Source organism: Neomonachus schauinslandi, chromosome X (genome assembly GCF_002201575.2).
Source record: "Neomonachus schauinslandi chromosome X, ASM220157v2, whole genome shotgun sequence".
In the NCBI taxonomy this organism is placed as follows: domain Eukaryota; kingdom Metazoa; phylum Chordata; class Mammalia; order Carnivora; family Phocidae; genus Neomonachus; species Neomonachus schauinslandi.
Window position 1 is genome coordinate 106,270,726 of NC_058419.1, and position 139,255 is coordinate 106,409,980.

The following is a 139,255-nucleotide window of genomic DNA, read 5'->3' on the forward strand; positions in this document are numbered from 1 at the left end:
TAGAGCTTCCTATAATCTGGATTTTGCTGATTGCATCCCTGTGATGTTAAGCTACTCCTTTATCCCTTCTGAATTTCCCATAAATTGGTCTCAGATCAAGAGGGGTGATCGAGGGGCGCCTGGGTGGCTCAGTCGTTGGGCGTCTGCCTTCAGCTCAGGTCATGGTCCCAGGGTCCTGGAATCAAGCCCCGCATCGGGCTCCCTGCTCGGCGGGAAGCCTGCTTCTCCCTCTCCCACTCCCCCTGCTTGTGTTCCCTCTCTCGCTGTGTCTCTCTCTGTCATAAATAAATAAAATCTTAAAAAAAAAAAAAGAGGGGTGATCGAAGCCAGGTTCTGTTTGCTTGACAAACTATTTGATGGGTGGTATATGGACTTCTTTCTCTCAGGTGTATATAATATTTGTGGTTGCTTGTCTTTTTGTCATGTTGGCCGTTGTTGATGCTCAGTACCTAGATCCAGTCATTCAGTAGGGCTTATCAATAGGGAGAGTCCCATCCATCGTGTTCTTTATTACCTTCATTACTCATTCTAAGATGATACACTTCTCCTTACTACTTGGTCACTTAGAAGTACGTTTGAATAGAAGAGGTAAGAGGGGCGCCTGAGTGGCTCAGTCATTAAGTGTCTGCCTTCGGCTCAGGTCATGGTCCCAGGGTCCTGCAATCAAGCCCCGCATCGGGCTCCCTGCTCCGCGGGAAGCCTGCTTCTCCCTCTCCCATTCTCCCTGCTTGTGTTCCCTCTCTTGCTGTCTCTCTCTCTGTCAAGTAAATAAATAAAATCTTTTAAAAAAGAAGTAAGATAGATGCCTGATTCTTTCCCTCTGACTTCCAGTTTTCCAAATAATGCATGTAATCTCTTGCATTCAACAATGCAGACAACTGAGGTTTTGGTTTGTTTGGGATTTTGTTCAATAGTATTATGAATGGGTGGATTTATTTTTTTTAAAGATTTATTTATTTATTTTGGGGGGTGGAGGGAGAAGAACAAGCAGATTTTGCGCTGAGCACAGAGCCCAACACAGGGCTTGATCTCAAAACCCCGAGATCATGACCTGAGCCGAAATCAAGATTCGGTCCCTTAACTGTCTGAGCCACCCAGGTGCCCCTGAACAGGTAGATTTAAACATATTTGATGGATCTCAATCCACTGCAGTTCTCATCCTTACTGATGTGTAAACATTTCATCTTTGGCTGACTAGAGTCTCTCCAAGCTGACTCCTGAGTCCTTTTGACAATTTCTGTCCTTTCTGAAAAAAGGATAATAAAACTTATATATTCTCATCCGTATTTTTATCTTCAGTTTTGCTCTACAGTAGTGTTACTCAAAGTATGGGCCTCAGGCAGCAGCTATACCAGCTGGAGAGAAAATCAAGTTGATGGGCCTTCCTGGCCTGCTGAATTAGAATCTCTGGGAACATGGCCTGGGAAACTAGTTTAACTAATTCTCTGGGTGATTCTTATGCACATTAAAATATGAGAACCTCTGCTCTAAAGAACTGACCTTAGAGCCTTGGGGTCACCTTCCTCACTTAAGATCTCTAGCTCTTCAGGAATTTCTTGCCAGAGTAGGTCACCTTTCTGTTCTTGCTGGATGTCAACAGAGGACACAATCATCCTCGAGGGTTATTTCCAATATTTTTGAAACAACCTAAAGCCAACTGATAGTTTGATAGGTGAATGGTAAATCTGGAAATCTGGTTAATACCTCTTTGGATCAAAAAAAATACTGATTTGATTATATAAAAACTGATTTTCTTATTTTTAAGATTTTATTTTTATGTAATCTCTATACCCAATGTGGGGCTCAAACGCACAACTTTGAGATCAAGAGCTGCATGCTCTACCACTCCAAAAACTGATTTTCATAAGTCGCCTTATAAAATTGCCACGATGAAAATTTCAGAAGAATTATTCCAAAAATGTCTTGAGCAATGATAGTATTAATATGTGCTAAGGACTGCCATGGTTTAATGCGGATGGTTTTATTGCTTTTGGATTCCTACAGTTGGGTAGTGTGCTGCAGTTATCCAGGCTACTTTGCAGAAATAAAGGATTATTTTTCTTTGGAAGTGTTCTTATCTCATGCTTGCTTACTCACTTACTGAAGAGTATTTATTCTTGTTGCAAGAATGGGCTTCTGTGGAAGCACATTGACTGTATATAGTTACTGTCAAGCCCCATTACTGAGTCATTCCACAGAGCCCCTCACCTGGCACTTAGAGTAGGTGTTTAAAATGATTGCTTTTGGGGGTGCCTGGGTGGCTCAGTCAGTTGAGTGTCCAACTCTTGCTTTCAGCTCAGGTCATAATCTCAGGGTTGTGGGATCCAGCCAGCATCGGGCTCTATGCTCAGTGGGGAGTCTGCTAGAGATTCTCTCCCTCTCCCTCTCCTCCTGCTCATGCATGTTCTCTCTCTAAAAATAAATAAATAAATCTTTAAAATGATTGCTTTTGGACATATTGAATGTTTTTACATAGCCGCCTTCTTGGGATACAGGAACTAATAGGGTTTATTTCTTTCGATGCAAACAAAATAGACAATTCTTGGAAAAAAAGAGAGACTAATAGTTGAGGGTCAAAATCTATGTCTTTTTTAAAGATGTATTTATTTATTTTAGAGAGAGCGCAAGTGGAGAGAGGGGCAGAAGGAGTGGGAGAGGGAGAGAAGCAGACTCCCCACTGAGCACAGAGCCCAACACGGGTCTCAATCTCACAACCTTAAGATCATGACCTGGGCCAAAATCAAGAGTCAGATGCTTAAGCGACTGAGCCACCCAGGCGCCCCCAAACCTATGTTTTAATAAAGTCTCTCATCATCTCTGCTTAACTTTGTCTGTGGTTCTCAACTTTTTTTTTTGGTTCTGTATTTTTAGAAGTCCTGATCCTGCAGCCCAGGCCAATAAGGGCAGAATCTCTGGGGAGTGTGGACCAGGTTTCCGTGGTTTTGAAAGCTCCCCAGGTGATTGTCATGTGCAGCCAAGGCTGAGAATTTTGCAAAGTGAAGCAGAGAGGGTGAGAAGCTTGATTAAGACATGAAATGAGACCCCTAAAGTGTCAGGCTCTCTTTTTTCAAGAATAAGATAGTGGATATACTGGTAGGCTGTTGGAAAGCTCATTTCTCACTGGCACCACCTGATATTATTCAGAGATTAACATTTCACCCACAGAGAAGATGACCTGGTGAGTCCACTCCTGTCTGTATGCTGGAGGAAGAACCCACCTGATACTACTTTTGGGAAGATTTATTAGAGCATGTGGAGACATCATCTTGAATGAGTGTTTCCTGATGACATCCTCCCCTGGCACCTACTGAATGAGTCAAATATGAGATTTATAGGGGCTTAATAAAAGGTTTTATCTAGCTAGGTTGTATCATTAAATGGCAAACTAAGTGAAAAGCTTTCAACATGAAGGCTATCCAAAGAGAGCAAAGTGAGCAGAGCATGGGAAATGTTGAGCTACAGACGTGGCATACGATGAACAGGGGCTTTGAAGTCCAATAGGCGTGAGTTTGAAACTCAGCTCTGCCAAGCTCTGTGACCTTAGGCAAATTACTTAACCTCTCTATGCACGGATTCTTACCTGCAAAGCTGGCAGAGCGCCTGTGCCTGACACAAAGCAGAAATGAATGTTTTAAAATTACAGGCAATGTACTGTTCCAATATATGGAGGTGAGATACCTGGTCCAGCTGATGCTAAGGAACGTGTGGTAGGCAGAAGAATGGCCCCCCAGAGAGGTCTACATCTTAATTCCTAGAACCTGGGAACCTGTAACTATCTTACTTGACATGGCAAAAGGGATTTTGTAGATGTGATGAAGTTAAAGATCTTGAGATGCAGGAGATTATCCCGGATTATCCAAATGCCCAGTGTAATCACAAGGTCCTTCTAAGTGAAAGGAGCAGGCAGGGGAGAGAGAGATGTGACTGTTGAAGCAGAGGTTGCAGTGATGCAGTTACTGGCTTGGGAGACGGAAGGGAGGGCTGTGAGCCAAGGAATGCGGGCAGCTCTAGCAGCTGGAGGAGGCAAGGTAATGGACTTTCTGCTGGAGCCTCCAGAAGAAACGCGGTCTTGCTGATACATGGATTTTAGTCCACTGAGACCCATCTCAGACTTCTGACCCCAGAACTAAGATAATGTATCTGTGTTGTTTCAAGCCACGACATTTGTGGTCAACTGTTACAAGCAGCGATAGGAAACTAATACAGAAGATGAAACCAAATCTCTCTTTTTTGAAGATTTTAAGTAATCTCTACACCCAATGTGGGGCTCGAACTCATAACCCCAAGATCAAGAGGCTCATGCTCCACCGATGGAGCCAGTCAGGCGCCCCCAGACCAAATCTCTCTTTGGGCATTCAAAGATTCTGGGTGCAGGTTTTACAAGATGAAGATTTCACTCTTGAGTCCATGCCATTCAAAATCGGTTAGTAAAAAGTCCAAGGATTGTAATGATGATTTACTTGTGAGTGGATTTATCCGTCCTGGCCTCAGATGGCTTTGCTAACTCACATGCCCATCAAGCACGTTTGTAGCACATTCGCAAGGCCCGGGGACAGTCCTCAGAACCCTGCCCTATTTGCTGCTGTGTTGAGAAACTGCCTGGTGGCAAAACTACAAGGAAGGAAACTGGTTTCAGCCTATGAATAGCCAAGAAAGACAGCTCTTTAGGAGTATCAGAAGAAGTGTAAATTTAGTCAACTGTCCTGGAAGACAGTTTGATAATAGTATCAAAAAACATGTACAAAAAGCCTTGAGGGGTGCCTGGGTGGCTCAGTCGTTAAGCATTTGCCTTCAGCTCAGGTTATGATCCCAGGATCCTGGGATGGAGCCCCGCAGCGGGCTCCCTGCTCAGCGAGAAGCCTACTTCTCCCTCTCCCACTCCCCTGCTTGTATTCCCTCTCTCTGTCAAATAAATAAATCTTTTTTTTTTTAAGATTTTATTTATTTATTTGAGAGAGAGAGAATGAGAGAGAGCAAGCACATGAGAGGGGGGAGGGTCAGAGGGAGAAGCAGACTCCCTGCCGAGCAGGGAGCCCGATGCGGGACTTGATCCAAGGACTCCAGGATCATGACCTGAGCCGAAGGCAGTCGCTTAACCAACTGAGCCACCCAGGCGCCCATAAATAAAATCTTAAAAAAAAAAAAAAAAAGCTTTGAAAATGCAAGTACCCTGACTCAGCGATTCTACTTGTAGGAAAATTTATGGGAAAACAGCTTTAGTATGCATATCCTTCACCTGCTTAAAACAATTCTTCCATGGTTCCCATAATTACTTAGAGAATAACACTTGGGGAGACTGACAGGGGATTGCAGTAGGTAATTACGTCTGGCAGGTGTTTTTACTGACCATAGCTTGGTCTAGACGAACCTGCATTAGATTAACCTCAATGGTTCCCGAGCCACCTTTGTTAAATTTGATCTTTTCCATGATAATCACTGAAACGGTGATTGTGACTAACGCTTCCAATGTTAAGTCAGTGTCTGCCCTTGAACATTATAAACTATCATCCAATTTTGTGGCTTAAATTAAAAATTTTCTATGTGTAACTGAGCCATTAGGTAGTGAAAATTACCTATATTTTTACTTATCCAGTGACATTCGAATAATATGTTTGGCATGCAAAAATTGTGAATATAAATTATGCTCAAATCCAAGTGAGGAATCTTTATTCATTTTTTTCCCTGTTGTATCTGTTTCAGCCATATGTCTGGACCCAAACCCCATCAAGGAGAGACCAAAATTTACACAATATTCTTGAGTATGATGGCGGCTGCATTTGGAGTTTTGATTAAACTGCGCTACATGTGTGATTATTACTTGTAAACAGATGATTAGATATTAATTAGACAATAAGTGATTGTAAAGCACTTAGAAAATAAAAGTGTTTATAAATACCACCAAGTAATAGCAACAATAATTCTTTACTGACTACACAGCTGTTAATGTCAATAAGAATGATTTATTCCAGCTAAGGGCAACTTTAATTTATGCAAAAAGCTGCTATCCTATCTGTTTTGCTAGAGCAAAACCAAATGTACTATACTTATAACTGATTTTATAATCAGCATTTAGATAAATACATCTCATGTAGGTAAAAATAACTTACCTCTTTTAGGACCTTCTCAAACACAGGCACAACCATTGTGGCATGCTGTCTTTGAATGCTAAGAAATGGAGCTCCAGGGGTGCCTGGGTGGCTCAGTTGGTTAAGCGGCTGCTTTCGGCTCAGGTCATGATCCCGGGGTCCTGGGATTGAGCCCCGAGTCAGGCTTCCTGCTCAGTGGGGAGTCTGCTTCTCCCTCTGCCTCTTCCCTCGCTCGTGCTTTCTCTCACTCACTCTCTTTCAAATAAATACATAAAATCTTTAAAAAAAAAAAGTTTTGAAGTTCTGACTACTTATTATGTCTATTATTTTTTTCCCTAATGGATTGTATAGGTCATGAATCTGTATCAGCCTGGCTCTTGACCCACTGGTGAATCAGGCAATGCATCCAAGTTTATTTTTCTCTCCTAAGTAAATGCAAGCACCTACAGTGAGTCCAGGTCCATGGTTTTGGAGACAGGAAATTAACTGAATGAATATAAATGAAGAGTGCTTCATGTTGCATGAATTCAATAGAAAAGCGGTGAAGGGGCTGTTTGGGATGTGAAATATGCATGAGTTAGCTCAGCAGCCTTGTTAACAAAGCAAATATAACTAGATCGAAAAGTGAGGCAGTGTAGTTTGGTGGAAAACAGGGTTGAACTCTGATTCAAGAGACCTGGATTCAAGTGATAGTTTGGCCCCTTTCTGTGTGACCTTACTCAAGACACTTAACCTCTCTGATTTTGTTTGCCCATTTGAAAATTTTCAGTATTAAAACCTGTCCATCTTGGAGTGTTATTATGATTCAGTTCAATGTGTAAAAGTACCAAGTGAGAGGTGAAATGCTTTACACTGGAAAACATTTTTATTACCATAATTTTCCTGAAGTAGGTGAAGAGGATTTATGCATGGGTTTCATTATTTAGTATGGTGGAATTTTCTTTCCAGATTATTTCAGGTTTTATGCCCAAACCATAAGCCACATGTGGAAAACTGGGGAAGTAGCTCAAAACAGAACCATAAAAGTAACAAAATTCCATAGAAGGTAATAATGGTTTCCGGGAAACCCTAAGTTTTGTCAACTTTACCTTGCTTTTTCAATTTCCTTTCTTGCTTTGTGATTACTTTGTTATTTGGTTATATCTGAGGCAATGAGAAAAAATGAATGAGAAAGAAAAAGGAAAGGTGGAAGAAATAGTGGAGACAGGATTGATGGTAAGGAGGAAGGATTTGGAAGGGAGGAGGTTTTACATATGGCATTCTTGATAGATATTAAGAGCAGTATCATATATGTAAGGGTACAAACTGTAACTAAATAATTTAAAATTCCCAGTACGGGTTGAGCTAACATCTTTATACACTGGATATAAAATTTCTAGCAGGATGACTAAAGATTAGAAAATAAAAGGGAAAAAAAAGGTATTTTTAAAGAAGAGAAAGCTTAAGTGTAATGCCTACTTTAAAAAATAGGCTAACAGACATTTACATATGATGTTATGGCTCATTTGTATCCATATGAGGATATAAAATATATTTTGCCATAAGAAACAGATATTGACACTTTACGATGAGGCACTGAAATAGTCTTAATTGGAGATCTCCCAGAAGCAGATCCTGAGACAAAGATTCAAGTTCAAGTAGTTCCTTTGGGAAATGAGCCCAGGCCACAGCCACAAGAGTGTGGGCAAGGGAGACAAGGGAAGGAAGGCAGGCAATGGAGGGTGTATGGTCAAGCCAGCTAGCACGGTGGCAGCTGGAACTTAATCTCACTGGGCTCCCTCTGTGTACAGCACAGGATTCAGTCCTTCCACGTGAGGGCCGAGAGCACTGGGGTGTTTATACTTTCACTCCCGTCAGTCACTGGTCTGGTCGAGAGCTCTTAGGGATGTGGGCTGCTGATTTTCTGGCCCCTCAGCCCTGCCTCCCTGGTGCTGTTGGTGGCGGGTGGCGGGGGGTGTCTCCCAGGGCCAGAGAAAGCTCTGGGACAGAGAGACGCCGTTGCTGGTGGTTGTCGCCCATGATGAGGCCTGGGGGGATTGGGCTCAGACAGCTTGTGCTCTGAAGAGAGAATTTTAGTTCTTTAGCAATGGTGTTTTCGACAATTGGATGTTGTTGAAGTGATGAACACTGGCAGGAAGAAGAATGTCATTTGTAGGTCTCTTCCAAGCTGATAGGAAGATCGCTATGGCTTGGGTTCCTCGTCTGCAAAGGGGGGGCCACTATTCCTATCTGATGAGGTGTTGTGCTGTTTACAAGCAGCCCATGATAAGTACCGAGCATAGTGCTAAGAAGGTAAGGGGTACCAGATAAATGGTAGAAATAAAGACGAGCGTGCTTGTGAGGGGCATTGCTGATCTGACAAGTTCTAACCGAAGCCATGCCCTGCTTACACAGGGTACAAGACTCAGGAACCCTGTCCCCAAATGCTCCCTGGAGATTTTCTGAACAGCCTGCCTCCAACACGTTCCCTCCACTTCTACTAACTGGGGAGAGGGCTCCTCCAGCTCTGTCTGGCCCTCTCAGCATTCTCGTTTCCTCTCACTGAGCCCCTGCCTCTTCGTATGTGCTCATGTGCTACCGTCTGTCTGCCTCACCCCGACCCCATCCCCAGCCCTTCATCCCTTTTTCCTGACTATACGGGTAATATATACTCATCTTTTAAATACTTGCTATAGATGGGAACATAGGAAAACAAAAGCAAAAATCACCCATAATCCCATAGTTTAAAGATGCTACTATTAACATCTTGGTGTATTTCCCTCCAGTACTTTTTTCTAAGCATGTACATAGCCCATAATTGGGGTCATTTTTTGGTATCATATTCTGTGGCATGCTTTTTCCGTCTGACATAATGTTCCCATGTTCCCATAGCATTAGACTTTCTTCGAAAACATGACCGCTAATGCCGGTGTAATACTATATGAATGTGTTTCGTTTTAACCATTACTCTTATTGCTGTAATTTGTAAAATTTTTTTGCCTGTTATAATTCTGTATTAAGCATCTTTGTACACAATTATTCGTGTGCTTCTCTGAGTATTTCTTTGGGGATAAATTCCCAAGCGGAATTCCTAGGTCAAAGGGCATGAACGTTCTCAAGGCTGTTAGCATGTACTGACAAATATCTTGCATGGAGTTTTTAAGAGTGTTAACATGTGTATAGATTTGTGTAAGCATTACCATATCAGGATAGGGAACAATTCCATCATCCCAATAACTTCTCTTCTGTTATCCCTTGATAGTCATCCCCTTCCCCTCAGCATAACCCCTAGAGGGTTATGGGATATTTAATTCCATACTGTGGAATTAACTGGTCATTCTCAGCTAATCACCTTAATAGCATTAGGAAGCCCCCAAGTTAAAATAACTCCCACAAGGACCCCTCTAGACACCAGGACTCGGCGAAATAGGCAGGTGAACAAGTGAGCCTCCCATTCTAGAGAAGGAATTAGAGGACCAATTAGGAACCAAGCTGGCAGCTCAGTGGCCCAGAACCCTGCGGGAGTTAGAGGGTTAAGGGCTTTCCAGTGGGACTGTGTGGCTCTAGACAGCGGTTCTCAAACTTTAGCATATAGCAGCATGCCTCCAAAACCTGGAGATTTCATTGAAACCCAGATTCCTGGTCTCCACTGCCTGAGTTTTCTGATTCAGTAGATCTGGGGTGGGGAATAAGAATTTCTGACAAGTCCCCAGGGCTGCTCTTCCTACTCCTTTGGGGAGCACACTTTGAGAACTGCCGCTGTAAGGCAAAGCAATACTGAGATTAGATGAGCAATATCATGCCCATATCACCCAGCATGGTGGGAAAGGGCCTCCTAAAAGTATTGTGAGGTTTCGTTCTTCCAAGCTGAAGGACTTATTAGAACTAAACTTGCAGCTCCAGGTGTTTTGTGTTTCCAGGAGGGCAGACAGGGCAGGCAGGAAAGGGTAGGATGCCCCCTTTTCAGATGACGCAGTGTCACTGGAATTCTTGCATTATTGGAGCTCTCTTTAAGCATAGGTAATAACGGTGACGTCAAGTAACGTCATTCTCATTTAAAGTGCCAGGATCTGTAACTGTCAAACTGTAAATCTAGGCTGCAGAATCCATTTTTTTTTCTTTTAAGGCTAGCTGTCTTTGCTTATTTGAGGAGTAATGAAAATGAAGCCCATTATATTAGTATACCACATTCTAATTTACAAAGTGCTTTCACATGATACTTATTTGATCTCCCAAATTCTGTGAGGGAGGCAGGGCAGTATTTTTGTCCCATCCTTTGGACTACTGGCTTTCAAAGTATGGTCCTTGGACCTGCAGCATGAGTATCACCCACGGGGAACTTGTTAGAAATGCAATTGCTGGCCCCACCCGAGACCTACAGAAGCAGGTCTTGAGGGGCCAATAATTTGCATTTTTAACAAGCTCCCAGCTGATGCTGATGTTGCTGCTGCTGGTCCTGGACCACACTTGGATGAAAACCACTGCTATAGATTAAAATGAAAGATCTAGAAGCCCAGGGACTTAAGAGGACTCCTACCAAGGTGCTTTTTCTACACTACTACACCTGCTACATCCCAGCTCCTCCCCCATGTCCCCTGCAAATCCTTCCAATCCCAACTCTGCTTATGAGTTTGAGGCCCTGGGCAATTACTCTAAATTGCAATTTCCTCACCTGTGAAATGGGGCTAATAATAGGATCGACTTCTTTGGGTTCCAATGAATATTAAACAAAATCTGGGTAAAGGTACTTAGCACTGTACCAGTGCTTAATAAAATCAGTTACCATGAGTTTTATTAATGTTACTAGAAGTGTGTTATTTCGCTAGAATGAATAGCTTTGTAAGTTCTTCCAGGTGTGTCTTCAGCGCACCCCTCTTAAAATGGGAGATATACATGGGTGATTTAGACATTAAGGCGCATCGTGACTAACACCACAACTGGAATGTTTCTGGGATTGCCGTGAGCACTTGGCTGAGAGCAGGGTGCTTAGGAAATGGGATGCAGGACTGGTAAAAGGGGAGCAGGGGAATAAGAGACCAATTAATGGAAGAGTGCATTGAAAGGCAGACAAGGGTAACAAGAGTTCATTGAGGAAAAGCAGAATAGCCGGGGAGAGGGAGAAGTGGCCGAGGGAGGAAGCAACTGGGAGGGCAGTCAGAGGTGGGAGGCAGGTTGTCAGACAATCTACTTCCTTCAAAATACCTTCCAGGGCAGCCCCAGGGGTAGGCTCTGAGGTTGCACCAGGCCTCGGGGGGCCTGTCAGTGCTCTTTTTGCAGTCAAGGGGATGAACGCTCAGGTGCCCGCAATAAATACCCTGAGAGGCCCTCCGAGGCCAGCTGGCCCAAATGTTGCTTTGTCTTCAGGGTGACTCCTATTTAGCAAAATTCTGACTATAGCCCATCAAACACTCCTTCCAGGGAAACATGCCAGGGACGTGGTCCTTCTTGAGTGCAGGTCTGTTATGTTCTTCGTCGAGGAGTCCTGGGCTTCTCAGGAAGCGGTTTTATCTTATCTGGGTAGTGCAGCGCGGGTTCCTTGCCCCGCGTGGACAGGGACCTTTGCAACTGAATTAAGCAGAAGAAACAAAAGCAGCAAGTTCGGGCCCCGTGGGCACGGCTCGCCAGCCAATGGGGCTCGGCCGCTCCCCGGCGGAGTGGTACTATGATGACAGTAGCCAACCAGCGCGCTCCATGCAAATGAGGTACTGTATCCCGCACCCGCCGCTCCAGTGCTGTCTGGTTGTTATAGTGATAAACTGAGGCCTTGCCTTTTGGCTTTTCAGAGAAGGAAACGGGTGGGGGGTCGGGGGTAACCTCTTCACTTCCCCCAGCGAAGACAGACAGAAGGGGCGAAGAAGGGGGATGGGTGAAGAAGAGAAAAATACGTGACAAAGAAAACATTCTCTGCCTGGGAGGAGACTCATAGAGGGTGTAGAGCTGGAGGGAGCATTCACTGGCCATGCCAGTACTTACCACTGATGCTGAGTCAGAAACAGGTATCCCAAAATCCCTTTCCAATGAGCCTCCCTCAGAAACCATGGAGGAAATAGAGCACACATGCCCACAGCCTCGACTGGTAAGTAAAGACAAAGGATGCAAATGTTATGCTTGGCTATGACACAAAAGAGTTCCTTATGCGCCTGCAGCCAGCGAGGAAAACGATGCTTGGAGGATTTTCATGTAAATGAGAATGGAGCTACTGCCTAATCCTTCTCAGCTGTTTATACTTAGCTTCTATACCGGGGCGCTGCTCTCAGCTTACAAAGCATTATTGTATTGGCTGGGTAGGAAACGGGCTGCTTGGGCTATGCTGTTTTTCTGCCTGGGGAGGAGGGGATGGCCTTTTTCCTTTTAGGTGTATTCTCGTCTGAAGATAAAAATCCTACAGTGCGTTTTAAAATGGTATCCCCTTCGCAAAGCTTGAGGCGAGTCCGTTGTTAAGTTCTAAATTCTATCTGAGAAATGATTTGGTGCCCAACTCATTTGGGTGCCTCGTGCCAATTTTGGAAAAATGAAAACGATATGGAAGCAAAACTTACCCGTTTGTTTGAAAATTTCAAAATGAATAAGTAAAAGAGTCCCTTCGTGATGTATTTAGAAATAAGGTACCTTTTAAATGAAGCATCTCCGGACTGTGCTGGGAGGGTTTGTCTTCAGGTAGTGGGAACCCCGGGGAAGCTACGTTTACTACTTAAAAGGGGTTGTATGCCTTTAATAACGAAAGTGTGGAAACGGGGCACTCAGCTTCCTTCCATCTCAGTAACTGGTATCCCAAATTTGATCCGATTCTCTGCCACTGGGCATGATTATTTAGGCAGGTGTGGAAGATGGTTCTCAACCACCTCGGTGTATATCCTCAAGGAATCAAAAACACCAAATGGGGGGTGGGTTCTCTGTTGCTGAGAAGTCTTTCCTTCCCTGAAGTCTTGGGAAACTTGGAGAGACCTCTCTTTGAACCCTCAAGTCCAAGCGGCACACTAGGAGAGCTATCCTGTTTGCAGCAATTTCCCCCAGCTAAGAGGGGCCTTATTTTGATTAGCCATGGAGTTGGACCTTGGAAAGAGGTTTGTTTGTTTGTTTGTTTTAAAGTAGTGATGTAGCATTTTCTTTCAACTCCCTGAATGAGGGCTCATAGATTCCAAGACAGGCCCATCACGCAACTGTTATTTCTTCATAACGGTTACAAAGGTTCAAAGGCAGCCTTAGAACAACTTCCCAAAACATGAAAACGAATTTATATTAGAGTGCTGTGGGCTTTTCTTCACTGTGTTTCTATTTTATAAAATGTATTTTCTTAGGGCGGTTTAATATGAACTTCTCCCCAGCATTTGAGCCACTTACTGAATGGCATATATATATATTTAAAGTTAAACCCGCTGTTGAAATTTGCATCACACACCTTCCTAACAGGTAAAGGGCAGGGGAGAGAGGCAGCACCCAGGTCCAGTTTGTGCGTCGTCTGTTTCTCCTGCCCACTTCTTTTCCTTCCCTTTTTGCCTTTTAACTATTCTGCCCCTTGGTTGCTTCTGCCCGAGAGGGTGGGCAGAGGAAATCAAGAGAAGGAAGAACGTTGAAGTACTTTGCACTCTGACTTGTGACATCTCATCCTGGAGGAGACTCTAATGAACCCTGAAAAGCTGGCAGTGTTAAACCCCACCGTCCCTGCTCTTTTAGAAATGAGAAAACTGAGGTTCAGAGCATGTAAGCGATTTCCCCCAAAGTCACCTTGCTTCCAAGGGCTAGAGCTGCGATTTGAACCCAGAGGTCTACACTCGCCAAGTGGAAGATCTTGCCCTTACAACACACTCTGGAGTGGGGTACATTCCCTTCCCATCTTTCATGCAGCTCTAACTTAAAGTAGGAGTCGAACTGTGAAAGCTATGATTTTGATCTACCTTTGATGAAAACTTTCCATGTTGTCCATCATTATCATGGTCGTCTGAAATTTTGCTCTAAGTAGGGGCTGCAGCCAATTTATAAACCCCTACTCAATTTTTAGAATCACCTTTTCTCAGCCAGCTTTGATCACTGTAGGGGTATATTCTAAATTGAGATGTACACTTCAGAGCCCGACTTTCCTTTGCTGATGATTTTACTTGAATAGCTAAGGCACATGCTAACTAACTAAAGTTTGTTGATGGAGAGAGTGGCAAGTGAAAATGTTGAATAGCATTTCTTTTTATGGTGTTTAGTAGTTTCTGTTGATCTTTAGCTTTGCTAATACCTTCACATTTCAAATTGGATAAATTCTTTGTTTCTCCCAGCACCCACCCGTATTGCTCAAAATCACATGTGGGTTATTGCAGGTGTGGCTGATGAATTCCAAAGTTTCTTAAAGTTCATGAAAGACTTAACAGATATCCCTTCAGAGGACAGGCTCCTTCTCCCACTTGTTATCAAACTGAAATTCATACAGTTTAGAGGAAACAGGACTCAATAACAAAACATTGTCTGAAATAGAAGAGTAGCGGTTAGCAAAATGGTTCTCATTGTATTAGCTGAGGCACGCACTGGCTCCCCAAACTGGGACTTCACCTGGGGATAGCGAAAGGAAATTTCTGGGTATATAAAGGGTCATAAAGCTTTACTGCAAGTACTGGAATGTGAACTTATGTTGCTGATTGTCGTTGTCTAAGTACAAATTTTATTTAAGTCTCAGCAGTTGTGTCAAATGCCCTCTTTGTAATGAACTGTGTTGAAAAGCCGTGTACAGAGGCTCTGTGTCTATGTGCATTTGCCTATATATTTTCAGCCAAGGTTGTCTGTTGTGATCCTGTTTAACTCAGCCCGCATTGATTGAGTACCTACTACTCCCTGAGTCCTCAAACATTTTGTGATCTATGGGTTCTGGAAGAGACTGACACATAAACAGGTACTTTGCTTACGAGTTGATATGGGCACCACGTGCTCAGAGGTGTGTTAGCAGGTGCAGGAGGGGCAGAAAGGAGTGTGCTGACCTCCCTGTGAGTCAAAGTTTGCTGGGGGATGTGGAGTAGAAACCTGTCCAGTCATCAGTGTATCTCTGGTCTCTAATAGGGCCTGGCATAGCCCTTTAAGGAATTGAAGCGGGAAGCGGGCACGCATAAATAAGCAGGGCTTGGAAGCAATCTATATTTTAGATCTTTGTAACTAGCAAATTGATAAGGATATTGAGGGTGCGATGTAATCCTGTTCAAGGAGAGATTTTTCTGAAAGGAGTACTTGGAGTTTTTCCACCTGCCTTATTTTTCATTGGAAAAAAATGTCAGAAAGAGGAGTAAATAGAATTAAATAACACTGATAAAGAAATTAGAAAAGAGGGCTCCTGGGTGGCTCAGTTAAGCGTCTGCCCTCGGCTCAGGTCATGATCTCAGGATCCTGGGATCGAGCCTCGCATCGGGCTCCCTGCTCACTGGGGAGTCTGCTTGTCCCTCTCTCCCTGCTTGTGCTCTCTCTAAATAAATAAAATCTTTTAAAAAAGGAAATTAGAAAAGAAATAACAGGAAATTACCTAGGTTTTCTAATAGAGCTTATATCTTAGGATGTAATCTAATACCCTTACTACTTTACCATGGTGTTCAGATTTGGGATGTTTCTGAGAACTTATCTTTCCATTGTTAAAATATTTATTCTTGATCCTTGACTTGTTATCCCTTCTTTGCTCTTTACTTGCTTAAACATGATGCAAGGTGACTCCTAAGCTTGTTTGTCAGGAAGAGAAACCGAGTGGCCATGGGTGGTATGATGTAATAGCCCTCCTTGGAGACCCAATTCCTGAGGGATGAGGATGCTTTGTGGGCAAGGACGGTGTCCTCATATTTCCCCAACTCTGATTGTGCCTGGACAAATCCTCTGGGCCCAACAGATACCCCATAAACCCTTTCTAACATGGCCCAGCCACCCCGGAAGTTGTCTGCTTGAGGATTCGGTTAACAACCTTGGTCAAGTTCTTCTAGGAGTGCCTTGTGCTGTGAGAAGGAAGTTGTAATTCTAGCTTGCAGTGGTCACTTCCATGAAGATGGATGTACCACCGATCAACTGAGAAGGTCTTGGAAATAAAAAAAGAGCTGGTTCGATATGCCACATTAGCAGGAGTTCATTCCAGGCTTTACTTCAAAGTGGAGCTGTGCCAAGAGACTGCTGTCTTGCCGAAGGTGCATTATGTCAGTCGGGAAGTAGGATGCTCACCCGCTAATGCTCAGAAAGATGACTGGATCTCCAGAGACATCAGTGGCTTCCTTTACTAGTATCACCATCTATTTAACCACTCAGAGCAGCATGTATTTTAAAAGGGAGATACTTAATGTGCTGTGTAGGTGAAATAAACAACCATGAGTTTCCTTGGGCATTTACTGTGGTCAACTGGAATTGTGCCCAAGGTTATTATTAGACCTCTTCCTGTTGGTCTCGCTCCAAATGCAACTTCCATTTCTTGCAGATCGATACTAGTCAGGCGTACTGAGCATGGAATCAGTGAATCGGTTCCTTCTATTCCTTTAAGTTCTTTCACCATCCCTCCAGTCCCTCCCCCAGTTTGCCTAATGCTAAAGTCCTTATGGAGGAGCTAAATCTAAATCGGTAAAAAGATGGGTAGGTTCTTTGTTTCATTTTGGTGTTGGTGCGTATAGCAATGAGAAGGGCATATGTGTCTTCATCCAGGCAGTGAGGAGGATTTAAAGTGCTCAGTGATGTTGGGCTTTAGAAGGTACCTGAGCGAAAAGTCAGTCCCCTCTCAACAGGATCCAGTCACCCAGCTGGTTAGCAACTTGCACGTATAGCAATGGCCCAGGTGGTGTGGGGTGAGGAATAAAAGAAGTAATCCACTGTCCCTGCCCTGGAAGATCATTCCCACTTCACAGAAGACAGTAGTTTGGAATGTGGAAGCATGCCAGGATGCTGAAATCCCTGGTAAGAGAGGTGGTTGGTTTTTTTTTTTCTTTTTTGTAAATTTGACTTTAATATGTTGGACTTTACACGGTTTTTTTTTTTTTTTTTTTTTTTTTTTTTTTAAGATTTCATTCCTTCACCTGTCAGAGAGAGCAAGAGAGCACAAGCAGGGGGAGCAGCAGGCAGAGAGGGAAGCATACTCCCCGCTGAGCGGGGAGCCTGATGCGGGGCTCGATCCCAGGACCCTGGGATCATGACCCAAGCTGAAGGCAGACGCCCAACCGACTGAGCCACCCAGGCGTCTCTTTTACACAGCTTTTTAGCAACACTTTATCCATTGAGCAGAAGCAGGAAAGATTCCATTCACTTGATCCCCAAGTTGAGACAAATCCCTGCATTTGAAGATACAACTTGCTGATCCAAAAACATTTTGGGACATGGAAGGGATCAGTCTACTTTTGAGGGGATCTTAAGTCCCTTTTGTAGGTGTAGACCAGCGTTGTCTAGTAGAAATACAATATAATCTAAAATTTTCTAGTAGCCATGGTTTAAAAAGTTTAAAAAGGTGAAATTAACTTTAATAATACATTTTCTTTAGCCTGATATATCCAAAATATTATCATTTCAACATTCATCAGTATCAAAATAATGAGGTATTTTATGTTCTTTTCTTTATACTAAGTCTGAAATCAGGAGTGTATGTTGTACTTGCAACACATCTAACTTCAGACTAGCCAGTTTGAAGTGCTTAGTAGCCGTAGGTGGCTTTAGAGGGAGCTCAGACACCTGCACAAGCCTGTGAAGGATGAGCTCAGAGAAGCCACAATGATAAATACATTTCGTGTCGTCTAGCACTCACACACACACACATATATTTACTTTAGCGAAGAAACCACTTTACTTCATATTTTGCACTTTTAAAAAAATTTTATTGTTTATTTATTTGACAGAGAGAGACACAGTGAGAGAGGAAACACAAGCAGGGGGAGTGGGAGAGGGAGAAGCAGGCTTCCCGCCAAGCAGGGAGCCTGATGCGGGGCTTGATCCTGGGACTCTGGGATCATGACCTGAGCTGAGCCACCCAGGCACCCCCATATTTTGCACTCTTAATATTTCCTTTTGCCCTATTGTGTTTTGGTTAGGAGGCTCACCAAAGGAGAATTATATTAAATTTGAAGTTATGGATGGGGCGGTGGAGAAGGAGAGAACGGGATGAATATGGGAGACACTAAGGTCAACACCCCAGGGATTTGATAACTGAGTCTGAGGGTTAGCCAGTATCAAGGAAGACTCCATTTTCTGGCTCCCTCAAGTGGGAACCATCACTCAGGTGTAGTATCGGGACAGTAGTTTGTAAGAGTTCTGTTGGGGATGCCATGGAGACTTTGACTTACAAGTGTCTAGTCAATGTTTGGCTTTGGAACTCAGGAGAGAGTTCTGAGCTGGAGTTGGAGATCTGGCTGAGGTCAGCATGGAGGAGATGGAAGTGAAATTGAAGTAGTGAAACTGATGGGAGTGAAATTGAGTCAGACAGTTTTTGGACTAAGAAAATGATAATGGAAATGGTTAGCTAGCAAGAGTGCCTCAGGATAATCCTACTACAGGGTAATTCTAGAAGATAACTGACTCTGAGCCATACTATCAGGTTTTTAGAAGGGGGAAGAATAGTAGAGCTGTGATTAAAGCTATTAGGAGGCTCCTCATATCTGCCTGTCTTTATATGAAATCTGGTTAAATTAATTTACTTGATCCCAGAATCTTTTCAGAATGGAACCCTGAGGAACACCATTTAAAGAGCCAGTAGAGGAAGGATCATGAAAAGAAGACAGGTAGTTGTCTAATATCTGGGAAATCAGGGGGCCAACAGCAGGATAAGTTCTGTGGTGGGAACATCCAATAGAACCAAATGCAGCAGAGAGATTAAATGAGATAATGAGGAAAATTACCCTCATTATTTAGAAAGAAGAGGTCAATGGTGGATGTTTCAGTGATGTGATGGGAGCAGAAGCCAGATGGCAATGAGTTGAAGAGGCTTTAGAAGGTGGGGAGGTAGAAGCTTGCCTGAGAGGGTAAGCAGATACAATGTGTAGGATCCAAAGGTGGATAAATCAGGATTTAGGGTTGAGAGAGGCTAGCTTTTTTTCTCTTCCTTTTTTCCTTCTGTATATCCTCCTTTGCTTCCATTCTTCCTTCCGTTCATCCAGTGTGCCAAGGCTTTTGGTTGGCTCATTCTTGTAAGATGGTAGTAACTTGTACTTGAATATAAACGGCATAGAGCCAGCGGGAGAAAGTGAAAGTGATAAGGGGAAAATGAGGAAGGGAGTGAGCATTGGGCTGGAGACGTTGGGTTCTAGTGAGCAAGTGGAAGAATTGGCTTCAGGTAGGAAAAGAGACTTCTTTCACCGTGATAGTGAGGAAGCTGGCAAGGATGTTTTGGGTAAGGAGTTTTAAAGGGAGAGGGTATTGAATGTTGGTTGAAAGCCTGTCTTACCTGATAGCTTCAGTCTTCTCTGTGAAGGTGGAGGTGAAGTTAGTGCTAGGTTCTGGCGGGTGCAGAAGTGTAAGTATGGGATAGCCTGAGAAGTTGGGTCCAACCCCAGGGTTATCCAGAGGCCTCCAGGCTAGGGGTGGGGCTAGGGAAGGGTGGGAAGGCTGAGTGGTTCCTGATGAGATGTGGTTCCAGTGAGAGGGAATGGATCCGTTCCCTTATGGCTTCTGGGGCTCCACACCAACCCCCGAGATCAAGGCAGATCTAGATTGGGAGCTCCAGGGGGAGCTGGGCTGGCCCACAGTGGAAGGGCTGGGGCCTGGCAAGACAAGTATGCTGCATCCTGGTCTTTGCTTGCTGGACCCCACAGTCTCATTCCGACTTGAGTTTTGCCGTTGACTTACTGTGTGGGCTTAAGCCAATTGCTTCTCCTCTCTGGACCTCCATTCTGTCACCTACGATGGGCTGAAGAGATGATCTTTCCCAGCTCCAAGATGGTGATTCTAGCTTCCCTAGCCATGGAACATGCTCCATCCCAGTGCGTTCTGTTTGATCTCATGCTCTTCTCACAAATCAGGGCCACCCCAACCCTCCCCTCCTTTTGGTTTTATCCATTTGGGGTAAAAACAGGTTGAATGATCTTATGGCAGGACACATCGGCTACATATGAATAACAAATGTTTGCAAAATACTCTGGAACTTTACATTAGTGTTGTACAAACCCGTTGTCTCCCACTTTATTCTTCAGATGCTTCTTCAGAAAGTGTTCTGAATCACATGCTGAACATTCTAGTCATTGTTCAAAGAAACCTAGGTTGAATCTCTTCTTAATGAGAACAATAACCTAATTGATTTCGTAATACTGAAGTTTGAAATACTGGGTTTTCTTTGAGGCACGGCAGTGTGGCATTGAGCTCTGGGGGCCTTCTCTAGCCATCTACACTTATGCTTCTGGTTAAAGTCCAACGGTGGCTCGGGCCATAGGCTTGAAACTTTTGAGTCTTTCTCTCATGGCACCTTGGTGAAAACTTCTAGGTGCCTCTTGGTGAAAAGAAAATGTAGAAAAAAGATTTATTCCATCTGATGGCTGGGGGCGAGAGGAAAAGGAGAAAGCAAGGAAGGTAGGAGCAAACCAAGTCATTGCAAGCGAGGCCTATTTTCTTGCAATAATCTCCCAGGGAACAGCCTCTGCCTTGCTAGGATCTGATTACCCGTTGTTAGTCTCAGACCATAGCATTATTGTTTTAACATTTCTACCTTCCTCTTTATCCCAGCATGAGACAGGTTGTATGGGAGGCTGGGGAAGCTGACCCTGCTTGGGGATAAAGAGACAGTTGAACACTCAACAATCTGGAAGGCACACTTGAAAACACAGTAATTAGAAAATAAAGCCACAAGCCCAGTTAGTGTGCACCTGTGTAATAATGTGCCGGGCCACACGGGGCCAGCCCAGTGAGCCGGATTCATTTTCATATCCTCTCCGCCCTCCCACCCAAGTCTCTGACTTGGTGTTTTTGTTTTCCACTGAGTAATTCATGCACGTTGAACCTGACATCCATGTAACTGTGCTGATGTCTCTTTAAGCTGACTTTTAAGAAGAAGAACAACAACAATAATGGGTTAATAGAAGTATTGTGAATGATGTGGAAAGCCTGTTCCTGGTACAGGCAGGCTTCTGTGCTTATCTCTAGTCTGCCTGATACTGACTGTAGGCACAGTCACGTGATACTGAATTCTCTCGTACGTCCGCATTATTTTAGTTAAAAGGGAATTATTCTATGCTGGACTTAAGACTAGGGGTCTCACTCATTGTCCTCTGTGGGTAAATGGGGGAAATGGTGTACACTGTGTTAGGTACTGGTGCTGGTGCCTTTTCCATGTTCCCTCGTCTAACCGGGGTGCAGACCTGTGAAGTAAGAATTACTATTCTCTGCGTGATAAATAAGGAAACCAAGAATTAAGTGATTCCCCAAAGATCAAGTACTAACTGATAAAGCTGGGATTTCAAATGAGTTTTGTCTGACTTCTAAAGCCCCCTGTTTCCACTACACCCGGTTCCCCAACATCAGCGAGCAGAGAATCACCTGCTCACGTTTCCAGGTGAGTCGGAAGCAAGGTGTTTTTGCGTGCACTTTGACAAATGCTGTATTTAGCTCTCCTGTGTCACATTGTCCGCCTTCGGGACCAGGAATAGAAACAATTAAGATGGCCTGGCTCTTGGTAGTAAATTTAGAACTTCAAAGTAAATATTTTTGACCCTGCAAGTCTTCTCCTAGTAAATTTGTACATATGGCCACAAAAGATGAGTATTAGGATGATCTTAGCAGCATTATTTATAATAACTCCAACTGGAAATGACCCAAATCCCCAGCAGAAGTAGAATGGACAAACTGTTGTATTTTCACACAATGAAATGCTACACAGCAATGGAAAAGAAGAATCTACAGCCACGTGCAAAAATATGGATAAATCTCACAAACATAATATTGAATGAAAGAAGCCAGACGCAAAAGAATATACAGCGCATGATTCCATTATCCATGAAGCATTTTAAAAGTAAGCACACCAGCCTGTGAGTTTAGACGTCAGGATAGCTGAGAGAGCACAGGACGGATGCTGTCATTGGTTGGTTACTTGATCCGGGTGCTGCATATGCTCATTTCGTGAAAGTTCGGAGTTACACCCTTAGGATATGTGCATGTTTCTGTATGTGTATTGTTCTTTAATACAATACAATGTTGAAAGATATTCTGACCACGGTAATGGAGAGAGGGCATACTCTACAACCGATTGCCCATTTCCAAACAATTCTGGTGACCTCACAGATAACATTCTAAGGAACAGTGTCAGTTCCTACCTACGATTACAGCTCTTGGCCATTAAGAGAGCTTCACTGTGCTCCAGGGGTCAGTACCCAGCCCCAAAGAGAGCACAGGTAAGCCCTGGAACTTATTTCTAGGACCAGTCTAGCCCTAGTCGGGTTATTTGTGACTTAAAAGCCATGGTGTCCAATCTATATGTGTTTTATAACAATGGCCAGGCCTCACAGTCTGTTTCCGGACTCAGAAGGAAGTGGATGGAACTGGTTAGCTAGCAAGAGTGCCTCTGGATAATGCTGCTGTAGGGCAAATTCTAGGAAATGACTGACCCCAAACCACCCTATGAGGTTTTTTTAAGGGAAGAAAAATAGAAGAGCTGTAATTAAAGCTAAAGGAATCCTCCCTGTGTCTGCCTATCACTGCATGAGATCTGGTTAAATGAATCTACATTACCCCCCAGTCTTCCAGGATGGAATCCCGAGGAACAAAATTTAGAGATCCAATAGAGGAAGGGTATTGAAAAGAAGACAGGTATTTCTCAAATTGGTGGGATTTGGGGTCTAACAGCAATGCTGTTTCCTCATTGGTAGGTATACTTACGTGGTTTTTTTTTTCCCGTAAAATATATATATATTTTTAAAGGTTTCTTATTTGAAAGAGCAAGAGAGAGTGAACAAGAGAGAGCATGAGCGGGCACAGGGGTGGGAGTGGGGATACAGAGGGAGAGGGAGAAACAGGCTCTCCGCTGAGCAGGGAACCTGACTTGGGACTCGATCCCAGGACCCTGGTATCATGACCTGAGCCAAAGGCAGACGCCTAACTGACTGAGCCACCAGGTGACCCTAAAATATTGTTTTTATTAAAGAAGTCATCCACTTTGCACAATCTTCTTTGGAATATCTTTGGAAAATCTTCTTTGGAACATCTTTCCTTTAGCGGCTCAGAAAAAAAAAGGGGGGGGTTTATTATTGAAATAGAATCTAGCAAATACCTCAAACTGCGACATGTTAGAAATATCTGTGCTTCCATCCAACTGTATAGCAAACCTCCCACACTGCATAATTTGTTCTAATGCTTGTTTCTTCCAGTCTGCAGCAATGTTTTCTATATGTCTTCTAAATATATTTGACTGACAAAAGAATTCATTTTAGTTTGACATCACTTTTTTCCCCACATACTAGAGCAGCCCATTTTATTGTGGCATGAAGAGCAGATGTTTCTGCAGTGGTAGGAGACTTTTGGCTTTTCTTTATTGAATTAGGGAAATTTGAAAAGGCTTCTCACATTTATCATTGCATGCCAGAGTATTTTGTAAAGGACTGGTTGAGTATCATGTCTTGAAACATTGCTGAAAAAAATCATAGAGGTTGGTCTTCGTGTTCGGGATGCTTTGCTTTTCAGTATCATGGTAACTACAGTAGCTTCATATGATCATTACTTGATATCTCAAGGTACAGTAGACGCTCCAGGTGAAGTTTAATGTTAATGGGAATGGATATTTGAAATAGTCTCCTTTGTGTTAATGGTCTATTTAGATGTCTTCCTCTGGATCTGATTAGGTCTTCATTGTTCACACCTGATAATGTGGCTGATGCAAGACTCCTGCAAGGACTAGAAGGGTCAGCTCTGCCATGTTCTTGTCGTTCATCTATGCTTGTATTATTTTTTGCGTTCCTATTTCATTGTGGGAAATGCTTTAAGTCACTTGGTGATCTTGCGAGCATTGGTTTAGTTAAAACTGGGTAATATAATCTACAAATGCCCTTATCCAGGCCCAGGCAAACCACACTATATTACAATAAGCTGAAAGCAAATGAAAATGCCAGGGGACCCAGGCCACCCTTCTCAATCGTACAACTTATGTTCTTCCTTGAGGACACCTCATAGACTTTATGTTGACAGAGATAGGGCACCAGTAGAAATCTGCATCTTAGAATTAGGTATCAGTAATGCTTCTTGTTTTTTTTTTTTTTTTTAAAGCTTTTATTTATATATTTGACAGAGACACAGCGAGAGCGGGAACACAAGCAGGGGGAGTAGGAGAGGGAGAAGCAGGCTCCTGGTGGAGCAGGGAGCCCAATGGGGCTTGATCCCAGGACCCTGGGATTATGACTTAAGCTGAAGGCTGACACTTAATGACCGAGCCACCCAGGTACCCCTGCTTCTTGTTTTTTAACTTGAAAAATAAATCTAAGCACCAGTGTTGCTCTCTAACGGATTGTCTTGCCCATCCCACATCAGAATTATGGTCTCCATATTCTAGATCTTGTCCTTGGATCCAGCAGTGAGGGAGAGGACCACATTTTCAGACTGCATGTTTGGCCTCTTGTAGAAATGCTCTTTTGAACAGCTTTTTGGTTCTGAGGCTCCACCTAGCGTGGAGGGTGTCACAGAGACAAATGTAAAAAACAAGATTGTCTTGGGGCGCCTGGGTGGCTTAGTCGGTTAAGCATCTTCCTTTGGCTCAGGTCGTGATCCTGGGCTCCTGTCAAGCCCCGAGTCAGGCTCCCTGCTCAGCGGGGAGTCTGCTTTTCCTTCTGCCCACCTCCCCGCCCCCCCCAACTTGTGAGCACTCTTTCTCTCTCTCTCAAATAAATAAATAAATAAATAAAACCTTTAAAAAGAAACAGGATTTTCTTTATCAGGGTGGTGGTGTTGAGTATGTTAGTTCCACTCCAGAGCATCCCCCAGCGTGTCCCTTATGGAAGCACCGCTGGAGGAATTTCTATGAAATCCGGCATCAGGAAGTGCTGTGCTTCTCCTCAGTAGCTATTTTGTTTTTTTGCTTACGGACAATATTAACTTTGTCTTTCTCTTTGCTTCGACTGCTGAGAGCTTCAAGTCATTTTTGTGACCTGCCGGAAGTGTAGAGAACCGGGATAGGTATTCCTGGATGCTCATTTTGCCTCTGATTTTTGTTGAAAACCATATTTCCTCCCTCAGCCCAGATCTTGCAACTATTAAACTTACAAATTTTATTTTTTTGAAGTCACCTCAAGTCCTTTGGGGAAGGAATGGGATATGAATAAGATATACGGTTGTTACTGATATTCAGTATAAACTCCTTAAACTCAGTTGCCTAAGAAAAATTGATTTAGAGTCTGGAATTTTTAAATCTCTAGGTAAAAATGATTATTTTCTATTGCCAGTAGCATCTCTGCATTTCAGGAATCTAAGATGCCATTAATTATGAGATAGAGTCCCATTGCAAGGATGTTACAATGTCAGAAAATTGCCGACACTGATTTTCAGACATTTCTTGTAAGACCCTCTCCTAATCTCAGAGATGTTAAAATGTGGGAGAAAACGTACATTTTAGAATAAGTGAAATGTAGTATTATTTACAGTACATTTCAGAAGATGGCACATGGGTGTGGGGGGCTTACAGCTTATGGGTGCTCAGTGTGTTAAGGAAGCCTGGATCCCTAGGACATGATACAATTTCTGATCTCTGGTCACTGGAAGGGCAGTAATTTCTTGTCTGACCTAGATGCAGGTGTTCACACATGGGTTTAAAAAATGGCCCTCTTACGAGGGAACTTTAGATAAAGTTGGAAAATGTATTTTTTTTCAAGACATTTAAGATAATTTTTTAAACTGTGCTCTGCTTTTGCTTTTAACTAACTTCAAAATACTCATCCTCAACAATAGAAAAATGAGCCAAGGACAGATTATTCTTAGAAGAAAATACAAATGGCTAATAAACATTTGAAAAACGTTCAATCTTTTTTGTAATCAAAATAATGCAAATTGAAACAGCGTGATGCCATTTTTTGGTCTATTTATAATTACAAAGATAATACTCAGAGCCGGTGAGATGGCAGCAAGCTAGGTGCTTTCATACACTGTAATGTGAGTATAAACGAGACAGGTTTTGTAGAAGCTAATTTACTGATACATGTTACAATGTCCTACAAATATTTATCTTTAAAATGTTCATATACCTTGGCTAAGTAATTCAGTTCCTAGGCATCTATCCTAAGGAAATAATCAGAGGTTCAGAACTATGTTTAGAATGTTATTTATATTAGTAAAACAACTTAATATTCAACAACAGAGAGAGATTTAAATAAATTCTGCTTTTTCTATTCAGTGGAATGCCTTATAGCTATCAAAGTTAGTGAGTTAAATGGGAAATAATTTGTATCTTCTGCTCATTTTGCTGTGTACCTGAAACTTCTCTAAAAAATAAAGTCTATTAAAAATAATAGTGATGTGATTTTGCAGAAGCCTTGATTCCTGAGAGGGTGGGGGATGTCATGAAGTGGCCACGGCTGGTGCATTTGAGCAGCTTGGGTCTCATACACCCTGCTGGAGCCCAATGTCATTAGTGTTGGGTGGGCCAAGCCCAGAGGTGGCTGCTAAGCATAGTGGGTGACCAGTTACCCAGAACCTTTGGAAAAGGAAATGACTTTATTGAACGGGCTAATCTTCACATTTATCTTACCGCTCAATTTAACCATGGTCTGTTCTGTCTCATTTGGGGATACGTGCTAATCTCTCCTCTCAGGACCTGCACCAACCAGCGCTTGCCTCCAGGCCAACCAGGGCTTCTCCCTTCACGATTCAACTTCCTTCGCCTATATTGTATTTTCTGGTGCCACTTGCAAACTTTCAAAATAGAAAAATGAACAGATAAGTCAGGTGCTGCTGCTTCCCTCCTGTCTTTTTAATTTTAACATCCTATCTTTGGGATATGATGCCCTTGCTTTTCACTGTCTTGCCTAAAAGGATCATGCTTGGGAATTTGAGGCTCAGGGCTAGGGAAAAATGGGGTATGGAACCACCAGATAACACCCTTAAAAATAGGAAGTTGAAGACTACATGACAGAGTAATCCTGACATACTGAATGGAAAAAACTGTCCCTGTAGTTAAGATTCCAAAGTTGTTAATATGTATGCATAATACATCAGAAAGCCCTAAAAGAAATCTAGAAAGTGCTAACAATGGTTATATTTGGGAAGTAGAATTATTGGTGAGTTTTGCTTTTCTTTATTTTCCCCAGTTTTCTGTAGTATATATCATGATGATAAGAAAAAGATAGGAAATACTGGTAACTGTATTTCTTATTCAGCTTAATCGTTATCAATAATCATTATCAATAATTCCCTCTCCAGTTCTTTATCAGTAATTATTCTCTCCATTGATTCTAAATTCCTCCATTCAACAAATGTTTACCCAGAACCTTCTGTCTGCCAGGTACTGACCTAGGAATTAGGGATATAGCAATGACTAGGACAGTTCAAGTCCCCATTTTCTTAGAGCTGGCAGTAGTCTGGGGAGGTTGGTCATAAATACACAATGTCTCCTTATTAGACAACCAGGACCTTGCCTCAGCCTGCACTCATGCTCTGAGCTGAATGAATGAATCTAGTCTAGTGGCTTTAGATATCATTTATATGCCTGTGGTTTCTTAACCTGTTTCTCTAGCTTAGTTCTCTGTCCCCAACTCCAGACTTGTAAAGCCAACTACCTACCTGATGTCTTCACTGGGAGATCTAATATGTATGTCAAACCAAATGTGTGAGAATGGAATTCTTGATTTCCCCAGCCTATCCCTCCCACCCTCAAACCTACTCTGCCAGTGTCTTCCCCATGTTAGGAAATGGCAATGCCATCTTTCTAGTTCTTTGGGCTGGTAACTTTGCAGTTATCTTGACTCCTCTCGTTCTTATACATTCTACATTCAATCAATTTCAAATTTTATTTATTCAAAATCTATCCAGAATCCGACTACTTCTCACCACCTCACCCTGGCCCCAGCCTCCATCTACCTAGTCTTGCCTGATGATTACACCAGTTACCTTAGTGGTTTCCTTGCTTCTGCTTTTTGACCTTTGAGAGTTAAACCTCAGCATAGCAGCCAGGTGGTCCTGTTAAGACTCCGATCATATTACTCCCTGTTCACAACTCTGATGGCTTCCATCTTCTCAGTGAAAGCCAGTCTTTACAGCATCCTAAAAACCCCACACCATTGGGTGTCTCCCATCTCTTTCTTTGTACCTCACCTCTCTGGCTGTATCTCCTACTACTTTTTTTTTTGTTCACTTCCTCCAGGCGTACTGGCCTTCTTGTTATTCCTGGAAGAAGCTGGGCATGCTACTGCCTCAGGGCCTTTGCACTTGATTTTTCCTCTGCCTGGAATGTTCTTTCTCTGCCTGGATCAGTTGATCCTTTATATTTTGACACATACATCAACTCCCTTGGCTATCCTATTTATGGGCGAGCCCCCTACATTTTTTATCCCCCTTCCTTGCTTTAATTTTTTCTAAGCACTATCACCTTTTAACATATTATGCATTTCACATTCTTTTTTGTTGTTCATTATCTTTAAGGATCACAAAGGCAGGGTTTTTCAGGTCTTGTTATGTTCCCTGATGTATCCTCAGAACCTAAAACCGGTGCCTGGCACACAGCAAGCCCTCAAGGAGTGTTTGTTGGATGTTGGAAAAATGAATAGAAGGTAGGTACTATGAAGACCATTTAAATTGTTTTTAAAAGCTCAGATGAGTTTTAAATGTTCCATATACCTGAGAATAATAGCATTTAACAGTTTATAAATATAGTTCTTATTTTTTAAAGTACTCCTGTTTTCCTGTTAGTCATGTTCTCTGACATTTGGAACACCTGATCCTGGATTAAATTGCCTGTATCTCTGAATTCCCAAGATAGGATATATTTCTTTAATTTTATTTTAAAACTAGATAAATTGGGCGCCTGGGTGGCTCAGTTGGTTAAGCGACTGCCTTCGGCTCAGGTCATGATCCCGGAGTCCTGGGATCGAGTCCCGCATCGGGCTCCCTGCTCAGCGGGGAGTCTGCTTCTCCCTCTGACCCTCCCCCCTTTCATGTACTCTCTCTCTCTCATTCTCACTCTCTCAAATAAATAAATCTTTAAAAAAAAAAAGGAGATAAATTATATGAATGTGTTCTCATGTAAAAATAAAACAAAATAACAGACCTAAATGGAGTAAACAATGAAAACATCCTTTCATCTCTTCTCCCAATGTGGTCTTCTTCCCCAGAGGTAACCCCAGTTAATTTGTTGTGTATCCTTCTAGGCCAGGGCTGTCCAATAGAACTTTCTGTGATGGTAGGAATGTTCTATATCTGTGCTAATACAGTAGCAGCCACTAGCCACCTTTGGTTATTGAGTGCTTAAAATGTGGCTGGAGTGACTGAGAAACTGAGTTTTTAATTATATTTCATTAATTTCACGAAATATAATTTGAGTTTAAATAGGCACATGTGACTAATGGCTACCCCATTGGGCAGTACAGTTCTAAACTCTTCCTCCACAGTTACCTATTTCTCTCTCTCTTTAACCATAAATGATATACCATATAACCTGTATACATATTACACATAGTGCTTTGTCACTAGGAAAAGTCCTAAAAATTTTCCTTGTCTGTGTGTATGTATCTTACTGTTTTTAATGGTGCTTATTACTTCATAATATGTGCCTGCCATACTTAGCTAGATGAAAAATAGATATTTCTTGGTGCGGAGCCATGTGCTAGGCGTTCTTTTTCTCCATTCCACTGGCATCTGTCAAAGCTTTGCGGCAGCTGCCTGATCTGAGATTCTGCATAATCACGGACACAGTCCAAGAATCTAGTGATTTACATATGTTGGGCCTAGGGTCAGGTATAAAATCTACTTTTTCTTCCCTTTCTTCAGAAGATGAACATATTCTGATCTCAAATAAAATCATGCCTTAAGAGTTATGTTCAGCAGCTGGTAAATACAAACCTAACAGAATGACACTGAGGGCTGCGATTTTGTGATGTCTTTTTCTAATTCTGAATTTGCAGTTCTAAAGCTGGTGAGTCCTGAGGCAGAACGCCTGCTTCTTTCTGAAGTCCCGTTCCCATCTCTTTTGCAAATCCTGATGAAAATGCCGTCATGTTGCTGTAAAATTCTTTCCTACTGGAAGACGTTCTTGAGATGGTTATGACTTTATTAACTATGGGTAATTCACTTTTCAATTGATCACTGTGCTTCTAGCATGCCTCATCAACGTTTGCTAGTGAACATTTATTGAGCCTGGCAGCCATACTATTATGTATACTCTATCAGTCAAGGCCCTGCCGAGAGACAGACGGCTCACTCTAAATGGGAAATAGGAAAAATGGTTTAATAAAAGGGACTATTTACAAGGGTGTGGGCAGAGCTTCAGGAAACCTCAAGAGATGGTATGCACCCTCGGCCTGGAAATGTTAGGGCATGAAGGGGTCGGGGAGACGGTGGTTACTAGAACTTTGCAGAGCCCATTATATAAAGAGGGGCCTCTCAATGGAAACTGTGGATTTTGGTAAGAGGACAGAAATAACCTACTGCTTCCTAGCAGGGAGGAAGCCAAGGGGAAAGATAGCCTGAGCTCACTCTTGCCCTGCCCTCTGGTGTTTTGCGTACTTCTCATGGACCCCACCCAACGTGAAACAGAAAGGCAGTGGAGCCCATTAGTGCAGTCCATACAGGAAGCCATACAGAGGAGAGTAGAGAAGGGTCCGGAAGAGAGTGGATTCTGGAGAAATAGAAGGAAGATATTACTCATACATTCATCATTTCATTTACTCCTTACAACAGCTTCATGAGGTAGATCATTTAATTATCTCCCTTTTATAGGTGAAGATACTGAAGGTTAGGTTAAGGAGCAGCAATTTTTAAAAAAGATTTATTTATTTATTTGAGAGAAAGCGGGAGTAAGAGCGCATGAGCAGGGGGGTGGGGGGCAGAGAGAGAGGGAGAAGGAGAGAAGCAGACTCCCTGCTGAGGGCGGAGTGGGGGGAGGGGGACTCGATCCCACCACCCTGAGATCATGACCTGAGCTGACATCAAGAGTGGGCTGCTTAACATACTGAGCCCCAGGACCAGCGGTTTTTTAAAGATCATATTTAAAAAATCAAATGGATATTAAATAATGGAGCTAAGATTTGAACTCAGGCCTGTATGAGTGGATTGTCCTATTGCAGTTAAGAGGAGCTTAGCATAGGGGATGTCTGTGTGGCTCAGTTGGTTAAGCGTCTGCCATTGTATATATGGACCACATCTTCTTTATCCTTTCATCTGTTGAAGGGCATCTCGGCTCTTTCCACAGTTTGGCTATTGCGGACATTGCTCCTATGAACATTGGGGTGCATATGGCCCTTCTTTTCACTACATCTGTGTCTTTGGGGTAAATACCCAGGAGTGCAATTGCCGGGTCATAGGGTAGCTCTATTTTTAAATTTTTGAGGAACCTCCACACTGTTTTCCAAAGTGGCTGTACCAACTTGCATTCCCACCAATAGTGTAAGAGGGTTCCCCTTTCTCCACAACCTCTCCAACATTTGTTGTTTCTTTCCCTGTCCATTTTTGCCATTCTAACTGGTATAAGGTGGTATCTCAGTGTGGTTTTGATTTGGATTTCCCTGATGGCTAATGATGATGAACATTTTTTCATGTGTCTGTTAGCCATTTGTATGTCTTCTTCAGAGAAGTGTCTTTTCATATCTTCTGCCCACTTTTTGACTTGATTATTTGTTTTTTTGGGCGTTGAGTTTGAGAAGTTCTTTATAGATCTTAGATACCAGCCCTTTATCTGTAGTGTCATTTGCAAATATCTTCTCCCATTCTGTGGGTTGCCTCTTTGTTTTGTTGACTGTTTCCTTTGTTGTGCAGAAGCTTTTTATCTTGATGAAGTCCCAAAAGTTCATTTTTGCTTTTGTTTCACTAGCTTTTGGAGGTGTATCTTGAAAGAAGTTGCTGTGGGCAATGTCAAAGAGGTTACTGCCTATGTTCTTCTCTAGGATTTTGATGGATTCCTGTCTCACATTGAGGTCTTTCATCCATTTTGAGTTTATCTTTGTGTATGGTGTTAGAGATGGTCGGGTTTCATTCTTCTGCATGTGGCTGTCCAATTTTCCCAGCACCATTTATTGGAGAGACTGTCTTTTTTCCTGCTTTGTGCAAGATTATTTGACCATAGAGTTGAGGGTCCATATCTGGGTTCTCTATTCTGTTCCATTGGTCTGTATGTCTGTTTTTGTGCCAGTACCATGCTGTCTTGGTGATCACTGCTTTGTAATATAGCTTGAAATCGGGCAACGTGATGCCCCCAGCTTTGTTTTTCTTTTTCCACATTTCCTTGGCGATTCGGGGTCTTTTCTGATTCCATACAAATTTTAGGATTGTTTGTTCCAGCACTTTGAAAAATGTCATTGGAATTTTGATCGGGATGGCATTGAAGGTATAGATTGCTCTGGGTAGCATAGACATTTTAACAATGTTTATTCTTCCGATCCATGAGCATGGAATGTTTTTCCATCTTTTTGTGTCGTCTTCAATTTCTTTCATGAGTGTTTTGTAGTTCCTAGAGTGTAGATCCTTTACCTCTTTGGTTAGGTTTATTCCGAGGTATCTTAGGGTTTTTGGTGCTATTGTAAATGGAATCGTTTCTCTAATTTCTCTTTCTACAGTTGCGTTGTTAGTGTATAAGAAAGCAACTGATTTCTGTGCATTGATTTTGTATCCTGCCACATTACTGAGTTGCTGTATGAGTTCTAGTAATTTGGGGGTGGAGTCTTTTGGGTTTTCTACGTAAAGTATCACGTCGTCTGCGAAAAGAGAGAGTTTGACTTCTTTGCCAATTTGAATACCTTTTATTTCTTTTTATTGTCTGATTGCTGTTGCTAGGACGTATAGTACTATGTTGAACAATAGTGGCGAGAGTGGGCATCCTTGATATGTTCCTGATCTTAAGGGAAAGGCTCTCAGCTTTTCCCCATTGAGGATGATATTCGCTGTGGGTTTTTCATAGATGGATTTTATGAACTTGAGGAATGTTCCCTCTATCCCTATACTCTGAAGAGTTTTAATCAGGAAAGGATGTATTTTGTCAAATGCTTTTTCTGCATCAATTGAGAGCACCATATGGTTCTTCTCCCTCCTCTTATTAATAGCTTTCTTTAAAAAAATTATTTATTTAAGCAATCTCTACACCCAGTATTGGGCTTGAACTCATGACCCCAAGATCAAGAGTTGCTTGCTCTTCCGGCTGAGCCAGCCAGGTGCCCCATGTAATGTCTAATAGCTTTTAAGTAAATATTTGACAATGTCTAATTGAACACATTCTGCAAATGAAATGCCCAACATCTAAAGTCTTTCCCTCTAAAAAGCATAGCTGGGGTGCCTGGGTGGCTTAATTGGTTAAGTGGCGGACTCTTGATTTCAGCTCAGGTCATGATCTAAGGGTCCTGGGACCATGCCCTGCATCAGGCTCTGTGCTCAGTGGGGAGTCTTCTTGAGATTCTCTCTCTTCCTCTGCCCCTCCCCCTACTCACCCTCACTCACTCACTCACTCTCTCTCTCTCAAATAAATAAATCTTTAAAAAAAAAAAAGCATGATGGGAATATGGCTTTGGTATGATACACTACAGTTGACATTACCAGAACCTATATGATAAATAGGCAACATACTCACATGCAGTGACTGGGTGTTCTGAAACCCTAAGTCAGGTAGAAAGAAGTTTAATTGCAGTAGAGCTCCAAGTCTGTGGTCTAGCAAGGTCCTTGCACATATGAGGTTCAGGGCAGGGGGCCAGGGCTTCTTAACCCTTTAAAATCCTTTGTCTTTGCTGCTAAACATAAAAATTTCATGTGACTCCCCAACCCTGAATTTAGAATATGGCTACATGGGTGGGGGCATAGTCTAGCCTCTGATGATCTCTACCAGTTCAGAGGCTTAATTTCTATGATTTGGATGTTAAAAAGGTAGGGTTTTTTTCCGGGTATGAAATTACTGAAAATTGAATATGCCTTTTCAAACTCCTACCTCCTCCCATTCTAAAAAGGCCACCCTTCACCTTTGAGGATTGCTGTCCCAGAGCTAATTCTGTTCCTTCTTTTCTTATTTTTCTTGTACTTATGCACCCTCCAAACATCTAGCATCGTATGAAATACATAGCAGATGTTAGGAAACATTCAACAATGTGATCTGGCTGATGTGGGGTCTAAGCTGTGGCTGGCCAGTAATGGTATGTCAGTCATTTGACTTAGTACACCACATCTGGGTGAAACATATGGTCCCGTCCTTTGGTTTTTTCAATTAATCGTTTGCACCCCCCTTCTCTAATTACCAGAAGTCCATTGTCTCCTTTGTGAGGCCCCCGTCCTAATTGTCTAAGAATCCTGTGAGTTTCCTCAGTTCAAAGGGAGCCAGAAAGGTAACTGAGTCTGAGGGATGTAACACTGATGTTACTTCGTGCTGCCATTTGGTGTCTCTGTTGAAGACAGGTTCTGTAGAGTCCAGTGGAGACAGCATCTATCTCAGAGTTGGAAAAGCCAATGAGCTAATACATTTAAAGTGCTTAGTGTGTAGATGGTTGCATGGCACTATATAGGCACTCAAAGATTGAGCTATTATGTTACATTATTGAGCCTCAGTTTTATGTCTTACTTAGGGCTTAGACCCAAAGGATCCCTGGAACCATCCCAGGTCTGGCAAATGGTAAGGAAGAGATGGGGGCCTGGGTCCTCAGCAGGCTGGTATAGATAGGTAGGTAGGTAGGTAGGTAGGTATGTAGATTTATATATAGCTTGGAGTCCAGGTTGGACCAGTCCCTGCCTCTCCCTGGAGCCTCTGGTTATCTTACTCTTATTTTCCTACAGTTGGTTTGCCCCTTGTAGGTGGAGGAGACAGCCTCCGAGTAGCTTCAGATTCCTTGTAAATCAAATGATTTGTTCTGGCTCAGAGAAGGAATTCTGGGGTGTTTGGACTGAAAAAATGTTGGCTGAAGTCACAGGGCTGATTGTTGGTGGCTGGGCCTTAACCAAGGTCTTCCTGAATGTAGAACTTGACTCTCAACTGAGGGGGTAATCTGCCTCATTTTGGAAGGCAATGTTCTGGCAATGTTCACAACAGTCTATGGCTCATTAATAATATTTGCATTCTCCCCATTCCAAGCACACTGCCTTGTTCATACCAAGAAATAGCCCTTCTCCATGTCAGCTGCTGTTAAATATGATCACATGCTCACAAGGACATATGTGTACACATGCACACATAGCTCATTTATGAACTCTGTCTACCTTCAGTCTCTTTGCTTCTTTCTTTTTCCTACTTCTGGGCCACAATAATTAAGAAAAAATACAGAGTGCATATAAACCTTTTTCTTTACCTTTGAGTAACTATCGTTACTTTACAACTTTCTCTGTCTCTGCTTTACTCACCAGATTTCACACCCTCTAGAATACACCTTTCTTGGAAAATGGCAACACCTTATCTTTTCAATAAACTTTGCACCTAGCACATAAAAGATCTCCAACTAGTAATTTATTTTAGATCATGTGAAAAAGATTCACTGTCCATGTATATTAAAGGTTAATGAATCATTAATCAAAGCTAACCCCATTTGCCAATCCATTTACCTATTTAGGTTGTGTCCTAAAAGTTCACTCATGAGTCAGTTTGCTTTGTTTCTAGGGGAAACTACATTATCTATTATTATAATATATAGTATTATATATTATATATAATAATAAATACTAACATAAATAATAATTGCCACAATTGATTATCAGGTACTTTATACACGTTATTTCTTTGTTTTACAACAACCCTGTGAGATAGGTACCCATTTTACAGATGAAATTCAACTTCAACTAAGGAACATCTATCCATCCATTCATCCATTTATTTATTTATTTATACAGATTTATTTATTTATTTTTTGGTGGGGAGGGCAGAGGAAGAGGGAGAGAGAATCCCAAGCAGACTCCCCACTAAGTGGGAAGCCCAATGTGGGGCTCAATCTCACAACCCTGAGATTATGACCTGAGCTGAAATTAAGAGTCGGATACTCACTGGACTGAGCCACCCACATGCCCCTTATTTTTTTAAGATTTATTTATTTATTTGAGAGACAGAGAGAATGAGAGAATGTGAGTTGAGGCAGAGGGAGAGAATCTCCAAGCAAACTTCCTGCTAAGAAGGGAACCTGAGGTGGGGCTCGATCCCATGACCCATGAGATCATGACTTGAGCCAAAATCAAGAGCCGACCACCCAGCCTACTGAGCCACCCAGGCGCCCCTTTTAAAATTATACAAAGTCAAACACAGTTCTTGTCCTGAAGACAGCATGTGCTAAAGGGGCAAAGACAGGCCACCCATGGCCTCCCTCGCCATTCCTTGTCCCTTTACCAGCCACAGCCTTTGGGCCCCAGGTGGGTGTCTGATTCGATGCCAGCCTATTCTGGTTGTGGCCTGCTTTGAAAAGATGAGCTCTGCCAGTCTGATTCTCCCTTAGGAATTTGAATGGGGAAACATGGGAAGAAGCAGTAAGTTGGCTGGAGCTGGGGCAGAAAGACTGAGAAGTTGATGAGTGAGTGTTAGGAAGGGAGGCCAATTGTCACATGTGAGCTGCTGGGTATAGGGGAGTAGAGGCCCGCAGAGACTTGAGTGTAGTGGATGGGTATAGGGTAAATGGGAGTGGGACAGAAAGAGTCATGTGCAGAAAGCAGCCAGGTGCTCCGCACGCTGGAGCCAGACTCTGCACCTTTCCTACTCGCCCCCACCCCCACAATTTCTATGCTGGGAGAGACTTAAAATAATCCTTCATCTCTTGAGCTTCATGTCTTGAAGGACAGTTGGTTCTTTTTGGCCCTTCTGACCGAAATTAGAACACACAGCCCGTAAATACTGGTAAGAGGATTTGAACCGCAGTCTGTGGGAACAGTCTCTGTTCCTCTCACTGCACCCCTTGGCTACATTACAAATGCTGCTCTGGCCCACCCTGACCAACGAGGTCACCTTACTGGATCTGAAAAAGAACCAACAACGGACCCGTTTCCTGAACCCATGTCCCCAGTCTTGGTTTACTTTTGGAGCCCTGAACAGGAAGGTGGGGGTTAAGAAAGTCGCAGGCAACTGGAAAGTCTCCAAACAAGTCTGGGGCAGGACTCCAGCTTCCAGGGCGGAAGGTACTACAATGGGCAGGGGGGTGGGGGTGGGGCAAGGACGGCTTCTTGGCAGTGCAGAAGGGCCCCTGGCTCTTCCACGACTGGAACTGCTCTTCCCCCTACTTGCTAGCTCCAGTTCTAAGACCGCGCCTGACATACAGTCGAATGAGTGAATGAATGATTGATGAATGAGTGAGTGACTAAATGACTGGCAGAAGTGGGTCATGGCCCCTCTTCAAACGTGTGCATCATTCTTCAGTCGTCTTCCCCAGTTAAGGAACACCTGTGTCTGTGTCTGAGCAACAATTCACGCAGCACTAGGAGTACTGTGGACAGTGACTAGTCACCTTCAGCTTTCACAGTACCAGAGCTGATGGAGTGATGCCCACGATAATGCCAGAGTTCCGAGACGACACATGGACAACCCTGGACTGCACTTGCTCTGTTTACAAAAACACCACTCCCTTTGTCTTCCTCTGGAGAGAGGGAGGTTTTCATTTTAAGAGGCTGACTAAAGGCTGCGGAGCCACTTCCTGGGCAGGCTTCCAAGTGACTACATCTCTCTCCCAGCGCTCCCCAGAGCCCCAGCCCAGGCTGCCTGGGGCGGGGCCTCCAGCTGGCCGTGGCCGTGGCCATGGCCGTGGCGGTTGGAGCTACCGCAGGAGCATTTATCTGCAGCCCGCCAGAAAGGCTGGGCCCTTAGGTCCTCCCGGGGCACGGATAATGGCTTTGGCCCTTGCGCTGAAGTGACGTCCGAGTTTGTGATTGGCCAGGCTGGTGTGTGTGAAATACGGGTGATGTCTGCCACACTTCTGAGTATGGCATTTCTTCCCGTCGAGTACCCCGGGCTGTGGGTAAGTCTAAAGCTTTGCGGTCTGCCCTGGGTGGTTGTGAAATGTTCAAAGCCGAGCACTGTGACTTTCCAAGGGCATGACTTAGCATATTTTGTGATCCTGCGGAGCCTCAGTTGCCTTTTCTGTGAAATAGAGATGGTATTCTCTTATATTATGGAAGGATAGGAGAATGTAGCCATCCTAGGCTGTTGCAGGACCAAGAAGAGAGAACCTATCGAGAGTACCTCCTCTGGTACCTGGCATATAGTAGAGAGTGCGGCACTCTCATGATTTCTGAGCATCAGTCAAAAAAAAAAAAAAAGGTTTCAGTGACAAAGTTCCTGTTTTTATCTCTAATGGTATAATATTTCTCTGAAAGACTCAGTGGCTATATTCTGCTTCTGCACCAAAGAAACAAGGCTTCAGGGGAAGACTGTGCCAAAGGAAAGTTTGTCAGACTATATTCCCTTTCTCTTTTTCCCTTCTAGACCCTGACTGCACCTGCCCCATTTGCCGATGAAACCAGCTGCCAGTGCCAAGCACCCCATGAAAAATTGACCATTGCTCAGGCCCGCTTAGGAACACCAGGTGAGGCTGTACTTCTTGTTCTCTGAGTGGGCCCTGTCCTGACCTTTAAAGTAGCAGAGGGGCACCTGGGTGGCTCAGTCGGTTAAGTGTCTGCCTTTGGCTCGGGTCATGATCCCAGGGTTCTGGGATCGAGTCCCACGTCGGGCTCCCTGCTCGGTGAGGAGTCTGCTTCTCCCTCTCCCACTCCCCCTGTTTGTGTTCCTTCTCTATGTCTCTCTCTGTCAAATAAATAAATAAAATCTTAAAAAATAAATAAAGTAGCAGAGTAGGCCCATCATTACTTGAGCACTTTCAATCGGAGAGTTGAATTTAGAGATTTATAGCACAGTGCAAGAAGGATAAACACCTACACTGAGAAACTGGACCAACCAAAGTAAGCAGGTAAAAGATAGAGCAGGAAATGGAGCCCCAGCCCTGCCATCTCCTAGCTCTACAACTTTGTGCAAGTCAGGAGAACGATCTGAATCTGTTTCTTTTTGTGTCAGTACGAACATTGATACCTGCCTGCTTCACAAGGTTTCAGGGGTGACAAGATTTGGTTCAAAACACCAAAGCAGTTTTTAAACTGTGAAGGCTTATACAAGCCTAGGCTATTATAATTATTATCATTTTTAATGCCTTTTAAAAACGTTTCTCCGCTGCGGCACCTGGGTGGCTGAGTTGGTTAAGCGACTGCCTTTGGCTCAGGTCATGATCCTGGAGTCCCAGGATCGGGTCCCACATCAGGCTCCTTGCTCAGCGGGGAGTCTGCTCCTCTCTGACCCTCCCCCCTCTCATGTGCTCTCTCTCCCTCTCTCTCATTCTCGCTCTCTCAAATAAATAAATAAAACCTTTAAAAAAAAAAAAAACAAACAAAAACGTTTCTCCGAGGGTGCCTTAAATAGCCTGGGCTCTACGCTAGACGTTTGTTGATTCATTAACTCCTTTATACCAGAGATGCCTAGAGATTGAAAAAGACTTATGAAGGACCATCCCAAGAGCTCGGGCATACCTCGTTTCATTGCACTTTGCTTGAGTGTGCTTCGCAGATGCTGCGGGGTTTTTTTGTTTTGTTTGTTTGTTTGTTTGTTTTTACAGATTGAAGGTTTGTGGTAACCCTGTGTCGGACAAGTCAGCGGGCACTATTTTTCCAACAGTATACGCTCATTTTGTGTCTCTGTCACACTTTGGTCATTCTTGCAAGAGTTCAAACTTTTTCATTATTCTGTTCGTTAGGGTGATCTGTGATAAGTGATTATGACTTGCTGAAACCTCAGATGACAGCATTTTTTACTATCAGGTGTTATTTTTAATTAAGGCATATACATAGAGGGTTTTTTTTAGATATAATGCTATTGCATGCTTAATATACTACAGTATAGTGTAAACATAACTTTTTTTTTAAGTAATCTCTACACCCGTCTCGGGACTTGAACTTACACCCCTGAGATCAAGAGTCACACGCTCTACCAATTGAGCCAGTCAGGTGCCCCTAAACATAACTTTTACATGTACTGGGAAACCAAAAAATTCACTTGACTAGTTTTATTGTGGTATTTGCTTTATTGCAGAGGTCTGAAAATGAACCTGCAATATCTCCAAGGTACACCTCTAATTAAAGAGACAACCCAATATGAAATAAAACCCCCAAATAATATGCATGTGTGTGCTTAGGGGTTCAACCTCGCAACACAGATAACTGTAAGTTTTAAGAAGAGCAGATTCATTGGGCCTGGAACAGTCAGGAAAGACCTTGTAGCCAACCTGAGCTGCTTGTTTTGGGAGAAGTGAGATTGGGACTAGGTGGGCAGTCAACAGAAGGGTGTCCCAGGCCGATGGAAGCGGAAGAGTGAAGGCACAGAGATAGCTGTGTAGGAGTCAATGAGGGACATTCCAGGTGATGCGGCTGGAGTGAAAACTAAGACTAGTTGAGCAGCTGAGCTTTGAGACACTGAAGATGGCATGACTTGGTTTCCACTCACCATGGCAAAAAGCAAACATCCCTGGCTTAAGAGAATCCGTGGGACAAAGGACAATTTGCTTAATAGTAATAGGTATTTATTAAGTGCTTACTATTGCTAAGTTCTTTAGATGTACCATGTCCTTTGACTCTACCACTCTGTGGTTAGTACTTTATTTCCCAGAGGAGAGAATGAAGGCTTTCGAGAAGCCATGAATCTCGCAAGGTAAGTGAGTGAGCCGCTGCCAGGGGTCCTCACACTGGAGGTGCATCAGAATCACCTGGAGGGCTCATCAAACTAGATGGCTGGGCCTCACCCCCAGAGTTTCTGATTCAGTCCAAATGGGGTGGGGCCTAATCATCTGCCTCTCAGCACCCCAGGTGCTGCTGCTGTAGGGGACCCACTTGAGCCCCACGGGTGGGTGGTCAACCTGGGGTTTGACATCAAAGCCATTTTGTTCACGCTTGGGCTCTCGATCATGACTCTCTGTTTCCTTTTGAAGAATATCTTCAAGGGAGTGAGGTGAGGAAGCGAGGGCGGGCAAAGTTAATAATCAGCTTTGAGAAAGGCAAGAAGAGGCTTGGGGAAGTAGCTCTTAGCTGCTAAACCGGTCGTTCCCACACTTAAGTGTGCAACAAATCACCTGGTGCCTTGTTAAAGAAGCAGATATCCTGGGGTACCTGGGTGGCTCAGTTGGTCAAGCGTCTGCCTTTGGCTCAGGTCATGATCCTAGGGTCCTGGGATCGGGCCCTGTGTTGGGCTCCCTGCTCAGTGGGGAATCTGCTTCTCCCTCTCCCTCTGCCCACGCCCCCCGCCCCACTGATGCTCGCTCACTTGCTCTCTCAAATAAATAAATAAAACATCTTTTAAAAAAAAGAAAAGCAGATTTCCTGCTCTCTCTCCCTTACCCCTGAATCTGGGATGGGGCCCAAGCATCTGTGTTTTGAACTAATAGCCAGGTGATTGTGAACTTGGTGGTTTACAGACCATACACTGAGAAATGTTGACCCCAGCAATAAATCCAAAAGCCACAATGGAATTCCAGGTGATTATGAAAGAACTAATTTAACCTAAAGTGAAAGACTGAGCTTCAGGCCACCGAAGAAGAGGCCCCTACTTTGCCCGGGAAAGGGAGGTAGAACTTCCCGTACATCTGCTACGTGCTGCGTGCTGTACTCTATCTCGTTTGGTCTTTGCGTCTGGTCTCTTACCCATCTGACAGCAAAAACTGTGAGATGGGTAATCTTGTGTCCTTTCTTGAGGACTTGGAGAATGGAAAAGTAACTTGTCAAATGTCCTAGCTGACTGGATAGAGCTAGGATTTGCCCCCAAGTCCCTTTACCTCAAATCTCTGCACGGGCCATAGCTGACCGCGGAGCTCAGTGAGAACACAGGCTTTGAACTGGAGGGTGGCAGGTGAACGAGACAGACAAGACAGACAGACAGTGGCTGTGATCTTCCATAGCGGCAGGGCTGTCTGCCTTGCTCACTGCTGTTTCACCAGCATCTAGAGACCTTCTTGTCAAATCCTGTGTGCTCAGTAAATACTTCGTGAGTGACTGAGTGAATGAATGGAAGTTTGGGACAAGAGGAGGAGCTTGCCCTCTGGAATAAAATCAGAGAGTTGGGTGTGATGCTCTGAGCTGGCATCAAGCTGATGGGGTTAGATTGGGCACTGGTATGTTGTCTGACCACCAAGCGGTTTAAACGCCAAGAACCAAGTTAGAATAAGATGGTGGTACGTTTTGAAACAGCTGTGTCGTGGGCTCTGTGGAACATGGGTCTCTGCAGGAGTGAGATGAAGCACAGGTGAACTCTTCGTACTAGAAGAGAAAGTCTCCTGTTGTCTCAGGTGATGACCCTGGGAAGTTATCCAAGAGAGTTTGTGATGTTGATGGGCACCTGGCTGGCAGAGGGGGGGAGGGCCCCATTTTTGTTAGAAACTCCTTTGTTTAGAATGTCTAAATAAGGGAGTTATTAAATGGAATGGCATGGAAGCTCAGCCATATTAAATGGAATGGCATGGAAGCTCAGCCATCTTGTCCATATTAAAATGTGACAAGATGTCAGTTCTTTGATTAGTAGAAGGCACGTGATAGTCTTAGACCACACTCTGATAACCATTGTTTTATTACAGCAGTGGTCCTCTTTGCTGCTTCAAATCCTCTGCCTTGTTCAAGTAGCCATCACCTGCCAGGTGCGTGATGGAGCAGATCTGGGGTGGGGGTGGGGCTGGGGATGGTGCATCCCTTAACGAGTTCCCTGCTGATGCTGCCTGTCCTGGGACCTCACTGCCAGAACCACTGACAAAGAGTAACTGTTGGTAATGGTTGGAGGGAATGACAGGGAGATTATCCAAATATAATTGTTGGGGCATTGTGCTGTTAGTAGAAAACAAGAAAAACATCATTGCTTTTTTGGAACGTTTGGTAATTTTCAAGACTACTAAGCAATTACCTTTTTGTGGTGCTGTCTTGAGCATTCCATCAAAAAGACAAACAGACCCACATTTGGGGTTTATAACGTACTTCAAGATTATAGTTATAAGTGAAGTCTTTATCTCCTTCACTGGCCCTATTTTATGACTTAGTACAATTGCCTACAATATGTTGCACAATTGTCAGTCTGCCCAAAGAGGGGCTGGCATATAAATTCTAAAAGAGGTAATGACAAACTGCTCATCGCTCTTAGCTCCTGTATGTTCTCTGTGAGCCACAAGAGAAGGAACACAGTAGAACAATTGGAATTGGCACCTTTGGTCTGAGCTCAATTAGTCCAGCTGTGGAACTATGAACCTGCAAGGTTTCATATCTATCAGAGACCGAGAATCACTCCTCTGTCTTCAGATAAAGGAGAAGTCCAAGTGATTGTTTCATAGGTCCCTTTTCATCACAGCTGCCTTTTATCTTAAAAGGAAATTCAGTTCTAATTGCCTGTTTTCTTTCTCAAAGAGGGATTTGTGTTGTTCCATTTCCACGGTGCGTAGAGTTTGCCAAATTCATTTTTTCAAGAACTACCTCAATGAATTTTGCCTTGTTTGTGTGCACCTGTACTCTAATTTTCCTTAAATATACCCTTTTTTGAAAAGAGTTATTTATTTTAGAGAGAGCAAGCGAAAGAGCACAAGCAGGAGGGGCAGAGGGAGAAAGAATCCGAGCACACTTGGCACTGAGCGCGGAGCCTGACACGGGGCTCGATCCCATGCCACAACCCTGAGATCAGGACCTGAGCCGAAACCAAGAGTCAGATGCTTAACCAACTGTGCCACCCAGGCGCCCCTAAATATACTTTTTTAAAATTTCAATTTAAGTATTTAAAAAGTTAACACCAATCACTATCAGTAAAAGCTGGCTATAAGTAGAAGGAAATTATCAAGTTTATATAAAGCTATTGTAAACTTGATAAAATATGTAACGATTAGATTTTTAAAGGCTAATTTTTGTGCCACCATTTTTGTACATCAATTGTACACAAAACAATACTAGTGACTGTAATTAGTGGGTGTTTAGTACTAATCCCGCTCTTTTAAAAAAGAATTCATATTGGAATGTAGTTTTCTAGACGGCGCCATGAGTTAGAAGAAAGGGCAGTGAAGTTTGGCTCGTACTCACATTTCGTCACAGCTTCGTTGTACGATATTGGGTAAGCTGCTTAACTAGGCTGAGCTTCCATTGCCCCTCTATGAAATAAGGATAGTAAGTCCATTCTCTCCCACACACATTAGAATTGATGCAAAGATTGAGTGAAAGATAGGTGCTTGGTAAATCATATGGACTTTTAAAGCACTGTTTAAATGTAGGTTAAAAGCCATAATCAAAAATGAATAGTCACCCATTTGTTGTTGCCTGAGTCTGAAGGAATACCAAGAAAAGCCATAACGCAACCCACAAAAATGTGAGTTCAGGTATAATGCAGTTGGTGATTGCCTTCTGTCTGGCCATATAGTAGGTGGATGTTCAACTTTTTCTAACTGCCCAGCTGCTTTGCAGTGTGATCGTACCATTTTACATTCCCACTGGCATTGTTCGAGAGTTCCAGTTGCTCTCTACCCTCGCCAAGAATTGGTAGGGTCAATATATTTTTAAATTCTTAGCTGTTCTAAGGGTATGAAGTAGTCTATTATTCTAGCTTTAATTTCTATTTCCCTGATAACTAATGATATTAAAGATCTTTTCATGAGCTTATTTGCCATTCATATATTTATTTTCTTTGAAGTGTCTGTTCAAATTTCTTGCCCTTTTTTAAAATGAGGTATTTCTTATTGATTTTTGACAGTTCTTTTGTATTCTAGATACAAGGCTTAGATCAGATATATATTTTGCAAATATTTTCTCCCTGACTCGCCTTTGTATTTTTGTAAAAATGTCTTTTGAAGATGTGAGTTTGAAGTAAGGTCCAATTTATTTTTATTATTTTTTGGCTTTATAATGTGTCCTTTTGGGGCCTATTCAAGAAATTTTTTAAAAGATTTCTTTGAGAGAGAGAGAGAGAGCTAGAGAGTGAGCATGAGTGGGGGGCGGGAAGAGCAGAGGGAGAAGCAGACTCCCCGCTGAGCAGGGAGCCTGACATGACAAGGGGCTCGATCCCAGGACCCTGAGGTTATGACCCGAGCCGAAGTCAGAGGCTTAACAGACTGAGCCACCCAGGTGCCCCCTATTCAAGAAATTTTTGCCAAACCCACAGTCACTAAGATTCTCTCCCCATTTCTTCTAGAAGTTTCACAACTTTAGTCCATACATTTAGATCTATGATACATTTTGAGTTAATTTTCATATATGGTGTGAGATGTGAGGCAAGCATAGCTCCCTCACCATTTCATTTGTTTATAAGTGCTGAATAACTTAGAAAAATTTGGAGTGTAAGATCCAGGAAGTTAAAAAAAAAAAAGTCAGATTTCTCCATAATACTATACCATGGTCATTATTTGTATCCATGAGTCTTTTTTTTTTTTTTAAGATTTTATTTATTTTTTTGACAGAGACACAGCGAGAGAGGGAACACAAGCAGGGGGAGTGGGAGAGGGAGAAGGAGGCTTCTCGCTGAGTGGGGAGCCTGATGTGGGGCTCGATCCCAGGACCCCGGGATCATGACCTGAACCGAAGGCAGACGCCTAACGACTGAGCCACCCAGGCGCCCCTGTATCCATGATTCTTAAGCAAATATTCAGCATCATTTTGGTGTTATGTGTAGTTCATTATATGGAAATTATTTGGAACATAGCAATCGACATGTGCTATACATATAGGCATTTTACCAGAACATCACATTTATCTGATAGACCTCACTCTGTCCATTCAGGATAAACAGCAATTTATTTGAAATACTTCTGAGAATTTATAGTTGTGGGCAGAAAATTTATAATGCCATTGTATTCATTTTCTATGCTGCATAACATACTGCTGCAGAATTAGTGGCTTAAAACAATGCAGATTTATTACGTCATAATTTATGTGGGCTGGGAGCCTGGCTAAGCGGAGTCCTCTGCTCAGGATCCTGCAAGGTTGCGTTTAAGGTGTCACCCAGGACTCATCTCTCACCTGGAGGCTTGATGGTGAGAGACCTGTTTCCAAGCTCACACAGGTTGTTTCCTTGCAGCTCTAAGACCAAAGATCTAGCTTTCTGCTGGTTGTCAGCCAGAGGCCACCGTCAGCCCCTAGGAGATACCTGTAGTTCCTTGCCATGTGGCCCTATCACAACACGATAGCTTCCTTCTTCAAAGCCACCGAGAGAGAAAGAGTGAGTCTGCTAGCAATATGGAATCTTACATAGTGGAACGTAATCATGGGAGTGCCATCCATCCTCTTTGCCATACTCAACTGGTTAGAAACAAGTCACAGGTCCCACTCGCATTTCATTTTTTTTAAAGATTTTATTTATTTATTTGACAATGAGAGTGAGTACAAGCAGGGGGAGTGGCAGGGGGAGGGAGAGGAAGAAGCAGGCTCCCTGCTAAGCAGGGAGCCGGATGCGGGGTTCCATCCCAGGACCCTGGGATCATGACCCGAGCCGAAGGCAGTTGCTTAACCAACTGAGCCACCCAGGCGCCCACCCCACTCACATTTCAAAGGAAGGAGTTGGCACCAAGGCGTGAACACCAGGTGGCAGGGATCCCTGGGAGGACCCTTAAGGTCTCTCCACCATGGCCATGATGTAGTTGGGTTCCCACTCGGGATCATTGCCAGACCTCCAGCTTCACCAGCCAGTGGTTCCCAACATAGATGCTCTGGAGAATGCCCAAATGCTTAAAAAGATGTCCGGAAAAATCTGAAACAAAAGAATAAAAGAAATAAACATAGAAACTAAAAAATAGCCACACTCTTAAAAACTTTATTGTAGAGAATTTCATACATACACAAAGGTAGAAGAATATAATGAACCTTCGTGTGTCTGTCACCTATAGCTATCAACCACCATCCCATGCCAGTCTTAGCCCATGCACGCCTCCATCCACTGCCCCCTCTTGAATTATTTGAAACAAAGCCCTGGGCTTCCTATCATTCCATCCATAAATATTTCTGTATAAATGTCTTAAAAAACCAGTTTTTAAAAACATAACCATTGCACCATTTTCTCACCTAAAAATTAACAGTAATTCTTTAATATCACCAAATATCCAGTGTTCCAATTTCCGATTATCTTATGTCCTCATTCACTGATAGTTAGTTTGAACCCAAATCCAAATAATATCTATACCTTCAATATGTTGATAAGTCTTCAGTTATTTATTTAAAGATTTTATTCATTTATTTGACAGAGAGGGAACACAAGCAGGGGGAGTGGGAGAGGGAGAAGCAGGCTTCCCGCGGAGCAGGGAGCCCGATGCGGGGCTCGATCCCAGGACCCTGGGATCAAGACCTGAGCCGCTTAAGGACTGAGCCACCCAGGCGCCCCTTGAATAAGTCTTTTAAATCTCTCATCTGCAGACCCACTTCCATTCCATCTTTCTTTGTCTTTTTTTTTTTCTTGAAGCACTCATTTGTTAAGATTGGTTTTTTTTTTGGGGTGTTGGTTTTTTTTTTTTTGGTCCCGTTTCCCAGTCTGGAAATTGCTGACACACTACAATTTTAAAAAGTGAGCTTATTGCAAAATCAACTCCACAAATACTCTTCAAAGATTTACTAAATGGTCTTTTTCTTGGTAATTAAGTCATCTTTCTTTACTTTTCTTTCCTCCCTGCTTCCTGAATTCATTTATCTTGATCACCTCTGAATCAATAACAAAAAGTTTTGCAAAACTGCCATCTGCTTTCCCCTGGGATTTATATCTTAAAAAAATTTTCCTCAATTGAATTCAAATTGAATAAGAGCATTGAAACCAAGGATCCCTCATTAGACAGTTTGTTATTTCAAAGCATTTTCTATTTACCATGCCTTATTTAGAATCCAGTATAATCCTGTGAAGGCAATTCTGTTTGTTCAGAATGGTGTATAATTGGGAATAACTGCAATTCCCTATCTGACATAAAGTCTCTCGAGTTCTTTTTTATTAGAGAAATTTAATTTATTAGAAACATTGTACCATCTGAATCTATTAATGTAACATTCCTTTTAATTTATATTCCAAATTAATGAGGTTATACTACATCAAGAAGTAATCACAATTTTAAATCTGTCTTAAAAATCATTCACCAGAAGTTTGCATTGATTTCGTTTTTAAATTTATTTTTATAACATCATTATAATACATGCATGTACTGGAAAAATAGGACTCTTAGGCTTATTAAAAAAAAAAACCCAGTGACTCAACAATCCCTTTCCCTATCTGCCCTCACCCCAATTCTTGTTTCCTATAGACACTCACCATTTGATGATCTTAACTTTCCAAAATGTTGTGCCCATCTCTCATCCACTGTCATTGCCGTTCTTGTTTCCTCTGCCCTGGGGGATTATACCTTTTAATTTTTTTGGGGGGGGGGATATACCTTTTTAATTCTTTACCTGTAATTCTTGTAGTATTTGGGAGGAAGTGGAAATAAATGCATATATGTTCAGTTTGCCATATTTAGCTTTTAGTTTGCCATATTTTCACTTTCTGGTTCCTTCGTCGATAGTCCAGAATGGTGTAAAAGTTGGCACCCAACCCCTCTACCCCCACTGTCTCTGTGTTGTTGGAGGAGGTGGGTCTTTGGGCTGTCTGAGCAAAGTGTCATCCTGTAGTTTCTAGTGCCGTCTCCTGGCCTCCACGGGGCTGTGGCGAACATATCCCTCTCTGTCACGGAATGGCACTTCCCAGAGCACCATATGGCCCCGTGAGAATGTCTCGTGAGGCCTCTTCTCTCTTGACCTTTGTCCCTCAGAGGGACTGTAGTGTTGGTCGCTGGCCTGCAACACTGAGGGCCACCCCCACATGTCACCTGACTCTTCTGTCTTTGGGGCACGTGTCCTCCTCCCCCCCACCCCCCATCTCTTACGACGCCAAAGAGGTCAGGGAGTGAGCTTCGTGCAGTGGCGCGCCGGAAGGAAGTAAGCCCAGGTTGGCAGCCTCCGCCGGTTCCTGTGGTGCACGTACCGCCCCGGCTGCTTCCCGGCTTCCGGCTTCCGGGCTTCCTGTGGGGCCTGGAGCTGGGAGGAAAGGCGCGCGCCTGTCTCTCGGAGCTGCAGGAGCACACTCCCGCACGCCGCTGCCTTGGGGAGCGGGTCTCGGGGGCCTTCGTTCAGGACTGCCCGAGCCAAGAATGAGGTCGTTTTTCCTCTTCATTAAGCGCCTCGGTTACTCCTGCCTCGATAGCCCCGCTGGGCTGACTCTGCCAACCCTTTGCTGACGCCTGGGCTGGTGTCTGAATCTGCCGGCTCAGACACCCCAGACTCGACTCTGGGTTCAGAGAACTCCGGGCCGCCCTGTGTTTGTCTCTCCTCTTGGTTTAAAATGTGTGTTCTGGGTCGCTCTTGCGCTCTTAGTTCTCTGTTTTTACTCCACTTTGCTAGCCTCCAAAGAGCCTCTTTGTAAAAGTCACTGTGTGCCCTAATAAGAGACTGGTGGTACCCAGACATGGTGTTTTATCCAGGTAAACCTCCTCACACTGGTGTCCTGATGACAGAAGCATCAGGTCACAGGGCTGCCTTCTTCTGCGGTTGTGTTGATGACACTTTGTTTCTTCCACAGTTGACAGGCCTGTCAGAGTCTACGCCGATGGAATATTTGACCTCTTCCATTCTGGTCATGCAAGGGCACTTATGCAAGCAAAAACACTGTTTCCCAACAGCTACTTGTTGGTTGGAGGTAAGAATTGCATTTTCTCTTTGTCTAGAAAATCCCTTTATAATGTGCCTCCTGAAAAGGATCCCTTTCAGAGTTCCATTATTAAAATCTCACATGGTTATTACTCCCACTTCAACCGATACTGGCTCACTTGTTGGCTGTCTGAAATTTAACGTGACGTTTAAAAAGCCATAGGGGAAATCACCTCATGGGGTTAGACACCACTGAGTCCCCGAGAGAGACAGACAAATAATACCAAGTGCAACCGCTTCATGTTTCCCATTAATGCCTTTCTTCTTGTGAGCGAGGCATGATCAAATTTACGTTTCTAAAATTTTCTGGAAGGTTAGGAGAAAAGCAATGTTATTTTGATTTCAAATCCTAGAGAGCCGAGGGGCTTAAGGATAATTAAGGGTAAACAAGGTCACTGTCTGTTTGCTTTGTGTGGCCCACAGCACTTCAGATGGTGCTGCGCTAAGTGTCCTGGCTGACGATAACCTAGTTAACGGGGCTTATGTACTGTGTGTTAAAGAAATGGAGATTTAGATACCTGCGTAATTTTGGTTCACAGTGAAGGAAATGGCTTACTTCATAAGCCTGTGGAAGAAGGGTGGTTGGATGTGGATGGAAATTTTCCTCCTCCAGAAGGCCTACAACCCATTTCAGTTTGGGTAAAGGGGATAGTGCCTGCCTCGCGACACCTGCATCTCTCCTCTGTAGCTTCTGGAAGCACCATATCCTTTCATGGTGATCAGTTTTTGTGCCATTAGCTGAACTAGGCACTGTCAACCCTGAAACCTCTACTGTGAGGAAAAAGGTGCTGTTAAGAGACCATGTCTCTGTGTTTTTGTGTTTGTTTTTTTTAAGATTTTATTTATTTGACAGAGAGACACAGCGAGAGCGGGAACACAAGCATGGGGAGTGGGAGAGGGAGAAGCAGGCTTCCCGCGGAGCAGGGAGCCCGATGCGGGGCTCGATCCCAGGACCCCGGGATCATGACCTGAGCCGAAGGCAGATGCTTAACGACTGAGCCACCCAGGCGCCCCCATGTCTCTGTTTTTAAAGTATTTTGTTACCTTCTGCAAGTTTAAGACTATGTTTTGAATATTTGAGAGGCACCTTTCTACAGATTTTACTGAGGATGGTGACCACGTGGTTATTGAATGGAGTTCTTTCCAGAAGGAAGAGATGATAAAAGGCAATAAGTACTGGACAAGTCACGCAGAGGGCACCCAAGGCAGGCAGAGAACCCATCTGTTGTTCATTTCTGTTTATCTCGAGTGGAAAACCATTTCTGGAAGGAGCACTACCACCTGGAGTGTGGTCCTGAGCTGCTGAGGCCCTGGGGAGACCTCTGCAGTGTTTTGGTGACCCAGGCTGGGAGGTGGTTTGATGTGGGTCACGCTTAGTGGGAACACTAGCCATAGCTGTGGGTGATCACGTTAAGGGTGATACCAGGGGCATGGTATCAGAGCTCGCTTACCGTGAGGGGCATCGCTGTAGCAAACACGTTTGGATAGAATTGTGGACAAGTACAGTCTTCCTTTGAGCTGTGTAGCAGTTGCCTTCCTCTAAAATGCAGCATCTATCCCAGTTATTCCAGAAATGCTTTGTGATGAGAAGAAAAACAAAGTTAGTTTCTAGACTCAAATGATTTAAAACAGTGCAGGGTCATTCAGAAATCCTGCGTGTTGTGTCAAAAATCTCCTACGAAGCTGCCCCACACCTTGCAAGATGTTTAGCATCACTGGCACCTTTCCCACTAAATGCCAGCAGCTGCCTCCAATCATCGTGGCAACTAAAGATGCCCCACCAATTTCCTGAAATGCTTCCTAGGGGATGATGAGGCCCCTGCTGATAACCATTGTCTTAGACTAGGAGTCTTCAAACTTTGTTCCCCACATCCCTAAAAGAATTTTGAAAAACTAAATACCTTTTTGCAGTTTTTTTAAGTTGACATCTAAAATTTTCTAAGTTTATTTATTTTTATTTTTTTAAGATTTTATTTATTTATTTGGGAGAGAGAGAGACAGAGTTTGTGAGAGAGAGCACAAGCGGGGAGGAGAGGGAGAAGCAGGCCCCCCCCCGGAGCAGGGAGCCCGGTGCGGGGCTCGATCCCAAGACCCTGGGGTCGTGACCCGAGCCTAAGGCAGATGCTTAACCGACTGAGCCACCCAGGTGCCCCTTCTATTCTAAGTTTAAATAGTTGTGAAAGACATAATTTCTTTAATATTGTAAGTATTGACATTTTCAAACCTCAACAAAATTTTTTTAAAGATTTTATTTATTTATCTGTCAGAGAGAGAGACAGAGTGAGACAGAGAGAGAGAGAGACAGAGAGCGCACAAGCAGGGGGAGTGGGAGAGGGAGAAGCAGACTCACCACTGAGCAAGGAGCCCTATATAGGGCTCGATCCCAGGACCCTGGAACATGACCTGAGCTGAAGGCAGACGCTTAACGAACTGAGCCACCCAGGCGTCCCCTCAATAAACATTTTTTTAGGAAAGTTTTATGTTCACAGCAAAATTGAGCAGAAAATACAGAGAATTCCCATATGCCCAAATATGCATAGCCTCCCTCGTCATCAACATCCCAGACCAGACTGATACATTGGTTCCAGTCCAATGTAACCTACACCGACACATCATCATCACCCAGAGTCCACAGCTGATGTTAGACTTTTCTCTTAGTGTGGCACATGCTATGGGTTTTGGCAAATGTATAACGACATGTATCCACTATTGTCATGTTATACAAAATTAGTTTCACTGCCTTAAAAATTCTCTGTGCTCTGCCTATTCATCCATCTCTCCTCCCAGCCCATGGCAACCACTTATCTTTTTACCATCTCTATAGTTTTTTCCCAGAATATTATATAATTGGAATTTTACAGTAGGTACCTTTTTCAGATTGGCTTTTTTCACTCAGTGATACATATTTAAGGTTCCTCCATGTCTCTTCACGGCTTGCTAGTTCACTTGTTAGTGCTGAATAATAAAATAATACCCCATTGTCTGAATGTACCACAGTTCGTCCATTTACTTCCTGAAGGACACCTGGGTTGCTCCCAAGTTTTGGCAGTTATGAATAAAGCTGCTATAAACATCCATATGCAAGTTTTTATGTGGACATACGTTTTCAACTCCTTTGGGTAAATACCAACCAAGGAGCATGATTGCTGGATTGTATGTTAAGTTTTGGGGCTCCTGGGTGGTTCAGTTGGTTGAGCGTCTGACTCTTGGTTTCAGCTCAGGTCATGATCCCAGGGTCGTGGGATGGAGCCCCAAGTTGGGCTCCGTGATCAGTGCAGGGTCTGCTTGAGGCTCTCCCCCTCTCCCTCCCACTTGCACGTGTGCACACTCTCTCTCTTTCTCTAAAATAAACAAAATCTTTAAGAAAAGAGTATGTTAAGCTTTGTACGAAACTGCCAAACTGTTCCAAAGTGGCTGCCCCACCTTGCATTTCCTGCAGCAGTGCGTGAGTGTTACCATTGCTCCGTACCCTCACCAGCATTCGGTGCTGTCAGCGTTTTGCATTGTGGCCATTGTAATAGGTCTATAGGGGTATTTCATTGTCTTAGTTTTCAATTCCCTGGTGACATAAGATATTGAACATCTTTTCATATGCTTACCTGCCATCTGTATATCTTCTTCGGTGAGGTGTGTGTTAGATCTTTTGTCAATTTTTAAATCTGGTTGTTCATTTTCTTATCGTTGGGTTTTAAGTGTTCCTTGTATAGTTTGGGTAACAGTCCTTTATCTCTTCTATCTTTTTCAATTATTTTTTCCCAGTCTGTGGGAATGTCATTCCAGTCTTTCACAGGGCCACAGTTCCTAATTTTAACTAAGTCCAGTTTAGTACTTGTGTCTTCGATGGTCCGTGTCTTTTGTGTTGTATCTAAAAATCACTGCCGTACCCAAGGTCATCTAGGTTTTCTGCTAGGAGTTTTAACCAACTGAGCCACCCAGGCGCCCTCTGCTAGGAGTTTTAGACTTCTGTGTTTTACATTTAAATCTGTGATCTCTTTTGAGTTAATTTTTGTGAATAGTATGAATAGTATAAGATTTGTGTCTAGAGTATTTTTTTTTTTGCATGTGGATGTCTGGTTTTTTAACATCATTTGTTGAATACACGATTTCTGCTGTATTGTTTTGCCTTTGCTCCTTTGACTGTGTTTATGTGGGTCTATTTCTAGGCTCTCTTTTCTGTTCCATTGATCTGTTTGTTCATTCTCTCACCAGTTCTATACCTTCTTGATTACTTTAGCTTTATAGTAAGTACTGAAGTTGGTTAGTGTGAGCCTTCAAATTGTGTTCTACTTCCCCAGTATTGATGTGGGTGTTCTAGGTCTTTTGCCTCTCCATATAAACTTTAGAATCAATTTGTCAAGTTGTCGCCACAAAGTAAGTTGCTGTTATTTTGATTGGGATTGCGTTGAATCTGTAGATGCATTGACATCTTGACAATACTGAGTCTTCCTATTCATGAACATAGAATATTTCTCCATTTATTTTGTTCTTTGATATCTTTCATCAGAGTTTTGTAGGTTCTTCATATAGATCTTGCACATATTTTGTTAGATTTATACCTAAGTACTTCATTTTGGGGAGGGGAGGGGCTAATGTAAACAGTAATACATTCTTAATTTCAAAACTCGTTCATTGCTTTTATGTAGGAAGGTGATTGACTTTTATATATCAAACTTGTATCCTGCAACCTTGCTGTAGTTGCTTATTAGTTCTAGGGAATTTTTTTGGTAAATTCTTTCACATTTTCTACATAGGTTGTCATGTCATCTGTGAGCAAAAATGGTTCTATTTCTTCCTTCCCAGTCTGTATACTTTTTATTTCCTTTTCTTGGCTTACTGTACTAGCTAGGACTTCCAGTACAATGTTGAAAAGCAGTGGTAAGAGGGGATGTCATTGCCTTGTTCCTGATATTAGCGGGAAAACGTAAACTTTCTCTCCATTAAGTGTGATGTTAGCTGTAGATTTTTTGTAGATAGTGTTTATCAAGTTGAGGAAGTTCCTCTCTATTCCGTTTTCTGAGAGTATATATCATGAAGGAGTATTGGATTTTATCAAATGCCTTTTCTGCATCTATTGATAAGATCTTGTGGTTTTCCTCTTTAGCTTGGTGATGTGATGGATTACATTAATTGATTTTCAAATGTTGAACCAGCCTTGCATACCTGAGATAAATCCCACTTGGTCATGGTATATAATTCTTTTTATATATTGATGGATCTGAGGTATTAATATCTTGTTGAACAGTTTTGCATCCATTTTCATGAGACAACTTGGTCTGAGTTTTTTTTCCTTACAATGTCTTCTTTTGATTTTGGTATTAGGGAAATGCTGGCCTCATAGAATGAGTTAGGAGGTATTCCTTCTGCTCTGTCTTCTGGAAGAGATTGTAAAGAATTGGTATAGTTTATTCCTTACATGTTTGGTAGAATTTACCAGTGAACTCATCTGGGCCTGGTGTTTTCTCTTTTAGAAGGTTATTAGATATTGATTCAATTTCTATTCAGATTGTCTATTTTTTCTAGTGTAAGTTTTGACAGCTTGTGTCTTTCAAGGAATTTGTCCATTTTGTGTAGGTTACCAAATTATGGAGTTGCTCTTAATATTCCTTTATTATTCTTTTAATGTTCATGAGATCGGCAATAATGTCCCCTCTTGAATATCCTATTTTAATAATTTGAGTATTTTCTCTTTTTTCTTAACTAGAGGCTTATAAATTTTATTGATCTTTTGAAAGAACCAGCTTTTCTCTATTGATTCCTGTTTTCAATTTCATTAGTTTCTGTTCTGATTTTTAGTATTTCTTCTGCTTACCTCTGGATTTAATTTGCTCTTCTTTTTCTAGTTTCCTAAGGTGGAAGCTTAGATTATTGACTTCAGATATTTAGACTTTTTAGACTTTGTTTTTTTCCCCCAATTATACATTTAATGCTACATATCTCCCTCTAAACTGTTTTCCCTGCATTCCACACATTTTGATAAGCTGTGTTTTCATTTTCATTTACCTCAAAATATTTAAATATTTCTGTTGATGGGGTGCCTGGGTGTGTCAGTCGTTAAGCATCTGCCTTCGGCTCAGGTCATGATCCCAGTGTCCTGGGATCAAGCCCCACATCAAGGTCCCTGCTCAGTGGGAAGCCTGCTTCTCCCTCTCCCACTCCCCCTGCTTGTGTTCCCTCTCTCGCTGTGTCTCTCTCTGTCAAATAAATAAATAAAATCTTTAAAAAAAAGTAAATAAATATTTCTGTTGAGATTTATTTTTTTTTACCCGTGTGTTATTTAGAAGTATGTTACTTAATCTCTAAGTATTTTGGGATTTTCCAGCTATCTTTCTCTTTTTGATTCCTAGTTTAATTCCATTGTGGTCTGAGAACAGACATTGTATGATTTCTATTCTTTTAAATGTGTTATGGTGTGTTTTATGGCCCAGAATGTTGTCTGTCTTGGTGAATGCTTCATGTGAGCTTGAGAAAGCTGTATATTCTGCCGTGGTTGGATGAACTAGTCAGTAGATGTCAATTATATCTGGCTGATCGATGGTGCTGTTGAGTTGAACTATGTCGTTGTTCATTTTCTGTCTGCTAGGCCTATCTGTTTCTGATAGAGCGGTGTTAAAGCTTCCAACTCTTATAGTGGATTCATCTATTTCTCCTTGCAGTTCCAACAGTTTTTGCCTCATATATTTTGACTCTGTTTTTCGGCACATCCACATTAAGGATTGCTATATCTTCGTGGAGTATTGACCCTTTTATCATTATGTAATGCCCCTTGCTTCTTGATAACTTCCCTTGTTCTGGAGTCTACACTGTCTGAAATTAATGTGCCTACTTCCATGTTCTTGATCCTTTTTACTGTATATATGTTTTCATATTAAAGTGGGTTTTTTGTAGACAGTATACAGTTGGGTCTTGTTTTTTGATCACAGTCTCTGTCTTATAATTGATAAATGTAGACCATATGTGTTCCAAGTGATTATTGATATAGTTGGTTTAATATATCCTTTATTTTTCCCTGTTTTCTATTTGCTGCCTTTGTGTTTTGTTCCTACTTGTATCTTCCACACTTTTTCTGCCTTTTGTAGTTTTAATTTAGCATTTTATATGATTCCATTTTCTCTCCTTTCTTAGCATATCAATTATACTTCTTTTTTTCACTTTTTTAGTGGTTGCCCTAGAGTTTATAATATACATTCTAAACTAATCCAAGTCCACTTTCTTTCTTTTTTTTTTTTAAGATTTTTTTTTTTTATTTATTTACTTGAGAGAGAGAGAATGAGAGACAGAGAGCACGAGAGGGAAGAGGGCAGAGGGAGAAGCAGACCCCCCGCTGAGCAGGGAGCCCGATGTGGGACTCGATCCCGGGACTCCAGGATCATGACCTGAGCCGAAGGCAGTTGCTTAACCAACTGAGCCACGCAGGCGCCCCCCAAGTCCACTTTCAAACAACACTATACTGTTGGTACAAGTACCTTGTAAAAACAAAATATATCCTTTTTTTTTAGTTTTTTTAAAAGATTTTATTTATTTATTTGACAGAGACACAGTGAGAGAGGGAACACAAGCAGGGGGTAGTGGGAGAAGGAGAAACGGGTTTCCCACGGAGCAGGAAGCCTGATGCGGGGCTCGACCCCAGGACCCTGGGATCATGACCTGAGCCGAAGGCAGATGCTTAACCGACTGAGCCACCCAGGTGCCCCAAAACAAAATATTTCTTATTCTTCCCTCCCATCCCTTGTATCATTGCAGTCATTCATTCGTAATTGAATATATTGTTGCTGTTACTATTTTGAACAAATTGTTCATCTGTTAAATGAATTAAGAATAAGAGAAATAAAATGTTTTGTCTTATCTTATTCATTCTTGAATCCTTCTCCTTTCTTTATGTAAATTTGAATTTCTGACCCATCATTTTCCTTCTCCCTAAAGAACTTTTTTTTTTTTTAAAGAAGAAATTTTAAAAACATTTCTTGCAAGGCAGGTCTACTGGAATGAAATTCCTTCATTTTTTGTTTGTTGGGGGAGGTCTTTATTTCTTCTTCTCTTTTGAAGTTTAATTTTACAGGGTACAGAATTCTAGGTTGGCGGGGTTTTTTTCCTCTCAATACTAAATATTTCACTCCATTCTCTTCTTGCTCCCATTGTTTCTGTGGAGACATCCATTGTATTTTTATCCTTGTTCCTCCATAGGTAAGCTGCTTTTATCCTCTGGATTCCCTTGAGATTTTTTTCCTCTGGGATTTTTCCTGTTGAGTGTTCTCTAACATTTAAATGAGAGGAGTGGGATTTTATGATTTGTGGACGAATGTTTATTGCTAGAATGAGATAGGGTTTAACATTGATTTTATTCCTCTTCTTCCTTATTATAGATTTCAGTGCTGAAGTATTTTGTTTACACAAATATTTAGATGGGAATGGAAGAAGTTTGTTATAGTGATGCCACTCAAACTTTGAACTCCTTAGTTATTTGCCATGTATCACAAAAATAATTTGTTGTTGTCAACAAAATAATTCTAATGGTCTGTCAAGTGACAATTTATTAAAGTCCTCTTTCCAATTTGATGCAAGGAATGGATTAGAAATGACCTGACCTGCAAGATTTGTTTCCAAGCTGTGAGAATCATTTGTTTTCTTTCTTTCTGGGAAATAGAACAAAAAGGCTTTACCAAGACTTACCAAATGATTCCTAATTATAACCCTTACTCTTTTACTTGAAAGCAACTTGCTTAACCAGATATACTTAGAAAGGGTTGGGGAGGTGAAAATATTGTTAATTTCATTATACCTTTGTCAATCCAATAATTTTTGATAAAATGGTTTTATTGTTTTCTTAAAAGTTAAAAAAAAAAAAAACAAAAAAAAAACACCCGGAAACCTTGGGGCTGCAGGTTTTGCTTACTAAATCTGCAGAAAACACCTAACCTAATTGGCAAAGGTAGTCCTTACTGTCAAACCTGCTAAAAAACCTGGAGAAAAGGTCTTTTCAATTCAAATATGTTAATGTGTTTCAGGAAGCCTTATAAAAACCACTGAGAAATACATTATAGAATGCATTGTATGAAATAGAATCAGTCAAGATTAAAATTATGTAGCTCTAATATAATAAGTTGTAAGCAAGACAATAAATCGTTATACTTAATTTATAGTAATGCAATGTAATTTATAGGTAAAATAGTACCATATTTATAAGGAGAGGCATATGATAAAAAGACATGTTATTTCTTTTCTAAATATTAGTGTGTGTGTGTGTGTGTGTGTGTGTGTTAAACTCTGGCGTTTGGCTTTTGGGGAAAATTAAATAAAATCGAATGTAAAAATCAGAAATGACTTACTTATCTTTATTAGATACCATGGGTATACTTCCCATATGTATTTAAGAATAGAAAAGGGAATATACTACTAAAAAATAATTTGGCAGTATGTATTTTGTGCTAGGAGGAGATAGAAAATAATACACATTTTAGAAGAGGAAATAGGTAAGGATTATCTATAAATGGAGTAAGTTTTATAATGTGATCTGATAGAATATATTTTAACTTCCTTTTAAAATAACGCATATGAAATCTTTAAAAAAAGCCTGTGAATGTTTTATCCATGTGCTTGTTCCAACGTATTTTGAGAAAATTGATAATTCTAAAAAAATATTCCAGTTACATTTCTAAGATGCAGTGGTATCAGCCTATACAGCTTTGCCTTATTGAGATGATTTTGAAGTGAAAAGCTGGGAAAAATGCTTACTCTTAACTAAAAAAGAAAAGGCATTTCTAGAATTCAATATGAGTATTGAGAATAGCTGGAAAAATGCTTACCCTTAACTACATGAAAAAGCCATTTTTAGCATTCAATATTTCTTTCCATTGCTCCTTTTGCTTTGGATTCCTGGGCCTTATCCCTCAAGATCCTTGTGTCCTTTGACAATAGTTAGGAGAATGAAAAGGCACAGTTGTTAGGCAACAATTTGCATTATTCCCCACTCTACCATAATTAGTTTCCAACACCTGGCTTTACCTATAACAGGAATCTTTGTAAGACAGGAAGCTTTTAGAGATCCATGGGGTTTGCAGTAGTCATTAAGCAAGATTTCCCTTTGGTTTGGCCTGAAGCCTTAACTCCCTGCCCCTTGCAGTGTAGCACAGTAAGATCTGGATGGTGTCTTTCTTTTGGGTAGTGGAGTAAAGGTGGTTTTGGACACACAGGCTTTCTTTGGGACCATTAATTTTAGGAAAGAGTACCTTTGCAAATTGAGGATCTGGAAATTGAGTTCTTTAAAGCTTCTTGTGTTTGGATATCTCTTAAAAAGTCTTGGTGTATCCCCTGGAGTATGTGTGCCCTAGTTCGAAGACCATTACCTTTAGACTATCTTTTTTGAGTATCTCAACCACTTTTAATGGCAGACAATTCTATACTGAGGAAAGTTAGGGAGTCCTTTACAAAACGGTGTTCTTTGATTTTGGTGGAAAGATGGGCTCTTGCAATGGTGTGTGTAGTTAGCAGATAAAATGTTTATGGTGAATTGAAAGAACCCACTGTATTAATGATGGGGCCCCGTACGTCTACAGGTAGGTTTGCTGTAGGAGTTTCCCTGGGTGGAGCAAGGGCTTCGCTCGTGAAACCACTCTGGTCAGGGCAAGTGCACAGAAAGCTGCTTGGCATAACACTTGGTATTTGGTAGAAATAATTGATTCAAAGACCAGAAACTGTGATAAGTGGAAGTACTACGGTCTGCTTCTCAACCTTGGGCAAAAACTGACACAAAATGCCATGGTCATGTACTATGATTATAATATCTGCATTTCTAATTTTTAAGCATTACGGCCAGTAATAATTTGAAAACTCATTTATGTAAGCTTACCTCGTTGGCATTATTTTGGTGAATTGAAACTACCAATTGTAAAGCCCCTTTTTCTTTTTACTTTAAAAGCTAATGTCATTTAACAAGAAACAACAGGTGTTGGTGAGGATGCGGAGAAAGGGGAACCCTCTTACACTGTTGGTGGGAGGGTAAACTGGCACACCCACTCTGGAAAACAGTATGGAGGTGCCTCAGAAAGTTAAACATGGAGCTATCCTACGATCCGACAATTGCACTACTGGGTTTTTACTCAAAGAATCCAAAAATACTAATTCAGAGGGATACATGCACCCTGATGTTTATAGCAGCATTATCTACAATAGCCTAATTATGGAAACAGCCCAAGTGTCCATCAACTGATGAATGGATAAAGATGTGGTATACACACACACACACACACACACACACACAATGGAATATTAACGCAGCCATCAAAAAGAATGAAATCTTGCCATCTATAACCACGTGGATGGAACTAGAGTGTATTATGCTAAGTGAAATAAGTCAGTCAGAGGAAGACAAATACCATATGATTTCACTCATATGTGGAATTTAAGAAACAAAACAAATGAGCAAAGAGAAAAAAGAGAGAGACCATAAGAGACTCTTAATCTCAGGAAACAAACTGAGGGTTGCTGGAGTGGTGGGGGGTGGGAGGGATGGGGTGGCTGGGTGATGGACATTGGGGAGGGTATGTGCTATGGTGAGCGCTGTGAATTGTGTAAGACTGATGAATCACAGACCTGTACCTCTGAAACAAATAATACATTACATGTTAAAAAAAAAAGTAGGAAGGGAAAAATGGGTGAAACAGGTGATGGGGATTAAGGAGGGCACTTGTGATGAGCACCTGGTGTTCTATGGAAGTGTTGAATCACTATATTGTACACCTGAAACTAGTATTACACTGTTAACTAACTGAAATTTGAATAAAAACTTATATAAGAAGTTAATATCATTTAAAAACAAGTCAAGAAATTGAAATTTATATCAGTTTTTCCCTAAAATATTTCTCTCCCTCTCTGGTTTCATCTTGTTTCATTTTTTCCTCCCTTCCCCTATGATCCTCTGTCCTTGTTTCTCAAATTCCTCATATCAGTGAGATCATATGATACTTGTCTTTCTCTGACTGACTTATTTTGCTTAGCATAATACCCTCTAGTTCCATCCACGTCATTGCAAAAGGCAAGATTTCGCTTTTTTGATGGCTGCATAATATTCCATTGTATATATATACCACACCTTCTTTATCCATTCATCTGTTGATGGACATCTTGGCTCTTTCCATAGTTTGGCTATTGTGGACATTGCTGCTATAAACATTGGGTTGCACATACCCCTTCGGATCACTACATTTGTATCTTTGGGGTAAATACCCAGTAGTGCAATTGCTGGGTCGTAGGGTAGCTCTATTTTCAACTTTTTGAGGAACCTCCATACTGTTTTCCAGAGTGGCTGCACCAGCTTGCATTCCCACCAACAGTGTAGGAGGGTTCCCCTTTCTCCGCATCCTCACCAACATCTGTCCTTTCCTGACTTGTTAATTTTAGCTATTCTGACTGGTGTGAGGTGGTATCTCATTAAGGTTTTGATTTGGATTTCCCTGATGCCAAGTGATATTGAACACTTTTTCATGTGTCTGGTGGCTATTTGGATGTCTTCTTTGCAGAAATGTCTGTTCATGTCTTCTACCCATTTCTTGATTGGATTATTTGTTCTTTGGGTGTTGAGTTTGTTAAGTTCTTTATAGATTTTGGATACTAGCCCTTTATCTGATATGTCATTTGCAAATATCTTCTACCATTCTGTCAGTTGTCTTTTGGTTTTGTTGACGGTTTCCTTTGCTGTGCAGAAGCTTTTTATCTTGATCAAGTAGCAATAGTTCATTTTTGCCCTTGCTTCCTTTGCCTTTGGTGATGTTTCTAGGAAGAAGTTGCTGCAGCTGAGGTCGAAGAGGTTGCTGCCTGTGTTCTCCTCAAGGATTTTGATGGATTCCTGTCTTACATTTAGGTCTTTCATCCATTTTGAATCTATTTTTTGTGTGTGGTGTATGGAAATGGTCCAGTTTCATTCTTCTGCACGTGACTGTCCAATTTTCCCAACACCATTTGTTGAAGAGACTGTATTTTTTAAAAAAGATTTTATTTATTTATTTGAGAGAGAGAATGAGAGAGAGAGAGAGCACATGAGAGGGGGGAGGGTCAGAAGGAGAAGCAGACTCAGCCCGATGTGGGACTCGATCCCGGGACTCCAGGATCATGACCTGAGCCGAAGGCAGTCGCTCAACCAACTGAGCCACCCAGGCGCCCAGAAGAGACTGTGTTTTTTCCATAGGACATTCTTTCCTGCTTTGTCAAAGATTAGTTGACCATAGAGTTGAGGGTCCATTTCTGGGCTTTCTGTTCTGTTCCACTGATCTATGTGTCTGTTTTTGTGCCAGTTACCATACTGTCTTGATAATTACAGCTTTGTAATAGAGCTTGAAGTCCGAAATTGATGCCACCAGCTTTGCTTTTCTTTTTCAACATTCCTCTGGCTATTTGGGGTCTTTTCTGGTTCCACAAAAATTTTGGGATTATTTGTTCCATTTCTTTGAAAAAGTTGATGGTATTTTGATAGGGATTGCATTAAATGTGTAGATTACTCTAGGTAGCATAGACATTTTCACAGTATTTGTTCTTCCAATCCATGAGCATGGAACGTTTTTCCATTTCTTTGTGTCTTCCTCAATTTCTTTCATGAGTATTCTATAGTTTTCTGAGTACAGATTCTTTGCCTCTTTGGTTAGATTTATTCCTAGGTATCTTATGGTTTTGGGTGCAATTGTAAATGGGATAGACTCCTTAATTTCTCTTTCTTCTATCTTGTTGTTGGTGTATAGAAATACCACTGATTTCTGTGCATTGATTTTATATCCTGCCACTTTACTGAATTCCTGTATGAGTTCTAGCAGTTTTGGGGTAGAGTCTTTTGGGTTTTCCACATAAAGTATCATATCATCTGCGAAGAGTGAGAATTTGAATTCTTTGCTGATTTGGATGCCTTTTATTTCTTTTTGTTGTCTGATTGCTGAGGCTAGGACTTCTAGTACTATGTTGGATAGCAGTGGTGATAGTGGACATCCCTGCCATATTCCTGACCTTAGGGGAAAAGCTCTCAGTTTTTCCCCATTGAGAATGGTATTTGCTGTGGGTTTTTCATAGATGGCTTTTATGATATTGAGGTATGTACCGTCTATCCCTACACTCTAAAGAGTTTTAATCAAGAAAGGGTGCTGTACTTTGTCAAATGCTTTTTCTGCATCTATTGAGAGGAGCATATGGTTCTTGTTCTTTCTTTTATTAATGTATTGTATCACATTGATTGATTTTGTGGATGTTGAACCAAACTTCCAGCCCAGGAATAAATCCCACTTGGTCGTGGTGAATAATCCTTTTAATATACTGTAGGATCCTATAGGCTAGTATTTTGGTGAGAATTTTTGCATCCAGGTAATCAGGGATATTGGTCTGTAATTCTCCTTTTTGATGGGGTCTTTGTCTGGTTTTGGGATCAAAGTAATGCTGGCCTCATAAAATGAGTTTGGAAGTTCTCCTTTCATTTCATTTTCTGGAACAGTTTCAGAAGAATAGGTATTAATTCTTCTTTAAATGTCTGGTAGAATTCCTCTGGGAAACCATCTGGCCCTGGGCTCTTGTTTGTTGGGAGATTTTTGATGACTGCTTCAATTTCCTTACTGGTTATGGGTCTGTTCGGGTTTTCTATTTCTTCCTGGTTCGGTTTTGGTAGTTTATACTTCTCTAGGAATGCATCCATTTCTTCCAGATTGTCTAATTTGGAGACATATAGTTGCTCATAATATGTTCTTATAATTGTTTGTATTTCTTTGGTGTTGGTTGTGATCGCTCCTCTTTCATTCATGATTTTATTTATTTGGGTCGTTTCTCTTTTCTTTTTGATAAGTCTGGCCAGGGGTTTATCAATCGTAATTCTTTCAAAGAACCAGCTCCTAGTTTTATTGATCTGTTCTACTGTTCTTTTGGTTTCTATTTCATTGATTTCTGCTCTGATCTTTATTATTTCTCTTCGCCTGCTGGGTTTAGGCTTTATTTGCTGTTGTTTCTCCAGCTCCTTTAGGAGTGGTGTTAGGTTGTGTATTTGAGACCTTTCTTGTTTCTTGAGAAAGGCTTGTATTGCTATATACTTCCCTCTTAGGACTGCCTTTGCTGCATCCCAAAGATTTTTTTAAAATTTTTTATTGTTATGTTAATCACCATACATTACACCATTAGTTTTAGATGTAGTGTTCCATGATTCATTGTTTGTGCACAACACCCAGTGCTCCATGCAGAATGTGCCCTCTTAAATATCCATCACCAGGCTAACCCATCCTCCCACCCCCTCCCCTCTAGAACCCTCAGTTTGTTTTTCAGAGTCCATCATCTCTCATGGTTTGTCCCCCCCTCCAATTTCCCCCCTTCATTCTTCCCCTCCTTCTATCTTCTTCTTCTTCTTTTTTTTTTTTTTTAACATATATTGCATTATTTGTTTCAGAGGTACAGATCTGAGATTCAACAGTCTTGCACAATTCACAGCACTTACCAGAGCACATACCCTCCCCAGTGTCTATCACCCAGTCACCCCATCCCCCCCCCCCCCCCCCCACTCCAGCAACCCTCAGTTTGTTTCCTGAGATTAAGAATTCCTCATATCAGTGAGGTCATATGATACATGTCTTCCCCTGTTTGACTTATTTCACTCAGCATAATACCCTACAGTTCCATCCACGTCGTTGCAAATGGCAAGATCTCATTCCTTTTGATGGCTGCATAATATTCCATTGTATGTATACCACATCTTCTTTATCCATTCATCTGTCGATGGACATCTTGGCTCTTTCCACAGTTTAGCTATTGTGGACATTGCTGCTATAAACATCGGGGTACACGTACCCCTTCAGATCACTACATTTGTATCTTTGGGGTAAATACCCAGTAGTGCAATTGCTGGGTCGTAGGGTATCTCTATTTTCAACTTTTTGAGGAACCTCCATACTGTTTTCCAGAGTGGCTGCACCAGCTTGCATTCCCACCAACAGTGTAGGAGGGTTCCCCTTTCTCCGCATCCCCACCAACATCTGTCGTTTCCTGACTTGTTAATTTTAGCCATTCTGACTGGTGTGAGGTGGTATCTCATTGAGGTTTTGATTTGGATTTCCCTGATGCCAAGTGATGTTGAGCACTTTTTCATGTGTCTGTTGGCCATTTGGCATCCCAAAGATTTTGAACAGTTGTATTTTCATTTTCATTTGTTTCCATTAATTTTTATAATTCTTCTTTAATTTCCTGGTTGACCCATTCATTCTTTAGTAGGATGCTCTTTAGTCTCCTGTATTTGAGTTCTTTCCAACTTTCCTCTTGTGATTGAGTTCTAGTTTCAAAGCACTGTGGTCTGAAAATACACAGGGAATGATCCTAATCTTTTGGTACCAGTTGAGACCTGATTTGTGACCTAGGATGTGATCTATTCTGGGGAATGTTCCATGAGCACTAGAGAAGAATTCTGTTGCTTTGGGATGGAATGTTCTGAATATATATGTGAAGTCCATTTGGTCCAGTGTGTAATTTAAAGCCTTTATTTCCTTGTTGATCTTTTGCTTCGATGATCTGTCCATTTCCGTGAGGGGGGTGTTAAAGTCCCCTACTATTATTGTATTGTTGTCTGTGTGTTTCTTTGATTTTGTTATTAATTGACTTATATAATTGGCTGCTCCCACATTAGGAGCATAGATATTTACAATTGTTAGATCTTCTTGTAGGATAGACCCTTTAAGTAGGATGTGGTGTCCTTCATCATCTCTTATTATAGTCTTTGGTTTAAAATCTAATTTGTCTGATATAAGGATTGCCACCCCAGCTTTCTTTTGATGTCCATTAGCATGGTAAATGGTTTTCCAGCCCCTCACTTTCAATCTGGAGGTATCTTTGGGTCTAAAATGAGTCTCTTGCAGGCAGCATATCGATGGGTCTTGTTTTTTTATCCAATCTGATACCTGCGTCTTTTGATTGGGGCACTTAGCCCATTTACATTCAGGGTCACTATTGAAAGATATGAATTTAGTACCATTGTATTGCCTGTAAGGTGACTGTTACCGTATATTGTCTCTATTCCTTTCTGGTCTATGTTACTTTTAGGCTCTGTCTTTGCTTAGAGGACCCCTTTCAATATTTCTTGTAGGGCTGGTTTGGTGTTTGCAAATTCTTTTAGTTTTTGTTTGTCCTGGAAGCTTTTTATCTCTCCTTCTATTTTCAATGACAGCGTAGCTGGATATAGTATTCTTGGCTGCATATTTTTCTTATTTAGTGCCCTGAATCTATCATGCCAGTCCTTTCTGGCCTGCCAGGTCTCTGTGGATAGGTCTGCTGCCAACCTAATGTTTCTACCATTGTAGGTTACAGACTTCTTGTCCCGAGCTGTTTTCGGTATTTTCTCTTTGTCTCTGAGACTGGTAAGTTTTACTCTTATATGTCGGGGTGTTGACCTCTTTTTATTGATTTTGAGGGGGGTTCTCTTTGCCTCCTGGATTTTGATGCCTGTTTCCTTCCCCAAATTAGGGAAGTTCTCTGCTATAATTTGCTCCAATATACCTTCTGCCCCTCTCTCTCTTTCTTCTTCTTCTGGGATCCCAATTATTCTAATATTGTTTTTTCTTATGGTATCACTTATCTCTCGCATTCTGCCCTCGTGATCCAGTAGTTGTTTATCTCTCTTTTTCTCAGCTTCTTTATTCTCCATCATTTGGTCTGCTATATCACTAATTCTCTCCTCTGCCTCATTTATCCTAGCAGAGCCTCCATTGTTCATTGCACCTCATGAATAGCCTTTTTTATTTCAACTTGGTTAGATTTTAGTTCTTTTATTTCTCCAGAGAGGATTTTCTAGTATCTTCCATGCTTTTTTCAAGCCCAGTTAGTATCTCCCTAAAATATTTTTTAAGGCTATGAGTCACCAAATACCTATTTCTACTTCATAGGAGGGGAATAAAAAATAACAACAATAAATGTAATACTACTCTTACTATAATAGACATAAATAGTACTCCATAAACTTGACATAAATATTACTCCTTTAAGCTCTCTTGTACTTTACTTGAAAATATTCCACTGGGACTCCATTTTGCCTGACTGGTGGGACATTGAGTCTCAGTCCTTGTTAGGCTATCTTCACCTCTGCAGAGTCCAACGAGATTCCAAAATGTTTACGGAAACAAGAGAGGGGTTTCCAATCTTGAGCCCAGCCCCACTGAGCCTGTGCAAGGTGAGGCACCTGCCGTCTGTGCTCACATGGAACCCCCAGCCCAGGGTACCATGTCATCATCCCTCGTGGGGTCTGCCACTGACCCTTCTGCTTATGGGATCCTCAGATCTTTGGCCTCTTCCTCATTTGGAGGACTCTTCTCTCTCTTTGTCTCTTTCCTTACAGAACTTCTCTAATGAGTTCTGGCTTGGAGGAAGCAGCAGCCAGGGAGGAGGCTGTGTACCAGCAACTTGAATTTCACAGCTTCTAGGGGGGAGTTTGTTCCAAGAGACTGAGCACCTGCTTGGAGTGGGGGCAGGAAAAAGACGGAGCTCAAAACACAAATGAATATCCCCAGTGCTGGTTTTATACTACTATTTATAAATGGCAAATGTTACTGAGCATTACTCTTTACTCAGATGATCACATTCAATTATCAAAATTTTGCCATGTTTTAAAGACAGATGACTGAGTCTTAAGAGACGGAGTAATTTTCCCAGTTTTAAGTAGCAGAGCAGGGATTAGAACCCAAGTCTGTTTGGTTCCAAAGTTCATCCCTTATATTACATTTTCTCTCCTGCAGAGGACTGGTACTATTTCATTTTGAGCACAGGGAGCTGCCAGGATGGGGTAGCTACAGTGTGAGCTCCCAGATGACTCAGTGAATTCATCCATGGAACACCATTGCTCAGAGTTCTCCATCTGGTTGTCAGAGTGCATTTGCCAAGACTCCAGAACAACAGTACTGCTTTGGGCGTAATTAATGTTTGGACAATAACCGGTCAGCATGTTCAGCTGCTTCTTGAGGTCACTCCTGGGATATGAAAATAGGACCCCGGATTGGCATAAACAGGATGTTTGTTTTCTTTGTGCTCTGTCAGGGGGCCATTATTTCGGTCATCTAGAAGTTACACCAAATTGCTCAGGTGCAGGTTCAAAAGGGGAGAGGATATGGCCAGCCTAGTTTTGTGTTGTTTAAAATAGAAAATTGATGGATCTGAAATCCATTTCTGCTCAGTATGACTCTTGAAGTAGTGTTTTAATAAAGTCCTAACAGAACATTTAAAAAGTCTTAGATCAATTTTTAAATTGTATATCTTGACCCATAAATAATTCCTATTTATGGAGTCTAAAGCCAATGCAATCCGTGAATCAGTACAGAACATAGTAATTATGGCCCTACTACCTGCCCACCCCCCACCCCAAGCTGGAGTGATGGGTGATTCAGAAACAGGCTGGGCTCTTGGCTCAAGATGTTCATAATATGCTCCAGGGGCTTTTGAATGTTGTACATACCAGAATTATCCCTGACGCTTGTCAGAAATAGAGCTGCCTAGGCCCTACTCCAGACTCACAGTCTTAATTCATTTGGTCTGCTACAACAAGACACCCTGGGCTGGCTGGCTTAAAAATTGCACAAGTTTACTTCTCACAGTTCGGGAGACTGGAGACTCCAAGATAAGGCCCTAACATGGTGTCCTGCTGAGGGCCCTCGTCTTGTTTCAGAGTTGTTCCTTTCTCGCTGTTTTCTCATGTGGTGGAAGGTTCTAGGGAACTCTGTGCAGGCTCTTAATAAGACACTAATCCCATTCATAAGGGTTCCAACCTCAAGACCTAAGCACCTCCCAAAGGCCTACCTCCTAAATATCATTACCTTTGGGATTTAAGATTTTAACAAATGAATTTAGGGGGACACACTCAGACCATAGCACCCACAGAATCAAACTCTTGGGCAGTGAGACCCAGGTATCTTTATATTTAGCAAGCTCCTTAGGTGACTCTGATACTCCTTAAACTTTTTGAGCCAGCCACGTGGTTGATGGTGTTTGGGTAACATAAACTACTACAATGTTGTCTTTATTGTATTCTATCCTATACAGGTCTATACAACATCTCAGGAAGTATGTATAGGAGATGTATAGGCATATACATGTGTATCTAGAGACATACTAGTCTCTTAATTATATATATGTTGTTGAAATGTGCCTACAGATAAATATTATTGTAAATCATAGTAAACATTAACTGAGCATCTGTATGTTTTAGGCACTGTTCATTCATTCAATAAATACTTGTTAAGAGCCCTCTATGGGCCATCAGAAAATCAAACAAAAGTCCCTGTCTTCAGGGAGCATATATTTTTGTAGAAGGACATCAGCAGTAAAATTCAATAAGACAGTTACATGATGAGGAGTGCCATGGCAAGAAGTAAAATGGGAAAGGGATGGCAACCACCAGGGATGGGGGCCAAATGGCAATTTCAGTAGGATGGCTGGGAAGCCTCGAGGGAGGAGAGGAAGTGAGCTCTGTGGATATTTGGAGCACAACTGTTCCAGGTTTGGGGAATAGGAGGTGCCAAGTCCTGACCTGAGCAGGAGCATTCTTGGTGGCTTCAGGAAACGGCATGAAGGCCAAGGGCTGGGATGCAAGGAGGCACTGTCCGAGAGGCAAAGGGTGGGCTGAGGCGTGGGTCTTGTGGGGGCCTGTGGGCCAGTGGAATTGTTTCACTTTTACTCTGAGGGAGACAGGAAGGGTTCTGAGCCCAAGAACGACAATCAGACAGGTTTTAAGGGGATGATTCTGGCCAATAGGCAGAGGTTGCTGGGGGCGGGCAAGGCAGAAACAAGAGCCGAGTTAGGAGGCCACGGCAGTAATCCGTGGGGGGAGAAGGTGGGCGGGCTGGTGAGCGGTGGAGGTGGTGAGTACACTGTGGCTTGCAGGGGCGCTGAAGGCGGGGGCGGGGGGGGGCAGGTCTGCGGATGGTTTGGAGGTGGAGTGAGTGAGGGCTGCCCCAGGAGGTTTTCCAAGGACGCTGGCTGTAGCCGTTGGCTGTGCTCACTCTGTGGCTAGATTTGGTTCTGGATGTGGGTCATCCTTCGGTTCCAAGAAAATAATTGTATTTTTGTTTTTAAAACATATGTTGAACACTTAAATTTTGTAAATTTTATTGTGTGTACATAAAACCTCTTATGGAGCAGTCAGGGCAGTCTGGCTGTAGTCCGACCTTCACCAGGATATTGGTAAACAGGGACTGGACCCACAGTGACACTTCTTCCTGACATGTAGGAAAGCTGCCTTTCCTGAAAACAAATATATTCTGGACAGAATAATGAATAATATTTCTTGTTCAGTTTATTTCAAAGCACACTTATGTAAATCCTCTAAAAATTCTTTCTAAAGTTGATAGTGGATGATATTAACCCCCATTTGGAGATTCAGGAACCTGAGATCTAGGAAGGATAAGACATGTTACAAGGATGAATTCTGCTAGATCAGATCTTTTATTTTATGACTTCCTCCTCTTGATTGTGTGGTCTGATGTGTAGTGACTGGACCTCAATACGGGGAACAGAAGTGTGTGTGTGTGTGCGCGCGCGTGCACGCGCGTGCTCCCACACACGGATGCACGTGCGCGTATGCCCATGCACACATGCATGCAAAGGAATCACACTTGGGTTACTAAGTACAATGATCCAGCAAGGGAATTGGAATTGATTGTTCAAACCTTCTAAAATTCAGGCCTCCTGCTTCTTTTCTTTTTCCCTCTTCCCTCTTTCTCTGGTCATTTGGCCATTTTTTTTTTTTCCGAATAGTAATTTTTACTGAATGGTGGGATAGAAAAATAAAAGATGCAGAAAGCACATTAGGTAGTGTGGAGAATAATTTTAATAAAAGTTGCAGCAGAGAATGAAGTCAAAATTAGCACTAAAATGGAATTCTCGATTGCTGATGGATTTCAGCTTGCTTTGCTTTCCTGATGCTTTGTTCCTGTAAAAAAAACAAGTTTGATTACATCATGTACCAAGTAAGGCTGAGCTCCTTTTGTTTTGCTGAACAAGCCCTGATGTCCCAGGATGGCTGCGAGCAGGGCCTGGGCCAGGTAGCAGCCTTTCATGTCTATGTCTGTTTCAGTTTGCAGTGATGACCTCACCCACAAATTCAAAGGTTTCACTGTGATGAACGAAGCAGAGAGATATGAAGCTCTCAGACACTGTCGCTATGTGGATGAAGTCATTAGAGATGCTCCGTGGACACTCACTCCAGAGTTTCTGGAAAAACACAAGGTACTTACTCTTCCATGTTCTCTAAGTAGAAGAATTAGAGTCTGGTTCTACAGCCTACATGCAGAAAGCCCAGAGGCTTCTACTCTCTGAAAGAGGTGACTTGAGGAACTGTCATGTGGTGTCACTTGATACAGCACCTGTCTTCTGCCCAGGCCTGGGGACTGATGTCCTCTCACTTCCTCACTGTGGGTGCTAGAGCTAGGCCACCCACGTCCAAGTGCGCCTCTACCCCTTCCTACCTGTGGGACCTTGAGCAAGATATTGAACCCACTTACCTAAATTGTAAACTCAGGTGATGTTAGTACTTCTCCCATGGGGGGCTGTTTTGAGAATCTAATGAGATAATGTAAGTAAAACCCTTTGAACACTGTGTGGCCCATAGCCAGAGCTCCAAAATGTCATTGTCATTACCACCACCATCATCATTATTGATGCTTGTATATTCACAGGCATCCTTTTTCAAGGAACAAATGAATATGCATTATATCCAGAAGGGCACAGGTCAGCCTTTAAGGAAAGAACTTTATATCTGTGATTTTGTGACCCTGAGACTCCTACTGATCCAAGATTTTTATTAGTTGAAAACACGAGAAATTCTTTTGATCTGCATGAAATTATGTGCTTTGTGTCTCCTTACCAGCTCCACATTAGGAGCTATTCTTTCCTTCTTTAGCCATACCAAAAAAAAAAAAAAAAAAAAACCCCACAAAATAAAGCTGTTCTAAGAGTTTTCTTTTCTATTTTTAAATTCCCAATGCAGAAGAGAAGAGAGAACACTGATAAATGTGCATGGGTAATAGCAGAGGAGATAATCTCCCAGCAAGAATAAAAAGCAAAAGGAGAAACTACAATATGATTTACTTCCAGCAATCGCTAACGCATTTTTACTGAACATCTATTGTATATTCAGCTTGTGCCAGGCATGATGGGGGTACTGACGATGGTAGCGGTGGCCGCGATTTATTATTCACCATGTGCCAGGCACTGTGCTGAGGGCTTTGCTCCTACATGAATCGCATTCAATCTCACGGCCACCCCGAGACTTTGTCGTCGTCGTCGTTGTTGTTATATACTGGAGAGGAGGAGGAACTAAGTTTGAGTACTAATAATGGATTGAATAATAACACTGAGTGTTTACTGTGCACTGGTTATCATTTTTAGCACTTTTCCATCACGACATCATTTAATCCAGCGATTCTCAACTGGGCTTGAATTTGCCCTCAAGGGACACTTGGCAGTGTCTGGAAACTTTTGGTTGTCGCAGCTAGAGGGGTGCTACTGGCATCTAGTGGGTAAAGGCCAGGGCACCCCCCCAAGAACAATCCACCTCAAGGTGTCACAAGTGCTAAGGTTCAGAAATACTAATTTAAGGATTAAATTTATGACTTCTCTAGCTAGTAAGCGGTGGGGCAGGCAGATGGGACTCCTGCTGTAAACTACCTCTCCAGGTGGAGTCAAGCCTCGTCACAAAGGGCTGCAAAAGCCAGGCAGCAAGTTTAGATTTGATGGAGTAGGAGGCAGGGAGCTAGGGGAGATCAGCAGGAAGGATGACACGGAAGAAACCCGGTTAAGAAGGACCTGCCCCCCACGTGACAGAGGGGTGGTTTGGAAAGGAGACAGGCTGCAGTTGGAAGCAGTAGTCCAGGTCACCGGGCCCTGGGTTTCCTGTAGCAGCCGCGGAGAGGACCTGCTGGGCACGCGTGCACGCAGGGACGTTCCCATGCGCACGCGCACACTCACACAGCCCAGGGGGCCTTGGGACCTTTGTGCCTGGAGACTAAAGGAAGTAGGGAAAGAAGGCCAATTCCAAGGTGTTTGGGGCCTAGGTACACCAGGAAAGTGGAGGTGCCTCTGGGAGGGGACACCAGTTTTCAGGCTGAATTAAATATCGAAAAGGTTGATTTTAAAATGATGCCAAAGGGTGACTTGGGGCAAATCTGACAAGTTTTCTAGTTTCGGCAGCCTTCTGTCCCAACGGAAACAGTAGTATGGGCCCCTCTTGCCTAGCAAGGTGGTTAGGGAGATCAAATAAGAAAAAAGTTGTGAATTCATTTTTACCACAGAAAACCTGGCTTAAGTGTGAGGGCCTGTTGCCATCAGTGGGACAGGAAATGGAGGTTTGGCTTCCTCATCATAGCAAGGCTGATTAAAATCTGAAGCATGAATGAATTCTCTAAGGAGAAAGTTTAAAGGCAGAAGGACAGAAGGCCTAGAAAGCCTACTGTCAGAGGAAAGAGAGGGACCAGTGAAGGAGACCAACCAATCTAGTTCCCTTTATCTCCCGGAAATGGAGACAGTTGGCAGTACCTTTCAGTCAAGGATTCAAATGCACATTATAAACTGCTTATTTCAGCTGCTTTATTACGACTACTTTATTCCAAAAGGCATTTGCACACTGGGATGTCTGGGTAGCTCAGTTGGTTAAGCGTCTGCCTTCGGCTCAGGTCATGATCCCAGGGTCCTGGGATGGAGTCTCACATCAGGCTCCTTGCTCAGTGGGGAGCCTGCTTCTCCCTCTGCATTCTCTGTCTCTCTGATAAATAAAATCTTTTTTAAAAAAGAGGTTTTTTAAAAAAAAAAAGGCATATGCGGGCGCCTGGGTGGCTCAGTTGGTTAGGCGACTGCCTTCGGCTCAGGTCATGATCCTGGAGTCCCGGGATCGAGTCCCGCATCGGGCTCCTTGCTCAGCAGGGGGTCTGCTTCTCCCTCTGACCCTCCCCCATCTCATGTGCTCTCTCTCATTCTCTCTCTCAAATAAATAAATAAAATCTTTAAAAAAAAAAAAAGGCATATGCACATCCATCCCACTGGTGACATCACTCTTCTCATCACTCTTTTCTCTCTCCAACAGATTGACTTTGTGGCCCATGATGACATTCCCTACTCTTCTGCTGGTTCTGATGATGTTTACAAGCATATAAAGGAAGCAGGTGAGTTCCCCTGTGCTCACCTGTCCACTGCATTATGACCATCAGGTTTAATAAGAGACTTCTGCCCTAGTCTTGTAGCATATACATGGAAGGCACTGGAATTTCAGACGTCTGCAACATAGCCTTTACAAGCTTCTGTTGACATGTGCTAAGTCTCAGTCATAGGAAAGACACCACTTAGGTATTTATAGAAGAGTTAACTCGAGCACCAAAGTACTCTGCCATACCACAGGTATACCAACTTCTAGTGTGTGGCTCAATTTTAGGGCTCATCAGACTAAAATCATAGGACCCTATTATTTAAAGGGCGATCGTTTTCCTCATTCACATTTAGGTCCTCAGAATGAAATTATGTTATACTTCCAAGAAAGTTCCTTCCAGAAGCCAGATAACTGGGTAATTAACAATCTGGACTCCTTGTCTCCAAAGTCAGTCCTGCCATCTGTCATCCTGTCACACGATAGTTACAGCCTCAGGTACCACATGCAGAAGCAAAAAAAAAAAAAGGGTAAATATTTGGGAAATCAGGTAGAATATTTCCTTCCCCAAACTGTTAAGCACTGTCATGGAGGGCAGATGTGGTGCCTGAGCTTTGGAAGTTGTCCCAGCTGTCACTAAGCATTTCTTTGAAGGTCGAAGACTAGTCTGCCCCAGGGAGTTACTGGGGGGCTGGAAAGAGGCGGGTTTCCTTCCATTGCAGACTCCCTGCGGTTCATTCCTTTGCCAAGTTCTCTGTTCCTATTCCTTTGCCACTGAGGACTTGAGGGAAATCACTGTTGGGCATCATAACAGATCTGTGGTTTCCAGCCTCAGGGGAATTCTTGATGTTCCTTGATAACATTTGCCTTCCTGCCTTGATGTACCTCTAACTCCTTGCGCCCTCGCCCCCTCCCCTGCATCCTGAGGAAAAGGGGTAGGTTTTCTGTCCTAGACTGACTTTTTTTTTTTTTTTTTAAGATTTTATTTATTTATTTGACAGAGAGATAGAGCTCAAGAAGGCAGAGTGACAGGCAGAGGCAGAGGGAGAAGCAGATTCCCCACTGAGCAGGGAGCCCGATGTGGGACTCGATCCCAGGACCCTAAGATCATGACCTGAGCCGAAGGCAGATGCTTAACTGACTGAGCCACCCAGGCGCCCCCCTGGCTGACTTCTTTACCTGAATCCACCTCCTCCCTTCCTTGAAGCCTGTCTGCTTTATTCTTGCTCTCTCTGTGTGCAAGGTTCTCACTCTCCAGCAGTTTCTTCTCAGCTTACTATTGTTTGAGAGTCTACAAAAACAAAACAAAATCCTTCTTCTGCCCTCCCTCTCCCTTCTCCAGTCCCATCCTTGTTGCGTCATCCCTTGCCAGCACCTCGCAGGCTCACCTCCCTGTCATTCCTCACCTATCTGTGCTCTGACTTCTGTCCTATCCTCCCTCCGTTCCCTGATGACCTTCGGACCACCCAATCCAGTGGCTTCTTTGCTGTCCTCCTCTGGACAGAACAACCCTGCTGACCACTCTCCTCTCCTATGTGCTTTTGTCTTCTTCTTTCTGGGACACTTCTGGGACCTTCTCTTTCCCTTCGGTCTCTCTCACCACTCCTGGGTTTTGTGATTGGGTCTTTGTCCCTTGGCCCTGCACAGCCTCTCAGTCTTGTTAGCCTGGTCTCTGCATCGCCTTGCTAGGCCCTAAACTCCAGACACATGGAGTCCGTCCTGGTGCCCAGACGCACCCCCACTTAGCGTCTTGGCTCCAGCTCTTCTCTGGGCTGGACATGCCCTTCCTCGGAGCTTCCACGCCTATTCCATGCCCAGTTGAGGAGCTAGCCCTTGACATGCCCTCTCTTCCGGGTGCATAATTCAGCACTATCCTCCCCCAACCCTCCTCAGATACTCTTTGCAAATGGATCTTATTTTCAGCTCCCTTTTGATGGCATCCTGATAGTGTGGTGTGTGTGTGTGTGTGTGTGTGTGTGTATCCCTAGCTAGAATGAAGTGCCATGGTCTCTGCCATGTCTCATCCATCTTCACATCCCCAGCATAGTCCTGGTGCATGTGTAGAGCTCATTCAGTGCTGGCTAAGCAAGAGGGTGCTTTTAATGGAGTATGATGGGGAGTCAGCTTAGGATGGAGGTCTTTTGTCTGCAAAGGCTCTTCCCACTCTGCAAGGAGTAGAGCTGCTTACCTAGATAATTTGGGCACACACTCTGTCTTGTAGAGTTTTTCAAATTACTTAGATTAAGGGGCGGTTTGGGGGTAATTATATCGACCTTTGCATCTAATCTGTTTGCTTTTTGTTGGTATCATGGCCCCTGAGTCCTTCACCAGTTGTTGGCTACCTGCGCTAAATTACTCCAAGCCACCATAGCCTCAAAAATTCTCAGGGAAAGATAGAAGTGTTTGCCATTTGACTTGTTTCAAAAGTGGCTGTGATCTGAATGAAAGATCTTTAAAATTATATCTGTGAATTTGCATTTCTCTCACTTTATCTTACAAAAGGCAAGAGAATATAAATCACAAATTATAGGTGCTTTGGGGGCAGATGTATAATGGGAAAATAGTCTCTGCTATACACTCACTGCCCAACACTTGTTATTTTCCTGAGCTGAGGTTTTCAATGTCACAGGGTTTCCTGTAATCACCTAAGAATTAAAATAGTCATTGCTAGGATTTTTTAAATTCTCAGCCTCCCCAGCTTCTGTCCATTTGGATTATTTAAAAAGACAGATGGGGCAAAGGTAATTACTTCTATCTTCTTATAGGGTTACGTGGTTTTCCTGACCCTAAAAATGGAGGTATCCAAGATGGAGGGAGGCGGCATAGTAGCCTGAATTCCTTAGGCTCTCCATCCACCCTCCTTCATCAGACTACCTTCCATAAACTTCCCATAAGCCTACTGCTGCCTGAGAATCTTGGGCAAGGAAGAGTTTCAGGAAAGGATGGGCTGGAATTGGTATTTTAGCTGAAAGGTAGGTGCACAAGTAGATTTTTAATGGCTCGGTTGGTTTTCTGCTGTTTTGTTTTCTATCATACGCCTCTTCGATAGGCACTGTAGATGCATCCATGCATACCTTCCTCCAGTCATTAAACCATTATCTGGCATGTCCAGACACTCTAGTCTTGTGAGTTACCATTGGCTTTACTGAGAGAGCTCAAGAAGGCGAATATACCCATCGTACCGGAGCTGCCCCCATCAGAGTTGTCTTCTCCTGTTCCTGGGACCACTGGAAACCGCCCCCCCACAACATGTTGGTCCCACCATCCCTCCCCTTCAACCTGCTGCCACCACAGCCTTTTCCCAGGACTTAGACCTTCAGACTCTTAAGGGAGGATGGGTTCCTGAGGGTCACAAACCCAGGCTCCTAGGCCCTCCGTGGCATCACTGCCAGCTCCTGGTAGAACTGGTACTTGAACATACCCCATGATGGGGGAGCTCCTACCTCCCAAGGTGGCACATTTCCATCTTTGGATGGTGTTGCCCCTCACTGGTGAACCCGTGAGTTACCTGAGTGTGTTCAACAAGCCAGGAACTATTGGAGGGAAGATGGGATGCAACTGTGAATAAGACATAGCCCTCACCCAGTGGAGAGAGCAGAGACAGACATAAGTAGTTACATCACAATATATTTTTAAAGATTTTCTTTATTTATTTGACAGAGAGAGAGAGACAGCGAGAGAGGGAACACAAGCAGGGAGAATGGGAGAGGGAGAAGCAGGCTTCCAGGTGAGCAGGGAGCCCGATGCGGGGCTCGATCCCAGGACCCCGGGATCAGGACCTGAGCCGAAGGCAGACCTTAACAACTGAGCCACCCAGGCGCCCAGTTACATCACAGTATTGTAAGCCTCTGGAGGGGTATGTTCTATAGGCCGGGGAGGCCTGTCCAAAGGTGGGAGTGTATGAAGAAGTACAGCGTGTTTGGAGAAAACCAACGTTCATCTAGTATAGGGTGTGGAGAGGTGAGAGCAGAGATGGAGATTGGCAGAATGGGGCCGTTTAGATTGAAGTCTCTATGTCACATGAAGCCAGATGCCACTCAGCATCCGGGAAGTGCCATGAGCAGGTCTCTTGTGGGGGAAGGGTCAACTGGGTAGGCAGCCAGGAGTCGCTTCTGTAGCTGAACTGACTTAGGAGCCCCCATTTCCATAGATGACAGGAAAAACCACACCTGAAGCTTACAACAATTCAGACCCTTCTAGGTTTGCCCTGGGACTATGTAGAGTCAACTCTTAGCCTTTTTCTCCTGGGGTGATCTACAATTCTGGGGCCTCTGTATTGGCCCGGCATGGAGTGGGGGACTGGTTCTTGCTGATCTTTCGTTGTGTGATATCAAACCTGCTCTGCCCTCATCTATGGCTTTCAGGCCTCCGTCATAGCCTCCTGACGCTTCTCAACACATCCCTCCCCACCTCCCCTCTGGCCCCCTCTTGCCACAGCCTCTGCTGCAAGATCCCTTCCCTCTGCTACTGGCGTCCCACCCAGCGGTCATGCTGATTCCAAATCTCCGCTACCTCCAGTGTTCCCCCAGAGGGCCCCTGAGAACTTTAAAAATGTCCTCCATAATCTACTGGAGGGCTGTCGGGGGAGCCATGTCAGTTCCTGGAGGTAAACAGGGTATGAGCCCCTGTGCTCTGCCCCTCCCCATTTTAGAGAGAGAGAGAATCTTAAGCAGGCTCCATGCCCAGTGGGGAGCCTGATGCGGGGCTCAATCCCACAACCCTGAGATCATGACCTGAGCTGAAATCAAGAGTCGGACGCTTAACCGACTGAGCCCCCCAGGCACCCCCCTCTGTGCTCTGGGCTGTCTAATGGGATCTCTTACCTGTCCCTGCCCCTGGGGTGTGACTCTGAGTCTGGGCAAAGGATAGGTCCTGCTCACATTCTCTCACTTCTGCTGTGCCCCTCCTTATTCCTCTCTGGATTCTTTCCCCTCAGTGCAAGGAGGGGTTTTTCTTCTGCTTGGAGGGCAGGAAGCTGCCACTTGGGTAATTTCATGTTTTCCCCACTCCAAGGCTTACAGGAAAATATTCTATACTCTGAGTCCACTCAGCCTCTGGTTCTTCATAATTAAAGGGACACTTCTGGGATTTAGAAAACCCTTTTTGTAGTCCTCAAAGTGTGGCTCTTTGAAGTGAAAGCCTTAGCTTTGATAACTATTCTTTCTGAAATGAGCCTTCAAAAGAGCCAGTTTGAGAAGTCAAAAGCTGAATGTAGTGTCCTGTATTCTCAGCTACATTTACTTTCCCCTGAGGTGATGGATGTCTCCACGTCAGTGGGAATGGGGCCTCAGGACAGACATCATCCCCAGAAATGAAAACGACATTGGATAATATTTCAGAAAATTATTTTGTTATCTATAATATACTTAGCCTCCCCGATGGTGTTTTTGTTGGTTCAAACCCCTTCAGGGCAGCTGGGGAAGCTCCATGCTACCCCCAGCAGGGCTGGTGGTCAGGTCTATACCATGTTCTCAGAAAGGCCTCCTTCCCTCAGTGGTCAGGAGCATTGGGTGAGAATGGAAGGCCTGACATTCTCAGATCCCAATCTTGTTTGTAAGGAGTTCCAAGAAAGGAAACCCCACACTTGGAAACCTTCAGACTTGGAAGGCTGCTGAGGAACATGGCAGGAGTAGGAGGGGAGAAGGAAGGGAGATGGCTTATGGCATGGAGTGATGGTTACCTTTCTAAGTCTTTGTAAGATCTGAGCTGTGAGCCAGCTGTTCCTTCCCTAAAATTGCCATGAAGGACCTGGTATAGACCAGTGCTTGTCAAATGTAAATGTGACTGTGGATCCCTACATGATCTTGCTTTCCTTCTCTTTCCCTTCCTCTCCCCTCCCTTCCCCTCCTGTACAGTTAACATGCAGTTAGTTTATTAGTTTCAGGTGTACAATATAGTGATTCAACAGTTCTATACATGACTCAGTGCTCATCATTATAAGTGTACTCTTAATCCCCTTCACCTATTTCCCCCATCCCTCACTACCTCCCCTCTGGTAACTATCTAATTGTTCTCTATAGTTAAGTCTATTTCTTGGTTTGTCTTTTTTTCTTTGTTCATTTGTTTGTTAAATTCCACATATGAATGAAATAATATGGTATTTGTCTTTCTCTGACTTATTTCACCTGGCATAATACCCTCTAGATCCTTCCATGTTGTTGCAAATGGCAAGATTTCATTCTTTTTTATAGCTGAGTAGTATTCCATTGTACATATATACCACATCTTCATCCGTTCATCTATCAGTGGACACTTGGGCTGCTTCTATATCTTGGCTATTGTAAACAATGCTGCAATAAACATCGGGGTGCATATATCGTTCTTAATTTTTTGTATTCTTTGGGTAAACACCCAGTAATACTCTTACTGGATCCTCTGGTAATTCTATTTTTAATATTTTGAGGAACCTCCATAGTCTTTTCCACGGTGGCTGAACCAGTTTGCTTTCATACCAAGAGTATACGAGCGTTCCTTTTTCTTCACATCCTCACCTCAACACCTGCTGTTTGTTCTGTCTTCGATTGTATCCATTCTGACCGGGTGAGCTGATATCTCAGTGTAGTTTTGATTTGCATTTCCCTCATGACAAGTGATATTGAACATCTTTTCATGTGTCTTTCGGTCATCTGTATGTCATCTTCATGTCTTCTGCCTGTTTTTTGGTGTTGAGTTGTATAAGTGCTTTATGTATTTTGGATACTAACCCCTTATGGGATATGTCATTTGCATATATCTGCTCACATTCAGTAGGTTGTCTGTCTTTTTGTTTTGTTGGTTGTTTCCTTCATGGTCAGAAGCTTTTTATTTTGATGTAGTCCCAATAGTTTATTTTTGCTTTTGTTTTCCTTGTCTTAGGAGACATACTGCAGGATCTTTTTAAATGCAGATTTGGGTTCATTAGGTCTGGTGGGACCTAAGATCCCCATTTCTTTTTTTTTTAAATATTTTATTTATTTATTTGACAGAGAGCGTGAGCGAGAGAGGGAACACAAGCAGGGGGAACAGGAGGCAGAGGGAGAGGGAGAAGCAGACTCCCTGCTGAGCAAGGAGCCCGATATGGGACTTGATCTCAGGACCCTGGGACCATGACCTGAGCCGAAGGCAGACGCTTAACCGACTGAGCCACGCAGGTGCCCCTAAGATCCCCATTTCTAGCTCCTGGGTTGGTAGGTACTGCAAGTCCACAGAGCTCACTTAGAGTAGCAAGAATCTAGACCAGGTATCTGGTTCACCCAGGGTGAATGGAATCAGCGTTTCCTGGGGGGACGGTTTCTCAGCTACCTTGACGAGTAAAAACATGCATTCGGTGGTGGTTTTATTTCTGGGCGAGTAGCCTCTAGTGAGCTAAGAAAAAGTTGCTTTCCCGATTTTAAGGTATAGGCACAGGTCCAATATTTTCCTAACTCAAAGCAATCCAGCACCCTATTGTTGCATAACAAATTACTCCCACAGTTAGTGGCTTAAAAGAGCCACTTTATTTTGCTAGTGTTTTTGTAGGGCGGGATTTCAGCAAAGGCTTGGCTGGGTGGTTCTTGCTAGGGGGTCTCTCAAATGGCTGTACTCAGCTGTTGACTGGGGCCGCCATCATCTGAAGCCCCAGTTGGGCTGGGGGTCCCAGATGGTGCCCTTGCATCTGGCTTGCAGTGCGAGCTCCGCGGGGGCGGGGGAGACGACACTGCAGCGCCTACCTGTGGCCTCTCCGTGTTGCATGGGGTTCTGAAAGCGTGGAAGCTGCGTTACAAGGGTGTGCGTCCTGGGAGGAGGCATTTGGAGAGTTAGCAATCTTGACAGAAGCCTCAAGGCTTTTTGCGCCCTAGCCTTGGAAGTGCCGCAGTGTCGCTAATACCACATTCTCTTTGTTACGCGAGCAAGTCATCCCAGGGGACGGGGATTGTACCCGTCTTCAATCGGCCCCGACTCGCATCTTCAGATTGAACAGTCCGGTGGTATTCTCCTTGCCCCGGCAGCACAGGCGGAAGACCACGTGTGACTCTTCATCTGCGCAGGTCCCTTGATCTGCTCTGCTGATGGCTCAGCAAGGGACAGCCACGGCAGAGGCCAGGGCATTCATCCTGAGAGAAAGATGCTCAGAAATGGCCTAAGCACACGCACTGGGCTTTTGCACTCTAATTCAGGTCTCTTTTAAAAGTCAAAGTCACTTTAAATGAAGCCAGAGATATCGAGGGCATGAATCAAACTTCACAGCGTGCTCTGCTTTGCTTGTCAGAAGTACATGTCCAAACCGTCCAGCAGAGCTGGACGAAAGGACGGTGCGCAAATGAAGTAGACTGTCAGGTCCACGGTCCTCATCCTCCTGCCACTAGGGCCTACTACCACCGAGAGGCTCCTTCATTAACATGTGTTTGGCTGTGGCTTAAAATAGCTCCAGAAGCAAACACTGCAATTCGGAAAAGCATGACAAAAAGGTTCTCTGAGCGCGCTCATTACTGAATATTTTTAGCAGAGCACTAATTAGGACTTGGAGGAAGCCCGGTGCCTCATTATGTCAGCAGAGGGCTCGGCTTCTTTCAGAGACCTACCTCCCCACCAGCCAAAGCAAGTTTGTCCCCGCCCACAACTTCCAGTCACTCAGCCACGGAGACCTCACTCTGTGGCTTCACGGAAAGGGTGAGTTCATGTCACCAGTGCCTAAGTGACTTGCTGAAATCTGCTAGTAGCTGGAGGATCTTCTGGACATTTCACCAGGCAGCAGGGGTGTGGGAAAAGTACCTGCCTGCTGAAAGGTGGGACACAGTGCTCACTAGAAAGCTCCGTGCTGCCCCCACCGAGGTGAGGATGTTTTCTCAGCCCCCCGGCTTGGGACCACTCAGCGTTCCCCGACCCACCAGGGCCCCCTGCCCAGCTGGCCCGGTTGGGTGTGGTCTAGGTACAGGTGTTGGGATGTTCGCACCCTCTGCCTGCGCTTTGGTCTTCTGTGTTCGAGTCCATATTCTCAGAAGGTGATAGGAGTAGTTTCGGACCTAGTGGTAAAGGCCAGCTCTGAGCCACAGAACATTCGAAAGCAGATGCTTTGTCTCACACACGGGCAGTGGCAACCTGCTGCTGCTCCATGTGCGGCAGACACCGGGGGCCCGCTCAGGGCGCCACCCCAGAGGGGGCCGCCACACGGACAAGCCCATCGAGGACTAACGAATGACAACTGGATTGGGAAAGGCACTTAGAGTCAATAGTCCTCTTACAGTGCCCGCTTGCCACCCGGGGCTGAGAATCTAGAGGAGAATAATGCAGGAGCAGTTCCTTCCCTCATGCAGCTTATTGTCAAGTGGGGAAGGCAGGTACTGAAGAAGCTGTTTTATAAAGACCTTGGAATAGTTGAAGGAAAAGAGCAGTGGACTATGGGAGGGAATAAGAAGCCAGAAGAACCGGCCCAGGGGTTGAGAGATTTCTTTGAGGAAGTGACGCTAAAGGTGAAACCCAATGAATGACCAAGAGTTAGCCAGGTAGAGAGTGTGTTTGTGGCAGAGGGAGGGGAGGGGGCCTGCCCTCTCAGGACGCTGAAGTCCAGTGTGGTGGGTCTCAGGCAGGCTCAGTTTGTTGCCCAGCTCCAGAGAATCCAATGAGAATGGGGCCCCTTACAGTGGTGGAGCCCAGGGGCCTTGGCTTAGGCAGTGAGGTTGGGGAGCAGGTCTGCAATGAGACTGGAGAGTGTGCAGGGAAGGGGTGAAGCAAGCCGCTGCAGAGCCCAGGTACGGATTTGGATCTGAATCCTGAGGACCGTAGAAAGCCAGTGAAAGATGTTGGGCAGCCCTCTGATTTCTGTTTTGAAAGACTGTTCTGTGGCTCCTGCTATGTGTAGACAGGGTTGAGGGAACAAAAATCAACATGGCTGGAGACTCTTGATATAACCCTTGAACTAGATGGTGTTAGATGGCTTTAGGTGGAGGATGGAGAAAAGCGGGTGAATCGGGGAGCTTTTTAGGAAGTAGACTGGTGAGTGGAAGGAGATTGATTGGACATGGGGAGTGAGGGAGAAGGAAGTGGCACAGATGAGCCCAAGGTCATCTTGTCCGGTCGCCTCATTTCTCAGTTTTGGACACTGAGGTTAAGTAACTTCTGAGATGTGAGTCTTGCCCAAGTCTCCAAACTGAGAACCCAGCACCCTTGTCCCTAGGCCCTGTCTCTCATGCCGTCCCACCCCTGATATCTCTGAGTGGCCATAATCATACTGGGTAGAAATACCTCAATTGCCAACATGTCGTCTCAGTTGACGACAAGTGTAAGTATTAACCACATTCTTGCCTTGATAACACCTGTGACCTCTTTATAACCCCCGTATTGGTGCACCCAAATGCAGCTTTGAGGACGTTAAGGAAGGTCTATTAGAACTTGGCATCCTTGGTGCTTATTTTTACTCAGTCTCACATGTTCTAGATGAAAGGGTCCTGAGTGATGAAACCACCATCCAGAGTAGACTTTTGTGAGGGAGATAAAATCATCTAGCATCCCAAGGGCATGTCTTCAAATGGGAGATGACAAAATAGTACCTTTTGCGTCTTTTCCTCAACCGCATGTGAAGCAGACTTCCTTAGGGAAGCAGAGGACTTGCCTGCCACGCTGGTGACTCTCTAGTCACTTATTCATTTAATTTGCATTTATCGAGCCCCTTCCATGTGCCAGAAAAAGGCACTGAGCTGAGGGCTGGCCGTCGAGGCATGATCTCTACTTTGAAAATGGTCCCTTTTGACAAGGAGACAGGTATTTAAAATGCGTTTGTTAATGGAAGACACGTTTGTGTCCTCGAGGTTGTGGCTTCTGCTTGGTGATGTTGGGAAGGACTTGCCAGAGACAACACCTTGAAGCTGGGCCCTGCAGGAGGAGGGGAAGGCTGCAGCTGGTGTGGGCGGGGAAGGGGGATCCGAGGCAGAAAAGAAGGCCGTGGCCCGAACGAATGCCAGGAGCGCCCAGGGCCCAGGGCAAGGGCGGCGGGCAGGCAGGAAGCGCACGGAGCTGAGCCCAGCGCAGCCAGCTGGCGCCACATGCAGAAGCCGCACTCACACACCTGGGAGCCGCCACTCTGTCCTGGAAACGAGAGCTCTTGCGGAAAATGGGGCAGCTGAGACCATCTCACTTTTTTTTCCTCTTTATCTCCTCTTTACGCTTTGAACAGGAATGTTTGTTCCAACTCAGAGAACGGAAGGCATCTCAACATCAGACATCATCACCAGAATCGTCCGTGACTATGATGTTTATGCCCGACGCAACCTCCAGAGAGGGTACACAGCCAAGGAGCTAAATGTCAGCTTTATAAATGTAAGTGTGCCCCCTTCCCCCTGCCCGTGTCCTCCGACGACCACCACACACGCCAGCACTGCCCCCATTTGTTGAGTGCTTGCTGTATGCCTCACAGTGTTCTTTTGTTTGTTTTAATTTAAGTTCCAGTGCCACGCAGTCCACATAACGACCTGGTGATGTATTATCCCCATTTTACAGATGGAGAAACCAGTGTCCAAAGGGCTAACATAAGTCAACCAAAGCCTATGGTAGTGAGCTCCACGTTTTATAAAGGAGCTGCCTCCCTTCCTCTTGCTCCAACCTCCATCTTGGAGAGTTCGCAGACTTAACTGAAGGGTGTTTGGGAGATCTGCCGTCCTGAAAGGCAAGCATCGTCGTCTGCTCAAAGGGAAGGCAGGCAGGCAGAGGCAATGAAAAGCTAAACCCAGAGAAAATGAGTTTAAAATTTTTTTCATTTTATTAAGGCCTTACAGATGCTCATTAGAAACCTTAATAGCCATTTCTTTTTATTGTCCAGAGAAATTACAGCTGCTTAAATAAAGCCTAAAGTCTTTGGCTTCTTTCTGCATTTGTGCTGTATTGTTCCCACAGACCTGCTGTTAGTTTAACAATAGAGCAACTGTTAAAACAATCTTTAAAACAAGCAAAACAGGCTGTTACAAAGCTAAGAGGGCAGTCCCCCTCTAGTCCACCAGCTAGAGGTGATGTTAGTGCGTCTGGACAACTGTATTTGCCTGGACCCCGAGGAGGTGACAAAGTTGATTAAAACAGGAACCCTTCATCCATACGGAATTTCAATCCCCCCCAGTAGGTTTTCAAAGAGTGATTTTTCTACAAAACTAGATGCTTATGATTATGTGCAGCTATAACTATCCAGCAGCTTAACCACACCGATCCTCGGTGCCTTCTAGATGATGAGGGGCTTATTAATTGTCCACCAGTGGTTATTCCGTGGCTTCACACAAGTCGGGCAACAAAACAGAAAATGTTGGGTTCAAGTGGCACCAGAACAAGTGGCTGAAAAGAATTCCATCAAAGTGATTATTTGGTATCTTATAGAGAATAAAGCCCTGGTTATTTCAATAATTTAAACTGTCTGTTCTTTTATTTTTTTATTTATTTATTTATTTTTTTTAAAGATTTTATTTATTTATTTGAGACAGAGAGAATGAGAGAGACAGAGAGCACATGAGAGGGGGGAGGGTCAGAGGGAGAAGCAGGCTCCCCGCCGAGCAGGGAGCCCGATGCGGGACTCGATCCCGGGACTCCAGGATCATGACCTGAGCCGAAGGCAGTCGCTTAACCAACTGAGCCACCCAGGCGCCCCTAAACTGTCTGTTCTTTTAAATTGAATCCAGTCAGCTATCCAAGCATGTTAAACCATTTCCAAAAGTTATCGCTCGTTCTCCTCTAACGGCCTTTAGCTAAGCCGCTTAGCTCAAGAAACCGTGTAGTCAACCTGGACATGCTCGCTGCCTTTCTGTGCCAACAGGCTGGCTGCCACTCACAGAGAGGGTCAAATGTGCTGGATGGGCACGTCGATGAAGCACAGAGTCTCAGAGGAGGCAGGAACTTGCCAGTGGCCAGTCACCCAGTCCAAGTCCCGCCGCTTAGACACGAGTGACACTGTGCTCAGAGGGGGCCTGGCCGAGGCCCCTCAGGCAGAGTGGAGGGGGCGGCTGGTGGCTCTGGCCCGGGCTGGCCCTGACAGCAGCGTGTTACCCGGAGCCCACACCCCACCCTGAGGCTGCAGTCCAGTTTGGAAGGTCTGAATGCCCCAGTTTTGCAATATTTCAGGTGTCTCAAAAAAAATTCTGAGATAGGAACTTCAGTCCCGTGTAGCGAAGAAAAAACCTTATTGCCCTGTGAGGAGAAAATATATCATGACTTCATGGAGGGGAAGACCCTCCATCTCACGTAATTTTGGTGGTTTGATAGCACTCTCATCAGGTAACACGAGGAAAGGCTTACGCTGCTTCATCGTAATCAAACAGCCAACACACACTGCACTTTTACTTTTAAAATGCCAGGCTTTGTGCCAGGCACTTCACGTGCACAATCTGACCTAATTGTTACAGCAACTTGATGGGGTAGGGATGATAATTATCCCCATTTTACAGAGGAAGAAACTGAGGTTTAGAGGTGGCCCGTGACTTGCCCAACATACAAGGCCTTTCAGGCACACGGGAACAGCATTGCTGCATAAGGGCTATAAGGAGGACAAAAATCTCAGTCCAGAGAAGCTATCAGGACAAAATCTGTCTTCATCACCAAGGAAATGGATGCAGTTCAGTTAGCTTAATGGAAAATATCATTACAATGAAAATTACAGTGTCACACATGGCTTTTAAGGCCCAGCCAGTGGCCGACTTCAACCAGTACTGGCTTTAACAATGTCCCAGTAAAACCGAGAACTCGGGTGGCTTCTGAGTGACCATTCTATGGACAACTCATACTTTTGTCTACATCCCAGGAGAATTGGGGGGGGGGGGCGTTGTCCAATAGCTACCTGTAATAAACAGTAAATATGTATTTTTGGTTCTTATATAAGTGACTTCAACTCTGATGTTTACAACAAAGAGAATATTAAAATCACTTGTATTTCATTTTACATATCCAAGTAGACTCATGACAAATGGACTTTTCTTACAAGAGATGTGCCTTCCCGTCAATCTAGCCCTTGGAAATAGCAATATCCTGACTCTTCAGGTTAAGAACAAACACAAGTTGAATATAAAGTGACCATTAATGTGAATGACTGGTCTCTCTCATGCCCTCTGGGATAAATCTCTTTTTTCTCTTTTCATTTTTGACCAGGAAAAGAAGTACCGCTTCCAAAACCAGGTAGACAAGATGAAGGAAAAGGTCAAGAATGTGGAGGAAAGGTCAAAGGAATTTGTCAACAGAGTGGAAGAAAAGAGTCATGATCTAATTCAGAAGTGGGAAGAGAAGTCGAGGGAATTCATTGGCAACTTCCTAGAGCTGTTTGGGCCTGACGGCGCATGGGTATGTAATTATTTCACTTGGCCCTGCAGTGATGGGCATTTTTGCTCTCTCTTCATTTTCATGGATCCACTCAAGGGTGTCCCTTATCTCAGTCCAACGTGGGCATCAGCCTGAGTAGCTTCAAGTCCATGTCATTTATTTAGTTTCGGCTTTATCCCTCAATAAGGCACCCAGTAGCACCCAAAGCCAGTTCTGCTGTTTCTATTTCTTGTCCATACCTTGAAGCCATTAGGTAATTGTTGAATGTCTGTTACTGCGGAGGTTGGTTCTTTAGCTCATCGTAGTCTTTCAGTTGGAAATGAAGCAAAGCTTGCGGGTGAGAGTCAAGTGGGTCAGTGGTGTCATGGTATTTGTGTTGTGAGATAAAGCTAATGGGCTCTTGGATCCACTAGGGGAGAAGAGGGCAAAAGAAACCCAGCTGCCTTGGTCAGCTTTTTGGTCAGGTCCATTGCATGTGAGAGAGAGAGAAAGAAGAGGTAGGATTTTGCCCTGCATCTGTGGCTGTCATGCCCCGATTTTCCCGTTTTCCCATGGTATATAGGTGTTGGGATAAAGTGCGCAAGTCTTAGGGAACTGAGACCATGATCTAAATCTTAAAACAGAGCAAGTGTAGAGGGTCTCATCTAAATTCTGTAGACAATTCTGAGTGGAAGCTATGAAAAGAGAAAAGAAATTTCTGGAAACCACCTCATACTCCATTGGTATTTCTATTGTGCATGTACTTCGAGAGTAAAGAAGCAGTATTGTCAAAGCATTAATGAGGGTTCTATCAAAGAGATCTTTTAAAGCTAGCCTTCCTTTTTAAAACCAAACGAAGTGACTCCATTTGATTTCCTTGATTTTAAGTAGCCTAGATTTTCTATTATGACATGAGAAATCTCTAACAAAATCCACTTTGGCTTAATTATTTTATTGATGGGTTGTCACTGCTGCCTCTGCTCATTTGAGCTGGTTCATTATAGGATTATCTAAAAGTAAAACACTCAATTAGTAATAGAAAAAGAACAATGTTTGAGAAGTTGGAAGAGATGCTTTGCTTCAAGTCTAGTGGCCTCTAAATGATTATAGAGGTGGGTGTTGTAGGCCAATCAGGTCCTACTGGCTGAGTCTGAGAGGGGTAGAGGGTTTGCAAGGGGCTGCTTGAGCTTTCAATGACTTTTAGAAAGAGCTAGCGATAGTGGAGGAGCCAAGTGCTGGGTTCCTTTTCACTCGCCATGTGGGCCTGTTCAAGTTTTCGGCTCAAATCAGTTTAATTCATGGGCCATTTATTCATGTGCTTGTATATGCACAGTGCTAGGAAGAACGTGAAGAGAAGGTGCAGAACTTGGTCTCTGGGATTCCATGGCATCTATAACAAAGTGTAGAATTTCCCATTAGTTTAGTGTGTACTTTAATAGTTCACATTTTCACAACCTATGTTCAGGGGCTGGACAAACAGCTAGTGGTTTGTTTGTTTTTTAAATGAAACCATGTGGGTATTCACTTCCTTATAGGGATTCAGAAATGTGTCTCTGGTATTGTAACTCAAGGGGGTGGATATTTTCTCCACTTGGAGTGAGCATAGGCAGGGAAGGAAGAGAATGTCTAGGATTTATAGATTTTAGTTGTTTCAGGCTCCCAGTGAAGGTGAAATAGTAGCTGGAATTGTTCTAGAGGAGTCTGGTGACAGCTAGCTGTGGTGATTTTTAAGAAATGAAACCCAGCTTCGAGTCTGGAGGTTTTTCTTTTTAAAACTTGCTATTAGTGTCAAAACTGTTATTAACATTAATTTACCATATCAGCCAGACTTAGACATTGCTTTTTTTCTGTTGACATTAAAAGTACAGGAATAGTTACAAGGATGTTAAACGCCAAGATAAGTAATTTGCTTTTCATGAATATGCTATTATTATAATAATTCTTTATTTGTGGATTTGGGACTAGAACTCATTTCTTAAAATAGAGGATCTGCATTACCTGCAAATACAGTACTGTTACAAATAACCCCAACTTGGAGAAGTACAAAATAGAAGGATTTAAAGTACAGAACTTGGTATGACAGAATTGGTATGTGGCTCTGTATGTAGCTTTTTATAGTGGGTATTCCATAAATGTGTCTGGCTTGAATAGATGCATGGGTGCGGGAGAGAGACCTATTCACAGAACCTTCTAGCGTCTGCAATGATGAGGTTTAATCCTCTGAATTTAGCTCTATATCATATATTTAGTTTGATACAGATATATACCCTTAGCCTTTTATTGCTTATGGTGCTTGGTACAACTTGGGCTTTGGATCAAATTCAGTTGGCAGAATGGGTTTGCTGCTAGGCCTTCCACAACATTCTAAAATTTCTTTCCAGGAGGGCATGACCTCTCGTTTGCCATGTGCACACCACTGCCCACTGTGACTCCCTGCCACCTCCTCCAGCCTGACCTTTCTGCTGCCAACCTGGACGCAGCAGTTGTGTTTGCTCCATACAGTAGAGTCTTACTTTCTCCCCAAGGGACCTCATGCTTGCTGTGAAGAACTGTGATCAAAAATCCACATCCTTCCATTCCAGCAGAGTGCAAAGTGGTGGTGATGACCATGTTGTTACAGTTTAGAAGTTGTATAGCAGGTTAAAACTTTTGCAAAGCCTTTTTATATCTACTCTACCCATTTTAACCAAACAATAAAAGGAGTATTGTAGCTGTGTTCTAGATAAAGTAACAAAGGCCTAGGAAAACTATGAAACTTTCGGAGGTTGGAGGTACTGGGATGGAGGCTGGGCCCAAGCCTCTTTCTCCTGACCAGCATTGTATCACCCACCATAGGACTGTCCCTTGGAGGCAGTCACTTTCCCTCACCCCGCTTGGGTTAGGGTACGGCAGTGTGGAGAAACAGATGTACCCAAACTGCTCTAAGGCTATGTGACAAAGCCTGTTGCCAAAATGCCACTTCAGGCTGGCTCATCTAGATTCGGGAGAGGTAGTGTCAGCTTTCCTCTTAAGCAGAAATCATGGTGTCCCTGGTGATATTATCTATTGGCGAGTAACAAATTACCCCCAAATTAGTGACTTAAAAACAACAAATATTACTTCACACAGTTTCTGCAAGTCAGGAAGCAGCTTAGCTGGGTGGTTATCATTCAGGGTCTGTCATGATGTTGCAGTCGAGAGGTCAGCTGGGGCTGGAGGATCCTCTTCCGCATCTTGTGACTGGGAACGAGGTACCCCAATTCCTCCCCACGTTGGGCCTTTGCACAGGCTGCCCCAGTGTCTTCATGACAAAGAAGCTGGCTTCCCCCTGAATAAGTGATAGAGCATTCAAGAGAAAAGCTATAGTCTTTTAAGACTAATATCTGAAGTGACAATCCCTTTATGCCATATTGTAGTGGTCACACAGACAACTGGTGTATATTGTGGGAAGATACCACACGAGGTTGTGAATAAATCCAGGAGGTGGGGCCTTGGGGGGGGTGCATCATTGCTATAAGAGAGGATATAGAGAGGATATATTCCCAGGTATTCAGTCTGATGGGGGGATTATCAGAGCTTAAAAGGTTGTTTGTTCATCTGCCCACCTATAGCTTTACTTATTTAACTACTTGATCCATTTTGTGTGTGTGCTTGATTGTTGTGACTAGTCTTCACTCACACTCAGAAGACAGCCTGTAATCCAACCACAGCTTCCAAGGGAAGCCTTCCCCACAGAGACTTAGTATTACCTCTCTTTGTCTTTCAGAGACAAACCCTCCAGACTATCCTCAAGGGAGGGGCTTTAGAGGAGCTGAATTCTGAAGCTCTGTTGCCATGTTGGAGGCGATGCTGTTCATTTCCAAGGGCTTCAGGTTCATGGAGCCAGGATCAGGGTTTGCTAAATCAGCTTTTGGGGTTTGCTTTTGGGGTAGGGCCTTCCTAGTGAAACTTGGTTGTTTTTGTTCGAAGTGTCAGACACATTCCTTTTAAATAGGCTACATTTTAAAAACATTTAGTATCATTTTTAATGACCTGCCACTATAGTCCTTAATTGGCTTTGAACCATAGACTTGTTTCCCGTTTGAAATGAAAATGCATTTATTGTGTTTTACAACATGAACATAGACCTTTTCCTGGAGCACCAAGAGAGAATAACCTTGGTTCAGGTCCAAGTTTTTAGTTCATCCCAGACCACAAATACCCCCGGCCCCAATCCAATCAATCAGTCGGGTGGATCCATGTGCAAACCAAACAGGCATTTGCATCTAATACAGGAGATACTGCTTTTAAAAAAGCTTGATGATGTGTTAGTTTTTCAAAAATAACAGATTTACATGATGTGAGGTCCACTACTACTTTTTTCAAACTGTGATAAAATGTACCTAACAAAATTAGCATTTTAGCCATTTTAAGTGTACCATTCAGTGGCGTTAAATATATTCATAGTTGTGCAACCATCACCACTATCCATTTCCAGAACTTCTGCATCATCCCATATTGCAATTCTGTACTTATTATATAATCTGCCCCCCCCCCCCAGTCCCTGGGAATCCCCCTTCTAACTTTCTGTCTCTATGAGCTTGACTACTTACTCTAGTGGAGTCCTACAGTGTTTGTCCTTTTATCTGGCTAATTTCATTTAACATGATGTCTTCAAGGTTGAACCAATGTTGTAGCATGTATCAGAATTTCATTCCTCTTTAAAGCTGAATAATACCTCTTTGTGAAAGAATTTTATTTGCTTATCTTAAATCACTGGCCTGAGAGGCAGGCATCTAAATGAACACACAGCTTAGGAGCCTGCTGGGCTAGTCTCTAGGGACAGAGGCTGGCAGATGCCATCTTTCACTTTCATTTCCCAGCAAGGAGCTTGTACCCTCCTTTGGTACCCCCATCTTGTAGCCACCGAGGGGACACCTCGAGATCTCCTGGATCTGGTAGCCAGTGCGACTTCCGCTCCAGGGTCCCTTAAGACTGACCAACTGAGGAAGTATTCTCAACCATCTACCACCCCCAGGGCATAGCAAGAGATTAGAGACCCATCTTTCCTTCATAGCTGTGGCCGGAGGGGCAGGCTTCTAATTAAACATCCATCTAAGGGCTGACCATAATTCTCTCCAGAGACCTTGGAGGACTGGTGCTAACTTCACGCTCTTTATTCCACCCACCAGAGCACCAGTAGCTCCTGGACAGGAGATTGCACATGTGTCTGGTGTCCTGGTCTTTGGGGCTGCCAGCCTACGGACACTCCTTGAGCTCCTACCTCTCTGGTGGCTAGCCACCACCTCCAGGGCACTGCCCAGACAGTAGGCTGAGATAGACCCCCAGTCTTTCTAGGAAAGAGCCCTATTCATTTATCCAAGAGCTGGGGCCTAAGCAAGGCTTTTGGTTTGGCACAGATCTAGGGACCTAATAAGGACCGGCACCATTGGTCATCATTTTTGCATTCACCCTCTGTCTTGCTCCAGGTCACCAATATCTACTAGAAACGAACTTGTACATGGGTGAGGTGTCCCGATTTTTAACAACCGCCATGGACGAGCACCTCTAGATGACTGGACTCTGGTGCTCAGCAGGACTGAGCTTGCAGTCCTGCAGGAGTGTATACAGAGGTGTGCCTCATTCTATTGCGCTCTACTTTACATTATTTGCAGATATTGTGTTTTCTACAAATTGAAGGATTGAGGCAACCATGCACTGAGCTCATCTATTGGCACCATTTTTCCAACAGCATTTGCTTATTTTGTGTCTGTGTCACATGTTGGTAATTCATGCAGTATTTCTTATATTATTTGTTACAGTGACCAGTGGTCTTTGATGTTACTCTTGTAATTGTGTTGGGACACCATGAATCGTGCACAGATAATATGGCGACCTTAATTGATAAATGTCTGTGTTCTGACTGCTCCAGTGACCAGTTTTTTCCTCATCTCTCTCCCCTTCCTTGGGCTACTTATTCTCTCAGACACAACAATACTGAAATGAGGCCAGCTGATAACCTTACAGTGGCCTCTCAGTTTTTAAGCGAAAGGAAGAGTCACAGGTCTCTCACTTTAGATGTAAGGCTAGAAATGCTTAAGTTTAGTGAGGAAGGTATGTTGAAAGCTTGGCCACTCGTACCAGTTTTCTAAGTTGTGAATACAAAGGAAAAGTTCTTGAAGGAAATTTAAAGTGCTACTCAAGGAAGCGGAACACTCTTCTTGCCTTCTTGCTGATACATAGAAAGTTTTAGTGGTCTGGATAGAAGACCGGAGAACCAGCCACCACGTTCCCTTAGGCCAAAGCCTAATCTGGAGCAAGGCCCTACCTCTCTTCTGTTCTGTGAAGGCTGAGAGAGGTGAGGAGGCTGCAGGAGAGAAAATCTGAAGCCATCACAGGTTGGTTCATGAGGTTTAAGGAAAGAAAACTAACATAAAAGTATAAAGTGAAGCAGCAAGTGCTGATGCAGAAGCTGCAGCCAGTTATTCTGAAGCTCTAGCTCTGGAAATGCATGAAGGCGGCTACACTAAACAGATACGCAACGTAGACGAAACAGCCATTATTAGAAGAGGCTACCTAGGACTTCCATAGCTAGAGAGGGGAGTTTAAATTCTGGCTTCAAAGCTTTAAAATAGAGGCTGAGTCTCTGGTTAGGGGCTAACCTAGCTGAGGACTTTAAGTTAAAGCCACAGCTCATTTTCCATTTCAAAAATCCTTGAGCCCTTAAGAATTATGCTACATCGACTCTGCTTGTGCTCTATAAATGGAACAAAGCATGGATGACAGCACATCTGTTTACTACATGGTTTACTGAATATTGTAAGCCCACAGAAAAAAAGATCGCTTTAAAAATACTACTGCACATTGACAATGTACCTGGTCACCCAAGGGCTCTGGTGGAGATGTGAAATGAGATTAATGTTGCTTTCCTCCCTGCTCACACAACATCCCTTCTTCAGCCCATAGATCAAGAAATCACTTTGACTTTCAAGCCTTAGGATTTAAGAAACCCATTTTGTAAGGCTATAGCTGCCAGAGCTAGTGATTCTCCTGATGGAGCCAGGCAAAGTCAATTGAAAACCTTCTGGAAAGGATTTAACATCTTAGTTGCCATTAAGGACATTTGTGATTCATTGGAAGAAGTAAAGATATCAACATTCATAGGAGTTTGGAAAAAGTGGATTCTAACCATCACAGATGATCTTGAGGGGTTTCGGACGCCAGGGGAGGAAGAGACTGCAGATGTGGTGGAAAGAGCAAGAGAATAATTAGAAATAGAGCCTGGAGCTGGGAATGAACTGCTACAGTCTCCTGACAAAACTTTAATCATCTGTTATGGATGAGCAGAGAAAGCAGTTTCTTGAGATGGAATCTACTCCTGGTGAAGATGCTGTGAAGACTGCTGAAGTGATGACAAACCATTGAGAATATTACATCAACTTAGTTGAGCCAACAGTAGCGGGGTTTGAGAGGATTGACTCCAATTTGGGAAGAAGTTCTACTGTGGATAAAACGCTGTCAGACAGCATTGCATGCTATAAAGAAATGGTTGCTGAAAGGACAGTTGAGATGGGACTTCATTGCTGTCTTAAGAAATCGCCACAGCCACCCCAGCCTTCCATCACCATCCTGATCAGTCAGCAGCCATCAACACTGAGGCAAGACCCTCCACCAAGAAGGAGATCATGACTTGCTGAAAGCTCAGAAAATGGAGAGCCTATTTTAACAACAAAGTATTTTTAAATTAAGACTTCTATACTGTTTTTTTAGACATAATGCAATTTCAAATTTAATAAACTACCGTATAGTGTAACTTTCGCATGCACGAGGAAACCAAAAAATTCTTTTGGCTTGCTTTATTGTTCACTTTATTGTGGTGATCTGGAACCGAACCCACATTATCGCTGAAATACGCCTATATTTGCATTTTTTAAAAGCTGTTGCCTGAGGGTCTGGCTTCCAATCAGCTGAATCTAGGTGCTCACTGAGATCCTCCCTTTGGGGACACTGACAGGCCTTGGTACACCCTCCACTACTGGGATCCACTAAAAATACAATACACTACTTGAACAATCACAAAGGTTTGAGAGAGAACCCAAGAGCTGTGGGAAGGCTGAGTGGTAAGTTTCATCTCTGACATGAGGTTACTCCTTCCGCACGGGTGGAGGTGGCTGTTATATCTAATGCACAGAAACCAACACAGAGTATCAAGGAAACTTGAGGAATATGCTCAAAATTAAAAAAAAAAAAAAACTCAGAGAAAGTCCTTAATGAGACAGAAATAACTGATTTACTTAATAAAGAGTTCAAAGTATGGCCATAAAGATGCTCACTGAACTTGGGAGAAGAATGGATGAACAAAGAGAAAGAAAATATAATCAAGTATCAAACGTGCTGAGCAAACCGGACAGGTAATGGACGCAAAAGAATGAAACTGGACCACCTTCTAATACTATACATAAAAATGAACTCAAAATGGATTGAAGACTTCAGTGTGAGACTTGATACCATAAAAGTCCTTGAAGAGAACATAGCAGTCATTTCTTTGACATTAGCCATGACATCATGGGACAACATCAAAATTAAAAGCTTTTGCATGGAAAAAGAGACCATCAACAAAACAAAAGGGCAACCTACTGAATTGAAGTAGATATTTGGAAAGGATATGTAAAAAATGTATACAACTTACCACCAGAAAAAACAGTCCAATAAAAAAAAATTAGATGACCTGAACATTTTTCCAAAGAAAAATACATGTGGCCAACAGACATATGAAAAAATATTCAACCTCACTCACCATCAAGAAACTGCAAATCAGAGCCACAATGACCTCTCATCAGAGCCACAATGACCTCTCATCACCTCACAGTCAGAATGGCATTTATCAAAACCACAAGAAATAACAAGTGTTGGCTAGGATGTGGAGAAAAGGGAACACTTGTACATTATTGGTGGGAATGTAAATTGGTACAGCCACTATGGAAAACAGTGTGGAGGTTCCTCAAAAAAATTAAAAACAGCAATACTACTATACAACCCAGTAATTCCATGTCTGAGTATTTAACCAAAGGAAACAAAAACACTTATGTAAAATGTTATGCACCCCTATGTTTATTGCAGCATTTATAGTCAAGAAATGGATCCAACCTAAGTGTTCCTTGATACACAAATGGATAACTATGTGCTGTGTGTAAAGATATGTATACACACAAATATGTACACACACACAATGGAATATTACTCAGCCATAAAGAATGAAATCTTGCCCTTTGCATCAAGATGGATGGACCTAGAGAGTATTATGCTAAATGAAGTAAGTCAGACAAAAAAGACAAATACTATATGATTTCACTTTTATGTGGAATCTAAAAATCAAAATGAAAAAAACCCTCATAAATACAGAGAAGAAACTGGTGGTTGCTGGGAGCAGGGTGGATGAATTATGTGACAGGGATAAAGAGGTACAAACTTCCAGTTATAAATTAGGTGACAGGGATAAAAAGTACAGTATAGAAAATATAGTCAATAATATTGCAATAACTTTGCATGGTGGCAGATGGTGCCTACACTTATGGTGAGCATTTCATAATGCATATACTGGTGAATCACTGTGCTGTACACCTGAAATAAAATATTGTATGTCAACTAAAAGAAACTGAAGACAAATAAATGGAGAGCTACCTCTTGCTCATGGATTAGAAGAATATTGTTAAAATAGCCATACTTCCCAAAGCAATCTATAGATCCAGTGCAATCCTTATCAAAATTCAATGGCATTTCTTTTTTACAGAAAGAGAACCAACAATCCTAAAGCTTGTATGGAACCATAAAAGACCCCAAATGGCCAAAGCAATCTTGAGAAAGAACAAGGCTGAAGGCATCATGCTCCCTGATTTCAACTATATTACAAAGCTATAGTAACCAAAATAGTATGGCATTGGTATTTAATACAGATATAGATCAATGGAACAGAGTAAAGAGTCCAGAAATAAACCCACACCTACATGGTTAATTCAATTACTACAATGGAGCTGAGAATATGCAATGGGGGAAAGGACAGTCTGTTCAGTAAATGGTGCTGGGAAAACTAGGTAGCCACATGCAGAAAGAATGAAACTGGACCACTATCTTACTTGAATATAAGGCTTGAAACCATAAAACTCCTGGGAGAAAACAAAACTCCAAGGAGCTCTTATAAGCTGAAACCATAAAACTCCTGGGAGAAAACAAAACTCCAAGGAGCTCTTACAAGCTCCTTGACATCTGTCTTGCCGGTTAGGTTTAGTTTGACACCTAAAGCAAAGGCACCAAATGCAAAAATAAATAAGTGGGACTACACCAAACTAAAAAGCTTCTGCACATAGGAAACCATTAACAAAATGAAAAGGTATGCTACTGAATGGGAGCAAATATTTGCAAATCATATGTGATAAGGGGTTAATCAGAATAAGATGTCATATAACTCAACAGTACAAAAAGAAACAATCTGATTTAAAAATGGGCACGGGATCTGAAAAGACATATTTCCAAAGACAACATACAGATGGCCAACAGGACCTGAAAATGTGTTCAACATCACTGATTACTAGGGAAATGCAAATCAAGACCACAAGCAGCTAGCACCTCACACCTGTTAGAATGGCTATTATCAGAGCGACAAATTAACAAGTGATCAGGATATGGAGAAAAGGGAACACTTGTACATTGTTAGTGGGAATGTAAATTGGTACAGCCACTATAGAGACTCCTCAGAAAGTTAAAAATAGAACTACCATATGGTCCAGCAAATACACTTCTGGATATTTATCTGAAGGATATGAAAACACTAATTTGAAAAGATCTATATATCACCATATTCACTGCAGCATTATTTACAATATCCAAAACATGGAAGCAACCTAAGTATCCATCAATGTATAAATGGATAATGAAAATGTATATAGACACCATGGAATATTATTCAGAAAAGAAGGAAATCTTGCCATTTGCAACAAATTGTTGGACCATGAGGGCATTATGCTAATTAGAGAAAGACAAATACTGTGTGATCTCATTTATTTGTGGAATCTAAAACAAACAAGCAAAAAAACCCAGTGCTCGTCAATACAGAGAACAAATTGGTGGTTGTCAGAGGCAGGGGGTGGGTGCAGGCAAAATGGGTTAAGGGGGTCAAAACGTACAAACTTGGGCAACCCTCTCAGGTCCCCTCCCTCTTCGGGAGCTTTGTACTATCACTCAATAAAACTTTCTTTGCTGCCCACCAAAAAAAAAAAAAAAAGGTACAAACTTAACAATTATAAAATACATCATGGGCATGTAGTGTACAGCATGGTGACTACAGTTAATAATCCTCTATTAAGTATTGGAAAATTGCTAAGGGAGTAGCTCTTAAAAGTTCTCATCACAAGAAAAAAAATGTAACTATATATGGTGATGGATGCTAACTAGACTAACTGTGGTGATCATTTCACAATATGTACAAATAGTGAATCATCCTGTTGTACCCCTGAAACTAATGTCTGTTATACCTCAATAAAAAAATAAACATGAGCATAGACACCCCCTTGCCCCCTTATTTACTGCTATATCCTCAGGGCTTATATTTATGCCTGAACCATAAATAGTGTGCTGTCAGTAAATGTTTATTGAAGGAATGAGTGGTCAATTCTCAGATTCTCCATGCCAAGAAAACCCTCCATAATATTTTATGACACACAAAATGTTTTTTTTCCCAACACCCATCTTGGGAATACTCTACTCTATGCAAGTTGAGAAAAAATAATCTACATCAGATTGTGTGTATACATACACATATACACACACATATATATGTATATAATAGGATATTATTTATATATACATTTTATTGATTCATGCATTAATGGACATTTGGACTGTTTCCATCTTTTGGCTATTATGAATAATGCTGCTATCAACATTGCTATACAAATATCTGTTTAATTTCCTGCTTTCATTTCTTTTGGTTATATACCCAGAAGTTGAATTTCTAAATAATATGGTAATTCTATTTTTAAATGTTTTTAGAAACTTACACACTGTTTTTCACACTGACTGCACCATTTTACATTCCAGTGCAATGCACAAGGGTTCTGATTTCTCCACATTCCTTCCAGCGCTTGTTACACCGTGTGTGTGTAAAGAGAATATTTATATATAATATATAAATATTATATTATATAAATAATATATATATATAATCATCCTAATATAGCATGCTAATGTTTAAAACTGTTTTGATTTTACAAAACGTAAAATTCAGTTTGTGGATCTGAATTAATTTCCTACTTGAAGCTTTTGACAGTTGGTTTCAAAAATTTGGCTTCCAACAAATGCACAAGTAAATGAGTCAACAGAAAAGCTTCTTACTATTAAAGTGGCTAATTACAGAGAGTTGGGCAGGAGCAGGACTCACCTCCTAGCTGAGTGCCTTGGCCAAGTTCCTTTCCCTCAGCTAGCTTGTAGGGTTGTTGAGTGGATGAAATTGTCACACTCTAAAGCCCTTTAACAACACCTAGGCATATGTCAGGCATTGTTTGTAAGGGTTAGTTTTTGTTGTTTATTGATTTGGCTGAAACAAACGCTCTCTTTGAATTCCACAGTGCTTACCAGAAGTCCAAACCAGATGTAACTAGGATATTTTTCATTTCTTTTTGTGGCAGTTAAGCTGGAATCTCTCTGAAATCCTGAAACCTTGGAAGGCATTTGTCAGGACATTTACTGTCTCAGTAGATGTGAAGAACTTCTTAAAAAGGAGAAGTTTGTAGGAAGAGAAATAGAAAATTAGTTTTAATGGGACAGGAGTAAATGGGATTATTTTCTTGGGAGAACACTTTATCAATGAAAGTATCTTAATACAGTTACAGGTGTAATTTAAATACCTTTTCTTTATGAAAATGCCATGCCATGGTCTTATTTTTGTATTCCTAAAGTGCTTTTCTTACCAGGAAGCTCATTACAAACTGTCTCCTGACCTGATCCAATTTAACTCCTTTGCAGAAGAATCATGCTTCCTAATGCACCAGAAACAGATCACAGAGCTTCCAAACTGAGACCTAGAGTTGTTTTGCACGGATATCACATTATATGAAGTGTGACACCATTGTTTATCATCAAGGATTCAAATTATTGCATTACCTTAGGCATAATATTCTCAGTTATGAGCTTGAGTCAAACTACAGTAGACAAGCTGTAGATTACTTACAAAGTGAGCTTCTAATGGAAATGCTGACAATCCATTAACAGCGAGAGCTAATGGCTGCCACTATAAATATACTTAAATATTATAGTAATAAAAATACTTATTTTCAAAGGACTTCTAGAAGCTCAAGGATTCTTTTAATGTTGCTATTAATAATAGGCCACCCTATCCTTTTGGCATTTGATTTTGTCTCATAAATGGGCTTCCTCTAAGGTAATGATGTTGTACTACTGCACTTTTTTTCTGTTAGATTTTGAGGGGGTTGGATGTCTTTTGGCAGAATTATCAATGCCTTTAATGGAAAGTGAATAATTGGTAGGTTCTTAGAACTGTGGAATTTTAAATCTGCAAATGTTCTTAGTGATCAGCAAGTCTTCTCAATTATATATGCTAGAGGAAACTTTAGATCCTAAAAAGTAATGGACTAGAGCTTATAAAGGTTGGGGGAGGGATTGATGAAGTGCCTGAGGCCCTACCATTCTGTGTCATTAATGCAGGGCCTGTTGCCTCCTCTCCTTGCCTCAGTCATCTGTCTTCCTTATGGTGATAAAAGTAATGCGTGTTCATTACAGAACTGTTAGAAAGTAAGGAAAATGGGACGCCTGGTGGCTCAGTTGGTTAAGCGTCTGCCTTCGGCTCAGGTCATGATCCCAGGGTTCTCGGATCGAGCCCCATATTGGGCTCCTTGCTCCGTGGGGAGCCTGCTTCTCTCTCTGCCTGCCGTTCCCCCGCTTGTGCACGCACTCTCTCTCTCTCTGACAAATAAATAAATAATAAATAAATCTTTAAAAGAAAGAAAGAAAAAAACTAAACGAGAACAGACTAAAATTCACCTGCAGTGCAACTGCACAGATTAGTCACTGGGATCTCGCGCCCATCTTTTCACCGTTTGCACGTGTATGTTTCCTTTTATAAAATGGGATCACGCAGAATATATGGCTCCCAAATCATTTTTACCATGCAGTAGCTCACAAACATTCTCACACTATTATATTCTTTAAGGACTGGATTTTCATCAGCTGCCTAATGTATCACCTCAGAGTTGTGCAAGATTTCTCTCACCTATTTCAGGGGTTTGCAGTTTTGTCTGTGATGACCCTGCAATGAATATCCGTGTACCCAATGAGTATTTATTTACGGCTCAGATTATCTCCTCAGGAAACAAAAGTTTTTACACCTATTGCCCAGTTACTCCTCAGAAAGGTACCATTATTTTACCCTGCCGCCAGCAGTAACAGGAGTGTGGTTTTTTCCTGAGCCCTCACCAGCACTGGCCATTACAAATTAAAAAAAAAAAATCTGGGGAGATTAAGCTCATCAAGATGGTGACATAAGTCATTCCTGACTTTGCTCCCCCTCACAAGAAGAATTAACAACTATTCATAGATAAGACGCCACTGAGAGAATCCTGGAACATGGGGGTGAGGCTATGTGCTGACCTTATTGCCTCTAAGCCAGGCCAGCCCAGCATTACACAGAGGTCTCTGCTGAGCCTCCAGTTTTTATAGTGGGGAAAGAGAGTCCAGGGTGGACACCCAGTTCCCCCAGCCTTGTAGGTCACTGCTTGGGAGCCCCCACTCTGGTCTCATTCTATAGGAATTGCAAGGCAATCTGCGGGCATCGGCCACTGAGAATCTGAAGGGGAGGGGCTTCCAACAACCAGTGCGGATGTTGGCAGACTGAGTTCCTACCTGCAGCACCCAAGCGGTGGTAGTCCCGGCTCGTGCTTTCGCTTATCTGCAGAGCCAAGACAGTGGCACAACTGGCCCAGGGAACTGAGCAGGGCACAAGTCTACCTGATTCTGGCCCTCAAACAAAGAGATTCTTCTGGCCCTGGAGCCCGGTCTGCCTCTGTGCAGGAAGGGTTGCTGAGTCATAGCCCTCTGTCCCCTACTGCTGAGTGAGGCTCCCAACCCTGCCCGACCAAAAAGGCTGGCGAGAACACCTGGGAAGCTACAGAGTCCAGCAGCACTTGAGCCAAGAGTATGGCAGGAAGAGCTGATTGCCTGCAAAGCCAGGGCTAGGTGGTGAGGGTTCACTGACTCCACCCAGGCACTGGAACTAATTCATAGCCTACCCACTACTGAGTGCAGCTCCTGACCAGGCCCCGCCCCCGACCAGAAGGCCTGATCTGGAAAAACCGGGAGCCTATTTGGAGCTGGCCCTCCTGTCCCATGCAGGCAAGGGAGCTAAGTCATAGCCCCATCCACTGCTGAGTAAAGCTCTCAGCACCGCCCAAAGAGAAAGCTTGGCTGTAAGACTGGGAAAGCTGCAAAGCCCAGCAACATTCAAGCACAGAGTCCAACAGGCAGAGCTGATAGTCTGCAGAGCAAAGCCAATGACTCCATTCGGGCAGGAAACTTGTGGCATAGGTTGGCTTGAGTCAAGACCATAAACCTAAAGCCTTTCTGGCTTTGGAGCTACTTCTCTTGTTGTGCCTGGATACATAAACTAATTCATAGCCCTGCCCACTGAATACAACTTTTGGCCTGCCTGACCAAGGAACCTAACTAGAACACACAGAAAACTATGTATCCCAACCAACAGACCTACTTATAGTGGCAGTTGAACAGAGATCACTGTCCATGATGCTCTTCAGCTGCAGAACAAAACAAGGTGACCCATTCTAGCCAGAGAATTCAGTACACAGCCTTGCCTGATTTAGGTCCTGAAACAATGAGCCTTGTAGGCCCATTTTCCTGCCCCAAGAAGGCAGAGAAGCTAATTCATAGCTCCATCTGCTGCTTAGTATGGAGTCCTGCCAGTCCAGTAAGCCTGACCAGAGAACCCAGGCAATTGGTACAGTCTCATTTGTTACGGAACCAAACAAGCAGTCTTATCCAACCATTCTCAGACAGTGGCACCCCTAACCCTGACCTCAGAGCTCAACCAGGGGCCTCACCCAGAAATTGACCCTGATAGCAAAACTCCACCTGCCCAAGGACATTACCAACTGACACATCCAGAAACCCACACTGAGGGGACTGGCAAAGAGCAATCTCTGCCAAAGCAAACCCATAAAGTCTGGAAGAGGAGACTGCTTACTCAAATGCACAGAGACCAATGTAAAGAATCAAGGATCATGAAAAAAATCTATTAACATGACACCAAAAAAAGAAACTACTAAAGCTCTAATAACTGACCTTAAAGAAATGGCTATCTATGAACAGTCAGATTTCAGAATAATCCTTTTTAAAGTTTAGTCAACTGCAATAAGACATAGAAAACGAAAAATTGGGAAAATGATGTATAAACAAAACAAGAAGTTCAACACAGAAATAGAAACCATCAAAAAAAACTGTAGAGCTGAAAAATACAATGACTGAACTAAAAAATTCAACAGAGCTTCAAAAGGAGACTCAGGGCTCCTGGTTGGCTCGTCGGTAGAGGGTGCAACTCTTGATCTTGGGGTTGTGAGTCTGAGCCCCATGTTGGGTGTAGAGATTACTTAAAAATATTATCTTAGGGACACCTGGGTGGCTCAGTCATTAAGCATCTGCCTTTGGCTCAGGTCATGATCCCAGGGTCCTGCTGGGCTCCCTGCTCAGTGGGAAGCCTGCTTCTCCCTCTCCCACTCCTCCTGCTTGTGTTCCCTCTCTTGCTGTCTCTCTCTCTCTGTCAAATAAAATCTTTAAAAATAATAATAATATCTTAAAAGACTCAGCTATGCAGAAAAAACAGTGACCTAGAAGAGAAGACTTTTGAAATAATCCAGTTAGAGGAACAACAACAACAAAAAAGGATGAAGTGAACAAAACATACACGACATAAGGACACAATCAAGACAAACAATATTTACATTAAGGGAATTTCAAAAGGAAAAGAGAATGAGGAGGGAATGGGTACAGAAAGTAAATTTAAAGCAGTAATGGCTTAAAACATCCCAATCCATGAGGTACAAAAGATCCCAAATAAGATGAACCCCAATAGGGCTACACTGATACAGACTGTAATTAAATTGTCAAAAGTCAAAGAAAAAATTTGGAAAACAGCAAGAGAAAAAAGGTAAATTACATACAAGGGAACCATCATGAGACCATCAGTGGACTTCTCAACAAAATTGGCTTGGGCCCAGAGAGAATGGGATAGTATGTCCAAAATATTGAAAGAAAAAAATGTCAACCAAGAATTCTGTACCTGGCAAAGCTATCTTTTAGAAATGAAGAAATAAAGGCTTCCCCCCCCAAAACAAAGCTGAGTTCACCACCACCAGACCTGCCTTATAAGAAATGCTAAAGGGGGGTCTTTGAGTAAAAGGACATTAATGAACATCATAAAACATAAGGTAGTGTAAAACTTACTGGTAATGGTAAATATATAGTCAAAATAAGAATCTGTAATGTGGTAGTGGTGGTGTGTAATCCACTTACAACTCTATTTTAAAAGTTAGGGGGGAGAGGAAAAGATGGCGGAGAAGTAGGGGACCCTATTCCAACTGGTCCCCGGAATTGAGTTGGATATCTACCAGACCACTCTGAACACCCGTGAAATCAGTCTGAGATGTAAGAAGATAGATCTGGATCTCTACAAACAGAATATCACAGGCGGTTGGTTTTGAGGTATGAAGCGGGGAGCCGTGATTCTGCAGGCAGATATCCGAAGATAAACGGCAGGGGGAGGGAGCTGTGGGGATCCTACACCACCAGTGAGCGATAGCCTCCCGCGCTGGGGACAGGGCACAGACTCGCAGACCAGTAGTGATGGGGAAAGGACTCTAGGGCAGCCCCGGGGGTGGAAACCCGGAGCTGCGGGGTCGCGCACGCAAACTGGGAGCGGCTGGTGGTTTTAGAAGCACAAAGGGCAGAGACGTGCCCCGACCTGGAGGCAGGACTGGGAGCGCTGCGGAGGGGCACACAACCCGGGAGGCTGCAGTTTATAGCATCACGGACAGAAACGGAGACGGTGTGGCCTGGAGAGCTCACTGAAGAACAGACTGCGATCTCTCTGCTCTGAGGCAGAGGGTTGGAAACTATCTCTTCTGCTCTGACTCTCAGAAGAGATGCAGAAAGCCGCCAGAGAACAAAAGCCCCCAAAAAACAGTTTTCACTGAGCCCATCCCCCCGCCACAGGGGGCAGGGCAACTCTGCTCAAACAGGGTTGCCTGAGTAATGGTGCGGCAGGCCCCTCCCCCAGAAGACAGGCTGGGAGAACAAGAGGCCGACAACCCTAAGGTCCCTATAAAACAGGTGCATCTTGCTTGGGTTCTGGTCAATAATTTGGATTCTGTACATACCCTCAACCACCCCTCAACAGAATGACTAGGAGGAGGAACCCCCCCAAAATAGGAAAGACTCAGAGACTGACTTCTGCCACAGATTTACAAATGGATACAGACATAACCAAGATGTCGGAGATGGAATTCAGGGTAGCAATTGTGAAGACAATAGCTAGAATGGAGAAATCGATTGATGGCAACATAGAGTCTCTAAGGGCAGAAATGAAAGCTGAACTGGCAGAACTTAAAAATGCTATAAATGAGATCCAATCTAATCTAGATATTTTAACAGTTAGGGTAAGCGAGGCAGAAAAACGAATTAGTGATCTAGAACACCACTTAATAGACAAAAAGGAAAAAGAGGCAGCCAGGGAAAAACAACTCAAAATCCATGAAAATACAATCAGAGAAATAAGTGACACCATGAAACTTTCCAATGTCAGAATTACTGGAATCCCTGAGGAGGTGGAGAGAGAGAGAGAGGACTAGAAGATATATTTGAGCAAATTGTAGCTGAGAACTTCCCTAATCTGGGGAATGAGACAAACATTCGTGTTCTAGAGGCAGAGAGAACCCTTCCCAAGATCAAGGAAAACAGGCCAACACCCCGGCATGTAATAGTAAAACTTGCAAATCTTAGAACCAAGGAAACCATCTTAAGGGCAGTTAGGGGGAAGAGATTCTTTATGTACAGAGGGAGGAACATCAGAATAACGTCAGACCTATCCACAGAGACCTGGCAAGCCAGAAAGGCTTGGCAAGACATATTCAGGGTACTAAATGAGAAAAACATGCAGCCAAGAATACTTTATCCGGCAAGGCTGTCATTTAGAATGGATGGAGAGATGCAGAGCTTCCAAGACTGGCAGAAACTGAAAGAATATGTGACCACTAAGCCGGCCCTGCAAGAAATATTATTGGGGGGGGGGGTTCTATAAAAGGAGAAAGACCCCAAGAGTGATACAGAACAGAAATTTACAGGGACAATCTATAAAAACAAGGTCTTCACAGGCAACATAATGACAATAAATTCATATCTTTAATAATCACTCTCAATGTGAACGGCCTAAATGCTCCCATAAAATGGCACAGGGTTGCAGATTGGATAAGAAGACAGGACCCATCCATATGCTGTCTACAAGAGACTCATTTTGAACCTAAAGATACATCCAGACTGAAAGTGAAGGGATGGAGATCTATCTTCCATGCCAACAGACCCCAAAAGCAAGCTGGGGTAGCAATTCTTATATCAGACAAATTAGATTTTAAGCTAAAGACTGTAGTTAGAGACACAGAAGGACACTATATCATTCTTAAAGGGTCTATCCGACAAGAAGATCTAACAACTATAAATATCTACACCCCCAACATGGGAGCAGCGATCTATATAAGCCAACTGTTAACCAAAATAGTCATATTGATAACAATGCGTTAATTGTAGGAGACCTCAATACTCCACTCTCAGCAATAGACAGATCATCTAAGCAGAAAATCAACAAAGAAATAAGAGCTTTGAATGACACACTGGACCAGATGGACCTCATAGATACATACACAACATTCCACCCTAAAACAACAGAATAGTCATTCTTCTCAAGTGCACACAGAACTTTCTCCAGAATAGACCACATACTGGGTCACAAATCAGGTCTCAACCGATACCAAAAGATTGAGATTATTCCCTGCATATTCTCAGGCCATAAGCTTTAAAACTGGAACTCAATCACAAGAAAAAATTTGGAAGAAATTCAAACACTTGGATGCTAAAGACCACTCTGCTCAATAACGTTTGGGTCAACCAAGAAATCAAAGAAGAACTTAAACAATGATGGAAACCAATGAGAACGAAAACACATCTGTCCAAAACCTATGGGATACTGCAAAGGCGGTCCTAAGGGGGAAATACATAGCCATACAAGCCTCACTCAAAAAAAAACAGAAAAATCCCGAATTCACCAACTAACTGTACACCTTAAAGAACTAGAGAAAAAGCAACAAACGATGCCTAAGCCATGCATTAGAAGAGAAATAATTAAGATTAGAGCAGAGATCAATGAATTAGAAACCAGAAACACAGATCAGATCAATGAAACTAGAAGCTGGCTCTTTGAAAGAATTAATAAGATCGATAAACCACTGGCCAGACTTATCCAAAAGAAAAGAGAAAGGACCCAAATTAATAAAATTATGAATGAAAGGGGAGAGATCACAACTAACACCAAGGAAATAGAAACAATTATTAGAAATTATCAACAACAACTATATGCCAATAAATTGAGCAACCTGGAAGAAATGGATGCCTTCCTGGAAACCTATAAACTGCCAAGACTGAAACAGGAAGAAATTGACAACCTGAATAGGCCAATAACCAGTAACGAGATTGAAGCAGTGATCAAGAACCTCCCAAAAAACAAGAGTCCAGGGCCTGATGGATTCCTTGGGGAATTCTACCAAACATTCAAAGAAGAAATAATACCTATTCTCCTGAAGCTGTTTCAAAAATAGAAACAGAAGGAAAACTTCCACACTCATTCTATGAGGCCAGCATTACCTTAATCCCCAAACCCAGGCAAAGATCCCATCAGAAAGGAGAATTTCAGACTGATATCCCTGATGAATATGGATTCCAAAATACTCAACAGAATCCTAGCTAATAGGATCCAACAATACATTAAAAGGATCATCCACCACGACCAAGTGGGATTTATCCCCGGGATGCAAGGGGTTCAACATTCTCAAATCAATCAATGTGATAGAACACATTAATAAGAGGAGAGAGAAGAACCATATGGTCCTCTCAATTGATGCAGAAAGAGCATTTGACAAAATACAGCATCCTTTCCTGATTAAAACTCTTCAGAGCATAGGGATAGAGGGAACATTCCTCAAGTTTATAAAATCCATCTATGAAAAACCCACAGCGAATATCATCCTCGATGGGGAAAAGCTGAGAGCCTTTCCCTTAAGATTAGGAACACGACAAGGATGCCCACTCTCGCCACTATTGTTCAACACAGTACTAGTGCTAGACGTCCTAGCAACAGAAATCAGACAATAAAAAGAAATAAAAGGTATTCAAATTGGCAAAGAAGAAGTCAAACTCTCTCTCTTTGCAGATGACATGATACTTTATGTGGAAGATCCAAAAGACTCCACCCCCAAATTACTAGAACTCATACAGCAACTCAGTAATGTGGCAGGATACAAAATCAATGCACAGAAATCAGTTGCTTTCTTATACACTAACAATGCAACTGTAGAAAGAGAAATTAGAGAAACGATTCCATTTACAATAGCACCAAAAACCCTAAGATACCTCGGAATAAACCTAACCAAAGAGGTAAAGGATCTATATTCTAGGAACTACAGAACACTCATGAAAGAAATTAAAGAAGACACAAAAAGATGGAAAAACATTCCATGCTCATGGACCAGAAGAATAAACATTGTTAAAAAGTCTATGCTACCCAGAGCAATCTATACCTTCAATGCCATCCCGATCAAAATTCCAATGACTTTTTTCAAAGTGCTAGAACAAACAATCCTAAAATTTGTATGGAATCAGAAAAGACCCCAAATCGCCAAGGAAATGTTGAAAAAGAAAAAGCTGGGGGCATCACGTTGCCTGATTTCAAGCTATATTACAAATCAGTGATCACCAAGACAGCATGGTACTGGCACAAAAACAGACATATAGACCAATGGAACAGAATAGAGAACCCAGATATGGACCCTCAACTCTATGGTCAAATAATCTTCAACAAAGCAGGAAAAAAATATGCAATGGAAAAAAACATGGTGCTGGGAAAATTGGACAGCTATCTACAGAAGAATGAAAATTGACCATTCTCTAACAACATACACAAAGATAAACTCAAAATGGATGAAAGACCTCAATGTGAGACAGGAATCCATCAAAATCCTAGAGAAGAACATAAGCAGTAACCTCTTCAACATCGGCCACAGCAACTTCTTTCAAGATACATCTCCAAAGGCTAGTGAAACAAAAGCAAAAATCCACTTTTGGGACTTATTCAAGATAAAAAGCTTCTGCACAGCAAAGGAAACAGTCAACAAAACAAAGAGGCAACCCACAGAATGGGAGAAGATATTTGCAAATGACACTACAGATAAAGGGCTGGTATCCAAGATCTATAAAGAACTTCTCAAACTCAACACCCAAAAAACAAATAATCAAGTCAAAAAATGGGCAGAAGACATGAACAGACACTTCTCCAAAGAAGACATACAAATGGCTAACAGACACCTGAAAAATGTTCATCATCATTAGCCATCAGGGAAATTCAAATCAAAACCACACTGAGATACCACCTTATACCAGTTAGAATGGCAAAAATTGACAAGGCAAGAAACAACAAATGTTGGAGAGGTTGTGGAGAAAGGGGAACCCTCTTACACTGTTGGTGGGAATTCAAGTTGGTACAGCCACTTTGGAAAACAGTGTGGAGGTGCCTCAAAAAATTAAAAATAGAGCTACCCTATGACCGAGTGATTGCACTCCTGGGTATTTACCCCAAAGACACAGATGTAGTGAAAAGAAGGGCCATATGCACCCTAATGTTCATAGGAGCAATGTCCGCAATAGCCAAACTGTGGAAAGAGCCGAGATGCCCTTCAACAGATGAATGGATAAAGAAGATGTGGTCCTTATATACAATGGAATATTACTCAGCCATCAGAAAGGATGAATACCCAACTTTTACATCAACATGGATGGGACTGGAGATTATGCTAAGTGAAATAAGTCAAGCAGAGAAAGACAATTATATGGTTTCACTTATTTGTGGAACATAAGGAATAGCATGGAGGACATTAGGAGAAGGAAGAGAAAAATGAAGGGGGGGAAATCGGAGGGGGAGACGAACCATGAGAGACTATGGACTCCAGGAAACAAACTGAGGGTTTTAGAGGGGAAGGGGGTGGGGGAATGGGTTAGCCCGGTGATGGGTATTAAGGAGGGCACGTATTGCATGGAGCACTGGGTGTTATACGCAAACAATGAATCATGGAACACTACATCACAACTAATGATGTATTGTATGGTGATTAACATAATTAAATTAAATTAAATAAATAAATAAAAATAAAAGTTAGAAAACACTGGGGCGCCTGGGTGGCTCAGTCTGTTGGGCATCTGCCTTCAGCTCAGGTCATGATCCCAGGGTCCTGGGATCGAGCCCCACGTCGAGTTCCCTGCTCTGTGAGGGGACTGCTTCTCCCTCTCCCTCTGCAGCTCCCCCTGCTTGTGCTCTGTCAAATAAATAAATAAAATCTTTAAAAAATGTTAGAAAATACTGTAAGAATAACTACAACAATAATAATCTGTTACTGGTTACACAATATAAAAAGTATGTTAACTGTAACATCAATAACCTAAAATGTAAGTGGGGGGAGAGGGGAGATGAAAGCATAAAGTTTAGAAGTTCTATTGAAGTTAACTTGTTATCAGTTTATTTTTTAAATTTTTTATTTAAAGATTTTTATTTATTTATTTGACAGAGAGAAACACAATGAGAGAGGGAACACAAGCAGGGGGAGTGGGAGAGAGAGAAGCAGGCTCCCCGCAGAGCAGGGAGCCTGATGTGGGGCTCGATCCCAGGACCCTGGGATCATGACCTGAGCCAAAGGCAGACGCTTAATGACTGAGCCACCCAAGCGCCCCTTGTTATCAGTTTAAAATAAGGTGTTATAATTTTAAAATATTTTATGTAAACCTTGTGGTAACCACGAAGGTAAAACCTGTAGTAATTACACAAAAGTACACGATAAAGAAGTCAAACCCTACAGATATCAGAAGACATTGAAACACAAAAAAAGAAAGCAGGATACAGAACAAAGAATAATGGTTCTGTAAAAGTCATAAAAACAATAAAATGGCAAACTAAGTAAGTCCTTACCTATTAATGATTACTTTAAATTGTATTTAATTGGATTAAATTCTCCAATCAATATACATAGGATGGCTGAGTGGATAACATTTGAAAAACATCTAATGATATGTGCCCAGACAGTCTCACTTTAGTCTTAAGGACACACAGACTGACAGTGAAGGGATGGAAAAAGTTGTTGTAAGCAAATGGTATTCCAAAAAACAAACCAAAAAAGTAGGGGTAGCTATACTTCTATCATACTAAATAGACTTAAATATAAACATGGTAAAATGAGACAAAGAAGGTCTTTTACAATTATTATTATGCAGTGATAAAGAGGTCAACCCACAGAACAAGTCTTAGCAAATTCAAGACGACTGAAATCATACCAAGTACCTTTTCTGGCCACAATGGTCTCCAAGTAGAAATCATTAACAGGAGGAAAACTGAAAAATTCATGAATACATGGAAACAAAACAATAGTCTGAATAGCCAAGAGTCAAAGAAGAAATTAAAGGGGAAATAAAAATGTATCTTGACACAAACAAAAATGGAAACACAATGTACCAAAACTTACGGTATGCAGACAGAACAATTCTAAAAGGGAAGTTCATAGCAATAAATGCCTACCTCAGGAAATAAGAAGTATCTCAACCTAATGCTATGCTTTAGGAACTAAAAAAAAAAAAGTGAACACAAAGTTAGCAGAAGGAAGGAAATAATAGAAATTGGGGCAGAAACAAATAAAATGGAGACCAGGAATACAATAGAAAAGACTAACCAAACTAAGAAATGGTTTTTTGAAAAGATAAAATTGACAAATGTTTAGCTAAACCAAGAAAAAAAAATAGAGAGGGCCAAAATCAACAAAATTACAAATGAAAATGAAGAAGTAAATATTACAACTCATGCCACAAAGGATCTTAGGAGGCTACTATGAACAACTATATGCCAACATACTGGAAAACCTAAAGGAAATTGAAAATTCTTAGAAACATACAATCTACCAAGAATGAATCAGAATAAAGTAGAAACTGTGACAGACCAATTATTAGTAAGGAGACTGAATTAGTGATCAAACATCTCCCAAGGAAGGAAGGCCCAGGAACAGACGGCTTCACTGGTGAATTTTACTAAACATTTAAAGAAGAATTAATACAAACCCTTCTCAGACTTCTCAATGTTTGGGAGGAGGGAAGACTCCCGAATTTATTTTATAAGGCCAGCATTACCAAAGCCAGAAAATAACACTAAAAGAAAACTATAGGCCACTATCTCTGATGAATATAGAGGCAAAAATTCTCAATAAAATACTAGTAAACAGGAGGTGCCTGGGTGGCTGTCAGTTGAGTTTCTGACTCTTGGTTTTGGCTGGGGTCATGATCTTGGGGTTATGGGATCAAGCCCCATGTAGGGCTCCGTGTTCAGCAGAGTCTGCTTCCCTTCTTTCTCTGCCCCTCCTCCCACACACACATGCACTCACTCTCTCTCTCCCTCTCTCTCTAGAATAAATAAATCTTTAAAAAAATACTAGTAAACAGAGTTCAGCAGCACATTAAAAAGATCCTTCACCATGATCAAGTGGTATTTATTTTTGAGATACAAGTGTGGTTAAACAGATGTAAATCTGTCACTATGATATATCACACTGATAGAAGAAAAAAATTTTATGATCATCTCAATGGACACAGGAAAATCATTGGGCAAAATTCAATAACCATTCATGATAAAACCTCTTAATAAATTAGGTATATAACAAACATACCTCAACATAACAAAAGCTGTAGATGACAAACCCACAGCTAACATGATACTTAATGACAAAAGGTTGAAAGCCTTTCCTCTAAAATAAGGAACAAGACAAGGGTGCCCATTCTCACTCCTCCCATTCAAGATATTACTGAACTCCTAGCCAGAGCAATCAGGCAAGAAAATATGAAAGCCCATCAGAATTGGAAAGGAAGAAGTGAGATTGTCTATTTGCAGATAACATGATTTTATACACAGAAAATCTGACAGACTCCACCAAAGAACTGTTATATCCAATCTACAAATTCAGTGAAGTTGCAGGATACAAAATTAACATACAAAATAAGTAGCATTTTTATATAGTAACAATGAATTATCTGAAAAAGAAATAAACTGATCCCATGTATAATAGCATTGAAAGCAATAAAATACTTAGGAATAAATTTAACTAAGGAGGTGAGAAATCTGTACCCTCAAAACTGTAAAATAGTGATGAAAAAAATTTTAGACAGAAATAAATGGAAAGGTATCCCATGTTCACAGATTAGAAGAATATTAATAATGTCCATACCATCCCAAAGCCATCTATAGATTTTTTTTAAGATTTTATTTATTTATTTGACAGAGAGAGACACAGCAAGAGAGGGAACAGGGGGAGTGGGAGAGGGAGAAGCAGGCTTCCTGCGGAGCAGGGAGCCCGATGCGGGGCTCGATCCCAGGACCCTGATCATGACCTGAGCCGAAGGCAGACGCTTAACGACTGAGCCACCCAGGCGCCCCAAAGCCATCTATAGATTAAATGCAATCCCTATCAAGATTCCAATGGAATTTTTCACAGAAACAGAAAAAAAACAATCCTAAAATTTATATGGAACCTCAAAAGACCCCAAATACCTGAAGCAATCCTGAGAAAGAACAATGTGGGAGACATCACACTTCTGATTTCAAGCTATATTATAAAGGTATAGTAATCAAAACAGTATAGTACTGGCATAAAAAAAGACACCTAGACCAATGGAACAGATCTGAGAGCTCAGAAATAAACCCATGCAAGGGAGCCAGGAATACTCAATGGAGTAAAGACTGTCTCTTCAACTAATGGTGCTGGGAAAATTGTATATTCACACATAAAAGAATAAAACTAGATCCCTATCTTACACCATGTACCAAAGTTAACTTGAAAAGGATTAAAGATGCCCATGTAAGACCAGAAACCATCAAAATCCTAGAAGAAAACACAGGAGAAAAGCGCCTTTACATGGGTCATGGCAGTGATTTTTTTGGGTAGGACACCTAAAGCACGAATCACAAAAGCAAAAGTAAGTGGGGCTACATCAAACTAAAAAGCGTCTGCACAGCAAAAGGAACCATCAACAAAAGTAAAAGACAACCTTCAGAATGGGAAAAATATGTGCTAACCATGTATCTGATTAAGAGTGAATATCCAAAATATATCAAGAACTCCTACAACTCAATAGTAAAAACTCAAAATAATCCAATGCAAAAATGGGTTAATACCTGAATAGACATTTTTCCAAAGAAGACATCCAAAGGACCAACAGGTATACGAGAAAATGCTCAGCATCACTCATCAGTAGGGAAATGCAAATCAAAACCACAATGACTTATCACCTCACACCAATTAGATTGACTGCCATCAAAAAGACCAGAAATAACAAATGCTGAAGAGGACATGGATTAAAAGGAACACTTGTGCATTGTTGGTGGGATTGTAAATTGGTGTGGCCATGGTGGAAAACAGTATTGAGGTTCCTCAAAAAATTGAAACTGAAACCACCATATATATGATCCAGCAATTTCACTTTGGGGAATATATCCAAAGGAAACAAAAACACTATGTCAAAGTGCTGGGCGCCTGGGTGGCTCAGTTGGTTAAGCAACTGCCTTCGGCTCAGGTCATGATTCTGGAGTCCCGGGATCGAGTCCCACATCAGGCTCCCTGCTCAGCAGGGAGTCTACTTCTCCCTCTGACCCTCCTCCCTCTCATGCTCTCTGTCTCTCATTCTCTCTCTCGCAAATAAATAAGATCTTAAAAAAAAAAAAATTAAAAAAAAAAAAGTGCTATCTGCATCCCGACATTCATAGCAGCATTATTTACAATGGTCAAGACATGGAAGCAATCTAAGTGTCTATCAGTGGATGAAAGGATAAAGTACAGTATGTGTAGACATTAGTCAACCATTAAAAAGGAGGAAATCCTGCCATTTGTGATAACATGGATGGACCTTGAGGGCATTATGCTAAGTGAAGCAAGTCAGAGAAAAACAAATACATGATCTCACATGTCGGGGGAAAAAAACAACAACCAACAACTCAGGGAAAAAGCAATCAGATTTGTGGTTACCAGGGTAAAGATAGGAGTGAAAGAGGGAAAATGAGATGCAGGTGGTCAAAAAGTACAAACTTCCACTTATAAGTAAGTACCAGGGATATAATATACAGCATCAAGACTATAGTTAACATTGCTGTGTGGTATATATGCAAGTTAAGAGAGTAGATAGCAAGAGTTCTCATCACAAGGAAAAATACGTATTTTTTATATGAGATGACAGATGTTAACTTACTGTGGTAATGTCACAATATACGTGAGTAAAATCATTACGCTATACACCTTAAACTGTGGTCAATTACATCTCAATAAAACTGGAAAAAAAATTTTTTTTACATGTTGGGAAGATAAAAAAAAAACCCTGTAACAATCTGATATATAAAAAAGGTGTCTCACTTCATTCCTTCTGTATTTGTTTACTAGTGATGCTGAACACTCTTTATGGGTCGTTTGTCAGTCTTCTGTGCACTGCCTTAACGAGTCATGTGCTCATTTTGTTACAGAACAGTTTTACATTCTTTTTAATTTGTAGGCTCTGTTTATATACTAAGATCCATTATTAAATATTGCAAGAATTTCCCCCTGTGTTTCACTTGCCTTTTACCTTATCTCATGGTGGGTTTTTTTTTCGGTGAGGGTACGTAAGTTTTACACTTTCATATAGCCGAACACCAATCTTTTCTTCTGTGGTTTCTCTCTTTGCTTTTATGCTCCCACCCAAAGGTATCTCTAAAACACAAATCTGATCATACCCCTCCCTTAATGAAAATCTTCCAGGGGCTCTTGGGGCATAAAAGTCCCAGCTCCTCCTGGTGCTCCAGCCCCAGCCTACGGTCAAGCCCATAGGCACTCAGCTTATAGTCCCGCCAAGAATTGTACTCCGCTTGGAAAGTCACCCCTCCACAGGCTCCTTCCCACCTCAGCCCCCTCTTCCTGTACATCACCGAAGTCCCAGCTTGGATATGAGCATCTCCTGTATAATAGCACCTGGTCTTCACGGGGCTCTGTAGTGGTTTGTAAAGTGAGTAACTCAAATGACAAGAAAAGTCTAAAATGGCAAACAGGAGAAATGGCTCTCAGGGCCAGTTTAGGATCACGGGATTGGACTCCTGAGGGGCTGGGGGCGGAGGTTTTGTGACAAGCAAGGGAGAGAAATGAGGGCACAGAGCCCAGGCAGCAGGGGCAGGGTGCTCAGAGGTGGGTGGAATGGAATATGGGTACATGTGGGGGGCTGAGCTGCGAGCAGAGAGAAGGGCAGATCAGCGGGCACCAGTGCTAGGCCAGGACGGGGATCCCCATAAAGCTGAAGGACAGTGCCAGGGAGGGGCTCAGTTCTGAAGGCACAGGGCAGTAGTCACTGGAGATCCCCAGCAGGAAAGTCTGTCTCACCACTGAAACCCCTTTTACCCACAGAGTCTCCCACACCAGCACATGACGCTGCTGGCTTTCTAGTTTCATAGGCCAGAAACTGATCACTTGTCTCCTCTTCCTCCCACGCCCCACATCCCGTCTGTCAGCAGTTCCTGGGGGCTCTACCTTCAAAATTTAACCAGACCATGATACTGCATGATTCCATTTAGAGGACATCCTGGAAAAGGCAAAACTGGAGGGACAGAAAAAAGATCTGTTGCCAGAGGCTAGGGGAGGGGGTGACAAAGGATCTCGTGGGGATTGGGTGGCTAATGGAACTCTCCTAATACCCTGACCGTCGTGGCAGTCACACAGCTGCAGGCATTTATCAAAACTCACAGAACCGGAGACTAAAAAGGCTGAGTTTTACTTAAGTCCATTATACCTTACTAAAACTATGGGGAAAAACATCCACCAGGCTCCAACCATTTCTCACCTCATCTCATCCTCTCGGCGATGGGCATGGTCCAGGGCGCCATCATTCTTCTTACTTGGATTTTCGCTACAGTGGGCTCTTCACCACTCCTGCGCCCCTGCTCTGGCTTCCCTGTGGTCTGGTCCCCACACTGCAGCCAGGGTGGTCCTTTTAAAACCAAAGTCAGAGTTCCTTAGTCTGGGACTCAGAACTTCAGAGGTAAAGGAACTCTCCAGAGGTTTCTCTTCTCACAGTAAAGGCTGAAGTTCTCACATGGCCACCAAGAGCCTACATGACACAGTTTTCTGTCACTCCCCTGGTGACTTCCTCTTAACCCCCTCCCCCATACCCCTCCCCCGCAGGTGACTCCACTCCAGCCACCATGGATGGCCTCCTCGCTCCTCCTTGGACATGCACTGCATGCTCCCTTCTCGGGGTGCTCTGTCTGGAATGTGTTTGCCCCTGATTTCCATTCACATGGGCCCCTCCCTCATCTTTCAGGTCTTTGCTCAAATAGTATCTTCTTCTTTTTTTTTTTTTTAAAGATTTTATTTATTTATTTGACAGGGAGAGAAAGACAGAGAGAGAGGAAACACAAGCAGGGGGAGTGGGAGAGAGAGAAGCAGGCCTCCCGCGGAGCAGAGAGCCCGATGTGGGGCTCGATCCCAGGACCCTGGGACCATGACCTGAGCCGAAGGCAGACGCTTAACGACTGAGCCACCCAGGCGTCCTCAAATAGTATCTTCTTGAGGTCTTCCCTGAGCACCCTCATTACAATTGCTGCCCAGGCACCCACCCACCTCACACCCCCATTTGCTATAGTCTCGCGTTTTATTTTTTCTCACAGATCATACTTCCGTCTGACATCCACATATTTTGTTCATTTTGTTTATTGTGTGATTCGTCCTCATGTCAAGGAGGACAGGGACTTCTGTTTTATTTCCTACTGCCCTTCTGTACCTTGGACATTACTATTTGCCTGGGAGAGAATAGACACTCAGTTAAATTTTGTAGCTGGAGTAAAGGCAGGCAAGAGTCCCAAGAACCAGCAGAGATGGTCATCGCTATGTCCACATCTCAGTGCCCCCGAATTTCACTCAGCTGCTCCCCACACATAGTCCTGGACGACATCAACTGTAGGACCAGTCTGTGGGGGCCGGTGTTGTGGGGTGGTGGCTCTCCTTCCTGCCTTCCCTTTTTGTTTCCCTGCCACCTCAGATGGCTAACTTAACAGATGCCTTCTCTCAAATTTCTCTCTAGAAGCAGATGTTCCAGGAGAGGAGTAGCCGGATGCTGCAGGCCTTGTCCCCGAAGCAGAGCCCTGTGAGCAGCCCCACCAGGAGCCGGTCCCCCTCCCGCTCCCCGTCGCCCACCTTCACGTGGCTCCCGAACAAAACCTCACCCCCCTCCTCGCCCAAAGCAGCCTCAGCCTCCATCAGCAGCATGAGTGAGGGGGATGAGGATGAGAAGTAAAGGCTGCCAGCAGACAGCAAGGGCTGCACCACACAGGCTTGGGCGAGGGTGGGGTCACCGGGTGTGCCTGGGTGGGGTTGGAAGGGTAACGGTCGCAGGAGCTGTAGCTCAGCCAAGGGAAGGCCTGGGGACCAGCTCTCCCTCAGTCTCCACTCAGCCTAAGACTTGGGCTCTGCATGGAGGTTTCCAGCCAGACAACCTTTACAAACCTTCTTAGCAGCATCTAGAATCACTCTACTTTAACCTTGCTAAGGAAAGATGCAGGGCACCCCCAGGAGATTTGCACTGAGTCGGGTGTCTTCTGCTTTGGTCCTTACACCCACCCCTACCAAGTCCACCACCCATGGAAGCGGCTGTTCCCTCAATCTGCTACTTCCAGCTCATAAGGGCCCTGCACGTTGCCTCCTACCACCCAAGCTCTGCCAGAATAAAGTTGTTTCCGATAGAGGTGGCAAAGTGCTTCTGAAATAGTCAAGTGAAAGATCAATTCCAATCTTCTCAGTTTAGCCACTGAGACCTGATGTTGCAAATTCTTTGCAGTTCTAGAAATGTGGTGCATAGACAAAGACATGCTTTAGGCCAGATATATAGAAGGTCATCTAGTATGAACCTTAACTTCTTATTTAGAAGACAGTTCTGTCGAGGAGAACACCACAGAAGGCCTAATATGTTCCTGGTTGTACTTTTCATCATTGGTTTGACTTCATGTTTTCCAGAAATTACCTTAATCTGTGGGAAATGCAACAAAGAAAAACATTTTATATGTATTTATATATGGTTATATATATATATATGTATGTATGTATATATATATATATATATATATATATATATATATATAAAGAGGAGCTGCTTTGCTTTGGCTCTGAGTTTAGCAGATGGTAAATGTCGCCTGGAGCTTCTCCTTAAAAGATGTTAACTCTGGAATGGCTTTTCCCATTTCTGAGCAGTTAACAATTTCATAGACCTCAAGTACAGTTTGACGTACCAAACCACATAGCACGTATCTGTTCTCTGTATGCTCCAAGTATGCTATCCAGGGTGTATACCCTATGCAATATGAACATATGGTGGTAGCCTTTTACAGTATACGCTCCTGCTCTCACCCTAATCCCCCGCTGAAATCCTTGGTCTAAAGGACTACCTGGTTCCCTTGTGACTTGGGCACTTTGTCAAAAACTCATCCTGGATTCCTGTAGAAATGTCTTGTCCCAACCAGGAAACGAGTATGTTGTTCTCATGGCCTCCCATCGTGTTTTTTGGTTAGAGGGAGGCTCTGAAGAGTTTCCCAGAGCACTGTGGGAACCTCAGTTTGATCTCAGCATTGAAATGGTCTACGTGGTTGTATAGTTATCCCCAGCCCTAGGTTTGCCAAATGGGCCGAAGAGCCTCAGCACTGCTGTTGAGTTGTTTGACGTTACTGTCCGCTAACGACAGGGAGGATAGCCACAGATAGAGTCAGGGCGTAGAACCACACTCCTAGGTAGATGAGGCATTGCCTGTCTGTGCCAGGAAAGCCAGAGGGAGAGCTGGAGCCTGACTGAGCAGAGGCCCAAACCAGCAATTTGTGGGCAGAGCTCAACATCTCCTGTGACAGAAACACCCCTTTTCAGAGGCCTTGGGAACCAGCCTTTCTGGGTGACACGTGGGGCAACCAATGAAGGAAGGTGGCACGTCTTTCCCCCTTGTGTCGGGGTTGAACTACCTCCCTGGCCACCTGGACATAAGTGGTGTTTACTGGGAAGCGAAACCATGAGGCTGAGCTGGCTTGGAACACCCTTGTTCCTGGCACGCTCTCTCCAGGGTTCTCTTGAGCACTCACGTGGGACAAAGAGCTGGCGGGAACGTGGCACGCGAGAAGGAAGCTTTCTGTAGCCAAGGCCTAGAGCACTGCTCTGCAGAGGGAACCAGGTCCCAGTTTTGCATTGTGCCCTTCTGCTCGTTCCAGCTGGTTGACACTTGGGGCAGTGCAAGGATAAGCACAGCCAGGCAGGGCGAGGTGGGGAGAAGAAGGGCAGAAAGAAGGAGCAAAGAGGGGCCTGGAGAGAGGGAAGGCCATTATGGAAAATCTGTGCTCTCAACCCGTTGCTGGACCTCGCTGGGTAGGGGCAACTATTTTGGGAAGGCCTTTTATGTGCTTATTCCATGACCCAAGGCAGACAGAGTCGCTCTTACTTGAATTGTGCTCTGAAGCAAATAACGTGGGGCTCTAGCAGGCTGATTCTGTGCTTGCAGGCCTTCCACACCGTACTGACAGGTGTCCCTTGTGTGACTCAGACTCAGTGCCGTCACAGCTGCCGGTGATGGCACGTGACCAACACCTGGTTCATTCCAGGGACGGGCTGAAACCGCGCACAAACCATTCTAAATCTCACCTTATGTCCCCACCCTGTTCTCTAACAATCCCTCCCCGCTGTCCTGAGGCTATGAGACTACTGAGAAGGAATGGGGGCGGGGATTCTGCAAGCCAACCTGTAACACTCCTGGCCATCGGTGTCTTCCAGTTCCCCCTTTCCAGGAGGAGATGGGGGTGCCCTTCGTTTGGGTCAACCGGTTGACAGTCATGGCCACAAGTGAGTCAGGGCTGGAGTGAGAGATGTACAATCATGTGCAGCCTTAAGAGGCAAGCAGAAGTGACAGGAAGCAAGGAAGTGTCCCTTCTGCCCTAGAAAGGGAAGGAAGCTTTCGACCGAGGACTGCAGAGCAGTACTGAGGGTTGCAGAAGGAGAGGAGGGGGCAGGTGAGGAAGACGGGTGGGCAGCAATGGGCTGGAGGGGAGGGTGTGGGGGAGCAGGGCCTTTCTGCTCCCTTTCAAAGTGTCACTCACCCCCTAACAGGTGAAGAAGGAAGGCTTCCTTTCAGAGACACCCAAGGTTAGTGAACGCCCACGCAGGGTGGGGGTGCCGCGCCCCCGAGCTCCCCGGGGCCACCACTTCTCCGTTCGCTGCCACGTCCTCTACCCAGGGCCCTGAAGTCAAACGTTCACCCTTCCGCCAGCTACAAACACACGGGAAACTCCAATAGCCTAGTCACACTGAAAGGCCCGTTGCTGGCAAGCCGCCCCCGTGTGCCAGGACCTTAGAAAAGGCAAGGAGACCAACCTCAAGAGGAGCCACCCTGCGCCCCAAGGCTGCCTTCTGACCTGCTCTGTGGGCTTGCAGGCTTGCTCCAGGCCTCGGGCTGTAGTCACTGTGAGTCCATCCCTTGAGGGAGGGACGGGAAGAGCGTGCATTTGTTTTCTCTTCATCTTCAGGACTTCTTTTAGCACCCAGGCATACCCCAGAGAGAGAGAGACGGGATGGCCTCACAGACTCAGCTGAATCAGATGAGCCCGGTTGGAGCAGAGAGGTTCCTGTTCCTCAGGCATCCATTCAGCGCTAGTCTAGGCCACCAGTCTTTTTTTTTTTTTTTTTTTAAGAATCAGCTCATAAGGCATTTGCAACTTCTACTTCTCTCTAGACTTTTTTTGTTTTGTCACTGCGATGTGTCCTGAGACAAAGCCATAAGAAGAGCATACATACTTAAGACTCTGCTGTACATACAAGACGACGAAGACTCGTCTGGGTTCAAGTACGACCTTACTACGCCCAAGCATTTGCTCTGGTGCTGAATAACGCGAACTACTGGAATCAGCCCTCCACCCCTGGCCCCTCGTCCCTCCCCACCCACTCCCGCCCCCCAAGAGAACACAGCATTCCCAACTTGTTTATAAATAAAGGGATGCATAATTGCACTTCGGCTTGTCGCGTTTCCTACAAGTGTGCTACGGTGTTCCCGTTCATGAACTCCCGCTCGTGGAGGTGGCGGCGGTCCTGCCCGCGCCGTGTCGCGCGGGGCACCGTCCTGCAGGTGCCAAAGGGCCCACACCTGACGGCGAAGCTCGTGAGGAACAGACCCACCTGGAGGGGAGGTCACACTGGGGGGCCCAGTCGGGACCTGGGACCTCGGCCAAACCGCTTCACTTCCGTGGCCTCAGGGTCTGCTTTTGTCAATTGAGGGGGTTGATGGAAATGGCTGCCGAGGTCTTCTCTGGAAAGGTCTCTGAATTTATGACGCAACCCGGGTCGTCCCTACGCTTCTGCAGCTAGGAGGCTGCCACGACGCGACCACGAGAAAGGGCTTAGCTCTCCCTGGGCAGAAAGCTGGAGAGGGGGCCCGCGCGGCCCCTGGGACCTCCACTCCTGCCGGCTTGCGCGGCCGCGCCCCCGCCTCAGCCTCCACAGGCGCGCGGGCTCCACCCACCTTCCTGATGAAGCCACCTACCGGCTGCTTCGCACCTGTACCGGAACGGGGGGCGGGGCCCCTCCCGCCACTTGAAAGGTGGGGGGGGTGGGGGGAGTGGGGCGGGAAGCGCCTTTGACGAGAGGGAAGCCGATCGATGGGAGTGGGGGCGCTAAATCTCGATCCCAAATGCCAGCAGTGAGGGCCCAGGTTACCGTACCGGGAAGTGCGAGCAGCCCTCCACCGGCCCAACCGGGGAGTTTCTATTAACTCCACCTGGCGAGCTTTAGCCGCGAAACGACAACAGTTCTAACATTAGCTCTAGAAGAAACAGCCACGCCTGTATCCAGCCAGGGAAGCCATTTAAAAACACAATACCTATTATTCATAGACCATATTACTTGGCTTTGCCACTCAGATCAAACACATTCTTGACAGATCGTAATTACGGTAACAGCTACAGGTTTCTTCTGGACTTCGTGATACCTCGGAAATGTTCTCAACGGAAAAATCCGTTCTAAGGCATAATAAAATTCATATTGGGCACGTACTGCATGGAGCACTGGGTGTTATACGAAAACAATGGATCGTGGATCACCACATCAAAAACCAATTATGTATTGTATGGTGACTAACATAACATAATAAAATTTAAAAAAATAAAATTCATATTGAAGAACTCTGATATTTGCCCTGAAGAGAATTAGCTTTTGTTAATAAACAGAACCCCTGGGATAAAAGAAGTACACTATCAAAAATGTTTACACACAAACACACACACGGTCCTCTGGTACTGGAGTCCTCATTGGATGTTGGAGTTGACTGTTTAAGCAACTTCTTCAGGTATTCCGCAGGAGCCCTTAGACAGAAAGACTCCCACCGAGATGCCATTCGGATAAAGCATGACAGTTCATCAGCCCCGAAATACATACCCAGTGATCGAATCCTTTAAGAAACCATCAAGTAAAAACCAATAAACCACCAGTAAAACCTGAAAATATCATTAACAGCATAAATACCTGTCAGTACTAATTGATCTTTGTTAGGCCCAGCTGCACTGCCATAAACTTACATTCTAAAAAAAAAAACCTTATTAGCTGAATCTCAGCAGCTGCGGACCGAATGTGGGAAACGTGAGGAGAAAGCCTTAGTGCAGGGTTGACTTGTCTCCTACAAGCAATTTTTGCTCTCCTTACCTTCATTCTCTCTCTTGGGGGGCAGGGAAAGGAATTGATGTGCCAGGTTACTGTACTTGTATTCACAAAAGCAGAGTTCTGATGGAGGGATTAGACATTACTAAAATATTTGATACGTAACCTTCCATTTTAAAAGAATTAATGAATCTATACCTGAAAGAGTTGGGATACTTTACCCCTTCCACAGGGACCTTTTCAGCTAATTATACTTGCAAATGAACTTGTCACTCGAAAATTTCCAAGTTCAAAGAAAAATCTGTCATCTTCTGCCATGCACATAGCTTGAGGAAGAAACCAGTCTTTCTTGTCTGGTCGTCACATTCCACTGGACGGACGTTGACAAGATGCCATTCACTAGTCTGCCCACACAACAGCATGAACACAACTGAGTCAGTGATTATTTTTTTCCATATCTGATACCCAGGAATTAACAATAATAGAAAGAAGTTGAAGAGGTGTATATTAGTTTCCTACTTCTGTCACCAACTCAGTGGCTTCACACAACACAGGTTTATTATTTTTCAGCTGTGGAGGTCAGAAGTCCAAAATGGGTCTTACTGGGCTAAAATTAAGGTGTCGGCGGGGCTGGATGCTCTAGGGGAGAATGTTTTCTTGCATTTTCCAGCTTGTAGAAGCTGCCTGCATTCCTTGGCCCGTGGCCCCCTTCCATCTTCAAAGCCAGCAATGGCCAGTGCAGTCTTTCTCACATAATACTACTCCAACATGCCTTCTGCCTTTCTCTTCTAAGGGCTCTTGTGTTTACATTTGCCCCACGAGGATAATGCAAGAAAATCTCTCTACCTTAAGTTCATCAGCAACTTTAATTCCTTCTTGCCATGTAATATAACATATTCCCAAATTCCGGGGATTACGATGCGGACATCTTTGGGGAGCCATTATGCTGTCTACCACAAGGTGACTGATAATCATCATAAACCCTTGAACCTTTTTCCAGTTCCTGAGTTGAGAAACAGTAACCCTCATGCAGACAGATTCATATTCCTCTTTTTAACATTCCTGTGTTTACTCATGATGAACCTGCTTAAAATGTTTCTCCCAAGTCTTGACGTCCACAAGAGAAGCACAGAATAGGTATAATGGAAGATGTCTGACCCAAATGAACATGTTAATCGGCCCATGAGGAGAGACGTGTTGGGTCTTCAACTTACGAACACAGAGCCATGGCTGGTAGAGAAGGAAGTTTAAGAGTCCCCCTGCCCCATTCTCTGTACATATCCTCCAATTCATACTTGGCTATCTCAAGAAGACAAGAAGCAAAGGGCAGTTAACCAAAGCCTTTGATCATTGGTTATGTTCCTGCTGAAACAAGCCCAGGAATACAGTTTTTGACTATCAGGCAGAATCTGTTTCCTGCCTATTCTCCACCTGGTTTTGGTTTTTGGTTGTTCTGGTTCTTGGATGTTGACCACAGCCACCTGAAGCTAGAACTCCCTTGCAGCCATCCAGTATCAAAGTACTCCATGCTCCTTTCTAGAGCAACTTATTTTCCCATTGTGGCCTTTTATTAGCATTTTAACTTAAGGCCTATCATACATTCCTGTCTGGAGCATTCAATAAACATTTGAATGAGCTGCTAGGTCCTGGGGATGCAAAGATGAAAGAGGACACAATCCTGCCCTCACACCAATTTCAGCTCAGTAGCTAGACTCTCAACCCTGACCTCTCCTGACTGGCCCTACCTTTGATTTTCCTGAGCTCTTGATGAACAGTCCAAGTTCTGATTCTGCCAAATAGAGTTTTTCAATGATTTTACTGACAACTAATTTTGCATTATTTTACTCATCTCTTTGGGTGTGGGTGCTGTAACTTTCTCCGAGTGCAAGGACTGCTAACTCTTACTCAGAGTGGGGGAAAAGAAGTAGATTTTTTTTTTAAGATTTATTTATTTATTTGACAGAGAGAGACACAGCGAGAGAGGGAACACAAGCAGGGGGAGCGGGAGAGGGAGAAGCAGGCTTCCCACTGAGCAGGGAGCCCGATGTAGGGCTCAATCCCAGGACCCTGGGACCATGACCCGAGCCAAAGGCAGATGCTTAACGACTGAGCCACCCAGGCACCCCGAAAATAAGTAGATTTTAAATAGATTTTCAGTTTATTAGAAACCACTCTTTGAGGATGCTGAATGGAGGAGGCTGATGATGTCCATCCCTTAGCTAGACCCATCAACAGTGAGGCTCTAGGTGAGCTACCAAAGTCCCAAGGCATCAGCACACATTTTCCTTCAAGGCCTTCACATGTGCGGAGCCTGGGCCAGAACTCTCCCATGTGGACAGAGCTGTTTGATGAATGACGTGGCCATCCGAGGTCTCACCCCAAATTCCTCGATTGCCCTGTGACTGACGGGCCTCTCTCACCTGGATAATGGGGCAGTATTTGCCCTCATAAACTTGCTATTTTGTTACCAGTTGAAGCCCTAGGAAGAGAGCAGTTTTCATATAGGAAGTTCTGTTCCAATTACAGTGCAAGGTGACAATAATTATCTCTAACTTTAGAAACAGTTACACTATATGAAACTGTTACTAAGGAACTGTGGAAGCTTCTGCATCCATCACTGTTATTAAAAATCATTACCATGTTTATTTTGTTTGAGGACTGGCAAATTCTGTTTGGACAAGACTGCCAGAGGACAGCAAGAGTATCATTAGCTTAGAGTTTCTTGTACAGTAAGAAACAGCAAGGCTGCTCAGTTGCCCCAAATTCAAATCAACAAGGCCTTTGATCTCTTCTAAGTATCTTCCAGTTACCTGTGAAACAGAACATCAATAAAGTTGCAAGGACCCTGGGACCCACTCTGTGTGAGGGAGACAGGATTTGCTGCCGCCAGCATTCTACTGTTCTCAAAGGCGGGTCTGTAGTTGGGACTTCTTCAGTGGTTTTCAACCTGGCCACATGTTAGAATCTCCTAGGAAGTATTTCCCAGAGACCATCGGATGGAATGGATCCGAAGTGGGGTCCAGGACTCAGAGGTTCCAATGAGACCAGGTTGAGACCCTCCGGGCTATACTTAATACTTCAACTCAGGTAACAAAGCGAGCCTTGGAGAGTAACTGGATTCAGAGGTTGATGATCAACGGCTTATATGACAAAGACGAGAACTGATCCGCCATACAGCTATGACAGGAAAAGGTCTAGGTATCATTTGCTTATTCAAAGAGAGACTATTAAGGTGATAAAAGTGTCAGAAACAGGCAGTGGGCAAAGGATTCGTTTTAAGACCAACATTTAGAAATGCCCAAGGTACTGTTAAGCATCCAGCCCTATCACTATTGAAAATGGGTGCCCAATGTTAAAAATTCAACAGCATGTAATGGCTATTTATAGCTGCACTGTCCAACATAGTAGCCACCAGCCACGTGTGGCTTTTTAAATTTGGATTAATACAGGGCACCTGGGTGGCTCAGTCGGTTAAGCGTCTGACTCTTGATTTCGGCTCAGGTCATGATCTCAGGGTCCTGGGATCCAGCCCTACGTTGGGCTCTGCGCTCAACACGGGAGTCGGCTGGAGATTCTTTCTCTCCCTCTCCCTCTGCCCCTCCCCCAGCTCGTGCATGCTCTCTCTAAATAAATAAAAATCTTTAAGAATATAAAAATAAATTTAGATGAATACAACTTCAATTGAAAATTCAGTTCCTCAGTTGAACCAACCACATTTTAAGTGTTCAGGCGGCCAGTGGCGACCATATTGGACAGCTCAGGTAAAGAACATTGCCATCGCCACGTTCTCGTGGTGGACAGTGGTCTATGGGAACCCTTCCCAGAGGCAACCCCTCCTACACGATGCCTTAGGATTTATTTGTGTTATCAAAGGGTACATTTATGTGTTAGTACGATGTGAACATCTGAAAATAGCAGATAATCATTTGCAAACATGCCTGAAGTCATTGGAAAACCTTGAAAAGACCGAGAAGGAAGTCAAAACGTACACAGAGGGGCAGTGCCCTGCAGCGGCTTCCCAGAACCACAGACGTTTGAGTTGGAGGGTCTCTTGGTGAGCCTCAACCATACATCCCGTATGATTTCCAAACCAGGCCGGAGTGGCTGCAACAAGAACGCTATTCCCTAGTCGTGAAGGATTTGTTAGCACAGTGGCTGACTTTTGGTAAAACCAGACAGATACTTGAAAACTACGAACAAAAGCCAGGGTCACTTTCAAGAGCCACTGCTTCTGTATGCTTTGGGCAAAACAGATCGCAACATGAGAGCAGTTGATTAGTACCTGCTTCCTATTTTAGGTTTTAAAGAGTGCCATAAAACAGCCGACCTGGAAAGAACTTTGGAACCATGGAGTCCAACTCCCTAATTTTATAGACAAGGAAACCAAGGCACAGTAGAATCAAGGCAGATGTGCTGACTTCCCCATTAGCAGCATGCCCCAAAAATCATTTAAACCCAAGTTTCTTGCATCGAATTTTCTAGGTCTGTTTTTTTAGTGATAAATATACAAGAGAGCAGGTATGTGGCTCTCAAATTTTAAAAAGACCATTCACCATTGAATGTTGCATAAAAGAATGACACACTGGCTAATAACATGAAGACCACATCTCTGAGTTCTTCAGCAAGTCCAGAAGCGCAGCCATGTGTCTTCGGAGGCCCTGGGTTCTGGTGTCGGTGCCACCCCAGTCCCTCAAAAGACACCATGGAATCAACAGCCCTTTAATTGCAAATTTCAAGTTGTTTATCTTCTGCGTATTCCATATGGCAACAGTCCCCAACTTACACTTTTTAAAGAATTCTCCCATGGCATTTGTTAAAATATAGATTCCAAAGCCCCCAACCCAGAGCATCTGAATGGAGTGGAGGGAGAGCCCAGGAATCTGCATTTAACCAGCACTTCGGGTCATTCTGGTGTAGTTGGTCCATGGCCAGTGAGGCCCAATTTGCCTAGCACAGCCCTGGTTTACACCTGTTTACATGCTTTACGGTATAATTATTAACAGTGCTCTTTTCACTGTCAAAATGGTCCTGGCGTGGACAATATATGGCACCCTCTCTCTGATCCATGGATCGTATTTTGAAAAATATCGTTAAAACTATTTACTGTCAATTCCTTTATTTTGCCAACAGGATGTTCCCCACTACCGAGAATCCAAACAACCTATAACTCCAGTGGATCATAAGATCTTAAGTATCCTTGTCCGTTCCCAGCAACTTACAAAGGTGCTTGGTGCTGCTTACTTACTGAATTTCAGAAAGTGAGAAGACGAGCCTCAGGCATGGTAGGGATCTGACTACAGACCAGGGCGCAGGAAAAGACCACGCTGACGCACAGTGAATCACAGCTACCGTTTTATTGTCCGATGGCGTTGGTACAGAATTGTCCACGTGCTCCAGGACTAGGGTGGCTATGACACACACCACAGATGGCTCTGCGACTCATGGGAACATTACCCGAGCCACACACTTCTCTGGTTGTGGTTTTCCAACAATCACAACAACAGAACAACGTTTCTCCACAGAACATGAGGCTGCAAATTACCTCAAACCAAAGTCACCCCTCACTCATGACAGGGCGTACCAGCCAGGCCACAGAACAGCACAGAACATGAGGGGCTGGACTTCACTCTATGAATCACAAGGCAGCTCGTGAACACTGGCCACATACGTACACTTAGCACCGTAACTAAGGTGACAGATGCACAAAGTGAACCAGGTCAGATCTGGACTTACAGGTACAAAAATTGTAATGAACTTTTATTTCATTTAATAGTCTTCTCCTGTCGTATCAGCTATGGTTCCCAGTGTAGACACTGCTTTTGTGCATCAAAGAGTTATGACGAAACACTGTCTGAGCAAGTAATTTTACATTTAAATGCAGCATTAGGTATGTTCACGATGGTATATTTGACCCTGCAATGACTTCTCTTATTTGGTTCAAGCGTTTCTTAAGTATTCACAACTTGGGTTCTAAATCTGGAAAATATTTAAGTTGCAAGCGCTTGTGAACTTTTGTGAGGATGAAAACTTAGAGCAACAGATGGTGCGGTGTGTACATATACCGGAAGCGGCCGTTACAACCTCAAATGACCTGACCACCAAGGAAGCCAGCAGGGATGAGGGTTAGCCAGAACACTCAGTATGCTGCATTCTGCTAAAACGTGGGTCGTGTTGCCCGGAACGGGCTCAAGCGCAAGCCTGGTTTTGGATGCGAGGGTAGCACTGGGTTCTAGTGCAGGGCAGCGTAAGAGAGTGACCGCTCTAACGAGGAGCATCGTGGAAGCGGAGGAGGGGGCACTGGAACTCGACTCCTCCAACCCTGAAGTCAATTTCAATTTTTTAAATACTCAGCACTTTCTATTTTCTAGGTCGACCTTGCCTTGGCTGTCTACTCAGAGTCAAGATACATTTAGTTTGGTTTACTCTAAGGAATCATTTTAAGCATATGCACAATTACTTGGTCAGATTTACATGGTAGCACTAAGAGGAACTTTTAAAAGTGAAAGGCAAGATACCAAGGGACTTTAGGTGATGCTCTCCGCAGGAAGAGTTCTAGGGGCGGCTAGGTAAGAGGGAGCTGAGAATCGATCTTGGCCTACCCCTTCCATTTTCCGTTTTATCCCAGCTACACCAGCCAGCCAGGCCAACTCTGCCTCCTGACGGCGCTCGGCAAGCGAGGCGCTGGGGCCCGCGGTTCAGCCTTAGCCCTCTTCAGTGGCAAGCTGTCTCCAGAGCTTTCAGATCCCCACAGTCACAGGCTTTAGCTGTAATTATCGTAAAGCATTTGTTCTAATTAAACACATCGGAGAGTAACCTCAGCAGTTTTTGAGATAAAGGCATACGCCAGTTCTTTATATAAATAGAGTGCCTTTTAAAATACTCACTGAGGTTTCCCATGGTTTTAACAGTTCAAAGGACAAGAATAAAATGGAATTTAGAAGAAAGGGGGTACCAGGATGTATTACAAACAACAGTATGAAATCTTATACTCATCCTACCTGTTTTCGCAAACTCTTCTGGTGCCACTACGTTACCACGGCTAAATGGTGAATGCCTTTGACTTCCAATCAGGTTGAACGTTCGTAATTGCCTTTTTAATGTCTGGCATATATGAAGAGGCAAAACAGAGTCAGAATTGAATGTTAGGATTCTTTTTCCTTTCTCTCCAAAAGAATCTCAAGGTAAGAATATCTTAAAACACTAAGTAGTTCTGTCAGTAATATGCATTCCATTCTTAGCTTGCCATTTTTGACCAGATTGGAAGGCAAAGAGGAACTGAAGAGCTGGGAAAACAGCCCCAAGCGCCGGAGTTGGACGTTTCTTAATACTTTGCTAACCGTGGGGCAACACACTGCTTACAGTATATATACTCTTTGACATTTGTTCTATTCTGGCCCATTCGGAAAAGTTATGTACAGAATTCACATTAGCAGGCCACTTTTAGGCTGGCAAAAGTTAGAAGTATTTAGTGGAATGTTCTTTTAAATAAAAGCTTATGATCCCCAAAGGATTCAATTCCAATAGTAAACAGAATCCAGTAGAAAACTGGAAAGCCAAGAAGCGAACTTAGCAAACAAAATCAAATTGCAGGATTTTTCTCTCTGTGAACATCTCAGATAAGTATGAGGGACGCCTCTGTATACCTACTAAACAAAGGACATTTAGGCGTCACTTACTCTGAAAAGGCCTAAAGCACACAGAATCTGAGTGGTGATAAGGGTGAAGTTCAAGTTTCTTGGGTAATCTCGTGTTCCTGAGATGACAGTACTTTTGAAACTCTATTTCTAGAAATTTAGACAAGAACTATGAAGTCAGAATACACTGTGATACAGTTTCAGAGATTTGCATGGGGATTCTTATCAAAGGTTATTCCCTGAGACATGCAAGCATAGTGAAAATGTAATTCTCAGAGTACAAAAAAATATAACATTTAAAATCATTTTGGTTTCTCTACTTCTCCCTTTAAAGAAATTATTAAAATAAAAAGATTTATCTTAATAGTCTAAGCTCTTTATGTTTTACCTTTTTTAAAAAAATTTCTTTTCATTTATTGAAAGGCCAGGCACAGCAGGACGCTTTCACAACCATTCTCTCTCCTCAGACTTCCCTTCAAAAGATCACTTCTTTAAAGGTACAGAAATAAAAATACAGTTCTTACAGCTGAAACAAACTTAGTGGAATATTGAAATCATTAACTGCATTTTAAAGAATGCGGTTCTAATTCTTCCCTTTTGGAAACTGTAACACGAAAAAGTTAAGCAAACTTAAAGGAAACCTAAAGTGATTAGAACTTCTAAAGAATGCAATTGCAATTCTGTACTTTTGAAAAATATGAAAAATCCAAAATACCTCTCCATGTAAATTAAAGCTCAAGCCATGGTATTCAAAATTAAAATGATTTACATAATCTACTATACTTTGTTTTTTTAGTAATTAACCTTCCTGAGGCTGATTTTGTTCTCCTTAGTGTTTGCTTAACTAAAGTGCTTAATAAAATTTTTACAGAATATATTACCCTCTCCATAGATGAGTATTATTTTGAACTACAATCTGACAAAAATCTAACTACATTTAATTATGCTTGATTAATCCAAATGTCACTGAGAGATTTATAGAACAGAGAAATATTTTGCAGGTTAAGTTCATACTCTTTTCACTGTGAGCTTCCTGGACCCAGTATCACCACCAATCTACTCCGTAGTTCTCTAACATTTCCCAACACCCCACAAAAAATATGTCTAAGAGTCTAAACTGGGCCGCGGGACCCCAGGCATCAAGCTCTGGTGCTCCCAACAGCTGAAGTCGCTTGCAGCCGGGAGGTGGGAGGCGTACTGCCCTGTAGAGGTGACAGCGCTGAAGGGAAGAGGGTGCGGAGCCAGGGAGTCACCCCACGGCACGGGGCTTCGGGCTTAAGAAGTGCTGTGAGGACACCCATGTGCGTGATGGGGTGGGCTCTTGCTTACTGCAGAGGGCCACTGTGTCACGACACAAAGAGCAGCCCTTGTCCCGGCCACACGGACGCCACCCTGACCCCATCGCCAGGATCAGGGGCAATTCAGGTCCCTGCTGTAGAGCCTGACGAGAAGGCGGAAAGATAGGTTTCTCAAGGCGTCTGTGACCACGATACCGCTGCCATTTTATTTTCTTCATTTTTAGGGGTGACCACAGCTAATGCCAACCCAAGGACTTGAGAGGGAAGCCTTCTCGGGCAACCCCTTCCTCCTCCTCGAAAACCAGTGTGGAAGTGGTACAGAGGGTCTCTCCTCGCGACAGGCTGCTATTTTAACTCCAGCAGCAGCATCCCCCTGTTGTAAGTGTATTTAAATAATGGTTTCTGAGGTCCTAAAAAGACACGTGGAACCTGCTGTCATTGCATTTTGATTACGAGGAAACATCAGTGCACACCATTCAATGAACGTGGACAGTAAAAGCTGGCTCCTCTCACCTGATCAGGGTCCCCCCACCCCCGCCGGTCCGTGGGGAGAAGCAACAGGCTCCAGGGCTCCGGCTACCCCTAGAGACGCGCTCGGCCCTCGGCAGGGTCCCCGGCAGAGCCGCATACAGAGCCAGGCACACAAGACGGACTCTCCCAATGCCCAGGAACACATGCACAAGTGAAGAGAACTCCGGAATCACGAACACTTCCTCATCTAAGGAACACATCTGTCCACGACGAAAACAACATTTACAGGGCTTGGGGCCCCCTAACTAGCCCCATGCATCCCCTTCCTGGCTTTATTTTTCTCCGCTGTACTGATCTGCTCCACTTTATTTCTCTCCCCACTGTACCGGAAACGTTCCTCGTTTTGTGTCTCTTGTCAGTTTCCCGTACAAGAACAGGGCGTGAGGCAGGGATTTCCGTTCGCTTGATCCCTGCCACGTGCCCAGCACTTCGCACAGTTGCTAGCGCACCACAGACACTCATTATTTAAACGGAGGAATGAACACAGCTTTCCTGTCCACGACTCCTCCGTCTACCACTTTCATTTCATTCGTCCCTGACACGTCGGCGCACATTCAGTTCTCCATTCCGCACCAGGACAGAAACAGGGCAAACACCCTGACTTTCGGGGAAGGCACTGAATGGTGCAGTTTGGTACCTAGAGCAAGGCTGTCACTCATGCTCCTTGATCATTAGGCTGGGCTCTGAAGGTGAGGAAAGTCTGCCTGGTGGAATATGCTGGCCACCGAGGAAAGGACACTTCAGCCCTAACAAACGGCCCCAATAACCCCCCACCCTGTCGTCCACCTGTAAATGCACTCTGGAAACATTAACTCGTGTGCCTCTAGAGTAGGCCCCAGACCTACGCACCATCTCAGCATATTCATGAATAACAAAAATAATCCTGATGAGGACTGCACTCCTCTCTCTCAATGAACCAAATTTTAAAATGGGCTGAAATGAAAAGACAGGAAAGAAAACCTGCATCACTATCAAGCTCTCACCAGGGTCAATGCCCTCAGTAAGACAGCTGGACTAGCAACCTGTTAATTGAAAATAGCTTCTACTTCTGTTAATAACTCTGATTATGTGCTAATTTGAAATACTCTATCATATTTAATTAACTAATTAATACTTGTCGGTGGCTGATAACTTCTTAAGTTCATTACAATGTCCTCTATTTTCAAACCAGAAGGTACTGCTACCTCTAATCAATGGAACAGGAACCTGAGCTAAAAGTTATCTTTCCACACAGAACAACAAACAAAAATCCTGTATTGATTAAGTTATTAATGGTTCTTTCCTGCTAGCGACATTGGTCTCTTCTGTTTACTTTCATACAGATTATGACCATGAAGGACATTATCTTCAAAGTCAATGTTTATGCACCTGGACCATGGGGAAAGATGGCAGAATAAATGCATGTTTATATAAGTGCTCCTGCCCTTCAACACACACATCCAAAAACTGAAAAAGAAGCTGTCCATTATGAAACTAATAAAAGCCACCACCCCATACCAAGGACTCCAGGGGGAGTGTCTGACAGATAGAACGAAGTGGGAGACTAATCAGAGGAGCATTCTCGCATTTGCCAAACCACAGTTGCTGGGCAGTCTGGGAGAGGTTGTCAAAGGAGTGGACCCATCATTTGTTAACCTGGAGAAACAAGGACCGGCGGCAGTCCGGAGAAGCCCAGTGCAAGCTGTGCGGGTACATTTTCACAACCAAACCTGGGAGGGGAGGGTGAGAGCTCAGGAGAGAAACAGTAACAGAAACACACAAACGCTGACCACATGTACTGCCGCAGAGTGCAAGTACAAAGACTCCACACTCCTGCTACGGCGACACCTAGTGGAAGTGGGGAAGCTCAGGCGGATCCCTTTCCCCCAGTGAGACCCGGCCACCCCAGGGCAGAGGATCCCGCAGCACCTGCGGAAGGCACTCGGAAGACAAAATGTCCCAAGGAGCTTCGCTTCACTCCTCGTTCCCCTATATCCGGCTAGCCGACTGAAACACAAAAACAACCTCCACCGTTACAAACCAGCAGTATCTAGCTTTACAGTTTAAGTGCTAAGGTGACCATTCAAACACTTTCCACTCGAGAAAAGAGGAGTCGAGGAGGATTTCTCCGCACTCTTCTTGGGCAGCTAGAACTGGTCCCATGCAAAGACAAATAATAAGCAGAAAAACCCATCATGATACTTGTGCAACAATAAAAGAGCAAAACCACCCAGAGAAAAGGAAGGAAAGAAGCCTAAGACAACTAAGTACGCTCTGGAAACAGAATGATTTCAGAAACCACAAAAATTGTAGACAACACAGTTCAGCCTTCCAAGAAATGAAACAAGAAGTCAGAGAGGACAACATAATGAAAGAAAAAAGCTGGCAGAGCTAAGAAAAGAAAGAGATCAAAAATAAAACTGTAACAGAAGTGAAACGCACACAGTGAGCATCTAGGCCTACTATCAACACTGAGTTAGTGACACAGGAGGATCAGACCTGAGGGAAAAAATTCACAGCATCAAGAAAGACAAGGGGATGAAGGTAATCAAAGGAAAGATAATGAGAAGGCCAGCTGACACAGAACCGACACAGGGACAAAGTACTGAAGAAGAGAACAAACTGAGAAGGCATGGAGTAAGGCCCGGATGTCAACGTGTAATGCTCATCATGGACCAGAAAAAGCCAACAGACAACTGTCAGTTCTGACACAGACTCGAACGAAGTCATGAATTTCAAGGATAAACAAGAAGCCTCAAGCACTCAGTCCAAAGAAGCAGGTCATCTACAAAAGGTGAAGAACAATCCGTCTGGACTCAGGCCTCTCAGGACCACCAGACGCTAGAAGACAATAAAGTGATGCACCCACAGAATCGAGGGAAAAAGGATGTGATCCAAGAATCCGATAGGCAGCCAAGTTACTGTTCATCAGAAATGGCAACAGTGGCGTATTTGTAAATATGCAAGAAAATCCAACCAGAGCTGAAACCCAGGCCACCAAAGGCTAAAAGCAAGGACTGAATGTGGAGGCTTTGTACAAAAGGGCTGGCAGTGAACACGGAGTTAAATGAAACATAGAATTAAGTCTAAATAACTCTAGTAATTACCTACAGCTATACCCTCTAAGTTGCCTGTCTTTCTAGGTAAAAGCTGCCAAATCCATTCGATTATCTCCTCTAACTAACTACGCCAAAATGAAAACACACAAAAGAAAACCTCTCCTGAATGCAATTCTCTTGCACTATAGACACATTTTGGTTTACATCTTACCCTTGAGGGTTAATATACCTAAGAAATTCCTCAAAAGTGATGATGCTGGTTACCTGGTGCACCGCAGAGAGCACAGGCCCAGGAACAATACGACCCAACTCACCAAAGGAGGAGGCAAACCAAAGAACTGCTTCCGAACGCATATGAAGAGCAGACGTCACACTTGCATGGTCCACCTCACAGCACTCTGAGGATCAAACGGGATGCTTTATGTGAAGAAGGTTCTTTGGAATCTATAAGCAAGGCTATAAAATCGTCTCACTTGATTGGATGGAAAGAACCCACTACATTAAAGAGCCAAAATCAGATACTCAGAGACAAAAAAAAAAAAAAAAAAAAAAAACGGACCCTGTCGATGCACCCCTCCCTCTTTCTTTTCTTTTCTTTAAATTTA

At 43.2% G+C, this 139,255-nt stretch overlaps 1 protein-coding gene across 1 annotated transcript; it reads left to right on the forward strand.

Annotated features, from left to right (window-relative positions):
• The first annotated feature begins 12,024 nt into the window (after window positions 1–12,024).
• PCYT1B (phosphate cytidylyltransferase 1B, choline) lies at window positions 12,025–121,543 on the forward strand. Its single transcript, XM_021705676.1, has 8 exons — window positions 12,025–12,141; window positions 38,500–38,599; window positions 49,642–49,758; window positions 71,821–71,972; window positions 74,824–74,902; window positions 86,009–86,151; window positions 88,951–89,139; window positions 120,565–121,543. The coding sequence occupies exons 1-8, from the start codon at window positions 12,025–12,027 to the stop codon at window positions 120,775–120,777; spliced, it is 1,110 nt and encodes a 369-aa protein (XP_021561351.1). The 3' UTR covers window positions 120,778–121,543.
• The last annotated feature ends 17,712 nt before the right edge of the window (window positions 121,544–139,255 follow it).

Excerpts from the sequence above, each read along its gene's own strand:
- PCYT1B (XM_021705676.1), top strand. The coding sequence starts at position 12,025 with ATGCCAGTACTTACCACTGATGCTGAGTCAGAAACAGGTATCCCAAAA. Across the intron at positions 38,600-49,641 it reads GGCCCGCTTAGGAACACCAG|TTGACAGGCCTGTCAGAGTC; the intron begins GTGAGGCTGTAC and ends TTTCTTCCACAG. Across the intron at positions 71,973-74,823 it reads AGTTTCTGGAAAAACACAAG|ATTGACTTTGTGGCCCATGA; the intron begins GTACTTACTCTT and ends TCTCTCCAACAG.